This window comes from Platichthys flesus, chromosome 10, assembly GCF_949316205.1.
Source record: "Platichthys flesus chromosome 10, fPlaFle2.1, whole genome shotgun sequence".
NCBI classification, from domain to species: domain Eukaryota; kingdom Metazoa; phylum Chordata; class Actinopteri; order Pleuronectiformes; family Pleuronectidae; genus Platichthys; species Platichthys flesus.
This window is the reverse complement of record NC_084954.1, coordinates 17,382,579-17,510,328: the sequence shown is the minus strand read 5'-3', so window position 1 is coordinate 17,510,328 and position 127,750 is coordinate 17,382,579. Positions and strand designations below refer to the sequence as shown.

Here is a 127,750-nt window from a genome sequence, read left to right as displayed (position 1 = left end):
GAAATAAAGGCAAAATATATATTTATATTTAACTTAATTCAAATGTACTAATCATTTTCTCCACATAAATATAATTATTTTACTAAATACGCATATATTATTTTTCATTAAACACTTATTTATTCATATTTCACTAATACAAATAAGTTTATATTTCACTCAAAATTATATTTTTATATTTGATAAAATTCTATTTGAATATACATACTTTTTTATGAAGTACTCCTCCAAATACAGGCTAAATATATTTTTATTTTACTCAATAATAATATATTTTCATTAGACTAAATACAAATATATATTTATGTTTGCCTCAATACAAACGTATTTATATGTAACTAAATGCTGACTATTTCCTGCAGCAAATGAATGCCGCATGACACAGGCTGCAGCAGGTGGTTTAAGTGGCCGATGACGTCACGGTTGGTATAAAGCCCTCGGCAGCGTCAGTTGATTCGTCACTAACTGATCAGAGGATCCTGCTGCAACAGACAGAGACGCCAGAGCACCTTCTCCCGATCCAGCACCTCAGCCTCCACCCTGCAAACATGAAGACCGTGTGTGTGACCCTCCTCGCAGTCCTGCTGCTGGCTCTGCTGCTTTCCTCTCAGGTGCGATTCTTCTTTCACTCCCTTTCCCCATTTAAACGTTTAGAAGTATTCAGAAAGTTTTGGGAGACAAAACGTTCACTGGTAGACCAATTGAGTTCATATTTTTCTATGTTAAAGCTCTTGTGACAAGTCTTCATGTAAACTGAAATTTGAACTGGTGCCCTGACCAACTTAATTCTAAAGTTAAACGGTGCAGCTGTATTGCATTAATATTTAGTGAATTATTTTGTCCATTTCTTCACAGAGGTTAGTTTCTTATCATTTCATTTTACCTGAAGGATACTAGTTGTAAATATGTTTTGAGTGTGAGCTTTTGTTTGTTTGGGGATGAAATGTTTGAGAACAATTGAACCCTTCTTTTAAAGCTTCTGCCACAGGTGGCTGTCGTTTGCAAATGGGGGATGACTCAGCAGTAGATTAATTAAAACTGATCATTCTAGAGCACATCTAGTTACAATATGGACTAATTGTAATGTTTTTGAATTCGTTATATTTGCTTAATTATTTCTCAATCTGTTACTTTTGTCTCCTGATTCTCTTTTCACTATCCCCTGTGCTGCTGTAACATGAAACATTTCCCTTCTAGTGGGGCCAACCTAAGGATCTGAAATTATAATGTAGATTCACTTGCCTGTGATTATGTAGTCCCCCTAATGCAACATATTTTTAATTCAAGAATCATGAATTGTAGATTTAAGGTTAGATCAGTCAAATCAGTTATTATACTATTTTTAAGATTGTTTAAAATAGACCAGGTGACTTTAACAACATCTTACATCTATTTTAGTTAAATGTAACTGAGTCGTTAAATACACCACCTTACAATGTGGTAAAGCCACTGAAGAAAATTGGATGTTCCTGTAAACATTTAATATGGCTTTGTTTTTTCCAGGTGGTTCTAGCTCAGAGCAAAACCAACATGACATCTACCCTTGAACCCAACACCACCTCGAGTTCCCCTGTGACCGTGAACTCCACGTCCGGAGACAAGAACGCCGCCGAGAGGCTCGGAGCGCTGGCACTGCTGCTGCCCGTGGCCCTGGGAGTCACTCTGCTCCACGGCTGGTCACAGTGACCGGACTGATTATTATCTGCACTGACTGAGGGCCAAATGTTCTTGAAATATTTATAAAAAATAAAAAAATTCCCTCACACATGGGTCTTGGATTTCACCTAAGAGTGCAGCAACGCCCTGCCCCTGTTCTCAGCTGGGCCACTTTTATGGACTACGTGGGGGGTGGGCACCATGTCAGCACTGGCGCTGTCTTTTGGGGGTGGGTGGGGGTGTTTCAAAAAAAAACGTACCACTTCCTGTATAAATGCAGAACTAGTTGAAAAGCTTCTTCAATTTCCATTTGCACAGGTTGTGATTCATGGATACTTGGTGCAGCCTTTAAGCCTGAAAGTGATTGTAAACAAGTTTAGAGTTTTTATTTTAAATTGCATTCTGGAAATGTGTGACAAATGTACAAACATGATCGTGCATTTTAGATCTTGACTTTTTGTAAATTGTGTTGAATAAAGCTTTAATTTCTATGCGGTGAAATTGACCCTTTTTTAATCCTTTGTTGCACATGGGGTTGAGCTGCTAAGCTTAATGTGCAGTTTCGACTTCAGTATATCGACTGGTGTTCGTCTCGATTGCACCTTGGGTGGATTATCGTGCTGCTTTTAAACTAAAGCGCCTTATCTGCCATAAGTCAAGTTAATGCCTCAGCGCTAGCATCCTGAATTGATAGTGTGACAAGAAACAAGTTTGACACCAGTCTTAAAGCTCAAGTTGAGATGGCACTTCAGCCGTTGGAAAATTTAAATCTAGTCTTTTTAACCCCTGTTGAGCCACCTTGCTTGGAGAAATAATGACATTGCTGGATGAGGTTAAACCTTTGCATTCAAATGTTCTAAATTCTATTGAGCCCTGTATCCTATGTACCTGATGCATGGTCTCTTCAAAGTCCCTCTCTCGCTGCTGGAATTCACCCGTAACCCCCACCTGAGCATACATGCACGCTCTCTCTGTGGGAACCACATCCCGCCGCCCATGTGACAAAGGCTGCATTGTCCAGCTCCTATCTGCTCCAGAGGCATAGACTCTTATCAGGTGACCTTGTCTCCCTCTTCACCAGGTACCTAAACTGCAGATTGGTTTGAAGACTTCAATCTTTACTTTTCCTCTGACAATGTACTGTGTAATAGTCATAAGCCACATTCCTGTATCACAGCCATGACATGTCAAAGGCCAGTGTGGTCACTTGATCCAGAGAAGAGTTCTTGCCATCTTGTTCTTGTCAACCACCAGAGTGTGACCACTCAGGCACCCTCCTGTCCACCTGAAACCTAAGCAACCACAGTTTGGGTTAAGGTGTTTGTTTGCTGGTCGGGGGTGGGAGAGTGAGCACATGGAAAGAATCAAATAAAGGGAGGGGGGAGGACAATGAAGGGTATGTGAAGGACACTCCAGAGCTGAGCAGCCCCCTTTCACCGGCTCTCGACCTCGCTCTTCTCAAATCAGGAAAGAGCATTTCAGCGCAGTTCAGACAATGAGGTTTCAGTCTCTGAAGTGCTTTAGTGCCACCATCTAAATGTTCAAGCTGTTTCTAATGGCTCATGCACATCAAAAGGTGTATCTTCACTTGAGATTAAATAAAGATATCTCTGACCAATAAAACCAACATCAATGTTCAGCAAGTTACAGGCTGCTGAAAAACAGATTTCTTAAATTCAAACTCCATGAAAAGTTTCTCACTGTATTCCTTATATTCTGGTCATTCCATGATCAGATCACTGGAGTTAATCTTAATATGACAGGAGAGGCAGAGTTACAATATGGCGTTGTTGATTTTTACAGATTCAACGACCTGTGTGGGGAAGAGACGTTTTGCTTCTGAGTGGCTGCATTTAAAGCAACAGGGAGCGACTTACATGTTTTCCATTTGTTTTTAAAATGTAAAATCTTCTGACTCCAAAGGAATGCATATTGATGATTTGATATGAGACATCATGACGTCAATAACAATCGCTTCGGGGGAATTTCATGTGAGCTCTGTCACCACATCCTGCACCAACCTGAGCTATAATTCAAAGAGAATGCCATGAATGTTTTGTGACCGTGACTTTAGCACCGTCAGTGTTCCTGTTTTTCACACCAAGTTTATGGTGTAAAATTATTTCAAAGGTCTACTTCAAGTAGGAAGAGAAAAATGTAACTTCTCGGAATGAGGAACAAATGTGATTTCTAAATGGCGGCGTATCTTGTTACTGTGGCAACCATCTGTAAGCAGTGGTGAAGTGGATGTACTTCCCCACAGAGGACAGAATACAATGTCCTCAAATGTGGTTGTTAAACAAGGCTATATTCTGCTAGATTACTCAAAGGGAGTAATTTACTTCCAATAATAAATACTGAATTATTTGTGAATTTATTTTTTGGGGTGAGGTCTGTCGCCTCACAGCAAGAAGGTTCTCGTTCTGAATCCCAGCTTGGCCGGGACCTGTTAACTGGAGACTCCAGATTGTCTGTAGGTGTAAATGTGAGTGTGAATTGTTGCTTGTCTCTGTTCGTTGGCTGTGTGAGTCACAGGTGACCTGTTCAGGGTGTACCCCCCTCCCCCTCGCCAAATGTCACCTGGGATTTGCTCGAATGACTTTGGTGAGGCTTTGGCTCAGGAGGTGGAGTGGGTCGTCCACTAACCAGAAAGTCGGCAGTTTGATCGCGTCCTGATTTGGACAAGATGTGTAACTCCATATCGCCCTTGGCTGCTGTTTGTGCTGTATGAATGTGTGAGAGTGGCTTTTCCAATACTACTGACCATTTACCACTTGGGGGGGGGGAAGCTCGACTGATAAACATTTGCATAAAATGAGGGTTTGCTTAGTCAAGAAAAAGCAAGAGTTATATTTTTGAATACTTGACAGGACAGATTTAACATGATTAGGCAAAATAAAACTGGAAAAACACATTTTGTTTTCTTAATTCTGTACATTCCTCTTTTCTGTCCACCAACTGAGATTTCATGTAAAAGTATGATTAAAACAGCCCAAATTATCTATCGTACTTTCACTGTTCCGGTATCATTTTATGTATGTTGTAGTAGTAGTAGTTCAAATAGAAAGCTATTTGAAAGGAAGCAGATGAGGGGGCGGAGGCCTGTTAAAAAAACTTTTTGTTACATTTACAGTACATGCTACTTATATTACCTCTTTGTAGCCTAAGGCAAAAAGAATATCCATCCATCTATTCAGCCATCCCTCCATTCCCACAGCGACCTGTGTTATACAACCACGGGACAACAGACACAAGACACAGACACACACACACACAGGTGATGTTTGTATGGCATCTGAAACAGCCTTTTAAAAGAATGCCGAGCTAATGCTACCACAGGTTAATCTGTGGAAGGAGCACAAAGCCAAAGGAACCAAACTGTGTGTTTGGGAAATCCCTTCACCTGGCAAACCCGGCTGTGTCACTAATCATCTGGTTCCAAGATAAACAGGCCGACACAACGCAGACGCACACACACGTACACACACAGTCGTTGCTTGTTTTAATGTCTTTAAAATAAAACACCTCAATGTTTTTTCCAGGAAGAGACACGATTTGTCATTTGAGGTACAAAGTCCAGCTCTCTAACCAGTAGAGCTCTGCTCACTGTTTGGATGCCTTCTCTCCCGTGGTGTCTAATCTCACTTTGCTGAGCTCTATGAAGGTCATTGTGCCGTCTGAAGGGAACTGGTTTATGAGGTGTGACGCTGTTCAGGGTCAGTTGGCCATACACTCATTGATTAGTTACACTTAAGCTCAAAATAAAACAACAGTCCTGTAATAAATCCTTGCGTCATAAATGTTTTATTTTATCCAGGCCCCCTGGAGGCCAGGAACTGCACCATGTTACTCAGCTGGAACATTACAACCCACTTGACACAATGTTAACTATAAGAGACAACTGGCTCACCACTCTCAGTGTGGACATCATGGCAGATCCACCTGAAGAAACCAAAGAGGACATTGTTGGAGGCAACGAAGAAGAGGAAAAAAGGAAGTGACACAATAAAAAAACAAACAAGAGCGAACATTGGAGCATATTTTCATTTTGTTGGCAAAAGAGGCCAAAGGAGGCAGGACAGATGACTTGGTTGCCATTGGATGCTGTGATTGCTCGTCTGCTTGATGTTGGGTTGTGTTAGTGAAGTTGTCGATTCGCTAGTACTTTGTCATCTGAAGCAAAGTCAATCCAATTGGAGTTTAAGCTGCTAAGTTGGTCATATTTGTGTAAAATCTCTCCCTTGTCAGTTGACGTAGTTCTTTGGATTCTGAGGTTGCCGGTTTCGTCTCGGTCAGGTTGTCAACAAATGCACGCTTGTACAGCGGTTTGCACGTGGGAGGTTCGGACCAAAACTTGGAGTTATGACATTGAGTTAAATATCCCACCTGTAGGGGGAACCCAAGTATACCCGAGAGTGAAAAGCGAGCCCTTTAATGTATTGTAGTCCAGTGTGAAAAGAAGGCATAGGACTATAACTGAGGGACCAGTGTCTGCGATTATCCAGTACAAATTATAGGCGTGTCTTGCTGTCTTACAGGGACCATGAGGGAGAAACAGAATCATGTCATATGTGCTGGAGACATGGCTTAGTGAGTCTGTGCTTCACATCAGAGCACATCCTTCGGGATGATAGGGGGGAGAAGGGGGGGCGGGGGGGGGGGGGGGGGGGCACCCTGCATATCCACACATCCGCACAGGAGAATGTCAAAGGAAACAAGAGCCCAGTATGTGCTCTCTGAATTCTGCTATTTGTGTACACTGAAAACTTCAGAGGTGGCTCACCAGGTGACGCATCACCCTTCATGTCAGTGACCTTTACCTCAAATACCCATGTTACAGGACCATTAGCATAAATGACAACATAATCTTCATGTCGTGATGCTGATGAGTGATATGGCTTTGTTTGTTATCGAAGAGCAAGAGCTTCCGCTAAATTGACACTGCAAAGATCAAATCTGCGAATGTTTCTCTTTTTTTGTAAACCAGCCCGATTAGATCTTTAAATAGTTTAGTTCTCAGAATACAGAAGGACATTGTGACTCCTGCAATCTTATTAATTACAACCCCCTGTATTGAAATGCAATGTAGTACAGGAACAAGAAAAATGTGGCGTAGGTGAATATAATTAAGAGGTTTTGTGAGGAAGTCATGTAGATAAAGCTTGTTCAGTATCAACTCAACAAATGGTCAGCATTTATAACATGCTTACTATTGTTAAGGTCTGTCTTAATAAAGAATAATATAGTACACTTTACACCTGTGTACTTAAAAAGAAAACTTGTATTGGGATTAATTAAGTACAAGTATAGATTCCCTCCTGCTGGGGACAGTGGTCAGGATTATGTTGAACTGGAGTCAGCTGAGAGCAGGTTATTATGGGCACTACTTTAGGCCAGTTTCCAGTACTGTAATTGGCTGACTGGATAAATTTCACTTGAGTTGACTCCAGCCTTTTAATGTGGATCGACTTTGTATGTCAGGGAAAGTATCTAGTCTTGGCTGGTGTTTGGTCATGGCAAGTGGTTACTCATCTCAAGGCAGTGGTGGAAACAGCTTGTTGTTCCTTTCTTCTCACACAAACACCTGCAGGGGAAATATGTCTTTACGTTTATATTACTTGAATGGTGGAGCAGTTTGTCAAACTGGATTGGAGTCTAGACTTGTGACACAGATACTGACAAGTGGTCAAAAAGGGAAGGAGGCAACATGTTTTCCCTGACACAGTTGAACTCTGCCCTCCAGTGGACACATGTGACCATCGGCCCTCTGTCTCTTTGTTGCTCTCTTTTCTTTGTGGATTAAAACAAGCCTTTACTTTCTGAAAATGCAGTACAGGTTTAATACCATTAAATGGTCGCTGTTTTGATACATGGCTCCTCCTCCAGTTGGAATTTTGAAGTGTCCTTGAACCCCAAATGGCCTCTGACGGCTGTTTAGAGTTTGAATGGTGGGTGATAGAAAAGGTGCCTGCATTCAGGAGCACTGTATGAATGTTGTGTGTAAAAGGACGAATACAACTTGTACAGTAAAACTCGGCCAATAAGACTATAATCAAAATATTGAGACTGTATCGCATGAATTCAGGCAAATTGAGCTAGTGTTGTTTTGATGGCGTTGGATATGCTGCTTCTGCACTGATCTCTGTGTATTTCTCATTCAGATGCAGTTAAAGCTGACATGTCAACACTTTGAGGTTTTTGGTTCACATCTGTGGTTCAGCCTGTGTTGTATCTCCGCAAGGTTCATGTTGATAAAAATAAGGAAGAGAGCTGAATGAAAACAGCAGTCATGACTTTTGACAATAAAAGCCGAGATCAGGGTGTAATAACATCCCCAACATAATAATGAAATATACACACTTTTAATAAGTACAGCTCCATCAAAGTATATAAACGTTTTACCTTCAGACAACAGATACAGCAGCATTTGAACACCACGTCCCTCCACCTGACATATGATGTATATTGTTCAATAATTAGGTTTTCATCATTATTTTAATTCTATCAAGAAAACCTACTGCAGCATTTGATCGAGGGAGATTACCCTACTGAAGACGTCCTGAAAAGACATCTGAGAAGCCAAGAATGTCCATAACGGTTCCACTGTTAGGTGACGATGTGCCTGTACCTAGTGACTTGGTCAACAGTTGGTTCTTTGTGTCCTCAGTTAACGTTATGCAGCTGAAGTTTGTTCCCTTTCAGTCCTTCTTGTGTCAATGCTGCTCTTGCTGGAGTCTCCATGGTCACTGATGGAGGGAAAGCCAACCCTTTGCTCGATCCACTGGGCGACACTGAGCAGCTTCATGTCTTGGACGGAGGGGCCGATGAGCTGCAAACCAATGGGAAGCCCTCGTCTTGACAATGCGGTTGGCAGTGACACAGCGGGAAGACCTGGGGTAAAGAAAAGGGACGGAAGAAGAGAGATTGTTCATGGGAAGACAATGATTAAGATGTTAAGGTTAGTTAGGGTTTAGGATTGGACAGGATAAGGTTTGAATGCAAACACACTGGATTACACTTTAATGTGAGCTGAAATTAGGAAGGGTTGAGGTTGATTGATATTCATTTCCTCTTAAATTTCACTCAGAAATGTATGACATAATGTGCCTTCGATCAGCAAAGAAGCAGTAATTATACTTAAATCCTATTAGATTACATGTTTTCAGTTACATTTGTGACTGCCCGATGTGTGTTTATCCCTGTGTGCAGGGATAAACACTGCAATAATGCACGTTCTGCCTAAAGCTGTGGTTCTGTCTCAGTACCTGCCATGTTGGCCGGTTGGGTGAAGACATCTTCCTGTGTGCTGCGTGTTCGGTTGTCTTCCTGCGTGAAGTCCGAGTACCGGGCTGCATCGGTCAGAGTGGTGGGTGTCAGCAGCACGTCAACACCCGAGCTGAACACACGCTTGAAATCATCCGCTATCAGCCGCCGGACCTTCTGGGCCTTGACAAAGTAGTGCTGGTAGCTCCTGGCAAAATCAGACTGATAATGTCAATAAGTTCATCCTGGACATTTTTGAAATATTACAGCATCACCACACAGTTTTTATCCCCCCTAAAATTAGAAATACAACTTAAATAACCAAAAGTGCTCCACTCTAGTTGTGGAGTCTCATGATGACTAAGAGAAAAGGTCAAAGCGATGAAGTCCCACGCTGACGGCTATAGAAACTTCACACAATTCTCAGGTGTAATAGCAATGTTTGTGATTGGTGGTGCTCGCTGTTACCATGGAAAGGTTTACAACAATTCAAGATAAAATCATATCCGCTACGATTGGATGGTTACATTATGTTTACCACAGATTAACCATGATTCCCCTTTCTAAAGTCACCACAACAAGGTCAAATTCAAGACAAAGCACTGGAGGTCATTGGAAAAGGATAATTTGCAATGGTTTATGGGCTGTGCATTTCATTCACTCTAAAAATAGTTATGTAAACAGTCTTGCACTTTTGCCTTTCCAATATCTGTTTCGCCCAGAATCAAATGTTTTATGGTCTGGATTCATCTGGAAACTGAGTTTCTGAAATGTTAATGGAGAAAAAGAACGGCAAATTTACTTTCAGAACGAGAGCTGTTTAAAAGAAGGTGATCTCTATTAATCTCTGTACAGTCAGAGGGAAGTGAAGAACAATGGTGTGAGAGGGTTCAGTGCGTTTGTCTCACTGTTGAAGCAGGAAGTAGTTCCCAGAAAGAATCCTCCCTCTCACCACGTCGTTGAAGCCCTCGTGTCGGGTTGAAGCGTACATGGCCTCTGTTGAGCTGTTCACCTCACTACGGTGGCCTGACAGAGGAGGGACAGAAATCCATAACATTAGCTTCATCATCATCTTGTGACATGTTGCCAACACATAGGATTGGTGTAATCTTACTTGTGATGTTTGATACACCGAAAATTGCTTTTCACCACAAATCTACCATAATGGAGGCCAGTTTCATACCATATTCAAGGCCATCAAAACGGGCCATGTTAGATGCCACTTCTGCGTGGCACAGGACGTGGTAGCACACAATGGAGTACTGGGTGTGGGGGAGCGAGACTTGCTCCACCTTCGCCCCTGCTCTCTCAAACATGTCAGCAACTCGACTCCACTGAGCCAGAGTCTCCTCAGACAGCCCCGGGGCGTGGTACTCCTGACAAGACCAGAAAGACAAGGAGCTTTATGCAACGGAGTTCATAGCGGCAATTTAAAAATGTTTCAATCTTCTTAATTGTAAACACCATTCTGTAATATACTGTACAAGGAATACATCTTTGTGACACCACATGAAAATAGAATTCATTCAAATGGATTTCATACTATCAACAGCTCTTTTTCAGTAAAATAAAATTCTTTCAGTTTTTTGTTTTTCATGTGATCTTCTCTGTGTATCTAAATCAGTATTTGGCTTCTTGGATTTGTTTTTCCTGGTAGAATGAGGATTTAAGTTCCCTCTGACTGAATGCGTGAGGGGCATGTGTTGCCAGTGATGCTGAGATAACACATACAAGCGATCGAAGATTAGCGCAAGAACCAGACTCACTTTAGGGATACCGACACAGATGTTCTTCACGTCAAAGTCTTCAGGCAGCTCGGCCAGGGATGACGGGGGAGGGATTGTTGTTGAGTCTCTAATATCAAGGCCTTGGAGGATACCTGTGCAACATTGCAAAACACATTCCCAGGTAAGGTCAACTATTAAAAGAAAGTACTGTATCTCATATGAGCAGCTATACTGATTTATTCATGACACATATTCTCAGGCAGATATAAAAGGTGCCCTGTTTAGAAAGGTAATGTTCAGTCTCTGTGTTTTTCACCTAAATGCGGTGTGTGTATCATTAAGGTCAAACAAACATAATGGAATGTTTTTTGTTTTCCTGATGTAAGATTTAGAAAATTTCCTTTTTGACATTTTCAAGCGTGCAATGAAATACTAATGTTTGCCTGATAGCCTTTGTGGCACACTGCTGTGTTTCTATTGGTGTATAACTGCTTGATTACTGCAAAACAAGGAGCATGGTGATAGGATATACATGATGACTCACCTATGAAAATATTGCTCTATAGTGCTACTAGTGGCCAACAACTGACATCAAAATGTATCCTGAAGGTGTTCCCTGTGACCCTGCATCACCAGCTCATACTTTGATAAATAAAGTACAAAAATACTTTAATTTCATTTTGAAACCAGACATCAGCTGGTCCTCCATATGTGGCCCAGGACACATTTGCATTCACGTCGTTAAAAAGTGAACCGTGACACCTCTGAATGAGGTATGTGTGATGAGAACTAAGGATGTATTCAGGACACATTTGCTCTTACAGCTGACCATGTGTGATCAAATCACTCAGGTTTGGGCTTAATACCAGGGCCTGAACAGTGTCAGTAAGCCTAGACTGCTTACATCTGTGCACTGATGCACAGATGCTTGACAGATGAAAAGTTTTTCCTACCTAGGACAATGGCTGCATCACTGACACTGCGTGTCAAAATGCCAGGGGCGTCCATGGAGTTGACCAGAGGGATCAGACCGTGTCTGGACAGCAGACCGTAGGTCGGCTTTAGGGCCACAAGGCCACAAAGTGCTCCAGGATTACGAGTAGAACCCCCTGTGTCCGAACCCAGAGCTCTGCGAAGTAAGCACCATAACACCTCATTTACGATTTAAAACACTATTTTGAATCAAATCTTTTAGTCTGTGTTTATATATTTTTAACAGTTTGGCCGAACCAGCGAACATGGTTCTGTTCCCTCACAGGTAGCTGGAGAGTGAGGCCACAGCTGCAGCACTTCCTCCTGAACTTCCTCCAGTTATGACCCAGTCAGAGTCCGGGGACGCCCCTGTCTGCTCTCTGTAGGGAGCAGCGTAGCTCCAAGGGTTCCTCACTGGACCCCAAGCCCCGTCGGTACTCCCTGAACTTTGAGATAAATAGATACATAGATAAGTGTCTCTTCCTGCAGGTGTAAACGCCTGTAACAGCTTTTCTCAAGCAATAAAGAACATATACAGGGATTTGTAAGTACCTGTTAGTAAAATAATAAAACTACGGCCTTACCCCATTGCAAACTCATCCAGGTTTGTCTTCCCCACCAAAACAGCCCCTTGGTCTATGAGCTTCTGGACAACTGTAGCATTGTATGGAGGACTGTAGTCTGTAGCAAAAAATAGAGGCAGGTTATCATTTCTGGATTACATTAGCTGGTAAATATAAGACGGGCCAACTCATATTAATTTACCTCTGAGCATCCTGGAAGCACATGTGGTCCTGATATTCTCTGTGCAGAAGTTATCTTTGACTGCAAAGGGGATTCCATCCAGAGGACCTTTGGGGGCACCTGATGGCAGACACGGTCAGACTGTAACACTTATGACTCAACTCAGGAGAGAACAAAATTAACAAGTGTCCGCACCTTGCAGCAGTCTGGTTTCGGCTTCTTGAGCCTGCTTCAGGGCCAGCTCCTCTGTCACGGTGATGTAAGCATTGAGATGTTGCGTTTTCTTGATGCGGTTCAGACACCTTCTACACAGCTCAGTCGCGGAGATCCTTCCCTCCCTGAGCGCCAAAGACACCTAGAGAACAGTGAAACACCGGAAGTGGAATGTGACTAACTTCATTTACTCAAAAGGGCCATTTCAAAGCAGACATAGAACCCTAGTAGAAAATAACAGATGTTTTTAATACAATAAGAATCATCGGAAGCTGACATATTCCCCCCTGGCACCCACATAAAAGAGCAGATAATTTGCTGCCATCACAGTTGTAATGCTGTTATCAATATTTCTCTCAAGAAACCCATAATATCAAAAGGCACCACTAAAATACCATCATAACAAAATTAGGAAATATTATTATAAAAAAATTTCCTCCAGAAATGAAATGATTATGGATGGATGGACACACAGTACATATCACTATATTTGCCCTGTATTTAATGGTATAATAATATCTATTCTATTCAGTTGTCCCAGATGCGATGGCAGTGTGACAGAGAGCCAGCTTGCACAATAACAACAACCTGAAAATGAAGCAGCAAATTTATCTACCTATGTCAAAATGTTTAACAGGAAAAAAATCCTGTCGCTTTTCTTTTTTGTACAATTCTGTTACTCCACTAGATTTATTTGACAGTTTTCACAAAAATAGTAGTATGAAAATGATGATGTCTTGATATATATTTAACTGCCCATCATCCTCCCTGATGACACTATAATGCAGCCTACAATACTTATTTTTGAGTGAGGGTTGTGGTTAATAAACTCTTCTTTATAACAGATAACGACAAAGGGCCAAACATTTGATCTAAAATCTGATGAAGATCAATTATTTGATCTTCGTCCTCACTGTGGGATAAACATTGAACTTTAGTTATATTGCAATGATTATAGAAAGTTTTATAGCCCAGCCCTACCACCACCCCCCTCCCTGATCACATTTAAATATGTCATGAGTCATAATGACAAATACAACACTGAACGGTGTGATTCTACATCACGGCTAAACATACAATAGATTGGAATACTTAATCACAAGTTTTTTTGTCTGTTAACACGGGGTATTGTCTTCAAACTAAACGGTATAATTGGTACTTAGATTAAAGGTCTTTGCAATGCTACCGACACAATGAAATGAAATTGTGTCATTGTTTCGTTACTACAGCACAGACAACATCATTTTAAGGCTAACAACACATGGAAATACTGTAGTTCATAATTACACAGTTCATTGGTTTTATATGCATTTAGTTTTTTAATAGAACTTCCATAAAGAAAGTGTGTAGTCCAGTAATACGTTTTCTAAAGCTGTAATCAAACCGAAGCTAGTTCTAAAAGATACAGTGTTTAGCTAAATTCCAACACAAACCACACACATGGATAACTGAGCTCAGAGAACAACTCTACTAACCTGCTTTATCGTCAGGCCGAGCATGGTGACACTGTTTCTGCTGTTACGCCTCAAATTTAACAACAACCTTCAGTCAGCGTGTAGAAGTGACAGCAGAAAGCCGCCATGTTTGTTTTGGCGGCCACCGTCCAGCAGCGCTTCCTTTGATTGGACAGCTGTGGAGTAAGGCGCCCTGTGATTGGCTGGTGGCGCTGAGCGGTGACCGAGGCGCCGGTCTAGGAAGAAGCATTTTACGGAAGAGGACGTTGTTTTGAAATGGTTATAGCTGTATTACTGTAGCTATGTGAAGGAATGCTAAGACCTGTTTGCACGAGCAGAAAATGTGTATGGTCAGAAGGCAGAAGTGTCTTATAACGAACTCATAAGAGTTTAATTCAGCTGCTTGCTGCACTGTTCGGTCGTGTGTTGCTGATTCACTGTCGCACACATTTATTCGACAGTGTCCAGACCTTGAAGAGTGAAAAGATGGCTTCTGTCGGACACTTGGTTTGCAGGCGATGGTTGTGTGGTCTCGGCAGATCACCAGCAGTTCCCAGACTCAGCAGGTCGCTCACCACCTCCAGCACACGCAGGAGCATCATGCCAGCCTGGGTCATTGACCAATACGGAGGCAATGATGTTCTACGGTTCACTAAAAACGCCAGTTTCCCCATCATCAACTACCCCAACGAGGTCATCGTCAAAGTGTGTGCGGCAGGGCTGAACCCACTGGACGTCAGCATGAGAGGTGAGTGACGTCACGGCTACACCTGCAGCTGGGGTGAACACATGATTTAATATCCACATGTGACATTTCAAAATTAAGTCAAGGACAAAAGTTAAACATTTGACAAATCTTAGAACAGTTATGTGGCATTACATGGATTTATGTTGGACTCCTGTTATATTGCTATTGATGAAAAGTATATTAAGATAATTATTCTCATTGTTTTATCTCCCAGCCCCGATTGTACTACATATCCAGGTTTAGAAAGAACATGCTCCTTGATAAAAGTCTTTTTTTCCCCTCCTACTCCTACTCAGTCAGAGGCCGTAAGACTGATGTTTCTGGGGTTTGCAGTTTATTTGAAAAAGTTCACAGGATTTCATCATCCTCTCCCACACAGCCAGGGCTCGTTACACCACACCGTGATCTTCGAGGAAATAGTGCAAGAGTGTGTGGGAGGGCAGAGTGGGCCAACAGCAGTGAAAGTTTTTGAGGTTGTTTCGTAAAAATGAAAGTTTCACACGTGGGAGTTATTTTGTTCTTACATTTCGTGTTTGTGCAAACAATAAGTGACTTACATGAGTATGACAACTTAAATCTGAAATGTTCCCACCCCCACATCATATTAGACACCACGTGTTAGAATGAGATTTGAAATAAGAACAAAAAAACTTCCCACGCCAAGACAATGAACATGTCAACAACCTTATGGTTTCAAAATCACATCTCATGTCTAACTAAAGGTCCTAAACACCTTTATTCATCTTTGATTCAGTGGGACCTGTCTATATGTAATTGGTTAATAATATCCACTTTAAGAAGAAACTACCCCAAATCCTTTTTTGGTGTGAAACTGAAACCATTGTGGCTCCTGGTCTAGTCTGAGTCCCACTTGCCCGATTTGTAATGCAGCCTTGTGCTTTCAGCTCAAACTTAGGAGTAGTTTACAATGTGAAATTAAATGTACTTAGGAAAAAAAAAAACTTCTTTCGAAGTTTAGACTTGTTTATTTTATAAATGATTGTTCTGAAGTATAACCTCTAATATCACTGTAATGCTTTCTTTTGCACAATGAAAGAAGATGGTTTATTTTCTATCCTATTGTATTTTGTTCTATTTAGGCCATTTTTGGTAAATTGAATGACCAAAGGCAGTTTCATAATTTTCACTTAAAACAACACCTAGCTTTAGCAAGTATAAATGGTTATTTTTCACTATTATCTAAAATGCTGTAGATCAAACAATTAATCAATTACCAATTTGTATTAATTAATCTATAACCATCTTCCCTTTTCTCCTCTTTAACTGTACTGTATAAGCTCTAATTACTAACTCTCTCCCTCTCAGGGGGCTATGGTGCCGCTACACTCTCGATGAAGAGGGACCCTCTGCATATCAAGCAGTCGGGCAGCGAGTTCCCTCTCACCCTGGGGAGGGATGTGTCGGGGGTCATCATGGAGTGTGGCTTGGATGTGAAGTACTTCAGTGAAAGGGACGAGGTACAGTGAAGCAAACCGCAGACAGGAGAGACCCAGCCTCAGTTACCACTCACTATGGGACGATAACAAAAGACAAGACAAAATAAAATGAGATTAGAATCATCCATCAGTTGTTCATTGACAAGCTTTACACGCAAAAAGATTCACCTATTTCAACAGTGGAGGATGTAGATTGGTTCTGTGATGATTCTTTAAGTTTATAGTTTGTGAAAAAATTGTCTGAAGATTATTTACAGTCTCCAGTAGATCCTGCATCACCATCACCACCACAGTGCCTCTTATGACCTGGCCACAGTGTGTTTCGTTTCAGCTTCACTTGGCTGAGAAACAGAAACTGATCATGGATAATAACCTTTCCATTCTGTTTTTGCATATGTTCTGCTGTTTTTATATTGACTGTGGCACTGTTTGTTTTTTTACTATGTAAAGCACACTGATACTTTATTGGAAAGTGTTATTACTCATATCCATTTATAATAAATCCTCCTCAGCTTTCTTCAGTCACTTCACAGTTCCTTTTTAATTATTTCCATTGCTATCATTATTATTCACTAATCACTTATACAATTTGTAGTCACTTTTATTTCAGTGATTAACACCAAGTTTCCATATAAGATATGATTTAAATTGATAATATTTTTAAATGACTATGATTTACAGTCACACTTTTAGTGTGAGGTAAACTGGGGTTTTAAATAGACCTGTTTTTCACTTCCTGTCATCCATATTGTGCTTCTCTCACCACATGTCTGCTGCGAATGAGTGACTCATACTGTGATGAAGAGAATTGAATATATTACTTTATTTCATCATCATTATATGTTTGGTAAATGAGTTTTGTGTTGTTGTGTGTCTCCTCCAGGTTTGGGCAGCGATCCCACCATGGAAACAGGGCAGCTTGGCTGAGTTTGTGGTGCTTAGTGCCAATGAGGTGTGTTCTGATCATGGACTCATACTGGGTGGATGGATGGATGCCATTTATTGTCGTTGTAAAGAGTATTAGATTGTGTTCAGCAGTCCAGATGTGCATTGACTCATAAAGAAAAAAGGGAATTCACAAAAAGAAAAATCCCTATAAATATATAAAAATTCCGGAAAATACCAGAAATATACAATTTTCTATGAACATATATATATTCCTACAAAAAACGACTATATATACTCACATTCAAATAAATTATTGTACTTGCAGGTATGTTAAGTAGAAGTTATTAAAAACACTTTGAGCTCACGTTGTTACTTTTCCTGTGAAGTGTCATAGTTTAGTGAATGATCAGTTCAATGTTTTCAGTTTCCTCCTGGTCGATTGTGGCCTGTCTCAGTGACACGCTTGTTTTTTTTTTTCTTTCTAAAATTGAAAGACCTGACCTGCAACCTGCCCAACAACTTATTAAGTACGTCAAGATGAGCTATAGCTGACGCAGGGGTTATTGTGGAAAGGTGCTGATCTTATAATAAATGCTGTTCTGATAAATGTGTGTTGTGCGCAGGTGTCCCACAAACCAAAGTCCCTGAGCCACCCAGAGGCAGCCGCCATTCCATATGTAGCAACCACTGCCTGGTCAGCACTGGTCAACACCGGTGGTCTCAGTAAGGACAACTGTGCCAAGAAGCGGTGAGGGATAAACGCTGACACTCTGCTACACACACGCACACACACAGACACACACATTCCACTTGTTGTTAATCCCTCTCCACCCAAGAGAGGCTCCTTGTCTTTGATCTAGTCGATTATTTCACTCATCGCTCTGTCTCAGCTTAGCCCTTGTTGGCCCTCTCTGTAATGAGCCTCCGGGTGATGTTCTCTGCTTCTCTGGCAGCAGCTCAAACACTCCCTCACACCACCACGGACCTGACATGCTACTACATCTGACATGAATCCAAATAAGGGAGAGTCTGCGCATCCATCATTTGAAAAAACAATGTTGACACAGTTTTTAATTCAACACGTCTGCTTCTCTAACCCACAGGATCTTGATCCTCGGAGGATCTGGGGGCGTGGGAACCTTTGCTATACAGGTATGGATGAAGAAGGGCATGATGAAGGCCGAGCAGCATTTATGTTATTGTTATGGGATGTTTTTGTAGGTGCGTCAGGCTAAAGTGACCCGCTTTACATACGAAAATGAATATGTTCACCCATTCTCAGTGAGAACAGTATGAAAACTCAAGGAGCATATTCCCCGACAAAACCGTTCCCTCATGAAACTACATTATAAATTAACCAGATATGGGTTTTTATTTGGATCTGGACCAAATTATACACACTCATAAATATCAGTCCCCTAAAAAGCCTGATCCAGGGACAGTTGACTTGGTTCTGGCATGGCAAGAGGAGGAGATCCTGGGGAAAACCCAGAACTCGCTGGAGGGACCACATATCCCATCTGACCTTGGAACACTATGGGATCCCCCAAGAAGAAAATTAGAAAGTGTGGCTAGGGACAGGGACACTCTACTCTACTTAGCCAGCCGCCTCTGCGATCCAGGCTTGGATAAGTGGAAGCCAATGGATGAAGGATCCATGAATTATTCTCTTAGAAATCAAGAACATTTTTGAAAAAAACTCCTTTATGATCCAAATCTGCACCAAAATGTGGACAACGAAACAAATGAAACCATGTTCTCCTTGGTGGAGGTACAAAGCAAGAACACTGATGACATAAAACAAACTATTAGGCCACCTCTCTCTCTGACCTGAGTAAAACTGCTCACATTACACAGATGTAATCACATTCAGCAGCCTACAATAACCCAAATATACTGTACATGTGCTGTCTTCTTACATAATAAATCACACAAATTACATTAATATGCTGATATTGGATGATAGGACTGTCGTTGTGTGTCCAGATGCTTAAGGCGTGGGGGGCCCATGTGACTGTTACCTGCTCCCAGGATGCCGAGCGGCTTGTAAGAGGGCTTGGGGCGGACCACGTGGTGGACTACACAGCTGGACCTGTCGAGGTGCCACTCAGTGCACTGGAGAAGTGAGAGAATCGCACACAAACACGTCTACAGGTTTTTTTTCATTCACGTTGGTATTAAATTGGAGTTGGTATCTACACTGACTTGCCCTTGTCGTCACGGGAACCCTGTCTCCCAAGCTGTAGTAGGCTCATTAGTGTGGGAAACCTGAGCCCTTTAATTTAGAGTGTATCTCTCTCTCTCTTCGGGTCTGTTCAAGTGTCCTCATCGTTCCTCACCTACATCTTCTCCTCATTTACTTTAATTCATGATCCCCCCCCTTCCCCCCCTCTTCACCTCCAGATTCAACCTGATCCTGGATAATGTCGGTGGGGACACGGAGCGTTGGGCGTTGGATCTGCTTAAGCCCTGGAGCGGCGCCAAGTATGTCACCCTTGTGACACCGTTCCTCCAGAACACTGACATGCTGGGCATCGCTGATGGCATGATGCAGACTGCTGCTACCGTGGCCACCAAGGCCCTCAAGGTAACCAAGGCATGAGGTGAACGTGTGTAAAAAAGGCCCCAGTCGTTTTCTTTCTTAAGTGAGGGGAACGTTTTCACCGGCCATGCCACAGATACAATAATATCTTTCTTATACCTTGCTATGGTTACAGCGTGTTTGTAGCGTAAACATTCTACGTCATAAACATCTTTCTTCATTCATTCAGGTACAGGTCAGGACAAATCAGGCCAATATATAATATTATCCACTCTCCCTCACTAACTCACTCACCCACCCATTCACTCACTCACTCACTCACTCACTCACTCACTCACTCACTCACTCACTCACTCACTCACACAAACACACACACACACACACACACACACACACACACACACACACACACACACACACACACACACACACACACACACTCACACACACACTCGCCTGCCAGTTGTATCCTGTCATGCCATCGCTGTTTCGACTGTGGTGAACAGCCAAGGGGAGCAAAGCTTGCAGTGCGTGTGTGCGTGTGTGTGCTCGCGTGTGTGTGCGTGCGTGTGCGTGTGTGCGTGTGTGCGTGTGTGTGTGTGTGTGTGTCACTACTTTTATCCCCTGAAGTCTTCACCACACAGTTGTTGAGGTAAACTGACTACATTATGTCTCATTGTGGTATTTAGAAGTAAAGTTTTACAGAAGAAAAATGAACACCTCTGCTTCCTTCTTGCTTGTTTCACCTTAAGCCAAACATGTCTCCTTTTTTAATTGAGGTCCTATTGGGTATAATATTTGCCATTATAGCTTTATAATACCAATAATACCAACATATAATCATACAGAAGATCTTAAGAACAGATCTGTACATTTTCAAAGCTACAAGGAAACTGTGTCTTCATACATTTCCACCTGAAACAAAGTGTGGTGGAAGTACTGAGGAAAACTTCTTCTATCGAACTTTGCTCATAAAGCTGGCTCATATTCAACCAATCACAGCCGAAACACACAAGTACATTTTAATATGAGTGTTACAGTTTCTTGTCTTTTTCTTTTTAAAGCTGCTCAGTCATCATTTTATATTCAAAGTGAATCAAAAGTGACATAAAAAGTATTTCTTCTATCATCTTCCTTAGTTCTGCTTGTGTAGATATTCTGCAACTCCACTTTATCAGCCTTGTTTTCACCAGCAGCTGTTCAGTGTGTTTATCAGGTTTAACAGCTTTAACAGGCATTTGTATTAAGGAGATCACTCTACATTGTTGTAAGAATAATTTTCTACCATTTCTGTCACTTTATAATGTTAAAACACAAGGGTGGCATTATTCTGTGTTTTTTCTAATTGTCAGTCAAGGCAGGGCACTGTATGTGTTTTATACATGCTCCTCAAACCTGAATATGTTACCACCATCCCAGACACATCATACACACACATTGAGATGTTATAGTCTTCAACCAAACCTCTAAAATTATAATCCTTTAGACAGAAAGTGGCTCTGGGCCTTCTTAGGTGGGTCCTGACTTTGGTGTCCTTGCAGGCTCCTTAGCTGGTTATAGAATTAAGGGGGTTCTCGAAAATTTGTATTTGCTGTGGACTTATTTCCCTGATCAGGTGAGTTATCGTTAACTCTGCTAGTTGGATTGCCGGAGTATTGCTGGATTTAAATTCCTCATGAACTCATTAACAAATAAGAGTGTGAGGATTATAATAAGACAGTCCCAGAAACACTTCTTCTCTATCTCTGCCTGCACAGAGTTTTACTCCTGTGCAGGGGCTCTCCATTTCTCCACTTCACTTTCAGTATAGAAACTTTGCAGTCTCTCCTCCCTCTTCTTCCAGCCCTTAACCCTTTCTCCCTGTCCCCCTCACAAAGTGGAACCAGATAGGATAGTGTGTCATGAACTGTGAGGCCTTAGCGGCGCCATAGAACTCTTCATTCTGTTTCCTGTTTCCATGCGAATGGCATCAGCAGCCACGTGGCCCACGTACCTCCTGCTCAAATTCATTTCAACTCCCTGAATTGACGTGTGCAGGGCTTTAGCTGATTTATTTGTGTTTTAAACAAGGTCACACACCATCCAATGAGAACCACAACGAGAGAGATCATTCATGCAGAGGAGGTGTCTATTTCCTGTCGCTCCATCGTTCAGTGTTGATAACTGGGGTTTTCTGGCAGAAGTGACGAGTTATTGGTTGGAGGTTTCTTTGAGTAAAAAGATTAGGAGAGAACCTGTGGGTTTACCAAACAGGAAGCCAAAAATGTTGTATCCCCACGTCATGTCTGCTCACAAAAACACTGTACGGTTAGTAAAAGAAAAACTACAGTGCCCACAGGTGGCTCGGTTATCGCACTGTCCTCATTTCTACGTAGGCCTGAAGGAAACATGTTAGATAACTCCTTTGTAATCCCTACAAACACACACACACACAAGCGAACACACACACAAAAGGTCAAACGTAACAAAAGAGTGAGTCAAGTCCCTTTTTTCTGGGAGTTGGGGAGTTGCAATGAATCCTACCCAGCTGTTAAAGGCTTAGAGGGAAAGGGATGTGTGTATCCACCCTCATGCACCTGACACACAAGGGACTGTTTGAATGTCTCTGCTGGTGAATGTCATTTTATGTACAGCAGCTGTAGAGGACACACTTAGTGTCTGTGTGCATCCTGGAAGATGTGAAGTGGAGAGAAGATTCAGATAGTATTTGTGTAGAGTTGTCTAACATTTACTGGTCATATGAAATGAGGCTGTAGCACGATTTCTTGTTTTGCTTTGTGACCGAGTGCATTTTTCAGACCCGATCATACACTGTCAAGTTAACATCGTCAACGTTAAAGTTCCTGAAGGGAATTTTTTTTTAATTCCCTGCTTTTTCTGTTCTCACAGCACCTCGTTAAAGGAGTTCACTACCGGTGGGGATTCTTTGCACCAAGTGGCCCTGCACTGGATGATATAAGGGAAATGGTGGATGCAGGACAGGTACTGGGTTTTATTCTCTCACTGCCGATCGACTGCTGATGAATTCAAAACAGCAGAATAATCTGTGTGATTATTAGAAATTATTGATGTATTTTACATCTCTCTTTTACCTACACTGTGGAATATGATGCAGTTCAGTTTTCTTAACCTCTATGCAGGCGACTCCCTCCTTATCTGAACACTTTGTTTGAAATAGAGAACATCACCTAGAAAAAAGTTGCGGGGAAGAACGAGGAACATTTGAAATCCGAATTGACTTTAGTCTGTTAACACAAATTTTCCACTCACTGTGGAGAATTTGGGCTGATTGTAAATTCACATTCTGCTATAATAGCCTGCAGCTAATTTACATCATCTGAGGATATTGAAAATAAAAACCTGTTTACTCAGCATTCCCCTCTCTCTCTCTCTCTCTCTCTCTCTCTCAGATCCGACCTGTGGTGGAGGAGACGTTCCGATTTTCCCAGGTGCCCCAGGCCCTGGAGAAGATGGAGAAGGGTCACGCCCGAGGAAAGACTGTAGTCCAGGTCATTAACGAGGGCGATGACTCATAGCCATGACTCTTGGGCACTGTGCTTTTCTCTGAACGACTATGAAACAAATGATATCAGTGAATGAAAAAACTTCAGGTCCTGGGTTGTTGCATCCCCAGCTGCAAACAAACATACTGTATATAAACAGTCGACATGGTCACTACAGTTATTGCTGTTCCCTTGTGGGTTTTGTAGGTTTACTGTGTATGATAACAGTCTGAGCACTTTATTAGGAACGCCGGTCAATTCACACCAGCAGAATTCAAATCTGAGAGCACCGGCGCCATCCTCAGGCTGCTTGCAGGTGTTTCTCCCTTTCTGTGCTACTGCCTGGTTGTTAAAATGTTCTGTGCTCACAAACATGTGTTTGTACGTCGATTCTCAGACGTCCAGGTCATGGTCTCTACAGGAGTTGTACATGTGCATATCAGCAACTTGACAAGGCAACACAAAGCAAGTCATGGTGCCTATGTACATAGGAGCAAATATACAACTGGACTACAATTCCTCAAGATATTTAACAAACTAGTTTCACAGAAACATACGGAACGTGAGTGCATTCACTTGACGATTGGTCACTAGTTTAAAGAATAAAACAAATTTACTTTATTTGACCATGTTAGTGGTCAAATAAATAAACATAAATAAACAGTATAAACAATCTGACAGATGTCTCCTAATTTTTTCTAGAGCCTTACATGGCATTGTTCAAGTTTTCGGCTTTTCGCAGACATCTCATTCGAGCTCTCGTTAATTCAGATTTATGTTTCTCAAGGGAAAAGAATACTCTTCTGTGGCAGCAGGTTTTTAAAGGCTGAAACATCTTTCAAAAAGGTTGGAGCATAGAGAAACTTTTTTATTTTCATGTGTAACAGTTTCCACTTTTACATTCACATATTTACAATTAACAGTGGGCAGTTCTGCTTTCACATTTAAACTAATCTATACACTTGATGCTAATGTACAACCTAAAGCAGTAAAGAACAGTTTGTTTAAAAAGTGTAAAACCTATGAAATCCTAAAAATATATCCAAACTTTACAACAGATCTTCTTTGATCCACAATTATTACAAAAAGAAGACAAATGGAGCGTAGGCACGTCGGCTTCATATAGCAGCCATCAGTGTGAAGCATACATTCAGAGTTGTCCATGATAAGACCAGAGAAACCATGTAGTAGAAAGGTACCGTGGAGTAAAGACAGGTTTGCAGCATTGGAACAGGGCTGAGTTTTCACTCCATGCAGTTCAATCACAGAGGCCATGATGAAGTCTTTGGTAATTGTACAGTGTTTAAAATCAAGAGGCCAAAAATGAGCAACGTTTTATTTACACATTCATTCTGAAAAAGAGGAAACTATTTCATCCGCTGCTTCATGAGTGCATGTTGTTTTTTTCAAAGTTAATAATATTAGAACATTGGTCCAGTCAAAGGTTGCACTCCCCAATAAGAGGAGGTCCCACCCTGCTGCTGCATTACACGGCTCAGTTCCCCTGTGATGCAGCTGCAGCACAGAGCCTCTCTTCTCACAGCATCTCCAGGGTCCATCTTTGGCTCAGCTTTCTCTCATCAAACGTGTTGAGGATCAACTGGTTCTTGTCATATTGTTGACCACCTGAAACCGAGATGTTTTACATGATGAAACATGAAAGAAAGGTTATCTCAAATTCTGTCTATTCTGGGCCTAACTACAAAAAACTCATTTCAGAAGTTGGTAATTATAGAAACTGAATATAATGAAATTCAAACCATTACACTCTCTGAACAAACTGGTTAATGCAGAAACTATCTGTCCAGAAAGGAAAGGCAATGCAGTGACTGCACTTTGCAACCAGCAATTTTTAGCAATGCACCTCCCCAACACACCAGCAGATGGAGCTGCTGGATGAGGACTGAGTCTAAGACACAGAAACTGTGCCCCAAAGTAATAATTTTAATGTATTCCATAAAAGTTTGCTCAATGCTGATGGGTGGGGCAGAAAAGAGTAAGCTCTCTGACCTTTGACCTCCAGGACCAGTTCAGGTTTGAGGTGGAAGCGCACCAGGCCGTCGGGTGTAATGTTCCACAGCTGGTTGTCCTTGCCGCGCTCCGGAGAAACACAAAGCCGACTCCCGGCCATCACCAAACTGCCTGAGGTCTCCAGGAAACAGTCCTCGACCAGCTGCAGGGAGGGAGGAGGGAGTTGCATTAGAGATCTGGTTTAACCAGTTATGATATCACATCAAATAGTCCTTCAATGTAGTGAAATGGTCCCTGGTTTAATGTCGCGCTGGTAAATAACCAGTTAGTTGCATATCAGGTGCAGAAAGCAGCACAGATTGTGTGTTGTAAAAGCGTGACAGGAGCAGCAGGCAGGGTCAGTGGGAGCTGTGGCAGCCGGAGAGCTGCTCGTGCTCTTACACCAGTTTGTTTCCTTCTTCTGTTGGATTCTAATAGTGAGTCTATGTGACATCATAGTTTGTGTTTGTCTGAAGTTTAGTAAATCGTTCAAACTCTTAATCTTGAGTCACTCACTTTACTGAAAGGGGAAGCTGAACATAATCTAACACTCCTATTTCATTTAATGTCTTTGGCACTATTAAGATATTCTGAAATGACTTCTACAGTTAGTTTAAGTGTAAACGTTGCTCATATGATATGGTATTTTACAAAATTGCTTTTAACTTCACTATATGAATAGTCAATTATTATTATTATTATTATTACTATAACTATTATTATTATTAAACTGAATTATGTATATATAAACATGGTGAAATTACTTAATTTTGTGTATCAATAGGCATGAACATTTTCAGGACATCCTAGCAATACAGCAATATTACTGATAACTATCATTTTCCGCAATTCTTTATTCTACAAAGAAAAATGTTATAAGCCAATTTTTTCTTCTATTTTTCTAGGTGCAAAACACAAACTCTAAATTACACAGCGAGCACGTGATGAAAGCCTGAGATACCACCATCCCCTTCGTGTGACGTTTCATTATAGAAAACATTTTAAACCTCCATCAAAATACACAGTGATAGTTACAGATGGCGATGCAGGTTAAATGTGCATGATTCTGCGTGTAAAAAATTCAGCAGTTAAAATGTTGATATATATAGAAAAATTCTACATTTAAGTCCTCAATCGAATTTCATCACTACGAACTTGCATTAAATCAGTTGTTTTAATACATCCTACTAAAAGACGACAAACTGGACTGAAAACATAACCTCTGTAGTGGAGGTAACCAGTGGAATGAGTGAGGTCTGTAGGGAATATAAGTGATTTCCTGTTTTGGATGTTGCATATGTCGACAAGATTCCACTACAGAGACGTGGGGTTTGTTATTCAGTACCTGTGGGTCAGGTTGTGTTTTTCCTGTGAGCACAATCGGACGTGTCTGTTGGGGGGAGAGTAGGTTAAAGTTCTCTTCCTTGTTGTTGCGTGTGCGAGCACCACTTATTCTTTGGCTATTGCTCAGCGCACATCTTATGACTGAGCTTGTCACTGTGGTGAGAGGGGGGGGATACTCAACTCATCAGGCCACACTACAGCTGTTTGGATGTTTGGAGTATTTCGATGTGAATTGTTTTGCATTCTGCAGAGCTATGTAAAAATGCTCCTGTGTTCCCTTCTCTGGTCAGAAAGTTGATTTAGATGCAACATCCCACAAATGTGAGAGTAATTAGACAACAAGATTCCCTCAAGGCGACCCTGACCGTGTTCTTGCAGGTTTGTGTGTTGTTGATGTAGCTCAGTACCTTGCAAGTGAGGCGACCGTCCCGATAGAGCCAGACCTGCTCGACTCCTCCCGTCTCCTCCACAGCCTGAACCCTCATCAGCTTAATGTCATCCAAAGTTCCTGTCAGGGACATTATACATCCTGTCTCCCTGTTCCGCAGGCAGAAGCACATCTGCTTCTGTTGGAGGAAAACACGCACAAGCTCAATATTTGATGTTGTTCATGAATATACCTCAGTGAGAGTACGTATGAGCTCTATAGAGGTATTATCTTTTCTTATCTCTGTCTTTGTACCTGGTGTAAAGGACGCAGGGATCCTATTTGCTGCAAGTTGCTTAACTTGCACAAGTCAGTCACTTCACCTGGCTGAAGAAGCAGCTGTCGACCACGGTAGTTACTTCTTTCATACAACACCCACCTGGAGAGAAGACGGGCAACCAGCGTGTTAGTTCAGATTTATAAATCTGTATGGAAAAACCAGGATAATGTAAAATAAAAATAAATAGAAATAACAGTCTGTGTACATTCCAAGCTGAGCTCCATGATTTACAGATGTCATTTTTTACAATCAGTGGGTTCCTCACATTTTTGACATGTTCAGTGCTTTCAACATGAACATGTCCAGATCTAAAATCTAAGGTAACACCAATTTTTGGAATTTCGTAAGTCCTTGTCAAAACTTTTGAAGCAATATTATAATGATTTGAATTTTCACAACACAATCTTTGCCTTTTTCTACTCAAAACATCAGTAGCTCAGACTTTGGTTTAAGTGCTTAGGTTAAAATCAATGACAAGTTTTTCTACATACATTTAAAGTATACTGATATATAACTGAAGAGTTTAATTTATAGAAAAAATACATTTAATGTGTGGTTCAAAGTAGTTAAAAAAATGCTAAAATATCTGTTTTCTAGGAGTATTTTGATCAAGACAATAACTAACACATCAATTAATTAAATTTGTTGTTTGCTATTTTATGATGTTTCAACCAAGATAAGATAAAATATGTTTCTATCGCCACATAGCTAGCATTAGGATTAAATTGCACCTTTAAAGTCAACATAAATATATCAGTAGAAATTTAAAAAGGGAGACCTACATTCCTCCCTCCACCACCAGGGAGCGTATGCGTGTGTCCAGGCCCGCCTGCAGCAGATTTACAATTCCATTACATAACCCCACCCTGCGACCTCTGCAGCCGACCTTACTGAACATGGAGATGGAGGGCAGAGACGGCGCCTGGAGACAGGAGAGAGTTTATATCACTGATATTCTCATAATCCAAATCCAAAGGGCACAAATATTCATTTTCATATTCTTTTCTATATACACACATATGCTGTACTCACATGTCCAGAGGTGTGTATGGAGCGGATGGTAGAATCTGAGGACATGAAGCCCATGGCCTCGGGGTCGGGATAGTCTCCCTCCTCCAGCACGTACATGTTCTCTGTGAACCGGGCTCCTTCATAGGCCACCCAGCTGAAACAAACACACACACACATAATGGTTGTCATTAATCTTCTTCCATTTTGCCAAATCTCTGTAGGCTAAGTATGTTTGAAATGACTTCTTACGACACCATATTTTCCATTTAACTCAATGGCACATGTAATTGTCAGGCAATACTTGGGACTCCTAAATACAGTGGAAACTACAACTTATTATTACTAATGTACATGAGTTGTGCAGCTTCTGTGTGAGTATTCCCAGAACTTGGCGGAAAGGTAACAGCGTTTATTTACAAAAAGGGCTTCATGATTTTAATTTGATATTACTAGAAAATGTTTACAAGCTCTAATGTCCAGAAAACATCACTTTCCTCATGGTGTTCATTGCTACATCTCCTCTTTTCAGCCTCTGTCTGACACAGATGTTTCTAGCTACTGTCTCTTTAAGAGCCTCCTCCAGTTGGGGCCCAGTCTGCTCTGATTGGCCAGCTGGTCCAATCTGTTATGACTGGTCACCTGCTTAGAGTGCGAGTAGTAAATATCCATCTACCCTCTCTTTCACTTTACTTACTCACTATACTACTTAAATTCTGTCTCGTTTAAACATTAATCGAGAAAACTTTTACAGTATTAAGTTTGCTCTTATATCATTAGGTGTTTACAGCCCACTATAACAAGCACTAATAATTACCTGCCAACCACCACCTTACAGGACCTGGGCATGAAGTTGTCATCCAGAGCTTCTGTGTTCTCCTCCAGAGCCACCATGGTTCCCTGAAAGTCTGGCTCAGAGTAGAGCTGCACCTGTAACATACAGCATCACAACATACACTTTAGTGACCCTGACAACAAACACAACCAGGACGACTTATGAGAGGTGGTCTTCTCCATTTGATATAAAGCCTCGAATGGATGGATGATACCTTGTATTTTGACGATCCCATCTCCTACAGAACAGAGAAAAAGGCAGCATTAGAAACATAGGCTCTGCACTATGAGAAAATATATTTAGTTCTTTCTAACACAAACTTAACATTATACTTCTTTATAATAACATCACTATAAAATAAACATAATCCTGTTTTTAGCCCAAAGTACAGACTAGAATAACCGCCCTCTTGTTTAATGTCACGGCCAACCAGTGCAGTTTAAGAGGATAAACATTTGTCTTTTCCGACGCATGAGGTCACTGTGACCTTTGCCTTTGACCTTTAACCACCAAAAACGAATCAATTCATCCCTGAGACCACCTGAATGTTTGTAACAAATTCTAAGATATTCTACAAAGGTGTTCTTTTAATTATTGGTTAATCTGCTGATTATTTTTGTAATTAAATGCTTAGTCGATGCAAGTTGATGTCACTAATTATCCAGAATGCAAAAAGGGTCAATTTACTATAATAATAAGACAATGAAAAGCAACATATTCTGATATTCTTTAAGCTGGAACCGTGAAATGATTTTGCTTGAAAATGACTCATTGCTGTTGTTTAATTGATTTTGAATTGACTGTCAGGCAGCTTCACTACAGATCCCTTCTTACACTGAAGACTGGCTGTATCGATGAGATCTTGAAGTTCTGGGCTCCCCAGTCATCCGGGCAGGCATACAGGCCTTTCTCCAGCACGTAGAGCTCTCCACTGAATCCAGGATTCTCAAATGCCACCCATCTGCCAGTGACACACAAAACACAACTTCCTCACATGCACAAAACCACAGTGACTGACTAATTCAGCAGAACTCCTCTATTAGACAAAAAGAATGAATAATACTGTCACTTGACTATCACATGTTGTAAAAGCAGGCCATCGTGATGTGATTCATTCTCTGGTTAAATCACTGACTTGAACCGTGAATCATTAGAAGAAGAGGAATTCTACTCCTCTGAGAGGTTGTAAAACAATTCAGCAGGTGAGGCCGAGTGAAGCAAACACTATAAAAGGTGTGAAGAATGCAGACGCTCAAACATGCAGCTGACTGACAGATAACGTGTCATATATTAAAGGTATCATATAAGATGAAATCATTGACTTTGAATGTGACAATCTGTGCAATATAAAAGTCCTTATACTGTTGTCCAGCCACACAGCAGCCATGTCAGATCACCTGCTTAGACTTCTAATATGTACGTACAGTATATCTACAATAGTAACTGGACATTTACTGATTAAATATCATTAGTGTAAATCTTTGCCTTCCAGAGGTGGAAGCCTTTGTCAAACCTCACCTTAATTTCCCAAACCAATAATCATTCATAAAGGGCTGTATGTGTGTAGGCGTGTGTAAAGTGACAGAGCACTTAGTGATGTCGGTGAAGTGAGCAACACAAATTCACAAACTGTAAAAAGCTGTGCGCAAGACAGAGTCAAATGTTTACCTCCTTTGTTATGATTAAACAATTTTCTATTTATAATTATCTTCGCCAAGGAGGTTATGTTTCCATCAGCGTTTCTCCAGCTCTGTAGGATCCAGATCTGACACTAATCAACAATTATTATTATCATAAAGTTTTTGCCCCCAGTTTCTTTAAAAGGGTGAGATAGGGCGTTGACTGAGGTATGCGCTCTTTGAGTCCCCTTCTAGTTTGTTCATGTTTTTGTTTTATTTGAAGTCAGCAGTGGAGCGGTAAGCAGGAAGCACGAGGGAGAGAATGGGTGTGATCCCCAGCTGGATTCAAACCATGCACGACCGTGGCTGATAGGCGGCATTCATTTGAACTATTCAGCAACCAGGACACTCCCTTTCTTATGAATTTTAACCTTGTTATTGTTTTTCGTTTTCTTTGGACTTACACTCCACCCATGACGTCGATGGACTGGGTCCTAATTCCATGGCTGATGTCCTCCATGTTGAGGATGGGACCCAGGAGGTCGGCATGGAGCCCCAGCTGATCAAAGTTCGGCTCGCTAAAGAGTTTAACATGTGGAGACTGGAAATCCTTAGGAAGAAACAAGTCACGTGGTAAAACAATTAGTAAGTGCAAAGACAGTCCTCTCATTTAAAACATCTCACTATCCAGGATTAAACTCTTCCATATAGTACATTTAGTTTGATATAATTCAAGTTCTTGTCGTATCAGCAGAAGAAGTTGGAAATGGAAATATGGAAATATGGAAATAGACAAACAGATTTTACTTTGCACGCAGGCCGAAGGGACTGGATCCCGTCCTCAGATCCTCCCCAGTCACTGCAGTGAGGATATTCCCCTTCCTCAAGGATGTACTGCTGACCCTCAAAGTCGGCCTCCAAATAGCCCACCCAGCTGCAAGGACAAAACAAAGCCATATCATCACATATTCATGATTAACCATGAATTAATAATGTAATAAAGCACACACACAGAGGTGGGTTTACTCACAGGCCACCGAGTATCTTTACAGAACCCACTGAAGGCAATGTTTTCTTATTCTCATCATGTTTGTCTGATTCCTCCTCTTCTGCTTCTTGCAAATTGTACACATCACCGTCCACTTCTATGCACTCTCCATCGAAGTTTGGTTTCTCAAAAACTAAAGCCTGGAACAGGGAGGGAGAGGAAGAAGAAGATGAGTTATCATCATAACCCTAACCCCATGTATTTGTTTTGGGCCCATTTCTCAGCTGAGGTATTCTGACCTGATACAGTTTTACAATGAATCTAAAGTAATTTTGCTCTACTCTGCGTCCATCCAAGATGCATTCAGCTTCTCTCTCTCTCTCGCTCTCTCTCTCGCTCTCTCTCTCTCTCTCTCGCTCGTGTGGACACATTCAAGTCGACTTTATAAAAACAAGATCATTTGGTCTTTGCAAACACAAAACACAAACATAATTATTTGCATAGAGCACAGGGAAAGGAGATCCAATCAAGTTGTGTTTACAGGAGACACATTCAGGACACATTTTAATACCATTTGCAAAACAGAAATGCTCAACACTAATACCAGGTCTGAACGGGGCCTAGGATAGTTTGGGGTGTAAATAAAGGCCCTGTGCTAAGGGGTAGTACTTTTTAATCATTCAGGAATTAAAAGGGAAGAGTTTGCCGTGTGGAATTGGGAGATATTGAAACAAAATCTTATCTATGTAGTTTTTACTACTTTTTTAAGAAGGAGAGAGATAAGAAGAGATGGTGACAGAGAAAAAAAGGAAGCATTGTGTAGTTTATATTCAGCACAGATATTCATAGATACAGGAGTTGTTGTATAATGCAAAACAAACCTTGACAGCATGCGGATGCTCCACCCTTATTGCTCCCTGGAATGAAGAGACACACATTTATAACTAATAGACAAGCAACAAGATGACATTATACAAGAAACAATGCATGCTTTATATGCCGTACCATTCGGAGGGGTCTGAGCGAGCCGATGAAGGGCTCAGAGAAACCCCAGCCCTCTGGGCAGGGGTACTCGCCCACCTCCAGCACTCCTACAAAACCTCCAAACCCTGGATCGGTATACACCAGCCAGCTACAGATTCACAGCGTCAGTGTGAGACAGGGGAAAAAAAGGAGAGTAAAAATGAGAGGGTGAACATATGGAGTGTAATGAACCTTTCGTGACCTTTTTTCTTCACAGTTCTTTCTGATCCTTTTACAGCACTTTCACTCTCTACACACCATGTGCCAGTCGACATGCTAACCATCCATTATAGGCAGCACAAGCCCTGCGGCCTGCATTCCTTCACAGACACAAAACAGATGCTGCACACACAGACACTTCCCCTGCAGTCCCCCGAAAAATGACGTCATTGTGACCCTTTTTTGATCAGATTTATAGTACTATATATGGGATGTTCCCATTATGCAACACCATCAGTTACATATGTTCCCGTTACTTTAAATGAGAGACATAGGTTTTCTCCTATTTATAACTATTATTTTCTTAAATATTTAATATATAATTAACAAATGCTTAATATAATTAATATTATAGAAAGTCATTTGATACATTCTTAATATAAATGTCTACTACTCCGTCCTTTCCACCCTCTATTTCAACTAGTATACCACACCTTATCATAAGAACATATACACAAACCTCCTTTTTCTTCCTTTTCTTTCCATCCTCTATTCCAACTAGTATACCACACCTTATCATAAGAACATATACACAAACCTCCTTTTTCTTCCTTTTCTTTCCATCCTCTATTCCAACTAGTTTACCACACCTTATCATGAGAACATATACACAAACCTCCTTTTTCTTCCTTTTCTTTCCATCCTCTATTCCAACTAGTATACCACACCTTATCATAAGAACATATACACAAACCTCCTTTTTCTTCCTTTTCTTTCCATCCTCTATTCCAACTAGTATACCACACCTTATCATAAGAACATATACACAAACCTCCTTTTTCTTCCTTTTCTTTCCATCCTCTATTCCAACTAGTATACCACACTTTATCATAAAAAGATATACACAAACCTTTTTTATCCCTTTTCTTTCCATCCATCCAGTCTTTTAAACTTTAAACTTTAACTTTCTGGCAGAGGTAAAAAATGTATTTCTTCCTTTCCTGGACATTTAACTATTCATTTCAGGTTTCAATTCTTACTATGCTCTACACCTGCATGCGTACAAACAAATCTAGTACATTTCCTTTCCTTTTATCTTTGGTGTTTTTGCCAGTTGCTATTGCAGTGTAAATTTTATCCAATATTTCCCCCTCATGTTAATTCTGTCACCCTGTAATCAGGTCTATTTCATCATGTCTCACCGGTTATGTCGCATTTCACCAAAGAAAAATAGATAAAAAGTGCACAGCTGAACTTACACTCCAGAATGGACCTTGATGGAGCCAGTGGTCTGAGGCATCGCATAGGAGCCGATCTCTACAGCATCATCACAGTAAGATGAAATCCTCCCCCTCCCATCAACCTCTGTAAACAGGTCAATCCGGGCCATGCTGTAGTCCTGCACAACAGAAAGTAAATATTTAACCGTTTGAGAAAGTAATTAATTAGAAATAGAACAAATAAGGACGGGACATTCTAAATGTCTAAATATAGGAACTCCTTCCCACATGTAATACAATGTAAAACTGGACAAATGAATCTGTGTAATCAAAGACTAATTCAAGAAGAGCATGAAACTGAGCAAATGTGAAATATGACATGTTTCCACATCCTCCCAACAAGACAAATGAACCAGGTAACTTACTCTCACTGCCAGTCGGAGAGAACCTATGACCATGGGTGCAGTTGGAACAGGTTCACCATTCTGGTCCAGTGTCGTTGGAGTGTCCTGATCCGCCCATATATTCACTATGTGCTCTGATGGACCTTCCTCAAGCGCTATGACACGGCCCTTGAAGCCGGGTTTCTCATAGAGAAGCCAGCTGAAGAGAGATGAGGAGAGAAACTTATTAATGTTACCATGTGAATAGATGAAGGGACAGTTTATTGGCTACATCACCGCTGTGGAGGCTCCAGGAGATACTGTACATGCTAATAGAAACATAGAGAAAACATGGACTGGATTGGAGAACAAACGACAATTCCATTTGAAAACCAGCTGAAGCAAACATCAAACTTTAACTATTTAAGTTACGATTATCATCAGTGACACTTTCACGGTTACAAACAGAAAATAAATTTGTCATAACAACTTTAACAAGAAGACCCTTACCATCCTCTGATGACTCTGACTGAGATGACAGAGGACAGCTTCATCGTGGTGGCATCTTCCACATCACAGAAGAACTCCTTTGCTTCACCTCCAAACTGAGCTTGTTCGTGTATGACAATCTGGATATTAGGAAAATCAGATAATGTGAAAAGACATTTCATTACAACGATTGACTTTTTTCTTCCAGTGCAAGAAAGTAACAAAACAAAAAAACAAACAAACGTGTAACATTATTTAATCTTACCTTTCCAGGTCTTTTGTGGATTCCTCTTACTGCAGGTGTCTGTGAGGAAATGTAATATTTCAATTAGGAATTTTTGTAAAAGGTATTTAGCACAAAAATGACAAAGTCAACCATTAATACATTAACTTTAGCCAAGTATTGCTAACATCAGTTTCCGTAGAACCATGTCATAGCTGTAAACGTGTCCTTTTTATTTCCATAATTCATTTTTGTCATTGATTGCAGTGTTTCTGTCCGTTATGTTACATTTTGATTGGAAGAAGCCAAAGAGAAAGAGAAATAAACCTGAGTGTGTAGCAGTTATTGCAGTGTGAATTGTGATCCTTTAAACAAACAAATGTGTTTTCGCATTGTTCTACTCTATTTGCATGTTGATGCAAATATCTCATCATGATGTGACAATGAATCTTTTGATGAGCAGATCTTGGCAAAGATTTACTGTGCAGAATTCCAGATTGAAGACATGTGCCTGTTCACGTGTCCTCACTTGCAAATGATTCATGACTGATTTGCCACTTCATGACAAGACAGAAAGAACAGGATATGAAACTAGGGCAGCTATCACCATGGAAATAAATCAGGAAATGCTTTGTTTAAAAGCCTGGCAAGTTAAAACCCATTCAGGCTTTGGGCTGTTATTTCTACATTGTATCTACGGAACTCCAAATTTCAAAAATATAAATACTTGCCTTTGCCTTAGTCCTTGGAAGTGTATTTTGTGAAGTCTGCTGGCTGAAGTTGGAGGTTGGAGACAGTGCAGCGGGGCCCTTCAGGGCCAAATCCAAATTAGGAGCTCCTGATATCAAGGCCTTGTCCATATCAGCACCCCCCTCAGGATTCGGTTGCGTTTTAGTCATTTGTGTGGAGCCCTGGGAAGCCTCAGGTTCCTGTTTGTTCTTCTTGAGGTATTTATCAAAATGATCGGGCAGCTTTATCTCGGAGAACGTTGGAAGGGGAGGAGAGGAGGAGCTAAGAGCTGACTTGTTAAACGTACCATTACCACCACCACTCACAAGTGATCCTTGATCTTCACTCTTCACGCCCTCCCTATCTGCTCTTACGTCAGACAGAGGTGATTCAACACCGTGCCTTCCAGGAGCGGCCAGGTCTTGTTGTTGCTTGGAAGAAAACGAGCCATTTGAGGCAGAGGCGGTTTCCTCTTTGGTTTTCCTGGAGGAGTTCATTAAGCTGGAGAGGATCGACATCCTTTCAAGCCTTGACGTTAACTTCCCAGGCTCCTTGCTTTGCAATTCTTTTCCTGCTCCATCTTTGGACGTCTCGTTGACTCCATCTTTTTCTTCCACCTCATCAAATGATTTCTGTTTGTCTTCAGTTGAAGGAAGGGCATTTTCTTGTCCACGTTTTTCCAGGGTCCGTCCTTCCCTGTCGGCTGCATATTGTTTTATTAACATAGCTGGTGAAGGATCCCTTGAATTTTTGCTATTTTTCTTTAAGCCAAACTGGAATTGCCCAGGATCGAATGTTCTCTCGAAACGATCTTCCTTAATGGCCGGCATGGAAAAAGGTGGCGATGGGGACTTTCTACGGATGTGCCTCTTTGGAGGTTGCGAGAAAGGAATTCCACCTTTATTAATGCTGCTGATAAACTCGTCAAAATCATCACGCTCAGTTGATTCATCTTCACTGGCCGACGCATTTAGTCGTTTTTTGTTTTCCTTCTTCTGTTTTTGTTGATGTTCCACATCCAACCAGCTTGATGGAGATTCAGTCTTTATCTGATGACTTTGAGATGAAGTTTTTGACGAACTACCGTTGAAAACCTGTAATTCCTGTTTCAAACCACTAGCTGTTTTTATCTTTTCTTTAATTCCTTCATCATTCTTCTTGGCCTCAGTATTAATGAGTATTTTATCTGAGACAAAGTTGGACTTATCCTTTTCTTTTCCATTAACTGTTTTGCTAGCTGCATCTTTTACTAAAATGGGTTCTGCCTTTTGCTTGACATCTATCTTTGCTGTGTTTTTCAGCTTATCCTCTGTCTTCACCACTTCATTTTCATCTTGAAGACGTTCTTTAATGAGGCTTTTCTGTTCCTGTATCTTGTCACTCTTACTAACGACTGTGACAACATTCGATGCTGACTCTGTTGGTACTTTGGTCAGAGTCTTTGGTTCCTGTTCTTGACTTCCATGTGGAGCGTTGGAGTCTGTGGAGTGATCCATGTTTTTCTCTGGTTTCTTTATCTCCACATGTTCAACTGAGGGCTTCTGGTCTTCTTGGCTTCTAACTTCAGAGTCAACGTCAATGTTTACAGCCTCTTCCACCAAACTCTTAGGTGAGCGATCCTTTGTTTCAGTCTTTTCTTGTGCGTCCTCAGCACGCTGAGTTTTCTTGCTTCCTACCTCCCGTTCTTGAATTTGAACTTCTGATCTCTTTTCTGCTCCTACTGTTTCTGGTTCCTGTTGGTTGCTAACCTTAGCATTTAAACTCTTTACTGATGAGTCCTTGGTTCCAGTAATGTCTTTGGTATCTTTAGCAACAGTGCTTATAGAGTTAGGTTCTTGAGTTGTGTCCATTTTTACACCCTTGGTCTTTTCCAAAACTTGTGCTTTTTCTGGTTTTTGGTTGGAAGTTGGACGTTTGGGTTCTGTTGTTTTCCTTTTCTCTGTTTCTACCGGTAGTTTGAACATTTCTAAGTTAGCAGTCTCATTCAAAGGCTTTAAAGATGAATCCTTTATTTCAGTCTGGTCTTTGGTACCTTCACTAATAATGCTTACTGATTTGAGTCCTTGACTTATACCTGTTTCTTGGTTCTCTTGAACTTTAGTTCCCTCTGGTTCCTGATCTACCTTTGGAACTTTGGATTCCATTGGTTTGATTTTGTCTGGTTTACTGACGTCCGTAACGTCTCCAACTACTATGGACCTCTGGACTTGTTGAATGTAAACTTCACTGTTAGCGGTAACAGCTGCAGTGTCATTCTCCAAAGTCTTTACTGATGAAGTATTTGTTTCAGTCTTTTCTTGTGCTTCCTCAGTACGCTGAGTTTTCTTGCTTTCTACCTCCCGTTCTTTAATTTTAGTTTCTGATCCCTTCTCTGTTATTACTGCTTCTGGTTCCTGTTGGTTGCTAACTTTAGCATTTAAATTCTTTACTGCGGAGTCCTTGCTTTCAGTATTGTCGCTGGTATCTTTAGCATCAGTGCCTATAGAGTCAAGTTCTTGAGTTGTGTTTGCTTTTACACCCTTGGACTTTTCCAGAACTTGTGCTGTTTCTGGTTTTTGGTTGGAAGTTGGACGTTTGGGTTCTGTTGTTTTCCTTTTCCCTACTTCCTCCGGTAGGTTGCAAATTTCTAAGTTAGCAGTCTCATTCAAAGACTTAAAAGATGAATCCTTTATTTCAGTCTTGTCTTTGGTACCTTCACTACTTATGATTACTGATTTAAGTCCTTGACTTGTACCTGTTTCTTGGTTCTCTTGAACTACCTTTGGAACTTTGGATTCTGTTGGTTTGATTTTGTCTGGTTTACTGACCTCCTCAACGTCTCCAACGACTATGGACCTCTGGACTTGTTGGATGTAAACTTCACTGTTAGCAGTCCCAGCTGCAGTCTCATTCTCCAAGGTTTTTACTGATGAAGTCTTTGTTTCAGGCTTTCCTTCAGAGTTTTTATCACTCTGATCTTTAGTGCTCACTGTTGACAGTTCTGGAGTTGTTTCCAAACTATGGCTTTCTGTTGTCTTCTCTGGAGCTTTTTCTGCCCCCGGTTTCTCTTCTAGGTTAGCGATGGCATTTGCTGTATTACTGTCAACTTCAGATTCAACAGTCTTATTTGAAATCTCGTCTGGTAAAATCTCCTCTTTTCTATCAGCTGCAGCATCCTGCATTTCAGTGCTTACAACTTTCAATTCTGGAGTTTGGCTTTCATTAACATCATTTGCATGTTTGTCCTGCTCATTTGTGTTGTCGTTCTTCGCCTCCTCTTTGGTTACAAGTAGTTTAGGCTCCTTTTCAGTTTTCACTGTTGATGCCATCATCACCTCCTCTGCTCGCTGGGTTTCCTCGCCACCACTCTCTGCATTTTCTGTCTTTGGGATCCCACTTTCATGATTTGTATCAACCAAAATGGAAGTAGCTTCAACAATTAAACTTCCTCCTTCCTCTGCCTCTGACCTCTTCTCTTCCAGGGTATCTGTAACTACCTGTTGTCCCTCCTTTGAGTCGGGCTCTGATGATAGATCATATGGCTTCTCTGGTTTTGTAAAATCTGTTTCGTCCCTGATGACACTGCCCTTGAGCTCCTCATTGTGACTGCTCTGTGAGTCAGTGCTTTCCACTGCTGCGTCTTTCAGTTTAGAGACTTTCTTCTGTCTTTCAAATTGTTCTGCCAGTAAAAGAGGCTCTTTGTCCGGCTTATTTTCAACATTCTCGGGTAATTCACAAACAGTCACAGCCTCTGTTTGAATGTCCGAAGCCTTGGGTGTTTTCTTGCCAAGCTTCTCTTTACTTTTCCCCTCCACCTCGACATTTTTCACTGACTCTCTGTCTAATGTGGATCGTGGTCCGCCAATTTCAAGAATGACATTTGTGGTTTGATCCTTAAATAACTTGTTTTCCTTTTGCTGCTCTGTATTTTGCAGGTCAGCATCACCAACAGCATCCTTTGGCTCAGCATCTTTCAAGGCCGATTCAGAAGAAAGACTATTTGGGGGATCAGCTATCGCTTTAAGAGAAACACCATCCCCATCAGAGTGGGTCATTATGTCACAGTGTTTGCTGTCACCCACAACAGGTTCACCTGACGTATCAGTTACATGCTCATGAGCTGGTATTGTGTCCTGGGCCACCACAGCAGGCCCTGGCTCTTTCTCCTGAATTAAATCTGGTGTCACGTTACTTAGTACCTTGGTTGTCTCTAATTTGTCTACTTCTCCCTGAGATCTTTCCAGTGATTGCTGAGTTTGCTTTTCGTTTGTGGTGTTATCACTTTGTATGTGAGATGCATTTTCAGCTGAATGCTCAATTTTTACTTGCTGTCTTTCCTTGTTATCTGCCTCAGCGTTGTTTACATCAGTGACTGGTAATTGAGTAGGAATTACTTTGACGGCCTCACTGCTAGACAACAACGTAGATACTACTTCTGTTTCTGGTGTTACGTCCACCTGAGCGTTTGCTGTGGTAAGCGCATCATTCTTTTGTATTGGCTGGATTTCTGAAAACTCTTTGATTGCAGCACTTTCTAATTCGCTTGTCTCTGTTCCTTTCATTCTGAACGCAAAGGTACTAGACTGTGTGTCTGAGGGTTTTACATGTTCTTCCTCTTCTGTAGGCACACTCTCAAATTTAAATCTGTCATCACTGGTACCGTCCTTCTCTGCTAACACACTGTCAGATCCTTTCTCTTGGGAATCTTGAGTTTTCCCGACTTTTATTTTGTTGGAGCCTTTCAGACCCAGCGTAGGAAGTTTGCTCCCCGATAGGAGGGGATCAGCTGAATCCTTATGTAGACTCTTGTGTTGTTTCATGTTTTCGCTTTGTTTGGAAAACCTTGATGTGGGCGGAGGAGAGTCATGAGAGGTTGGTGTGTCTTCCTCTTCATGGCTGATCCTTCTTTTAGAAAGTTGTTTGAATGGTCTTGTTGATGACGGGCCTCCTGTTTGAAACACATACACACACTGTTTTGATGCAACAGATAAAAACATGTAAAAATGTATATCTAATACCAAGTTATTGAAGTATATTTGTTTTTTTATTTGTGTTCGTTATCAGTTTTCAAACTATAAAATCAAATAGTTCTACAGCATTCCTTCTCTTGATGTTTTTTAAAGGGTTATACCTGAACCAGGCCATACAACAATGATAGCAACCATCACTTTCATACAGCCTCAGCAGCATACAGCTGTTAAAAAATTATAAATGTAAAAGAGTAATTTAATATGTATTTGTTCTTTCACATTTTCATTTATTTCATTGTCTGCAGATTTACATTTTGATGTGTCTAATATTTTATATATTTTTATATACAGGTTTTATATTGTCAATCAATGGGGATGAATGGTTTTGGTACCTTTCTGAACTGTGGACAGAGCCAGGTGATTTGTTTCCTCTTTTTCTTTTTAAGAGAAGCCACGCTTCATATTAACCACACAAGTGGTTTGAACCTTCTGATTATTATCAGGTCAAAAAGCACCTTTAAACTTTTTTCTTTTTCCTGAACAATGTATAATCCTTGATTGAAGTGTTTCTACAAAGCTGATCTTGTATTCACTTTCAACAGCAGAGCTCACGTGATTTAATAATGTTACGATGTCAATGTGATTGTGCAGATTTACCTTTAGTGGGACTTTCAGGTCGAGGTGAAGGTGTGTCAGTCCCAGCTCTCTCTCCATCAGGTACTTCCTGTTTGTCTGAGCTCTTCTTTCGTCTGTCTGAGTCCGTCTGACCGGATGAATTCTTTTTGTGGCCGGTGGCGGCGGTTTGCGTTACATCATCATTATTCTTTCTTGTTGGAGATGTGATGGGTAACCGGCTCTTTGATGACAAGGAGGCGCTATTTTCCAGATGGTTCTGCGGCTGTTTTTTAACATCCAGGCTTTCACTTCTCTCGCTATAGTCTCTCGCCACGCCATTTACCAGGTTAACGTCCTCCTCCGACTTCTCTTTAATAATCTTTGTTCCTGTCTTGTGGGTATTTTTTGTTGGAGAAATGTCCCTCGCCTCAGATTTCCCTACCGTAGCTTCCTCAAAACTTGGTTTCCTGCCAGCTTTGTTTGGACTGATGGAAGATTTTAGAGATTCTTTGGTTCGAGGTTGCTTTTGTAGTTTGGAGGTAAACACTGAGGCGTCGGCCACTGATGTCGCTGGTGATTTCGAATCAGCGTCTGATGATGACCTTTTGGGGATTTTGGACTTTGAAGTCTCTGCGCTTGAGGAACCGTTAGTGCTTTGGTCTTTTAATGTTGGTAACATAGAAGCCGTTTTCTCACTGCTGTGCTCCCTCGGTAGTGGAATATCACTGGGAGTTCCCACTTTTGTTGCCTCTGCGGAGCTCTTGGCCTTTGTTGTGACATTTTTGGTCTTGCTTCCGGCTACAGAGGATGGGGTCTTTGCTCCACTTGCTGGGGTATGTCGACTTTCTGTCGCTGCTTTAGGCCCTCGTTTAGAGGGTGTAGCCTGATTTGTCTCTTTGCCTCTTATCCCAGACACGGAGGGTTGGGACTTTGGTTTGTACATGTCTGAGGGAGCAGAGGTGTCATCAATGTTGGAGGACTCAGAGTCTGCTTCTTCTTCACCTTGAAGTTCAGGAGTGTTTCTGTCAGCGAGGGCCGTCTCATCTGTTGTCGTGAATGGCTCTAGGTCGGTGTCCTTGAGTTCAGCATGGTCGTTGTTTTGGAGACTTGGCACTCTGTCAGAGGAGAGGGAGACAATTTAACAGTAATATTAAAGTACAACTTCACCCAAGTTTTGTCTCAAGTGCCATATGAAAAGCAGCATTTATGTATTATATCTAATAACAATAATATTATTTACTTTGCAACTCATATATTTGAACATCTTTTAAACATAGAAACACAGTACTTTACATGGAGGCATGTACTGTAGTAGAACTTTGAGGTGCTGTATTTCAAGTACACTGAAAAACTTCACAATATAAAATACTTGAAGTATTTTATATTGTGAAGTTTTCAGTGTCTTGGGAAAGAGTTTAAACTTGACAGGCAGAAAAATAACTAGTTAGATTGAACCAGTTAAACTTTAGCTACCCTGCAGCAGCTCTGACACCATAAATTAGTCCCAGTATTCAGGAATGTTCCAGGCATGCATGGTCATCTTTATCATGGAATGCAAAGTAACTCAAAGTTTTACGGTGCATTACCATGCTCACCCCATTACTCCTTCTTTATCCGTTTCAGAACCGTACCCATGTATTTGCCATGCGTCCATTAAAGTGCATCTACGTAATCCTGTAGTCAAACAAACGTGTGCAGGCTGTACTCTCCAGTTGCCTGTCAAGTTCTGTAAGGACCAACTCATTCAGGTATTGAATGTACACCATTGGTAAACACAGCTAAGAAGATCTTCACTACTTTATTGTTTCCTAACCAACAATGACTTTTGAAGCCTCTTTGAAAAGAGTCCATTATAGACTGGCTGTTTCTGTATGATTAGATGGGCTGGGTATGAATATTTCAGTGCCTAAGGTTTGGTCTGGTTTGTTCTCCTCTGGTACAATGGAGTATGGGAACTCAGAGATCAGGTTGCACGTCAGCTCAGCTCTATTTACCTCCCCTGCTTTCCGTTTCTCCGAGGATCAAATGGGTTTTAACACAATAACCGCAGAAAGGTAAAATAGACATAAACTCACAGTTGGACTTCTGTTGTATCCGAACCCTTAGAAGCTGAACTTCTGCTGCACTCCTCTCCCGTCGGTTCGTTCTCCTCCAAACCCGGCTCTTGGCTAATGCACACCTGCTCAGCAAGAACCTTGTGCTTTGAAGGCAGATTCACAGTCTTGCGTGTGATGCGAGCCTCTCGTGACTTGCGCCTCTCTGGAAGGGAACCTTTCCCTGAGTCCGTGCCGGCGTCAGGCTCCTCTGGCGGCGGCGAGCTTGTTTGGAACTCCCCTCTCGAGGAGATGGTAGGTTCTGGCAGGCTGCCACTGGGCGGCAACGTCTCTGAGGGGCCGTCTGCAGCGTCCTGAGAGATGGAATCGTCCTCAGGTATTACCGTGACAGGTATGGCAAAGACAGGGGGTGAGTCTGCTCTGAAGCGCTCCTCCCTTTCTGTCATTGCATCCCTCTCTTTCTCCCCCTCCCTCACCACTACCTCCTCCTCGCCCATGTGTGTTTCAACCCAGATGGCTTTGTGGAATCGGACAGGAGAATCCCTTCCGGCCATTTCCCCGCTCTCACATGAAGGGTCCCATTCCATAGTTGTAGATTCAGAAAATACCTGACCTCTCCTCCTGTCTCTGGACTTTTCCTTCCCTTTGTCTACGGATTCTCCTTCCTCCTTTGAGGTGGAAGACTGAGAGCCTAATCGTATTCCTGTTAGCGCAGTGCTGTGCCCCCTCTCTCCAACCTTCACAGAGCTTTTCTTTGATGCTAAACTGATAGAAGTTAAATTAGGCGACATTGGACCCTCAGCTGTTTTGAGAACTGGGGTTTTAAACGGCATCGGAGTGGTCGATCTAACTTTACCGTCCTTGGTGGAAGCTTTTGCATTTGTCTGGATGCGTTCTTCTAAATTAACCTGCAGCTTCTTGTTTACTTCCTCCACCACTGACTCTGCAAACCCTATTTCTGTGCCTGAATCAGCATTTGGAAGGGTGGTAGTAGCAAGTTTCCGAGTGGCGGGAGTCACATTCCCAGAATTCCTTTCACCGCTGGCTGTGCTGATCCTGCACACATTTGTCTCCCTCACACTGCCGCGGCCGCTGCTGTTACTGTCAGCGAATGGGAGATCTGCGTCATCTGTCAACAGAGAAACTGTGCTCAAGGCACCGGGACTGGAGCACTGGCTGCGGTCATTGCCCTGCTCTGCTCCCGTCTTGGCCTCATCATACAGGGTCAGCTCGTCAGCTTTTCGAGAAGGGGTAGGCGTCTTTTGCCCATCCTCCTCATCCTCAGACTGCGTAGAACGTGGAGACAAGGGGGATACTGGGGAGCGTGCATCACTGGAGGCATCTGAATTGTGCCTGCTACCGCTCTTCTTTCTCTTGGAGTTGAAGAAGCTGCTGAGGCGATCCAACACTCCTCGCTTCTCCTCCGAATTCTGAAAGAGGACAGACAAGAAGCAGACAGAAAGACACATGTTGAGGTAGGGAGAGAGCAGCAAGCACGTCATTTTTTCTCTCGCTGTAATATAAAAGGAGAACTGAAAATGAAAACTACAAATATACTCTTGAGCTCATAGAAAACCAAAAAGCTTATGAGACACACTGACCTAATTTAATTCACCACAAAAATCTCCAGGCCAGAGGCTATTTACCAAACAGGAATCCAAATTGAATTCACATACTATGCCCTCATAATCAATTATTCACTGCCAATAACTTCAAAAAAATACAAGCTTGAGAACAAAACACGGTAAAGATGAACTTGTTAGAAAAAAGATAGAAAGGTATTTATGTATTCATGCTCAGACTGTCAAATTGTTCGGTTAGCAGACCTATGGTCACATTTACTTAAGGCTCTAGGGGAGGCATGTCCTAAAAAGGTTTTATGTTTCATCAACCTAGATTGGTTGTTTAAGCCGCAAATGTCTGTTTGATCTATCTGTTGGTTCTTTGTTTTCTTTCTCTTTCTCTTTTTTCTCCCCCGCAGTTGTTATTGGGTAACTAAGGGTTGTACAAAAAACCTTTTCCCTGGATCATAATGTGCCGTAAACAGAATTGAGACAATGAAGGGGCAGAGGGCAATGGATGAAGGCAGAGGTGAAGATGTGTATGAGTTAAGAGAAATGGAAGCAATATCTTACATTTTTTTGTTAAAAACTGAAAGTGTTGATCTTTAATGTACATAAGAGAGCGACTCTGGCTGCAAATTGATGTCCAAACCAGTGAGAAAATGAGAAAAAGCTGTGGCCACAACCCATCAGATATTCTGTTCTGGGCGCTTGATCTTTTCCCAGGTTACATACATGTGCAGTGCAAAAAAAAAAAAAGCTAGCCAAGCCAATGTCACCTAACCTGACTCCAATTTGAATATCATCAGGGTCGGGTATCAACACTCATAATATATATGACAAAAAATTGTTTCTGAATTGTCCCTACATTTACATAACAGATGGACTATGTAAGAAATGAAAGTAACAGTGTGAATCGCCAAAAGCACGTTGAAAAAAGTGATATATACTTAGTATTTTTTGTTCCTCTTTCAGCTTGTCTATTTTATCAAAATACTCTGTTGACAGGTTACTCTTTCGCAAAGTTGAGAGTATAAAAGTTTTCTTTAAAGATATTATTTTCTTATCTTTAGGAAGAGAGCCGGGGGAAATCCATAAACCCAGGTGCCGATAACAATATGAACTAATGACCAACAAGATATAAAACCGCTACTAACTACACAAACACAATAAGAACAAATTAACTTGACCAAGAAGGGTTCAGTGTTAAGCGGCAGCTGTCGTCAAATATAAACCACATCTAATTGTTTCCATGAGGCATATGAAACAGGATTTACTTCCACAGCAAAGAAGCCCTGACACGAAGGAAGAAAATATTGTGCCGCCATGACACACCTTGGAAAACCTGGCACAGTAGAGAAACAGTAACCTGAGCACATGTTAAGGCAAGAAGCATGAATCACACTGAGAAAGAAACTGTTAGAAAACCACATTTAAACAAACATCAGTTACATACCATTGGGACTTCCTGGAGTCTAAGTTGTAGAATTCGCAGACCAAAGAAGTTAATGAAGACATATAATGATCCTCTGAAGGATCCTTAAACTAGGAAGTCACTCATGTGCTTTTAAAGTTAAATATATAAGCCAGTGTTCTAATTCTTCATGTGAATTAGATAAAAAGAGACTCAAATGATAAGTCGTCCCTCCTGAGCAGATGAGCAGCACTCGCTGGTGAGTTTCTCCAGAGAGTCCTAGCTCTGAACAAAGTGACTGACCCGAGGGCATGGTCATTTGCATCAAAGCAACAGTGTGGAGAGAAACAAATGTTGTGAAACCAGGATCACATGGCAAACAAGCCCAAAGAAATTCTCTCAATCCAGTGAAACGGAAGGGGTGTGGAGAGGAGTGCTGGAGACAACCCCACCCTTCAACATGCGGCTGCTGGAAAAATCAATAGGACGTCTGTTATCCTGTGTGGTTTTTAGAAGAATTCTACTTGTTTCATTGAGATAGGAGCAGTACAGTGACATGGGTCAGAGGTTTTGTGCTGTAATAGTAAGTAAATACATTTTAAGGAAAATCAACAAATGTAAGGGTTAAGACTGAGCAGTCCCTGCACTCTCCAGCATTGTCAAACATTCACGTCATTTCACTGAGCAAACAGCAGGTACAGGCGGTCTGTGGCCGGGTTTTCCAGTTCATGTCTAAACAGAGTGAAAAACACAAAAACCAAGTCCTCGCTTGGATCTGGTATCATGTAGTCAAAGCTGTGACACTGTACCTGGCTGTCTTCACTCATTCACAAATCCAACGAGCTGAAGTGAAGAGGACTTTGGAAAAAAAAGTTATATCCTGTGTCTTGAATAGCCACTTGTCGGCTCTCAATGAAGAGCGACCAGAGTAGAACAAGCTCTCCACCGAGTTGTATTTACTCAAAGCAATGACAAGTGTCAGGTAGGTGGAGATACAGCACTGACCTGGGAGCACGTCAGCTCACTTCCTTATCTGTCAGCCAAAGCTCTGCTCTGCATTCTCTGATATAAAAACAGAGCAACACCGATGTTGTGATATAACTGTTAACCACTGCAGGTCACTGGGGTCTGAAAGGCTGCGCGACACATTGTACAAAGAATGAGTTTACAATGACTTTTTTTTGCTATAAATCTTACATTCTGAGCTGATACCTCCTGTCAACATTTTTGAAATGATCACAACAAATGTCACATCATTTTTTCTTTTAAGTTTAAAGACAGATTTGTTTTACTCTTGAGTGAAGGTTGTGGGTTTAAACTCTTTTTTATGGTGAATGGTAAATGCCCTGTATTTATAAAGTACCTTTCTATTCCTGATGACCACTCACAAGTGCTTCAGAGTTCAGTTTTACATTCATCCATTCACACACTCATTCTTACAGTGCATCGATGTGCTTTCTCTGTGTGAAGGGGATGTTTGCAGCATGGTATCTTGCCCAAGGACACTAACTGTAAACGTAATGAAAGTCAAACTAATATGAAGGTAAGCAGGTTGGACAGCTTATAAAAGTGTAAAATGATTATCTGAGCTGGATCTTTGTAGGTAAGTTCTTAAAATATAAACCTATCAACTGAACGCTGCCACACATTCTTTTACCTGTGACCTAATCCCTCTGATCTCTGGTGCTTTTTTTTGCATTTGTTGAGTCCTATTCTATAAAAGTTGGATAAAGCTCTTACACTTTCTGTCAGCAGACTTCATTAGAAGCAACAATGCTGACAACGGGTAACTGAATTTGTCTTTATCTTCCTGTCAAAAAAAGCAGCAAAAGATTTCCTGGACCTATTAAATTGAGTAATTCATGGAATTTAGGATTATAATCCGGTGTGTGTTCTTCCATTTGTTAATCATACATAATCTCATTGAGGTAAAGATATTTTAAAGTATTCTCTGTCATGTAAAATATTGATCAGCGCATCGCATTTTTCAAATGTTCTGATTCTACCAGAAAAGTTACTTTAGCAACTAAAGCTATTGGATAAATGCAGCAAGTTTTGCATCGGGAAAAAAAAACATGGAAAAACAAATAATACTAAAGGACTAATCTGTAACATCTTCAGTTTTCATTTCAACTATGAGAAAGTATGTGTGTAAAACCAACCTTGAACAACTTGGAGGGTGAAAACTGGCTGTTTGGCTGAGTCATGTCGAAGCTGATCATGGAGGTGGAATCAAACTGAGGGTCCCAGTCCGACTCAGTGCGGAAACTGCACTCTGTGGAAACGCTCATCTGGTCGAAGCTCCTGGTAGAGGGAGGCAGGAAACCCAGGGGGGGACACGTGGGGAGAGGGACGGAGAGGATGTTAGGTCATCAGTTATTGTTCCGCTTCTCAATGTATAACACTACTGTTTTTGTTTTGTATTCATCAAACAGCCTGACATTAGAACTTTGGGGGAATTCTATCTCTTTGAATATTTACAGTTTCTGGTTAAAAATATAAGATAAGACAATAAAGTCAAATGATACGAGCATATGGTAGTTGCAGCATTAGTTCTTTTGTTGGTTTATAACAAAGAAGAAAAAGGATAATAAGCCGTCTCCAGTGTAAACACGAAAATAAAACCTCATCAGACCCATCCCTGACTCAGCTTTTGCAGAGACAAGTTAGAGCTCCTCAGTGCTGACACCTCCGATTGTTCTTCAGCGTAATTGTGGCATGGAGTTGAAAAAACACACACAGACTGACAATATGACACTTGAGAGACAGAACGCCGAGCCATGCACGTCGACCAATTAGAGGGCAGCCGAGGATTCTAGAGCACGTGTGAGGCATGGAGAGGTGGAGGAGCGGCCCTTTTCCTTCTCCTGCTGCCAAAGTTAGTGCGTCCCTTCAAAGCATTGACAGCCGAGCACACCCAGTGTGAGGTGCTGTTGTCAATACAGTGAACAAAACAGAGCCTCTTCAGCTGGGAGGTCTGTGGGGTTTTCCTCAAGATGTCAGCATTTCACTCTGCAGCTGTGGTAGAAAACAACTTCAACCTTCCAATGTCTTCCAGGAGGTGAATTATAAGGGTATAATCTTTGCATGTGTGTCTGTAATCTTACATAACCTGTTCCAGCATGTCTCCAGACCAGGACACACGGCCTGTGCAGTACTGTGTTTACCCACAAGAGGTCAGAGTTGGATTAATTTTCCAGTCAACATGACCGTTTTAGTGGGATTTGTTTGTGGTAGAAAGTGAAACCACTTCAGTTAATGGCTGGTGTATTGACTGAGGAACATATTGTGACCAACATGGAGTTAAACAATCAGCCGTCTCCCTGCACACAATGTCTGGATAAGATCAATTATCTGATTTCAAACTGTGCACACTCAGATCAGAGCAGCTTTAACACGCTCAGGGAGCTCATCCATGATGTTTACATTCTTCGCGGGCTAACCTGTAGGATGAGTCCGTCACACCTCACCTAATAAGACCTCATGCACCTTTAACATAATGCTTGATAGAACAGGCCAATCATCAGACTGTGCAGTCTGCTGTACGTATGAAAAACAAATCTACATGTGAACCAACACAGACAAAGCACAGGTTTTCTTTGGCCATTTGTCCTTTTAAACCAATTCAATTGATTTAATTTGTTTATATATTTGATCAGGACAGTGCTATGCTACCACTGCTGTCCTGATGAAGCAAGACAAAAACCAGGTGATTAAACACTGACATCAGCATTACATTTAACAGATATGGGAATTGTTAGGACAGAATACAGGCATTTGTCACTCATGTCACTTTGCAATATGTAATGCAAAAGCACAACAGAGGTAAAATACAAAAGTGGCCTATATGTGGAGGTGGTGGGAGGGCAGAGGGGGCTGAGATCCAGGGAGAAGTGGCTGTTGGTGTTTGGCATCGCTCTCCAGTGGAGGAGGACATGAGGATAGAGGATAGAAGTCCTTAGGACTGGGCCATATGACTTCACATCAATAACACTTTCAACTGAGCTTTATAATAACCCGCTCAATTCATAATTATGTTCCTGGATAAACAAGGCTTCTTCATCAATAAAGTTAAATCACTTCATTCCTTCATTATCTGCTGGAAAAATGTCTCTCCTCTCTGCAAGTGTATGTGTTTGTTTGTGTTTGTGTGTGTCTCCTCGTCTCCGTCGCTATTCCCCCATTTACTTGGTTATTAATAGATGGTGTCGGACCATGAATCTGGATCCTTCCGCTGACTGTTACCCTGATGCTGTGGCCGCGCACGTCACATTACCTCTGGTCTTGTTTTCTTCCACTGTATTTAGATACGTGTATCATAAACTGTTGAGCGAATCAAACACACACAAAGTTAACGTTCCTGTACATGTCCCAATAACTTCTGGTTAGTGTTGGTGTTTATTGTTAATGTGTAAAGTGAGCACAGGTCAGTGAGGGAATGACGAAGGAGGAAAATGAAGCGAAGTGATACTGCACAGAATGTAGCGGAAACCCGACAGTTCGTGAATGTGCGCATTGGTTAAAGTATTAACTGAATTAACCGTCATGAGCGACATTAAGTGAGAGGTTATAATCAGACAAGTGAAGGATCTCTATCTCTCAGGCAGACAGAAGTGCAACAGTTGTTGAGTGTCTAACATAAATGTTGAGGTGTATTCACGATTGAAGTATAAGAAAGTGTCAGAGATAAAGGGAGCAGCAAGGACAATTATATTTTTTTTCTAACAATAGTAGTGCATGTGAGTATGCATATTGTATATCTAAGCAATTTCATTTAAATGTGCTATATAAATACTTAACATGACTAAGGACAAACAGGGAGGATGAAAACTCGGTGGCATAGACAAGTCATTTCCATAGATTAGCCCACAAGAAGCACCAAGGACGTGTTGACTTCAATCTATCAAACAAGGGAATATAGGAATAACGTTCGAACGTGTATGTGGAGAGAGTGAACCTGCCGATGCTTTACTTTCTTTCTGGGTTTGTCCCTGATTGTGCTGCACTTTGCCTTGTAATGATTTTAAGCAAACCTTGAAGTAAATGTCAATACGGAAGAAAATAAATGAATACCAACACTTCACAATGCAAGTCAGTGCTCGGTATTAGGGTTGGGCTGTTTTGAGTTGAGTGAATGCTGAGTGAGAGGGGAAAGGTGACCAAAGCCTTCTCCAACCTTTGACCCCAACACAGCCCTTATGAACAGCTGAATTTAGAAAGAGGCTGAATGTCTGGAAGCCGTTGGGCTTACAGCTTAGATGACATCTTCTAAGAAAGTTAATTTTAGGAGAAAAATGCAGCCAATGCATCCGTGTGAAAAAAGAACACAGGAGAATAACCCCTGACCTTGTTAAATAAAAGTTGCAGAATCACATTGAGTGAAATCCGTCTCCCTCACACTTGCTCAACGTCAGGACGCAGGAACAAACCAGCTCTGACTTGTCTGAAACCTCTGTTTGTTGCACAAAGACAAAAGCTCTACTGTTGAGCGAACACCATTTATGAGAACCTATTGAGAAATATTTGCTGTTAGGTCTTCAAGGCACAATGGAAAAGTGTTGGACGGTCGATTGGCTCACTGTGGCTGGCCTGTTATCCAACCCTTAGATTAATAATCAGCCAATTTTAGCCAGAAATTATAGATAAGGGTTGTTTCAGTGTAGCAATGTTGCAAGTCTACATTTTCAAAACTTTCCCCCTCAGTAATGGATCTCAGTGGTGCATATCTAAGGCACTGTGAAAGAGTGTAAAGCAGCTGAAGTTAGCAATTTAAATCTTGACCATTATAGGGGCAATATGGCCAAATAATATCACCTTATTATTATCACCATGGAGGTTATGTTTTAACTTTGTCTGTAAATTAGCAGGATTAATCAGAAACTACTGGATGGATTAACATGAAACTTTTTGGACAGATGCTGTATAGGTCAGGAAAAACCCATTCAATTTTGGAGCGGATTCAAATAAATGGATGGATTCTGGAATTTTGTTGCACTTTCTCTGCAGCTTTTCCCACAGAATTGATTAAATCTATGGCGGTAGTGGGGTTAACTGTCACTCCTGCTCGCACACGCAACAGATTCCAAATGACAGGTACTAAAGGGGGGAAAACAAGTTCTTGTGTGACAGAGAACTGTATTGCATTCCACTAGCGGGTACGTGCACAAATTCTATGAGAAAACTATGAGGTCTGGATGGATGGTCAAAACTTCATAGGTGATAGCGCGAGTCAACAAGCACCAAATAGCGCTGCACAGTGCGCACACAGGTATTAAATGCAGCAACTGCACAAAACACAAAGTTAGAGATCATCTAATGTTTATTGTGAGAAGTGTAAAAACATTATGATACTGTGGCAGGAAATTACACTTGTAGTTTCTATTAAAAATTGCTTTTGAAGGCTGTGGCTTTAAACTCTTCTTCAGAGAATAACAAACATGTTTAACAGCAAAATATTGAATTGAAGTACCCAGACTGACTATAAAGTCACCGCTTGAAATTCGACAAATTACATTTCTCATATGCAATCCCTTCTCTCTATTGCTCCCTATTTTCCATAACTGTCAACGGATCCCTGACATATGACCCCACACATAGATTACATCATCTAGTATGCAGCAAACCAAGCTATTACAAGCTACAGCCTGCAAAATTCCTGAATCAAATGAAAAACCGTTTCAAAGAAATCACACAGAGAAAGAACACCTTGAAAGAAAAAAAATTAAATAAAACCACTAGAAATACAGCCTGTTAAAAGTACAAAAATACCAACATGTCTAATGAATGTTAGCATTTTCCCTTTATCTTCTATCCCCAAAAAATTGAAGATATATGCAGTCAAAATATCTTTAAATGCAAGTTTGTCAGTTTCAAAGCCCTATTCAGCAGCAATTACTTTGGATGAACCATATAACTTCTACATTTCGTATAATAATAGGATATTTAGCAAATGATCCTTAGGGTTTCTTAAATCTTCTACCCAATCCAGAGAAAAATAAGCCATTGGTGAGAAATACAAAGAATCACCAGAAATAATGAAATTTGGCTACATGAGGCATACAATTGGGATTGCCCCTTGTGGCTGGCTGCAGTGTATTGGTATTAAGCCTCATCTACTCCATGTTAGAAGATAGGACATTAAAGTAAACAAAAAAACTCAAAGTAAAAGTCAAATATGTTTTCCTCAAATACGATATCTTTTATTTTAGGTAGTTAGCATACAGATGTATGCCTAAGATTGGTTTTAACTTATTATCTGATGCTATAAAAGCAGCATGAAATAAACTGACTCACAATTGGTCGGCATTGGTCGGACCTTGATACTGTGGTTCCACAACACAACAAGATGGCAGCCTCCATATTCTGGAAATTTGGCTTCATTTTTGTACAATGTCCATCTATACAGTCTCAGTTTGTAACTATAGAGAACACACTCTGAAAATAGCATTATAACCTCACTTGCCTTTTTCATGTGTTACACACATCTATCTATCTATCTATCTATCTATCTATCTATCTATCTATTTACTGTTCAGTGGGATGACCTACAACCATATGCATGCTGAAACCACCACCAAACCTAATCTATTGATGGCTCTCATGCACACCAGAGATTAGCGCCACACCAACATGCTGGTACCACAAAGAGGTTATCAACCAACACTCATCTTTCACCTCAGCAACAACAAGGCATATTAAACAAACTGATTTCGGTAAGCTCGGCAAACATGCAGCTCTGCGTAGAGCTACTGGATCAAGTCAAACAAGGGATGGAAAGATTTCAAACACTGACTCACCCTCGTGCGGGTATATGAGGGGTATAATGAGTCACTAGAGGATGTTGATGGAAGATAGCTTGTTCCTATATTTGCCTGAAGTAAGTTCTAGGGCCATATTGCCCAACAAGAAACTTGGAACCAGCCACTGAGCTGAGAAAAACACGTCACGCTTCTTTACAATTTCATGTTCAGACAACACAGCAGCTGAAACAAGCCTGACATGCAACAAATAATGCACCTATAAAACAAAATACTACGATGAGCTGAAGTGCTGATGACATGCTATAAATAGGATCTGAATTGGCTTTGCACTGTGCTTCCAAAACAGCAGTGCACAATAAGAGTTACTGGGAGTGCCTGAGCAACTCTTGCAGGGCCCAGTGTTTGCCAGATGCTGGGCGGGTCCCTAACAACCAGTAGGCTGTAGTCCCCACATTTTCACAAGGACCAATAACCAGAGCGGTGAAAACCAAGCCAACAAAAGTTTGGAAATATTTTCAATGAAGACATGATACATCGTTTGAAAAACCTGCATGATGACTTGCAGAACAGAGCCAAGGGCATATGTTCTCCCACCTGCAGAATGCACAGTGTAGTGGTAATAAAATGCACGCAGTCTATCACTGTCACAGTCCCATTCAGGATCAGAGCCAGCTGTGACATTACCACAACTACATGCAGATGGCAGAGTTACAAAGGCAGCCCACAATGCTGACATGTTGACTTTGGAAGGGGAAGCAGGAACCGATATATAGTTGCATAAAGTCCAAATTATGGTAGATACTTTATGGTATTAGTAATATAATTGTCATAACATATATTTGTTACAGTCAAATTCTAACTAGGATTTTCAAAACAATAATTTTACCAGTGACAGCAAGCTTCTCTGTTTTATTTATGCTCACAAAATATGACTTGTTTCTACAGTACGTGTAAGACGATACTTTCTCACTGATGAATTGAACTTCATCGTTTATCTTGCCTTAGGCCTTTTTTTTTTCCTGTTTCAAAATTAAAAATGCAAAGTGGCGAGAAGAAAATAAATTTAAGAGCACATTTTCAAACTGTGGCAGTAAAAACTGAGTGTCTTCACAAAGATGGCTCCTGTGCTCATGGTGTTGCAAGATTGGTGATGAATATTACTTAAAAATAAGAACTAAAATCCTGAGTCCGTCAACAGAGCTTGCCTAATTCCAACTGAACTGAAATTATTCATTTTTCCAGTCCTGTAGGTGTGTTTCTGTCACAGTTATGCACAACTACATGCTTGTGTGCTAAGGTGGACAGCATGTCTTACTGTATATTAGTTTCTGTTTGAAATATACCAATGAAGCATACAGGTTACACAGTAGTGACTTAAGCCTTGCTGCTCCTTCTTGCTGATTTTAATTGCCTGGTTTGTGGGTCTTCTGATAAAACAAAAGGTAAACCATGTGATAAGTGTGTATGATGGAGTTAACAGTTACAATTCTAAATGATTCTATGAAAACAAAACACAGACAAAATTATTGTCCAGCTTCTGCAACTTTCCTCATAACTGCCGTTACGATGACAGATTCTATACTTCCCTCTATCGCAAAAAAACGTCGACATTGAGACGAAACCGAATGTCTCTTAGTCAATTTATGAGTTAACAAAACAAGAGGCTCACACACAGTCAGCAGACGACAGGTCCCACTGTGAGTGCACACAGCTCAATAACACCAGGTGCACACCCACACACACACACACATAAACACACACACACACACATCTCCACACACGAGGACTAACAGTCATAACTGTGGATTTGAGTGCCAAGATTTCACAACCCAGCTCGTAAAGAAACACATGGCCACTTCTTGCCTAACTAGAAACTTGGAATTTTTTTAGTCAATTTACTGACGAAGAGGACAAATCACCCTGACTAATCTAGTCCCTGTACTATCATCAGGCCCCCTTTCCTGTTGACACCAGGGCAGGAAAACTAAGAGGCTTCAATTAAGGCTGATCCAACTTACTGTTCCATATGCAGCTGATTTATCAAAGAGCAGCATGTGCACAGATATATCTTCATTAACCTCTATAACAGATTCTGCATGTGCATATGAACCTGTAGGTGAGGGACAGGATTTTTAGGTCGGCAAGCCTTCTGGTTTCCGTTTGAACAATCATGTTTGAGCAGCCTATGGCTGCCAGCAGATAAAGAGTCCGTGTGAAGAGCAAAAGCGGTGGAACACATTGACCGAAATGCATTGGCTATCAACATTTTAATTCATATGCAGATAGCTGCTAATACAGATTAGCTTAGATATCATCAGAGAAGATTATGATTCCCATTTCTCATTTCTGAGCAGCATCCACTGACTGACCTCGTGATCTAATCACATCACAAATCTCCTTTTTTTTTCATTTTCCCTCTTTCACACAGGAGCAGAACAATGCTGTTCGGCAAAAATGAGCTTTTACTTCTACTGTGTTTAATTGTGGATGCAAACTAAAACCACACAAGGAGGTGTGGTGATGAGGCTCAGGTATTTCTATCACCATCACCTGGCACACGATAAGCTACCACTGATCGAGACAATACTCCTCTAACACAGAATAGACTTTCAAATTACTGTGAATGAGAAAACTGGTTTCCAATTTGTGCAGCTAGAAATAAAAAAAAAAAAAAAATTGTGATTCACCAAACCAAACCACAACTGGATCACTGATTTCTAAAATGTTCCTAAATGTCTTTACGGCAGACTATAACCAGAAGGAGAGGGCTGTAATTTGTAGAAGTGTTTTTAGCAGTATGTTTTACATGTTCAAGCCAAGAGCAATTGCACTGGCAAAACTAAAAGGAAGACAAGGAAGAGAGCTTTATACAGAGAAAAGGGAAATTGCCCCACTGATTATTATCTTTGATGGATGGAAACTTCGGAGTCTCCACGAGTCTCCACGTAACTATGGATCCTTCTTTGTGTGTGTTTGCTAAGAATAAAGCAAAATGGTTGCTTTTAACCTCAGTGAGTATGACTGACACTCCAAACTGTGAGCATTTTAGCCCTCTGGAAAATGTTCCCCTTAAACTGCGCTGCAGGAGCTTTCCGCATATGAAATGCATCGTTCACTGTTACAAGTTGATTTTCAGAGAAGTGTTTGAGTCTGGACCAGCCAGCTGATAGAATGACACAAAAAGTCTGTCTGAAGGTCTGTTTCACATTTTTGGATCAATCCATCTAGATGGCGAGATATTTAACTGGATAAGGGGTGATTATCCAGTGGTCCTAATGTAGCCAGATTTAGAGACACTAAAATGATTTTGTGTTCGTTCTCTGGGGACAATGAATATCTTATGTAGGTTAACAGTACATCGACCATTCCAACTGTAGTCAAATATACATTTCACTGCAAAACAAAAATGCCACCTTTACGTTGCCAGAGAAAAAGTCAGAGGATCATCACTCTCACTGAGATCCCTCCTATGAAGACTAGGAACATCTGTGTGTAATTCATGCAAGGGTGACTTATTTGACCTATAAGACATTTCACTCTGGACCGACAGCCTTGATTGACCAACCAAGTGATGTTTTTCCTGCAGCATAGCGACACCACTAGTATTATGAAAAATACTATAATCACGACTTCAGGAAAACAGCATCAATCACAGGTCTTCTTACGTTAGCAATTGGGCTAATGCCAGGGGCTGTGTGTGTTTAGAGTTTCTGTATATCACCTCCTCACTAAACTGAAGACAGACCTACATATAGAACTATAATCACATGGAAGGAAGAGCACTGCACGTGAGGCCAAGGGATCTTTTTTAATTGCACCTGTCAGTCACAATGCAGGGTGGCAACAGGCAGACAAACCTTTTCTCTGGAACATGTGCTTTATTAATCCAGAACAAAGACTGAAACCTCTACACATTTGGCAAGACATTCGGTAGTTGAACAAGTGGTTGTGTATCACAACAGAAGATGCTTTACACAACTTCCGAAGACTGAACAGCACTTCATGAACATCACAGGTGCAGGTGCATGACAATAGTTACTATTTTTTGTTTTTGCTTTAGACTTAATGGAGAGAGAGAAAAATACTTCTCAATCTGCAGGTATTTTGTCAAGCTTCACTTGTCAACTTCTAAATGGTTAAAACACTCGAAAGACTAAACTTCTGCATCTCCCTGGAGCTACAGAAAGTCTGTTTAACTTCACTTCAACGCCCACTTTCTGCAACTCACTCAGCAATATCTGTTCTGGTCAGACAGCCAGCACTCGCAGTAACAATACATAATACTTACAGATATAATCACTCTTGAGCTGCTTTCAGACATGCACTAAACTCCAGACATGCTGTAGACATTTTCCTGCCAACTCTGAGCGATAAGGGCCAACGCCAGTGTCAATGTGCAGAAAAGATTTCTTTATACTTCGGGTTCTGCCTCCGGCATGCCCTACATGGGCGTCACCCCTCGCCTGAATGCTCTAGACATTTTGTTGCCGTTGTGTACAGGTCTGACCTGTACAATCTCCTGCTGTGTTCTTCACATGGGAAAGGGAAGCTCTGGAAATAGTCTCAAACCTTTTTCTGGAGTTTATGTCTAAAAAAAAACAGCTTAATAATTCCCCTTTTAAGGATCATGTGACAAAACCGGTTTAAGCCCCCTTAGGGCTGGACAACGGCAGTAAATCAATCAGCACTTGATACTTATCTGCTCTTTATATCTCAGCCCTGCACGGAGAGGCTTTTAACAAAGAGCAGAGGTAGAAAGATGAACTGCAGCCGAGCCAAAGGGAAGGAGAGAACCAGGAAATAACTTAACAGTCATTTCAATGTAAGATCTATTGAGTGACTGTGCTGGCTTTAGTCACAAACGCTGTCTTGGCAAAAACTTTACGTGCAAACTGTTTTCTTTTCATCATTGATTTCATTATATTATTTGTGACTTCCTCATAATAAATGGTAAATGGTTTTGTATTTATATAGCTCTTTTCTAGTCTTGATGACCACTCAAAGCGCTTTACAGTACAGTTCTACATTCACCCATTCACACACAAATTCATACAGTGCATCTATTCGCAGCACTTTGTTATTCTAGGGGGGCCATTCGGGGTTCAGCATCTTGCCCAAGGACACTTCGGCATGCAGATGGGTCAGACTGGGGATCGAACTGCCGACCTTCAGGTTGCAGGACAACCACTCTAACCCTCAGCCACGGCTGAGCCGTTCTTAACAATTTATTTAGAAATGAAGAGTAGCCCTATTAAGCACCCCCCCCTTAACATTCTCTGTCACAAACCGCGTTTCCCACTGATACGCAGAACAGGATCATTCTGTTCTGACTGACTGTATGACTGACCGAAGTGCACAAAGTGATGCTTGTTTGAGCGACAGGTGTCAGTTGAAAATGCATACGGGTTGTTAGGTCTAGTTCACTTCTCAGGCTTAAAGTATTCTCAGCAGTGGGGAACAATACATTTCAGGTATCATTTTAGAGAGCTTGGTAATATTGATACCAGGTTATCTTTATGTCACACAGTTAGGTGTAATGGTCTCTAATAAAACCTCATTGACAGTCTCTTCTTCAGTAAAAAATGTCATCAGGTGGATAGTCTGACATACATGTTTGACAAAAAGAGATCCTTAGTCATTAATATTTTAAGTACAATAATGGTGTAAGTGCTTTGGCTCAAATCAGTCCCAATATGGATAATTACAGATGGATAAATGGTCAAAGAAATAAATAATCTGCTGCTTATTTATACAACATTATACACTAATAAGTAACTAATAAAATATTAACCATGCTTTTATTATTGTTTCAACAGATTAGATTGCTCAGATTTGTGTCGTTACAGACTTGATGCATGACATCGACATCAGCGTGTTACCACTTCTGAACTTTGACCTCTCTCCAATGTTCATAGTTCAATGTCCTATGGATGAGATAAAATATAACTTTTATGTGCCAATAAACAGACAACCTACTTCGCTTGTTTCTCCAGTACTACTAGCCGCACAAGAACATCACAATCATTTGTTGGTAGTTTCAATAGATGTGTTTGGCCATTAATGTCACTTAAAGTTCCATCTGACCATATGTGATTGAACTCATTTTCAGATGATGCAGATAATTCCCCAAAAGTCTTGTTTCTTGCACCTATAATTGTCAAAGTTCAAGAGACAACTGTTTACCATCTATTTATCTTTGATTATATAAATGACATTAATATCAAGATACAACCCTTTATTTGTATGATGTAATAGTATGAGAGGGGCTCTGATGCAGTGTCTCCTCCTGCACACACCAGCTTCATGTATGTTTGCAAATGAACGAGCAGCTGTGTGTTTAAAGGATCTCACGTCAGGAACTCAACACCTGCTCATTCCACGCCATGTATACAAACACTTTCACTTTTACAGACAGGCTGAGCCTCCACAGCTGACCGTACCTGTCTGTGCATTCGGGCTGTTGTCCTGTGCTGTCTGTCACTTCTGCCTTGAATGTTACTACGATAAGAAGATTTGATCAGAAGCATCTAGGGAATTTTATCTCCATGGTCATCACGTCACAAAACCGCCACTGTCGCACAGCAGTATCTTGTAAGATAAGTTATGGCCAAAGATACATTTCCATCAGGGCGCTAATAGATCAGCCACTGCTCCCCTGCTGAATGCACATGGTGCAAACAACGCATCGCTCTCCAGGAATTCAAGAGTCAAGATGCAATTCCCTCCAGATTCAGGATATGAAATACGAGTGTGCAATCACTACTAACAGGAAGAAGGGTGAGGGGAATAATTAGAAATAAACCCCAGCTACAGAAACCTCTCAGGTAGAAACAGGTCCTATATTAAAATATTACAGTCTCGGAAGGTTTGTTTATCTATGAGGAGTGTCCTTAAAGAAGACGCGGCAAAAGATATCAACTCGCAAAAAAGAGATTCAAGAGCTTTTGGTGATATTTGGGCCCCTTAAAAGGATCTAATAAATGAATAAAGTCCTGCGGCTAAAGGGTGCATTCAAGGTGATTGGCTAGTAAATTCCTGCCTTGCTATGCGACCACACACTTAAAAAATGTCGACCCGTTCAATTTGGCTGTCAGTTTCCACACCCTCACCTTAGGGATGCCTAGAAATTGTATAGAGCGGGACTCCACCGACTCTGTTGGAGGGTGTGACTGGTCTATCTTGTCTGCTAGATTAAATGTTTTGAATAAGCTTTCTCGTGCTCGCCTCTCAAAGACGTTAGTCCACACGTGTCAGTGAATTGGATATCTTACGGACCGTTTGGTGCTGCTGCTGCATATCCCAGAGAAAAGCCCAAGTATTTTGTATCCAGACACCTCAGCTCCCAGATGAGTTTTTAAACCCAAACACTTGAAGCTTCTCTGACCGTTTAGTTCGAGGCTGTACTTTCCCTCCTCACTCACGACATGAAACATTTCAATTGCCGATCCTGGTCAGATTCCAGCAAGTCACAAGCCTGGAGATCCAGAGGAGCTTCGGACAGAGTTCACCCCCCTTCGTTTGAAACCTCACCTCCGATGCCTCCGACAGAACAAGCATACCTGGAAGTGAAGTGATCTCATTCTCTTCCAAAACCCTGATATCACCACCATCTGCCTACATCAGGTTTTAGAATAGGTGACACATGCCAGAAAGGTCTGTGTGTACACAGTACTGTCAAAAACAAACAGTGGTATGAAGAGTTACAGTTACGCAAAGTGTGGCAACGATTAAAGTGACTACACTGGAAACCAATATGAGCTTAGGCAGATGAGCTTAAGTTACTGGAATATGAATGAAGTTTATTTTTTCAGCTATTATATAACTAGAATCTAAATCTCATTTAAATTCAATAGATCCAGATACTATTTGGATCTGAAACAAACTGCACACACTCACAATTATCAGTGCACTTCTCTTCAAGGTCCTTGACTTTTAATCCTTGAGAAATTAATGAAAATGTTGAGAAATGTTTCCGAAGTTAAATCAAATTAAAAAAAATCCACCCCCTGATCCAGATCCACACCAAATTCTAAAAGGTTCTTTCCCAAATCTCAGAGCAAACCTTCCGGGAGTTTTTGGAAAATCTTGCAGACAAACAAACTAACAAACAAATAGACAGGGGTGAAAACATAACCTCCTTGGAGGTAAATAAAGGTTATGTTTACTCCCTTAACTATGAGAAGAGTAAGAACAGAAATCTGCCAAAGCTAATACACGCCTAACGTTGATGCAAATTATGTAAACACACAGAGCAACCACACTGAAATTGGCTGGATACAAAGCTACTCTCCCAACTGATATTACTTTCAGAGTTGTTTCACAATAAACCACATTAGGTTTCGTCTTAGCAGGAACTGTTTTATTGGTTTTAGTAATTTATAAGGGATAATAAGGGAGCAGTAACTTTAAATTGTGATACTTTCACAGACATGTCTAGCCCCGTTTTTTTCTGGAGTTTTCTTTTCACACAATGAAGAATCCAGCAGGATATTTTGCAGGTCAGATGCATTCACAATAACATGTAAATGTCCACAGCATTCAGGTGAGGGGTTGAGTCAGGACATGAAGGAAAAAGTCTTCTGTGGAAATCACATATTTTTGTTTAGAGCACAAAGACAATCTGAAATCTAGTTGTCCTTCTGATTTGACGTCTTTATCTGCGTCTTTTACATGTGTCATATCTGTTTCATCCTGAGATATGTGTTTTCTCTATTATTAAAAACAAAGTATACTAGTCACCACATTCATGCATAACTCCATTATCTATATTACTGTCCGCACAGCATTAAAGGGAGAGTTTCTGCAGCATTTACAGTAAAAGGCCTAATCTTTGACAGTAGGCACATTTATATAATCTCATTAGAAACAATCACCAACCGAACGTTTACAGTTATATTACAAACACGGACATGCAGCATCTACAGCTGGGTATCTAAAAGGCACATCTTGTAATGTGGAACACTGTTTGGCAGAAGTCACTGTAGGTGAGGTTTCAAATGTTGTTTTTACAAATGGTTTAAAATGCTAGTATGCCGCCTACAAACACTTCCACTATTAGGTCTAGTGCAACACAGACACTGAGGCCGACAAAATGAATAGAACAAAATCAACACCTGGATTGTCTCAGCGCTGTTGTGTGGGGTTGAGATCTCTGATTCCCTTCCAAAAACTTGACCGCTCTGGATTCTTCTAATGTTCCATCAGTCCACATGTGACAGTTACAATCAGTTGTCATGAAATCTAATTTGAAAAGCAGTTTGCTGAAGAGCTCATTCTTCCACTAAAACTAGACTAAAAGGTTTTTCCTTCCACATTTACGTCTTGTGTTAGTCAGACTTTAAAGGGCGCTTTCACACTAACTTTATCTGGTCTGATCCGGATCAAACAAACCCTGGTTCGTGAGGACATTTTTACTGGAGAGTTTAGCTTTTCGGAGGAGTGGCAGGAAGTTCAGACAGCATCATCAACAGAAGAAGAAGAAGAACCAAGGCGGCGTGCAGGATTACTTGTAGATTTGGCGGAATTGAACTAGTGTGTGGCGGTGTGGCCTAGTGGTTAGAGTGGAGGTTCTTCAACAAGAAGGTTGCCGGTTCAAACCCCACTCTCTCCCATCTGCATGCCGAAGTGTTCTTGGCAAGATACTGAATCGCTAAATTGCCCCTCATGAACGTTGAGTGTACTAATTGTAAGTCAAAAGCTTCAGCCAAATGACATGTAATGGAGTACTGGCCCTGATGTTGGTGATGCTGGTAGTAACACCATAATATTACAGTGGCAACAAACAACAATATCAACCGGGTAATCCATTTCCTCATTAGAAACAGAAACAAGTTCCAAACTGACACGCTGACATCTAACAATCAATCTGGGATAAGTAGTGATCACTGTCCACGTAGTTGTCTGCTACCTAAATTGCAATGTGAAACCAAAACTAACCAGATCAAAAGGAAACTACAGGAATGGGTTTGGTTCCATGGTTCCAACTATCAGGTGTGAAAACTGACTCAAAGCTAAAAGGGTGAGTTTGACCAAATAGGACTAAAACTAACATGGACTTTCCCGGCTCAGGCCAGGGGTTAGGACTAAATCTGAAAATAGCTGAGAAAATGCAACCTCCATCAGTCCTCCTCTGTACGAGTCATGCTCCCTCACATCCAGATTCCAGACCAGCTCAGACACAAAATCAACTTGATCAAGCCACATTAAATTGGACTGAACATGTTAATGTGTCATACCTGCACGGCAGGTTTTCCAGCCTGACGTGTTATGCCATGCCTGCCTTCCTCCTCAGCACACAACGGCATCTGTCAGAACGGGTTAACCTGATAATGTGAGACAACAACATCAGATACTGTGAGTCTAGACCCATCATCTAACTGGTTTCGGACAAGGAACCAAAATAAAAAGAGAACAGGACATGCGTGGAAAAAGCAAATATGAGCACTGAAAATTCCTCTGTCATTATGGTGGCCACCTGATGTTAACCACTTTGTTGTTTTCAATCTCTCATTCATCCAGGGGAGAGTGAGTCAGAGAGGATATTTACTTCTTCACATTGACTCCCATCAGGGAGCTGTACCCACATGGTCTGTGAGCCACAGCATAGATGGGATGGGAGATCAAGTGCCTTGCTCAAGGGCACCTAAACAGAATGGGGTCAACCTGCATTTCACATTCACTCTCTTCAACTTCCCACAAAGTAAAGGACTTATTTTTAAAATCAAAAGACCTTTCCTTTGCCACAAAAATAGACCACGACAGATGACAAGTTTAACCCAGATTAACAATAATCAGGGGGGAGAACGTCTCCCTTATTTTACCCGACAGATATCACGATAATCCTCAATATTTTAGTCAGTATAATCAAATAGTGAAAATCTGATATTGTGACAGCCCTAGTTCTCACTGTAATTATGTATTTTTCCAAACTGGAAACCAACAAACGTGATAGAGCCACAACTCAACGTCATTGTGCTTAGATTTCAAAAAAAGTGCCAGAGGGAAAAACGTCTCTGTTGCTTCATGCTGTGGATCTGTGAAATAAGGAGAGGGGGGGTCCAGGGAGTGAGAGAGACCAGGGTCCCGTCGCTTTCTCAAAACACTCGAGTTAACAACAATATGAGTCAGTATAACTACTATGATGTTCTCTGTACAGGGTTCTTAAGACTTCTGCTGCTGTTTATTGAACGTCAGGACTTCTTCAGACGACCTGTCAGCCCTACAAGCAGAAAAGAGATGAATAAATGAACTTGATCTCACATGGGTCGGCGGAAACTGTCCAGTTCATCCGTCTCAGGGAAAAACACGTCCCCCTCCTCCGTTTTGCTCTTGGATTTCTTCCGTTTCAGCCTGAACGACAGCAGCCGTCGTTTCTTCTTCTCTTTCGGGGAAACGGGCGACCCTTCCTCGGGCGGCGTGACGCCGTCTCCCGGGCTGAGGGGACCGGGGCTGGTGGGTACCGTCCCGGACATGTCTTTGTGGCCTGCGGCAGCTCCATCTCTGAGGGTCGCCGACCGCTTGAGCTCCTTGTTCTCCTTCTCAGGTGACTTCAACTTGAACAGATTCTTGACTTTGAGCGAGCTGGACTTACTCATGGTGTGTGGAGCAGAGGACCATGAGGAGAGGAGAGGAGAGGAGTGGAGTCCGACTACAGGCTGCTGCTGCAGGGAAGCGATTGCAGCTGTGCGCGGGAGGAGGTGTGGAGCTCTGTGCAGGTGAGAGGTGCAGCTTCGTAAAGTTAACCAACAGGAAACACTTCCGGCTGTAGCCTTCAGAATAAATGAAATAAAACTACACTTCCGTTTTACTTTCTTTCTTATATGTATATGAAAAAAAAACAACAGTGTGTCCTCCTCGAGTAAACTAATATATTATACCCGAGCACGTCCACGAGTGAGCAAGCAGCAAGGTTGTTTGGTCGTTTATCTTTCTGTTGTTTTAGGTGGAAATACATACCGGCTGTATTGGTTTGCTTAGTTCTGATCTATTATGCTGCTGTACTAAAAAATATGTATGTTTACTTAGTATTAGGAAATATCTTGTGTTATCTGTTGTGCCTGTGCACTTTATATGTTTCACTGTGGGAGAGTGGGAAACGTCGTATCGATTCCTTGTATGTTTTGAACATGTTAAGAAATTGACAATAAAGCTACTTTATCATTATCTTTACCTTTATCTCACTGTCTATATATAATTTTACAATGTTTCATTTTATCTTTTCTTCACTCGTTTCTCATATGCAACTTTTGTTTATTTCCACAAATACTCCGTTTAAAATGTGTTTTTTTTAACAAGGGCTGCCACTAATTATTACATCATCATGAGTTATTGAGCTATATTTACATGCGAGTCCAAATAAAAATTTCCAAGGGTCACATATTCAAATTCGAAGATAGTTCATGCTATCAAGTCTCATATGCAGGATGACATGGAAAATAATTAAATCATCATGTTAGAAATGCTGGAACCTGACATTTTGTAATTAATATGACTTAAGCCACATCCCGACCCTTAGAGAATGAGATACTTATAATATAATGGATGGGTGTAATCAATTTAGTCACCGGGTAAAATGTCATGACCACAGTGTCCTGCCATCTGTCAAAATATCCTATTGTTAGAAATTAATGCAATACAAATAATCAATAAGAAGATTGCACCAAAGGCCATGACTCCGTTAACAAGGACCTTATTAACACATGATATTATGCAGGAAGACTGCACGCATAATGAAACAGGCATGTCCTGACTCACTCTTAGGATTCCACAAAAGAACATGATCCACTACCGTCACTACTTGTCATCACTACTTAGCCCCGGGGCGATGGAAACAGGTTAACCCCAACTTCAGCAACATTGTTACAGAAGTGGTTAAGAATACTACACTAAAAAGCTTTTATTTTGAAATCAAACATTTACCTCTTAGCTTGCTAGTTGATGCTTGATGCAGCTTGTACCACCTCACATGCCTTTCCAGTTTGATCTCCTGCAAAAGTATGTCTGTATATAAATCTATGAGATCTGTTGAGATAAAAGTTTCTCTCCATGAAAGTCAAAGATATTAGTTGTGTGGAAAGTCATATAAGATAATTAAGTAAGATCAAACTTCAAACTTCTGTACAACTTGATAATGATTTAACTAACTATTAATATTGTTTTTCCCCACAAAACATCTGTATTTATGTCTCGTATATCAGTTTGTAACTACTCACTGTGACGTAGATTTGAATTGCAATGTGTGTCATGAGAATTCAAACTAACACTATGTATCTTCTACTGAGCAACAGCGCCCTCTGCAGTCACATTCGGTGATTCATTCTGCCTTGGTGTACAATTGGGTCATGTAAGTAGAAATGTAAGTGGGTCATGTGAATAAGAAAACAAATCCTATCTATCTGTTGACTAGAGTCCCACTCCCTGAACTAAAACTCAACTGAATGCTCTATATTACCCATGATCCTCTGCTTTCTGAACCAGAAGGGCTGCTGCTGTGACAAATACAATAAACTCTGTTTAGAATGTATGATACTTAAGTTACTTAATATTGGAGATATTTTGTTTAAGTCACTCTCAATCCTTCTAACTGATTTACCATTCTGCATTAATCATAAGCTTGCTGTGTTTGATCCTGGTTATTAATGCTGGGAATATCAGTCAGTTCCATACTTCCCACAGGACTCACTCAACAACGTCACAGAACGAGAACAGGCGTTCAAATCGGGGAGCAGGAATGAAATCTGCACCGTTCTCCATATTACAAGCTGCAAGAGTGCTCCAAGAGTGTATCCAATAATCACAGCCCCATCTGCTGGCCTTGTTGTTGAAAAGCAACAGACTTGATTATTGCGTACTCTACGGTCAGGTTCATTTTCACCCATTTGAACCACTAACCTGTTTATGCAGAAAAAAACACCAAAAGACAGATTATTTGGGTGAATGTAGATGAAAGAAAAAGAAAGAGAAAACAAAGGAGAGGAAAGAGTGAGACGGTAATGTGATAAGGACCAACTAATTCACAGGAAAATCCAATTGGGTTTTGGGGGCATGAGAAAAAGAGAAAATTCGGTTAGTTTAATGTCTTATCCACAAGCTCAGCTTATTTAAATCCACGTTGATCAGTGCCGGGTTGTGCTGCCGGTGTGGGCAGAGGGTTGCGTTTCTCTTCACTCTGTGTGAAGAGGATTTCCGGGTATTCTGTGAAAATGGCTTTTGACAGATTTAACTTTCCCCACCTTGTGTTAACATTTAATTAATGATTTAATCACATTATGAGGTTGTGGGGTTACACATTAACACCAATAAGTGGAGTTTTAGGGGATAATAAATGACAACACAGTGAAACACAGGTGTGATAACATAACATGTCTTCATAGGAGAAGTTTTACATGTTGTGTTTATGACTAACAATCATACATCTAAAGCGTTATAAAGTATTTGTTAAACACCTAACTGATGAATATTATTGTGTTTTCGTTGCTATGCAGATTCGAAAGATGTCATCTTGGTTTTAAGTTATTCCTCATTTCTGGAACAAATGTGTCTAAACAATAATCTAATGATCTTGGATTTGTGGGCTGCTATGATTGTATTTATGTTTGTTTATATTTTATTTCATTTATAGATATGGAAACTTTGAAGGATTAAAAAAATGAGAATTAATGATAATAAAATCGAATATAATAAAAAATACAACCATCTAATTTATAAAAATATATGTTTATTTTTTTAAAGAGAAAATAAAAATCTAAAAAATGTATCAATTTTATAAAAATGTATCAATTTTATAAACATTTATAAATTTTATAAAAATGTATAAATTTAATTATTAAAACTTAATACAACCAATTCTAATGAAATTAGCTGTCCTATGGAAACACTTCCATTGTGTTGTCGCCTCTATTTGCAGCGCGTTTGTCTAATTGCAGCGCGTATGTCTATTTGCAGCGCGTTTATCTATTTGCAGCGCATTTCTGTAATGTGTTGTGTTGTGTTGTGAAATTGATAAAGATGTTTTCTTACTTTGCTTGTGTTTTGTCAACTTACATGTGTTTTGTCATCTTGCATGTGTTTTCTTAAGTTGCTGTTCGTTGAGGTCTCAGGGCCACGTATATTTCGCAACTCACATAAGTCTTTTTCAGATTTGAAGACTGGGGAAGTGGGACCTTACCTGCAATTGACTTTTCAAACATACACAAATCAGCTGGAGGTTTTCTGCACAGACATGTATGCAACAGGAACAAGTCCTCCGCATTGTAAGGTGAGAGGTGGAGCAGCCGGGTGCAGCAGACAGAGGCAGGAAGTGATGTATTAATTCTGCTGCAGATTAAGAGCATCAATGTCAGCAGTGTATTTTATATCATAGGGAAACATTGAACTTAATACTGTAGCATTGTAAAGAGAGTGGACCATGTTCTGGATCCATGTGGGAAATGTCGAGGAGAGAAGGACTGGTTGCAGGGTTAAAGATGTGCCTGATCTCCTCACAACAACACAGCAGGTAGGTTCTTTGAAACTGTTTATTGCTTGGGCATATCTCGTCACTCTGGTCCATCTTTGTGTGTATCCTTTGCCCCATAATGCCATGATAGCCAAATGCCGTGAGCTGTAATTATTTATTGCGTGAAATTATGACATTACCTAGCTTGCTGCTTAGGAAATTCATGTGAGCAGGCAAGCGGAAAAAAGACTTGCAAAAGACCACAACGTCTTTTTATGTTTCTGTTTTCTCTCCAGACATAAATAAACAAAGTTAAGATGAATCAAGAGATGGTGCTTCCTGTTTTGAATATGATTTGTCACCCCAGATTTTAATCAGATGCAGAATTTCAAAAAGTCTCATAGTTTGTACATATTTTTACCATTCACAAGACATTTTTCATCATGTTTGACACATTTTACATTGTTTACACATTTTTACACATTACATTTTGTGTAATGAAATTTCTCTTTCCCTCTACTCCTCCAGACTCGCTGATTTTGGACATTTGAGATAAACCACTGGGACCAACAGGACCTCACGGCACAAAGAGACACATTTAGGTGCTTATGTGAAGCCTCTCCAAATAAGGGGAAAGATGAGAAGACGAAGACTTTAAACATAAAGGAATTTAATGTTTAATCATTATGTGTTCAACCTATTAGAGGCGGATTTAATTTTTTTCTAATCAGGGGTCATTAAGGGACCACAATTTACACAGAGGGGCCAACATCCATACACAATTATAAATCAGTCTCCTATGTCGCCTGTACCAGGAGCCGCCCCTGTCACTGGTTATCTTGGCTCGCTATCTGGCCGGTAACAGGCCGTCCGGACCGCTCCGTGAATAAGGAGGAGGAGATGTTTCTTTACTTGGAATGCGGCCACTTTATTTTTCGGATATACAGCAGGAGCAACACTCGCGTCACCTCTTGGTGGTCCGCCACTTCTCCTTATAAACACACTTTAAGCGTCTTTTCCCACAATACCCAGTTGCACTACGTCACACACTACAAACTTTCCATAAAGGGGCAGGCCATACCTGCAACACAACAGCTCTCGGTCTCGTATACAGATGGCAAGAGAAAGCAGAGAGGGATTTTTACACACTGATAAAGATTCTGACAGTAAAGGCAAGGGGTAGTGATGGATAAGGTTTTCATTCTCACTTTCCACCTTAAAACTATGACTTGAACTGAACTATGAACTAGTTCAGAATTTAAATGGTGAACTATGAACGTGAACTATTCATGTTTACTTGTATGAACTGAACTTTGAACTTGTTCATGAGAGGTGTGAACTTGCACAACACTGCCCGCAGCATCAGACAAACAGTTAATGACGGTGTTTGTGCAATCTCCCAATGTTGTTTGGTGATGAATTAACCAAAACATTAGCGCCACTGAAAATATTACATCGCAACTGGTCCGACGTTTCCTAAAAAATAAACAAACAAAAAACTCTGTGATTTCAAAGCCTTGTCCAGCTGTTTACTGATGTTTGTCATGTTTACCGAAGAGAGAGAGGGAGAGAGATACATACATACATACATACAGACAGACAGACAGAGAATTTAAAGGCAGTTTTACTGTTCTACAAATTAGGCAAGTTCACTAGTTTTGTTTAATTTAAAATCGTAATTATTGAAATGAAAGGTAGGTCTTAAGTTGAGCTACATGATACTGTGTTGTCAGCTTTATAGAGATTATGTAAGTTCCTCATGATAATTATGCACAACATTTATTTATCTCATTTATAAAATTTGCAGCATAATGCCAAGAAAAGAGAGACTCCAAAAGCAGACGGACGGGGAACTGCAGCAAGAGGCCATCAACTTGTAAAACAAATGAGGGAGAATCAGTAACCCTACCTGGTCCAGAGGAGCCCATCACATCACTAACCCTAACCCTAACCCTAACATATTATTTGGTTATTCAATATGGCCTTGTTTTGTCTGTTTTTGCTTGTTATTCATTTATTTATTCAAATTGATAATTTCAGTTAGTTTGTTAACAAAAATGAATAAATAAATATCCTACTGTGATTTTATTTATTTATTATTATTTTTATTTTCATAAATAATTTTGGCGAAGGGTGCCCTTTTTTGGGGTTTGAGCACATGCCCCCCAAAATGTCTGTGCACGTGCCTGTGACATGACCATATCTATGGACATGACACCTGCCTCCAGGAAGCGGTAAGTGCAGGTGGAACTAAGTTTGGCGACGGATCCTCTTGTTTCACATCGATCGTGACTCCTCTGTGTTGGCCTCCTGACTCGTTAAAGCCGGTGAGTTGTTCAAATGGACGCCTTCCCTTCTGTTACACCGTGATATTACATCCAGGCAGCTGACACCGTCTGCGCTTCACGTTCGGATCACCCGCGACTTTAGCGCAAATATTCCAGGACGTTAACGGAGCGTTTCCCACGTTATTGCAGAAAGCTTAATTAACGTTAGCTACAACATGACGCCCGCCCTCCGTGTTTAAGAGTTCAATGACTTCAATGTTCAAAGTGAACTACCTGCCCCGAGTGTATTGATCAGTGGCTTCAGCTAACTGAGGCGGTTATGTGAAAATGAGAACTTATCTGGCATACGAGCTGAGTTAAAACTTGAGTCCAGTTCAAATGACACCATGTGCGCTTAAAGTTGGCGCAGAAGTGCACGTTGTGTTTGCCAACTGGTGTTGTAGAACTGAATTTAAGCCAATGCAAACGTTTGAATTGTGATCTCTGTAAGTGGCGACGTTGTTTTAGAACACATTTAAAAGCTCTCATCTTGATTTATATTAACCAGACAAATGTGCTGCGTTGAGACAATCCGTTTTTAATACTTTATCAAGTCGAGTTACGCAATAGGAGTTTGAGAAGTTAAACTAGTTTGTGCGGATCAACTCCCAGAACCAAATAGCCCAGAACCTGTGTTTTTTTGTGTGACACTGATCTTGACTTTGACAGGGCAGGGGAGGGGCCTCACCTGGAATGGCATTTTTAAATGTTTGTGAGCATCTAATAAGCCAAATTTATTTTGCTTATCTAGAAATACAAAAATATCTGCTACTAATTATAAAATGTCAATATACACGTAGAATATTTATGTTGAGCTTCTTCCATTCACTGAACACTGGATGATCTCCTGAAATTATCTGGAGGAGATGTGTCCGAGCCAGTTGCTGCACACATGAGCCCACGTTTTTCCTGCCAGACTCCGTTGTAACAAGAAAACTGAATATTTGAGTGAGCCTATATGAGAGTATGGTGCAGGATATTGTCTGGAGAATTCACAGCGGGTGCGACAGTGTGTTGATGACGTTTTGAACATGCGATGGGTGCAACGCTTTTAAGAGCAAAAGTTGTAGAAATACTTGAGGATGAAAAAGAGTTGCCATACACGTAGGAGATGCCAAGGAAGATGTCAACTTGGAAAGACAACAAGATTTAAGAGCTTTTGGCGGTAAGGAGCCGATGTGCTGTCGCGACTTCCACAGCAGAATTTACACGTCATATCCTGCCTCCTCTCACCTGAAGGCTCCGCAGGTTTTCCTGTTGTAGTGAACGTATCTGACTTAGACAATGCCCCGTATCGTTCTTTACATGTGAAAGACAAAGTCCAGAATATGTCTGGATTATATTGATTTAGTGGTTGTATTTAACTAATCGTGTGTGTGTGTGTGTTCGTGTGTGTGTGTGTTCGTGTTCCAACAGACATGGATGAAAGCATGAAAGGAGCCTTCAGGAGGCTTAGGCCAGCCATATTCAACTCTTTCACCGATCACTGCAGCCCCCCACTCACTGTCCCCTTGCGCTCTGACCAGTTGGAATATGGCTCCTCAACAGGGCCAAGGGTTGATAAGGATGGACGAGGGGGGCTGAAGACAGAACACTATCTAAATGTATCAGACGAGGAGGATGATGATGGCTACTTCTCAATGTTTCATAAAAGAGAGCATTGGACAGATGAAGTTAGAGAGCCATGGGATGTGTGCCATCCTGAAAGTTCCTCCGGACAAGCTGCAATATCTAGCCGGCACATTTCCTTTACACACAGTGATTTGGGTCCGACTGTTAGCGGGCCACAGCTGGAGTCGTTAGAAGGTGACTCTGAAGAGGGGTGGACTATTGGTCCCCCCATGTTCGAATCATCGCTGTGCCACAGTGTCACAGTGAAGTTGAGTGCAGGTAGTGAGCAGAGCAGAAAGGTGACGGAGGAGTTGCAGCACGGTGTGACGGAGCCTGTCTATGACTGTCAGGCCACAGTTAGAAGAGACACAGCCACTGTCCAGTCACCTGATACCAGTTATGAAGCCACTTTATCTCCACAAGTAAAGGCGAGTCACATCAGTTGTACTAACTCCTCTTCTTTCCGATTATGTGGAAATGTTTGTTCAGGGTTTCTCTGGTGGGCTTATGTACTGTGCAGGCTTTGAGAGGGAGTTGTCTGGGGTGTTTATGTAATATGACTGAATTTCTACACAATTCTGGACCATTGTTATTACAATATTTCCAAAATCCCAGCAAATTCTTAAATAAGCTGCTACTGCTGCACGATGTTTTTACATATATGCTTTGACTTTAAAATATGTTATTAAATATGATATGAATATGATATGAGATTTCCTTGTATAAAAGTAATCGTGTGTACTCAAATAAAAACCATTACCATACAGTATTAGGGCATACATCTTCCGCTCCTGCAAATATTTCACAATCAAACCCCCTTTTTACTAAGCAAAAGAATGGATTTGGTCAACAGAAACGTCGGAGTGCTGCAGAAAGTGTAGCAACCATTTATGTTTGTGACTTAAATTCAAAAGATAAACATTAAAATGCTGGTGAAAGATAATTTTCTCTGTGAACCACAATGTATATCTGTCTGTAACAAACCCATTTCCAACACTTCCGGAACAATGTCTAGCTGTCATATGTTAAAAAACTAAAATATGTAACAATTCCTGTACCTGTTTCAAATTAAAAGCAAACTCTCGACAGACTGATAGAAATCTCTCAGTTTAGTTTTCTGTTCATTTTCAATTGCTTTGGCAAAGTCTTATATTGGGAGGGAAAACCCTGCTGTTTACTGAGTTCATAATTTACAGGATGAAGTTGAAATATTGTATGTTCACACATATCAACATCTGCGTTCTCAAGGTGAAGTCAGTTGTGGTGGCTCTCAGGCAGAGCACCACCAGTAGCCGCTCCACCTCCAGCAGCTCCACCAGCAGGAGTAATACTACAGCACCTTCTGTACTGGAGCTGAAAGACTTCCACAGTAACAGATCTGTCCTCAGTGGCAAAAGAAAAAGGTACTATGAGGGTTTCACCTCTAGGTGGAGCTGTATGACCATGTTAAACACTGGAACTTTGTTTATCCTTTAAATAATAGTGTCAAATCATTGCCTTTCAAGGAGTGGTTACAGGACCATCTAATTGAGCATGGTTTTGCTTTCACTGTACTCGTACACTGCTTTCTGAAGCATGACATGTCTTGTATGGTGGACTGCAGTTAAGACGGCTGATAAAGACATATCCTTTTTCAGGCTCGAGGACCTGGGGGTGGACTGGGAGTGTAAAAAGCAGAGCTATGTGCGCTCTGTCACCAAACACATGGAAGAGCATCCAACAACTCAAGGTATGAACCTGAGCTGTGCTTAAAGCTGACACAACCTCACCGACGCAGTCTCTAATTGGATAATATAGCATTGCAGTACGGACGCAATGGTTGCATAAAGTCTATACTATCTTTTGTTGTCTCACAATCTTGAAGTCGCCCGCCCTCACTACTATTTTGTAGAACGTCAGTCAATGTAATGTTTATTACTAAATCATGTTGTGCTTTCTCGAGACGTTATGACTGAGCTATTCCACCTCATCACCCATGTGGCTGAAAAGACAAGTGGTGGTAATGGCAGACAATGGCAGCATCCCTCTGACCTCACACGCAGGTACATCACTCTCACTGGGCTTCTCTCAATTTAAAACCGATTTTTGTTGGTTTGAGAGCAAGACTTATTGATTTCACATTAGCTATTTGTGTAAATAAAGCTGTGGGAGTGTATGAATCCGACTAACCAATATTAATATATACACTTTAAAGACTGGGTATGTCTTTGCAATTTGATATCACTCTTATCCTCAAGATGTGACTAATGAAATGCATAGTGATTCGCTGAAATACTCGCGGGAAAGGCCAAACACATAATGGGAAATGTTATTCTTGCTATTAAGCCAACAAATACGATTTTAAAGTTGCCTGGCAGGCAATGACTGGTGAGCCAAGTGAGGGGATTGATATTGAAGCAGAGTACGTTAGCGTTTGAAAATATCAGTGAAGAGGATCTAGAGTATTTGTTTGCTACATCACCACGGCTCAGTTGATAAGAGCATGTTTGAAAAGGTAGAGGATGAGGGGGGGGGGGGGATGAGGTGATGATATTGAGGATTCATAGATTATTTTTTTACATTTTCATGGATTGAAGTGAGAAAGCAGTGATTTATAATTCCAGCCAAATGTGTAAACTATCAAATGTTTTTAATTTCTATCTGCTTCAGAAACCGAGAAATCAAAGTCCTTGTAAATGTTCTGCCGGCTCTTCAGAAAGCCCACAGGCTTTAGTTGGTTGTTTTCAAACAATGGTAAAGTAAAGAGTGTTTTTATTCTGAATCTTAGGTCTTCATGGATTAAAGTACGGGACTATTAAACAAGTCCTCACCCACAACGATTCCCTTGTCAACAATACACCTGTAATTCTATTGGTTGGGAAATTAGTTTTGTTGCACAAAACAAATCCAAGAGAAATCCCAGAGCAGATGTTTTACGTGCTTACAGAAACCGCGTGAGCAAGAGGAGAAGAGCTGAAGTGCAGGTGCAGTTTGAGCTCAAGCAGATCAAGTTGGATTGTTTGAGTGCAAGTGCAGGATTGTGAGTGAAAGCGTAACAAGATCTGAACTTGAAATAAATAAGCCCTTATCTCAGACCTCGCTCTTGAATAAAGATAGGACAAAAAACGTGATATAAAACATTATGAAGACACTGCTCCGTATCTGTGCTTACTTTCAGGAACTACCAGAGACGCTTTGGAAATGTGAACCCAAGAATGTCCCTCTGCGAATGGCAGGAAAAAAACTCATACACATACAAGCGCTTTGCCAACGTCCCCAAAATCTTTGAAAGGAACCCGTTTCACTGAGAACTTCTGGGGCAGATTGCACTTAACCCTGAAACTAAAGTGCTGGACTCCGTTACGAAAAGGGCCTCTCATCAATGTTTGCACTGTTTTTCTTCTGTAGTTTTATATATGGTGTGTATTTTTGGTTTGTCAGTTTTCCCGTTTTTGCATGTTCTTTTATATAAAAATATATGCATGTTTTAAGGGTTATTGACAATGTGGAAATTGAGCTGCAGAAAAGCACTTGAACGTTTGAAGTATCTTAAATGTCTGCCTATTTTTTATTAGATTTCGAACTAAGCCTTTTTTAAAGTGTGTTTGGTTATGTTTGTACTTTTGACCATCTGACTATTTGTATACTTGTTTCCTTGTCTTGTACAGAAGTATTTACCGTTAACGTTGGTTCAGGATTTGATTGACTGAGCACGTGTATTTTCTTGTTGAATTCTTGCCTCATGAAGCACCTGTTTCTGTAGATGTGTTGAAATCACAGTAGCTAACATAATTAAATATTTGAAACTTGTAAAACCTGTGAAGGTTTATTGAATTGTTCCTGTGACTGTCAATTTTTATACATCAATCTACAGTATTCATTGGAGGGTAAAAGGCTTGACTAAGGTATTGTAAAGGACAACAAATTATTTATTTTGTGTAATGCAGGGCAGTTTCTGCACATTTAGCTCAGAAAGGGATATTTGATAACTTTTTTTTATGCCTTGACATTCAATACAACTTTCATTTTATAATATAATGTAAAATATTTTATATGAATGAAAGTATTAAAGTTGTGTGTCACACATTGTCAAGGTGTGAGGTAGAACTGATAATTTATGGTGGTCACATGAATAGCAATGGCTGAATGCGTTAATTTCCCAGTAAATCTGGATAATCCACAGACATTAATTTAATTTCATTTAATTAAAATTAAACTTGAGATTTGGACTTGTCATATCTCCTTAGGTCACAGAGAAAAAGTGCTGTCATTTTGTTTAAGCTCTTTTCAATTCTATATTTATCTTAAGAGCAAGGTATCCCAATGTAAAAAAATAACAGCATTATGAGTCATTATAACAGTTAAAAAGTTGAATTAAGATAAAACCTTTTTTTATAATCAGTGAAATTTTCACCAGTCAGTTTATAATGTCATGACGAGCAAGATAACTTGTATTAGATTACTTATCTGAAGAGACAATGTGTGACCCATATTAAGGGAAATGTGGCCACTCAAAGTCCACCGCCAAAGTTCAAATTCAATTTGAAATACAGGATCTCCTTATTTTGTAATCCAAGACTAAAATGGTTTGGTTCCAAATAACCAAAGCGGCATGGAAAAGAACGGCGTTAAAGCATGATGATTGGAAATTTGAATGACACTACTTCTCAAAAGAGTTTTTGAGAGTGTTTTGGAAACAGAATTCCTGATTACAATATTTGTCTATTGAGGTATTTCAAATTCTCGTAAACAGCCTCAACTCGACAACTAGGTGTTAAAATACTTTCAGTGGTTTCTTTAGAATAGAGAAGCAGCGACCACATTTTACTCTGCTTTGTTATCTCATTAATCCTTGTGACATTGTATGGAATGCCACTAGTGCTAAGTTGAGAATGTGGTCAACAGAGTCGCAGCAGGGTTGTGTAGGGACAAGGCAGCTGCTGAAGAAGAACTCATTGAATGTATTAACACTGCAGTTGTCATCGTCTGGTAACAATATTACATCGTACTCAACTAAATTGCTGTGCACAGGTACAGGCTGACAGAAAAGTAACCTGGGGAGTAAATTGGAGATATTGTAGATGTGCGTTTTTGTTTTATGGCAAAATGTCTTGAGAGCTGAAGCCTGGTGAAGGCTGAGGTTCATATTTATTATTCACCAACGAAAAAGCCTGTCCATCTTGATTCTGAAAAAGTGTCACCATGACTTTTCCTTTGCCCAGAAAGGTTTTAATGATCTCTCAGATTTTGTAGACATACAAACATCAGAGACAGGCCTTTGTGGAAAATATTACATATTTTATTTAAGCATACACAAGTAAGCATACACCATATTCTTCATGATAGAAGTTGTGTAACCTTGTGCATAATAGTTATATCATGCTAGCCCTCATTAAGCAACGACTGCTGTACACTTTGTACGATGAATATAAACATGATTGCACTAATAAAGCAGTTTCTCCAAACCATGCTTCTTTGTGGCATAATTTACATATCCCCTTGACAGGATATGCTCAACTTCCTTGCTTGTTTCTAGTCTAATACAAAATACACACTGTGTAAGTTGTTTAAAATAAAAAAAATAAAAAATCCCATCTCTGTTAGTGCTGCGCCATCACAAAACACTCCAGTACAGCTACCAAGCATATTTTTCTCTTTCAGGCATTGTATGGTACACAAAGTAGCTTGAGAAAACACCTTGGGCCTCTGGCACTGAAACAAAGTCCTCAGTGTGTAGTTGGGCTCAAGTGGAATGTCGAGTTCTTACAGTCGTCACCATTTGTCGAGTTTGATTAAAAGAAAAAAGTAATTTTCTATCTGCTGTGGACAGGTGTGTATTCAACCTATTTCAAGCAGAAGCTTCAGTGGTCCTCATGACAACAGTGGTCCTCATGACAACAAACAACTTGAATCCAAACCATCAGTCTGTCCCTTCTGTAGTATGACCAGGTCCAGTGAGGCTGATTGAGTGTACGCTACGCCACCACGTGTGAAATGTGTAGAGCCGTCTTCCACTGATCCAACAAACATGTTTCACTCTGTTTTGGTGAATCTTGGTTAAACCATAGACTGTATATAAAATTAGAAGACATGACAGCTCCCAACAATTGAAGCCAAAACGTTTGGATTGCCCCCTGGTGGCTGGCTGCAGTGTGTGAATAAACTTTTCTTCATAAATGGTTTCTGTAATTGTATGTATTTTTAATCGAATTTTTTTTTTTTTTTTTTAAGCAGGAAGTTGAGTTGTGTTGTCCATCCTCAGCAGTTAACGTCAAACACAGAAAAACAATACATAGATTATATGCAGTTAGCCTACTGCTACCCTTAATTGAGTAGTTCAGCTTTTTTGAAAATGTGCTTAGTCAGGTTTAAAGAATTAAATGCGACGATCAATATGACTTTGAGCTTTGTAGCTCGAGCCAGCAGCTTAGCTTAGCTTATAATACATGCTGGAAATGGCTAAGCTAACTAGCCACTGGCTGTAGCTTCATATTTATATTATAGATGTGATAAAAGTGGTATTGATCTTCTAATCTAACTGCAAAATGTCCTTTAACAGTTGGACAACCGTCAACACAAGTGAATGTTCACAGTAGCCCTACACATAAATCAGTAATACATTATTTACAGTGTCAACAAAGAAGTGAACCATAATCTGAAGATGATGATGCACTGAATGGATCAACTTTAATCAGTCAAACCTGTAAAGGCTTTCAAAGTGAACATCTCATGTTGCCAGTTTAAGATTAACTTATTGAAGTGACTGCGGAGGAGGAAAGTAAAAAAAAAGTGTCTACATGGAATGCTGCTGAAAAAATATATTATTGGCAAACTTAAGGCATAGCACTAGTTTAGAGAAACCATCCAGGGAGACAACCATTACTATCCATATCTGTGTAGATGGAGGCCTATCGATCGGAGAGGCCCGGTGCCACTGCTGTGTTCTCTGGAAAAAATGGATTCAGCCTTCAGCTGCAGAAGTTGTTGCATCACTCTGGAGTGATGCAGCAGGGTGCTACTGTAGCTGCTTCACCATGTTTTTCCTGGCAACAGCAGAAACGTCTGAGTGAATCAGTATCTTTTCCCTTTTCCCACTCTGACTTCACCTTTAATCCAGGAGTGCAGGAGCACAATCTTGAGCTGTTCCTCGTATTAAGTATGAAAGATGCGAGAGGGGGAGGCGGAGGAAGCAAGAGAGTGATAAAAGCCTTCCACTGCATTAGTCATTCTACCTTTCAACCCGCTCTTATTTGACGTACCCGACAATAACCTTCACTGCTTTTTTTACCTGCCTTTGCACCCTGTCTCAGTTCACTGCTGTTGGCTTTGTGATCTGTTATGCTTGTGTGCACACATCATATTTGTTTGTTTACAATAAAAGACTCACGATGCATAGCAAAATGTGTGTGGAGTATTATCACTCTGTCTGTCGATGGAGACTTGTAACGGCTGTTAACCGGTAGGTTTTGTTGACTATTTAAAATGTTTTGTTTTTTTATCACATTCCTCAATAAAAAAAGTACTTTCATATTGTACACAAACACCACATTGATATAATGTGATAGACATACATGTTAGAGGTATGCTATGAAAAAAGCTGGTTAATGACATGACTTTCATAGCTGTGCATAACTTAAAAATCCCCAGTAACAATGCCGTCTTACGTTATGAGGCTACACAAGCCTCTCAAGAGAGCGAGAGCTCCCACACTCATCCTGAACACTTTCTACCGGGGCACCATTGAAAGCATCCTGTCTAGCTGCATCATTGAGTGGGGCAGTAGCCCCACTCCCTTCCTTGCAAGACACTTACACCACCCGCCTCACCCGGAAAGCCACCTTGATGGTGAGCGACACCAGCCACCCCGCACACGGTCTGTTCAGCCTCCTACCCTCTGGAAGAAGTTATAGGAGCCTCCGTTGCAGCACCACCAGACCCAGAAATAGTTTCATACACCAAGCTGTCAGGAAGCCCCCCCCCCTAAAAACACTCATGTACTTTTTGTACTTTTTGCACTTTATCACTTTAATCACTACGTTTACACTTTAGAGAACCTTATGCTGCTGTACTAAACATTTTTTACTTAGTATTAGGAAAATTCTTGTGTTATCTGTTGTGCCTGTGCACTTTATATGTTTCACTGTGGGAGAGTGGGAAACGTCGTATGGATTCCTTGTATGTCTTGAGCATGTTTATAAATTGACAATAAAGCTACTTTATCTTTATCTTATTATCTACATTGTTCACATTAGTGTTGTCATGTTTCATAAAAGGCCCTCTAAAGTGACACCACCAAATATAAAATGTATGTACACATTAAATGCCACAACATTACCTCCACATTTCCACTCATCTAAACTTGGATTAAATATCGTCACTCTGCAATATTTCCTTTTACTTTGCACACCTAATTAAATATCATGTGATAATGCAAATGACCCAAACTGGATAAACCTCCATCTTGTTAGTGAAAACACAAGATATTATTTTTAAGGCAGCACTACTGAGTTTAGATCAGCCCTCAAATACACCATTTCACTGTCTTATAACAAGTCCACCTTACAAATCACAGTAGACCATTCAGTTAAACACAAATTTTGACTTTGAATTGAGAGAGTCTTTGATTGAAGCCCTTCTGTCTTTGCGACATTTGTTCTGGATGTCACAAAGCAATCTAACGGTTGGAGATTTGGGCCCTTAAAAAAAGTATATTTTTCATGCTAGCCATCAGAAACTAAAGTTTTTACAACAGCGCTTCAGCTTTTCTCTGACTCAGACTCAGCATTCATTCCCTCACGTATGTTCAGTTTCATCATATGTCCAAACATTGCATGCTGGGAGGTTGAGTTTAAGGACGAACAGGCCATAGAGTCCTGGCTCCTGCACTCGACTGAGGGCTATTATTGCTGATACCAGGGTTCTCTTCAGTCCACTCCTCTGTAGAAGTCCAGCTCTTTTTGAAGTTCATTAATTAGATGAATGCTATGGCAGCTCCTTTTCCTCCCCCGCCCCAAAATGCTCTGAAGTCCATCACCCTCTAAGACAAAGACACAAGGAAATACTAAAGGGCTCATTGTGGAAGGTGGAATGTAGCATTTCAGAAATCTATAATAAAAGTAGGACAGAAGTAAGAGAATGTCAAAAAGTGTGACGGAAAAAAACGTTGTGGACTTCACTTCACGGCTACACGTATTCAAATCGGAGAAGCCTTTCAATACGAGCTAACACGTTTCATCTTAAATTATTTTGAATTGGGAAGTTCTGATTTGGCTGTGAGCCAAGTGATCCCGCTTAAGCAATCTAATAAATGGCTCTGACATTGGCCAGGTTGAGTTTGGATTCCCTGAGGTGGGAAAATGAGCTAGCGAGAGTAAAACGTTTCCCACAGGAGGATAAAGAGTTTCTTTAAGAGGAGGAAAGGTGATCTAAATTAAGAAAATAAAGATACCAGAACGACAGGAGTGCTCTGAAGGCACCATGTTGAAAATCAAAGAAGTAAAACAACAGTGATACAGTTGAATAATCTACAGTATTTAGAAAGTTAAAACAGGATGGTATAAAGGAAATTAGGAGAAGATGCTAAGATCAAGTAACAGGAGATGAATATAACAAAGTGGATCCCAGTGCAACCCAGAACTAGCTAAGCTCCAGGTTTGTGGCTGTTGATAACGCACCGAAAGACGACAAGAAAAGAGGTGACAAAGGGGGAGAGAGAATGAAAAGTTCTGTGGCTCTGTTTATTGGTTTTGGTCCCTGTGGTTGGTTTCTCTGCAATCGCTCCACCACCGGAGCCATTCTGCGATAATCTCTGCTACCATAGTCATTAAGCACTTTGAAGCCGCTTAACTCGAGCCGCATTCTCTCCACGGCCGACTCAACTCTCAGAGCAGCATCGGCCATGTCTTCGTGTCTGACCCCCCGTTGTCCTGCGACATCATCTCGGCACCGGGCCCTGTGCCAAAGGAGAGGGCCAAGAGTCCCAGCCTCATCCTGACAAGCAGATGGGCTTAAAAAGGGGCCCCGTTGGTTTGTGAGAACACAAAGTCTTTTGGATAAAGAGGAGACGTCTTGGCAGTCACACCTCGATGATGTTAACAGATGGCATCTTGTTGTTGTTGGAGAACTGTGGGAGGAACAGAAGGAGACGACAGGTATGAGAAGGCTGGAGGACTCACAGGGATCACATTGTAAATGCCTTCATTAAGCATGAGGATGCCTCTGGATGTTTTGTTGATGTTTGTGGAAAGGGATAGCAAAGAATAAAGATTTGTTTTGACTTTTGTCTCCTGCTCTGGTTTTGAACAAAGGAGATGAACATGGTACGAAATGTTTATTTTTTTTCCATATCAGGAGCATGGTCTTTCAGTTTGAGAGCGGCACGATTTTCCTGTTTGAATTTTGAAATGCTCTAACTCAAAACCCTGCGCTCACATTCAAATACACTCTGCTTTGCATAGATGTCCTGTGCTCATGCTGCTTCTGTCTGCATGTGAAACATCTCACTGGGATTTTTTGTGCAACAGGTCAGTCAAAATTCCACAACCAACAGAATGCCAGGTCATGTGTTGTGTTGGAAAAAGGAAATTGCTCCGCACTTGTTTCATTACCTCTGCTGTTGGTGCTCGTCCCATGTAATACAGGGGTAAAAGAAACAGGGTTGACAATTCCAATTGTCAACGCCACACCTAGTATTCTATTGGGTGTGGAATATTGAAAGACTTGTTGCACAAATAAAATCTGAGAGCAGAGGATAAATCAGAGTGCAAACATTTCAGGCAATCACAGAAGCAGATGAGTGAAAGGAGAAGAACTGAATCTGGACCCCAGGAAATCTAAACACTAGCAGGGTATATTTGAGTACAAGCATTTTTGAGTGAAAGTGTTACAAGAATTCCTGCCGTCGAACTAGGAAGACCACACTCTTGAATAAAGGAAACCTTCATATATGTGGCTCTGTTTATTGATCAAAAAGAATCGGGAGCCTTGATGTGAGTTTGTTCACAGCTCAGAGCTGCATAGTCATTCACATAATGGTGCCACGTGGAAGTAGTGTTTCAAGCTGGTGTTCAGATGACACTATGAGCGCGCATGAGGTGTCAGCATAAAACGTCTAGAAATGGCCGGGACCATTCACCTGCCCGGTGCTGCTGATGGGGGAGGCACCCGGGGAGAGGAGGAGGGGGTGGGTTATACCTTACTGCGCAACAGCCCCCCTGTTGGGTGTTCAGGAGTGCTGCACTCCGAGGAGTTTTTGGCCTTGTCCTTGTTGTTGTTGGGCTCGTTGTCTTTAATTATGTCGTACTGGCGACAGAAGAGAGCGATCACACCTGAGAGGGGAGAGAAAGGAAGTGTTCACCAAACAGCCAGCTCCGATTATCCCCCCAAAGGATTCCAGCTGCTGCCTTTGTAGGCCACAGCAGAAACAGTGCACGTGAAGCCGCCTGATCCTGGTTTATTGAACTTTGTCCTCACCTGCCCACATGATAAGTACAACCACAATGATGATGAGCTCCCCCGCCCTCAGCTGGGTGCTCTGGCCCACTTCTTCCATCGTCACCTCGTCTGCAGGAGTTAAGAGGCAAAATGTTAATAAAGTCCTTTTTTAGACATGACCTGTTAAAAGCCTTATCTACCCCCCCCCCCCCCCCCCCCCCCACTCGCTTGTGGTGAATCCAGCGGGGGAGCCCCTGCTGTGTTCCAACATCGGAGACACCTGAATTTCTGCTCACTTTATACTAGGGGGCCAGGCGGAAAAAGTTTGCAGAAACTGTGGAGGCTCTCACTCAGGCTTTTGTGTTCACACATGCATGAGAAAATATGTGCGATCTGCAGAGGTCAGTGCATGTCTGAAAACAGCTTTGAGTCTATTAGAGGAAGTGAGTTTGACCTAAATAGATAAATGAACCATTATTACCTCTGCTAAGGAGGTTTTGAAGTTTTCATCTGGGTTTGTTTGTTTGTCTGTCTGTTAGAAAGCAGGATTATTGAAGGACTACTGGACGTATCACCACAGAACTGGATGGAAGGATGTGGAATGGGTCAAGGAACAACTCATTACATTTTGGTTCCAGGAAACATTTCTTTCACTTTGTGTAGATTTTTTAGATTTTTTTTATACAGATGTTCAAGGGAATAATTGATGGAAATAGATTTTAAATCCATCTTATTTTGGGAAACCATATCTATAAGGTTGTACAATTTGGTGCAACTTGAATTAATTTAAGGGAATTGTTGGGCCTTGGTGGATATATGTGCTCTGCTGAGTTGAACATTTATCATTGAATGACACAGAGAGAATTTAAATGTCCTTTCAGAAGAGGACCTGGCAGAGGAATGCACTACTGAGGTTGGATTTTAAATAGATGGCGCCACCTTAAATTCCAGATGTTGGCTCTTTTTTTTCAAAGTTGTAAAACAGGTTCCAGCATTTCTGCACTATATTTTGATATAGGGAGTAAAGCACTAATTCTATAGGGTAGGTGGAGTGTGAAATATGAATGTCCCCTCACAAATAAAGTTTGTACAGTCCCCCGAAGGAGTGTGTGAACAGCAGTGTGAGAGCACTTTATTGTCTCTGAAAACGTTCTCAAATCTCATTTTTTAAATTGCTGTTCATGATTTTATCTACAAGATTCTAATACACTTCACGGTCATATTTTATTTGATCATTCATTTTGTCACTCCACCTGTTACTCATTTCTCCCATGACCACACAGTAATAAGCTCTGTCTCATGCTCTTGGCCTAGATTTATGCTAACAGCTAGTTTTCCTATTAAATATTTAACCAGTCTTGTTCGGTTTTCTTCTTTTGGCCCTGTAGATTTTTAGGATGTTAAGTCGTTTCTTATGCACAATCTATTTGATTTACATATATATATATATATATATATATATATATATATATATATAAAAACTTTTAATCCTTTTTAGTTTCTTTTAGTGTTTTTCCTGTTCCTGAGGGTACAAGTTTCTAGATTTATATTTCTATACATGTGTAATTGTCCTACACATTTGGGGTTTTATTGATGTACTTCCTGCTTTTATTCCAGACAGAAGTTATTTAACGTTTGCATTCTCCCTCCCTGGAGATCTCGAACTTCCTTGCACACTCTTTCTGTCAGCTCTTGTAACTTATCATTTGCTGGTGTAACCATATCACAGCCATCTTATTCCCCAAGGACTATATTATTCTTGTGCTTTTACCCATTACAGTATAAGAGATGCTGCCAATTATCAGCTGGTCTGCTCCCTGTGCCCTCACCCCTTATATTACAGGTGCAGCACAGTTATGGTAGTGTGAGTGGCAGCGCAGGTGTTGATAAGGACCTTGGATACAGTGGAGGAGCAGATTCATTAAAGATTTACTTCATGTATGTAGCCATGATGGTGTATACAGGGGTGATCCTTAAGAGACCAATTTCTCTGAGTGCCCGATGGAGTCAAGTGATCACAGAAAGGCAGAACGTGAGGAGATTAGTCAAGGCTTCATTAGGGCTATCAGGGATTTCTCTATTTTACAGTGTGATAGAGATGAAACAATGGGGGAAAAGGTAAATCAGAGCAGTCAAGATCAATTTGAACCAACAGGGGAGACATCTCAGAGACCTTGGTTTCACATACAGAAGTCTTTCCTGTAGATTAGTGCAGGCATCTCACACAGAGCAACCACACGTTGAGGCTTTTTCTTGCTCCTCTGCTGAAAGTTGTGGACGTAAAAGGCTTCATCTAAAGTTCACCACAGCAGAGAGAGCACTTCTTTTGCTTTTGATTGGATACAGTGGGTGACATTTCAAGGGCCCGGCGTGGCAGTAACCCCACGCTCCAGTGGCTTTTAGCAACAAGTAATTCTGCAGATCGATTGGCCTCTGTTGCGTAGTGTTAACCAACCAAAGCAGAGTAGCCCAAGGCCTCACTGGGGCTAACTGGTCAGCTGTAACACCTCTGATGCTCAGTGACCACTGCCTAGACTTTTATTCAACACAGAATGAGTTAAAAACTTGGGGCATGGAGGTTGATACTTGACCCACTTAAAATGTAGCATATTTCAGCCTCTGACCATTCTTATATTGATCTCTCTCTTGTGAGTTAACTAAATGAAAGCCAAGTGTTCAATCACTTGAATACCACTTTGACCTATACATAAACAGAACTTGAAATACAACAATATCTGATTTTAGGATGGTGTGTGATCTGTGACACATCTGGCAACCCGTGCCAACAGAGCATTTGAAAGCCATTTTTAAGACACGACCTTCGAAGGCTCTCTGGAGAACTGGCTCCGGACTTTCTCCGCAGTTTGCCTTTCACACCTGTGCAACGCAGTGGGAGATTCTCCTCTCTTAACAAATGCAAATCCACCGCTGGTTTCAGGTGATACATGCTCCAGGAGGTATAGGCAGGATGCAACATAGTCAGTCTTCTGCGGAAATCATGTATTTATGTTTTCAGCAAATCGACACTGGCGATGGCTCTTATCACCACATGATATGTAGAAGCTCTAGTGTAGACTGTTCACAAAGATGATAAAGGTGTCTCCAGTGCCTCCCACTATTCTGTGCATGTTGGATGGTTGCAGCAAGACAAAAGATCTGTCAGCTATTCAACATCATATCAACTCCTCTGATAAGTTATTCAGGGAAAACCTCTCCTCCAACAAATGTTTCAAGGTCGCATCTTGGGTTCTCCCAACGAGGCAGGTCAAAATGTTGACCTATTCCTTCAAGGTTCAATATCAATGCTTTTATTTCTGTGGCCACAGAGTGTGAAAGATTTTTGTTTTCTTTTGTTGGGATTCAGCAGAGCTGTTGAGGCAAGCAACACTTCACTGTAGCCCTGTTTTGACACACATATCAAACTATTATGTGTCAGAAGAAAGAAAAGAGTCACTTTTGTTTCCATCCTCGGTTTTGAAGAAGTTTCCAGCAGGGCCAGAGAGAGAAGGTTCTCCCGTTAACAGATCTGAAGAATTCAGATCTATTACAGTTATTCCATGTGTATTCCATCTGGTTCAAATTATTTGCAGAGGGAAGCCATACATGGTGCGTGTTTGTGTGAGAAAGTAACATTCAATTTTAATTGTCAGGATATCTCCTGTAACCTGTAACACTGTGACTTCTTCACTGTTCCTCCTCTGTCAGTCACTCTGTCCCTCCCTCCACTCGTTCTCTGACTCCGTCTCTTCCTCCTGCTTTGTGCACAGGTTGTGCTGTTCTTTTTTTCTTCACTCTCTCTCTCGCTCCGTTTGATCTCCAGAAGCTTAAACCTATTGTTAAAGAGGAAATGAGAAGACGGGGAATAATCCAGCTTTCGTACTCGTCCTTCGCTCTTAGCACCGAGTTCAGGCTGATAGAACAGAAGGGATGAGCAGATGAGCGGGGATGGTGAAAACCTCCCTTTTCTTCTCGGAATGTTTGCTTGTTATATCCAGACAAAGGACCTACAGCTGTACTGAGAGACTGTCGCTCCCACAATCGCTGTGCAAATTATGGGAAGTAAAAGACAAAGTCTGTTTTGTCTTTTTTTTACTAATTTTGTCCATCCATCCTATACATTAGCCACATATTCCCCATTCAAGTAATAATAATTCAATTGTACAATTATAATTTTTTTAGTTTACTCTTCATGTTGCTCCAGCTGATGGGCAATTTGCAGGATAAGCAAAGAATGTCAAGAAAGAAATGAAACAATTTGCATATCATACAAAATAAAGCATAAATATTTCATATTAATACTCCACTTCTCTCGTGGGCTTAAACAAATAACAGTTTTACGTGTGCATGGTGGGAAGCTTGGGAAAATCTCTCTCTCTGTGTGTGTGTGTGTGTGTGTGTATGTGTGTGTGTGTGTGTGTGTGTGTGTGTGTCTGTGTGTCTGTGTGTCTGTGTGTGTGTGTGTGTGTGTGTGTGTGTGTGTGTGTGTGTGTGTGTGTGTGTGTGTGTGTGTGTGTGTGTGTGTGTGTGTGTGTGTGCAGAGCCTACAAATGTGGAGAGCTTTCATGTTTTGGGGAGGTAGATGATTGAGCTGAGGCAAAGGGCTGCTCCCTTTAACAGCCTTCTAAATAAACCAGCAAACAAGCGTTCACAGAGGCATCAACCGCACTAGACTCAACTTATTTGTTCTGTCATGCCTTTACAGAGACACATTACAAAGCCAGATTAAACCTGGACAGCAGTTATGCTGCATTCATGTCTGCTGGAAATTAAAACTAGCTCAGCTGTGTTTTCATAGCATCCTATTAGATAAACTTGACATCTGTCTGTACAGCATCATTTCCTCAGCATAGAGGTGTCCAATGCGCCTTTACATTTAATTGGTGATGAGTAAATTACAGAATTCAAAACACAAACTCATTGTTTATTTATTTGTGTTAATACCTACATTGCTTAATGTTATAACTTACAACATCTATATATTTTCTCCAAGATGTTTGACTCACTTGAGGAAAGTTTTCATTGAGTCAGACTAATATTAGATTGTGTAATTAGTTACAGTTGACTAATGTATGTGAACCTGACCCTGTGGGAACAGTGGTTCCGTAATCTTCCAAATGAGGCACATTTTAACTGTACTGGTACACACATGCTTGGATGTAATTACCACTCTCAATAAAACTAAATCTGTGTCTCGGTTTGCTGTAGCTCTGAAGCCCTCCTGTTTATTTCTGTGCATTGGACATGAGATGAAGCCTCCGTTGTGCCTTTGAGGTTTTGTAAAACAGCAGGAGAGAGAATCAAATCTGAAATGTTTGCCTGAAATGCACATGTACGCACTCTTCTATTCGAAGCCTGTGTGCAGATATTGATTTCTGCACATTTTTACCCACGCATTAACAACAGATTCACAACGTCTCTGTAGACGTTCTGGATCCGCACCCTGTGTCTGGGTACAGCGGCAGCTTATATGAGAGATGAGTATAAATGAGAGGAGGAATGGACGGAGCAGGGCTTTAGCCAAAAGCACATCGATTTGCCACCCCTCGCAGCTCTGCCTATCTTCTCCCTGTGTGATGAATGCCAAGTCTCATCCTGAATCACCGTGCAGTGGTTCTGGGTGCATTTAAGGTGAGGCCCACAGAGGTACGTCTATATGCAGTGAAGTATACATCCCCCTCGGTTGCTATTATTCCTGAGTTGTGGTCAGTGGGGCCAGCACTCTGATGGGAAATTTAATTTCATGCTTTGTGTGTATATTGATCTTTATTGGTTTAGACAAAATCAGTCAAGATATTGTCAAAAGGCCAAGTCTCCTCTGGGCTCGCTGTCTTGAAAAGGACAGAAACAGAGTGAGGATATGAAAGCGTGGATGTTTGTTGGATGACTGAGCAGCTGTTCGACTTTGTGTTTTTTTGTCTTTGTGCTATTTCACCTTTACTCTTAGAGGCCTGAGTCTCGGCCTCCTTCGGCGTTCGGAAGCGCAGCGGTTCGCTCAGCGGGCTCGTCCCAGACATGCTGATGGACTGGACATGCACAATGTAGTCAGTCTCCTCCTCCAAGTCCCATAATGCACAGGAGCGTGTGGTGGTGTTGACTTCCTGGATGAATCGCAGCATACGCACGTCTTTCTTCTGTTGGAAGAAAGTAATAAACACGATTACTGCGGGGATATGTTTTGTCTCCAGTCATATGCTCTTTAACAATACTGTACATTGATTGTCTATGTGGCAGGGCACAGAGAATGCCTTGGGGGGAAACGTTTCATCAAACAAGAATATTTCTACAGTAAGAGTAATCTTAAAGCATCACTATTAAATCATCATAATTTAGGAAATGTCATGATTGCTTTTTTGCAAACAGCTAAATGAAAAGTTTGAGATGTGTGTGTACTCCGAGGTCTGTCAGCTAAATGTGTTGTACCCAGGAGTCAGTTACCTTAGCTAAACAATAGATATTAAATAAGCAAATACTAATTTATCATCTGCAGCTAGATGCTAAAGATATTACTACAGTGGTGATCTTCTTTGGGGACTCTTGGCAAGAGGATGAAAAAGCATATTTTCTCAAAACTATTTCTATAAAATATCATATACTTCTCTGAACACACAAAAGCATGTAAGTAAGTGACTAAGTAACTAAATACAATGCACAAAACAATATTTACAGTGAAAGCAGCTGCATGTGCTTTTGCTGTTTTTTTAGAATTATAATCCTATTGAATGTGTTATTTGTTGCTGCCAACATTCAACATTCCTCTGTGCACACTATAGTGCACACCACCAACCATGCAGCTCTTCCTCATCTGGTCATTACCAATGCCCGTGGATGAATGTGTATGTTGTGTGTTTGTATCCATACAACTGCTATATGACAGCTAGTGTCCCACATAAACTACTGCAATGTAAATTTGGGCCTGGCCGAGTAATGTATGTGACTTCCTGTGTGCGTGTGTGTCTGTGTGTGTGTCCGTGTCTGTGTGTGCCTATGTCTGATTCACATGGCTGTCAAACTCTGCTGTTGTCCTATAGTAGACAAGCAGTCCAACAGAAACCCGCCTCCTGTGTTAGTACCCCTAATGCACACTGACTCAGAGCAAGGCAACAGCACAATAGAGAGAGCTGGACATGACAGAAAACAACCAGTGATGAGCTCATGGATGAATGAAGGTGGTGTCAGTTTATTTTAATGTGTGTGCTTTTGTGTGTGTGTGTGTGTGTCTGTGTATGTGTGTGTGTATTTGGGTTGGAATAGTTTATACTTGCATAAGCTAATGTATCCCCTCCGGTCTGTGTGTCTGTACACTGCACTGTGCAAGTCGCTCACCTGCTGTGTGATGGCGAAGCCAATGACGGAGTCTCCCTCGGGGATGTCCCATGTCACCACAGCAGAGTTTGCTTTCAGCGCTGTGATGGTCACATTGACGGGAGGTGACAAGCTATCTGCAAGCACACACAGAAACAGAGTCTTGTTTCATCTCCTGCAGTACGGAGCAAATGAGAAGTTCAGCTCCATTTTATTTCTGCCAGTCACAGAAACGGCCACCAGCGTGGCAGAAAGCAGACTCAGTGCTGCGAATAAATGACTCTGTGGAATCCATTATGTCGGGCGTAATCGATGACGGAGCACAGATACAGAAAATAATGTCTCGGGGTGTTACAGTGGTGCTGCCCAAGGCTCCGCAGACGGTACAGTGTGATAGATTAGGAGGGATCAATGCAGTCTGGGAGACTCAATTAATCATAGCATTTTCATGACTTTAAAACTGGGATTTCAACATTTTAAAAGTTATTTGAAATCATATGTGACTACATTATTTTAAATGTTATATCCCTTCTTGCAGAATGGAAATATTGATTGACTGGTCAATGAACTCCAGGACTGAAAATCTTAACTGCAATTCTATGGATTGTAGTGAAATGTGGTACAGACACTCACATTGCCTCAGGACAAACGATCATAAATTTGGTTACTCTCTAACTTTTAATAATACATGTAAACTGATGACAAAGTTTAGCAGCCTTGTCTGTATTTTGTGATAATTAGCTAATTTCATGACGCAACCACAAGCACAATATATGACACCTGCATATCATCAGCACGTTTGCCTTGGTATTGATAACAAGGAATAAGACTGTATTTCAAGAAAGGTTAGAAACATAAACAAATATTTTGGGTTGTTGGAACACTGGAGTCTCCAGTCAAGATAGCAGCTCTGTGATGCTTATAGAGGCTAGTGTTAGCATGACCTCTTAACAAGCATAGACTGTTTTTAAGGATGGATGACGAGTCTCCACTTTCTCCCACTATCCAAAGATTAAGCCAAAAATATCCCCGATACAAACAGTGCCATCTTGCACATAGATGGCTCATGGTGATTGGGGGGATGGAGCTGTGTCATAGTTCATTTTCCACCACACCTCCAGTTTAAATAGGGTCACAGGGTACAAGATTCCAGAATAATGATTTGTTTTCATTGTGTAATCAAGTGTGAGACTGTGTGTGCCCATGTGCACCGCAGCTACTTCTGAATAAGACTCTTTAATTACAGTATGCGCTGCCTGAGTCTGCACTACACACAAACACCTCTACATACCCACACACCTAATGACTACAGTATGAAATGAGTGTGTCTGCTGATCAGAGGGCGAGCAGCAAACAAGAACATCGGTTTTCTTCAGGTGAGTGGGAAAAATTCCTCCCTCCTTTCACTTTCATTTCCTTTTGAAAAATATTTAGTGTGAACCGTGTCAACCGACCAGGCATAATGGATTATTGACTTTCAAAAAATATATTGTGTGACCTTTAGTTGTACTTCATGCCTGATGGACTAATAAATGTTATCAACACTGGGAGCTGACCGAGCTCTGACCTACTTCCTGAAAGTTTTGACATTGTATGATAAATAATACAGTTCGCTGATCTGAGTATAATGTATTTAAACGTGAATTGTGTTCAATCAAATTGACGCATCTACTTCTTGTCTACTTTTTCACCTATCAATTCAGCAATGTTATATAAAGATGTTACTTCATTGTTGTTACAGTGTTAAATGCTGCCATTTGCTTCCTGCTATTACATTTAATTTTCTGAGTTTTAGATTCGAAATAAATGCTCTATCGCAAAGTGTATTGCCCAAATCTGAAACCACTATTTATCATTCACATAAGTTACAGCTATGTTGAACCATAATGTCTGTATACTGTAACACACAGAAATTGAATGGAGCTCGACCCGACAGTCCCTTTGTGAAACCACATTTAAAGTCATTAGATCCGGACCCTGATGTATGAAGATGATTGGCTATTATTTTACGTGGAGGGGGTGGATCGGACTGAGGAGGTCACAAATCAAACTCATCTCTCAGTTAGTCCCCTCTCAACTTGTCCTCTCTTATGTGCCAATGTCGCTCTTGAAACACAGAGCATCAGCAACATTAAGCATAATCATAACACGGTTTTTAATCTTGACGGTGTCTGATTCATTTGACAAGCAAGCAAAGAGATGTAAGCATGAAGCCACGTGGGAAATTCGTGAGTCTATCCTTTAAAAGTAAGTTCATCTTTTAAGTTCAAAATTAGAATTACTCTCATCCCTCCAGTCCCCTAATGAAACCATGTTTAATTGAATTGATTTGTTAAGATTCTGCACCAAATTTCACACACACATAAATATCAACCCCCTAAATATGTCTCACTTTTTTCATGAATTATTCTCTGAGAAATCAAAGAAAAGGCTGCTAAACGCCCTACCTCACATTGAAAAAGAAAGAGAATAAATGACTGCATCTGTACCGTATCTAATCCGTACAGTGGTTTTGCATAATCCTGCTAACCAACAAACCAAGCAACAGAGAAATGGACATGGGGGAAAACATAACCTCCTAGGTGGATGTTAAACGATGCCATCATAAGCTGCTGTGATTGGTCCTTTTACTTTAACCTTATGAACCACACTTACGTTTACATGCATGGAAGCAGATCTGGTTGTTATGTCGACTTTTTGATTGAAAGCTTTCACATCAACCAAAAATAACCAAACCAAATGGGCAGGTTAGGTGGGGAAACATCCCTTTTGCCTTATGAGGTCCACACAGGATACTACACTTCCCATGTGAATGTTTTTTTCCGGACATGGACAAAGCTTTGCGTTGACCTCAGAGGCTGAATATTTCCTATCACGCTGAGTAACTTAATGTAATCTGTAAAACTAGAAACAGGCAATAAAGAAAGAGGAAAGTGAAGGGAGAGAATCAAACGACTCAGATGTTTAACATGACTATTGTCGACTACATGAATGGAGAAGAAAAATGTCTCTTCCAGGCGCGATAATAGAACCAGTCTGGTGTCACTCTGCCCCTCTTTCTTCTCTATAATAGTGTGATCAGCCATGCTCTTGTAAAGCTGAACCTCTCGTCTTGTGCCTCTCAAATTCATTAACTTTGCACAGAGCTGGTTAGCTTTAGATAGAGCCGCTTTCTTTCTGATCTCTGCAAGACTACTTCTCTCTTCACTCTTTAAATCAGAGAAGCCAGCCAGCTGCAAACACCCTTTGAAATGAGAAATTCCTCATGATATTTCCATTCACGTCCGAAACTACATTCCACAGTGTTGTGTTTCTTTAGTTTTCTCCGTCTTTTACTGCATTCAGTGCTGACAGCTTTTTGAATTATAAGTGAATAATCTTTGAAAACAGACTTTGATCTCTTTAAGACTCCAATATTATAGATCAGAAAATGAAAAAAAAAAGTCTTGGCAGCTGCAGGAGACTGTAACATAGATGGAGGTAGAGTTTGGTAAAGACAAAAGAAGTGTTATTCCTCCTTAGCTTTCTGAGAAACAAAGATAAAACATCTCTGTGTGTGTCCTCATGTCCCTCAGCTTTTACTAACTTTTGTTTGTCTTTGCCCGACTGCTATCACCAGTACAGCTGTGTTAGGCAGAGGGACAGCATGAGTCAACGTCAGCCATGACCGCGGCCAAAACATACACATGAAATTTGTCAGCTCTAATGAAACACCAGGCAGATGTCTTCCTCAACTCTCTCTCATCGTCCTGACACACAGTCTGCTTCACCCTGAGAGTTGGGGGTGACTTTGAGACCTGACAGATGTCCCTCCGGTGTGTGCATGTGTGTGTAAGTGAGACTGTTAGTTCAATGACTATCAGAGTGACAGCTAGGTGTCTATCCCATGCTGTGCAGCTTAACATCCCCATTCATTATAGAACCGGAGTGTGTTTGGGTGTCAGCGCACGTGTGTGTGTACTTATTCTTGTGTATTTGTGAGAACCCTTTTAGACCTCACGCATTGAGGATATTTTTGGAAAGTGAGGACATTTTTAGGGTTAGGTTTTAGGTTAGGGTTAGGCATTTAGTTATGATGGTTTAGGTCAGGGGCTGACAAATGCATTATTCCTGAGTGTCCTCTCAGATCGAAGTGTGTGTGACGAAGCTAAGTTGATATTTCCCAACACAGCATGTTGAGGATAAACACACTGTGACCTCTCCTTTTCCATAAAGCCTTTTTTTCATTTATTATTTATCTTATTTGCCTTATTATTCCTGTTGACCTCAGAAAGACAGGATCACTCCTTCCACACCTCTTCCAGGCCATGCTGCCATCCCTCGATCCTTACTCCTCCTCTGGATCCTCCTTTCAATTTGTCCACACACTTCTTGACACTGGGTACAATTTAGCTTTATGCATGGAGAAATATTGCAGATCCTCATTCTGTTTTTATTTGTTTTCTTCAAAAATATGTTGTTACGGTGGATCTATGGTCTATACAGTATCTGGGATGCTTGAATAGAATTGATCCATTGTAGATTTAATGACTATCACCTCTGCTTTATCACCCTGCTAGTCCATTGAAAAGGCATCAGCTCCTCAATGGATACGCCCGATATCCACACTACTCTTGAGTTTTAGAGACGCTCAATTTGAAAATTCTGCAGGTCTGCAAGGACACAACCAGAAATATTGGAAACTATGACATTGTCGCTCACAACCGCTTGCTGATTGCCGATTCACCCTGGTCTCTCGGCTACCAGTGTAGAACGCAACACGGATAATCATTTTCAAGCGTGACCCTGTTATCAGCTGCTGTGCAGCTAAATTCTGTATTTTACAATGATACAACTGCTTACGTGCATATTAGACGACTCACAACCAAATGTCTCCTGTGCAAACAGGCACGTGCATAACCAGTGTATGTGAGTGGTCACGTGTTTTCAGCTGTGTTAGTATGAATGAGGATTAGAATCTATACAGATTGAAATTGCTTTATTTTCTTTCAGTTTTAGTAGCATATTTTTCTCATAAAGAAGTGTAGCCCATTTCCCAGCTGGTTGTAAGGTGAAAGGTGTAATAACCAGCGGGTGAGAAGTGTATTCATAGAATCACTGTGGAACTAGGGGAGGATTAAAACTTGTGGTAGCCATTATGGTGAGAAAGCATGAGCCCACAGGGAATTAGTAGTTTGGGGAAATTGGGGAATTACAATTGCTTGTTGTTTATCCCCTGCTAACGTGCTATTGAGCCTCAGAGCTGTCTAAACTGCGGTCGCACTGTGCATCTCGGGGTTAGCATTGCTGGCAGAGATAATGGCTCACCTTCATTCATACTTTATGTTCCGTGATAGAGCCATCAGGATTTTTGGTGCTGATCTGGAGTCTGCCCTTACATGTGTCAGAGGAGTCCTTGGCAAGTGGTCTTGCAAAATTTGAGAGGATCACTATTTGACGCTCAAGGCGTTAATGTGTTTCATTTAAAAGCGAAAGCATCTGGTGAATAATTTAGGGTTTCCATCTAACGCATGTGTACCCATCTGAGTCACACTGTAACGGCATCACGTTTTATAATTGATTCCCTTCAATGCCTTTTTATTAGAGCTCGCCTACTGTTTCACAGCTGTGCCGCCGCTTTTCCAGTGCGGCTGCTGAAATAGTTACGTAAACCACAAAAGCGAGCTCCTGCGTGGAGATCCTCTTTTCCCCTTCTCCTTGTGTCCCGCCGTTGGTTCCATGCTACCGTCAGAGCTTTTGCATCTGGATCCTTGTTGGAGGAAATACACACCATACGTTCCTGTGTTTCTTGTGCTTTCAACTTATTTTCCCTCAGCTATAATAGACACTGAGGCAAACTTCCACCTCAACCATTTATCTGTTCGTGTCTCTCTTTTCGTCTTTGGCTGTCTCTCCACGGCTCCTCGTCCTATTTCTGAACAGCTTCTACACCGCAGCTTTTTGGCATCTTCTTGATAGGCTTCTGGTGTGTAAAGCTCTCTGACTGTAGCTGACACTTCACCCGGCAATCTGGTTGCAGTGTGGAGATGGCAGGCGACTAGGGGAGACGGTACTCTAACTGTGAGTCTCTTATACTATTGATTAGCCTCATGCTAGTCTCACACTGGCTGGATGTAGTCAGATGGGCCGCTAATAAAATAAAATCAATCAGTCAATCAATCAATCGTTATTGTATGCTGCACGTTTCAAACAATTCAATGCAATTCAAAGTGCTTTACAGGGGACTTGTAAAACATAGGATGTTCAAAATGGGTTGAGAATATTCAGACCTGCACTGCCCGTTCTTACCCCGCCTGTTCTCTTGTCGCTCGGAGATGCTCCGGAGAGAGTCCTCCTTAAACAGTTCCACAATACACTCTCAGTTTTTAGTGTTTGTGTGTTGGACGTTGTGTGCAAAGCTTATAATAAATAGCATATTCTGCCGAGTTAAGTTAGACACAATTGTCGCTTCTGCAGTCCCAAGATCACACCTTCCCAAAATAAAAGAGCTGTAATCGGCTCGATAAAAAGCACTGCAGCAAGAAAACTAACAATGTGCTTTTAATTTGTGCAATTGCTAAAGAAAAGCAATTCTATTAATATTGTTGTCATTAGACAGATAAGCACCTGAGGCAACCTTGAATGGCTGTTTCAGTACGATATGGGGAAATGAAAATAATCTAACAATCAAAATGAGCTGGCGGGCCAGATGCAATTGTTAGTTGGTCAATCTTGGTGTGGTACTCAGCACCCCCACCCCCCCCCCCCCCCCTCACTGACTGCAAGGTGCTTTTTGACTTTGTTCAAAGTTGCTCAACAACGAATGCCTCACATGACCAAATTGGAGGCAGATATGAACAGTTCAAAACAGACAGAAAGACGGATCTTTGTGGAGTTAGACGATGGATAACAAAGCAGTCAATAATGAAACAATAAAATAAGACAGCTGTTCCAGCGTAATGGCTGAAAGCAGTATCACCAAATGTTTTGGTTTTTGAAATGAGTTGAAATAAAATGGGTTGTTTGAACAGCCACAGAGCACCTGTGTGTATCAGCAGGAGACTGTAGGTGTGCATTTCCTGCATGTGTGCATGTTGAACAGAGGCGGCCCGCTCTCTCTGGTCCATTCTGCCTCCATACACCTTGACCCAGCTCAGTCAAATACTCATACCTCCCAGTCTTTTGTCCCTTTAGAAATTAGTTATTTATTTCCAACCCCACTGGTCATGGTAACGCAGAGATTGGAGAGAGTGGCTTTGCAAAAACAACATCTTTCTCCCTCTCTTCCAGTCAGATGGACACACGCACACACACTCACACACTTTTCCATAATTAAATGTCAAAAAGCAGGATATGAAAATCAATTCAGCATTGTGTGCAGAGAGAATGCAAGCCAGCTAATTCGAAAAAGGCAAAGGAGTGCCGTGAGGCTGATCATTTGACAAGCCCGATGCTAATGACATCTACTCTCCAAGCAGCAAGGGAAGCAGCAGTGATAGGTTGATGGGGCTGATTACACTAAAGGAGCTCACAGCTTGATACATGGTTACGCTCATGATTTTAGTGCTTGATGATACACTTTCCTCTTTTCTCTGTCTTTTCACTTCACACTCACTCTATAGCTTCTGTCTGTCTCTGGCCCCCCCGAGATCCTCCAGCCCCACTGAGGCCTTGGGCACAGCTAGCAAGGAAATGCTTCCAGACGCTGCCTGTGAGGATCCATGTCACAGGCAGTAGAGGGAGGGAGGGACGTGAACAATGTTCTCTCTCTAATTCCACCGTGTTTCTCTCTCTTCATCTGCCCTATATGCCCTCTGTCTCTCTGTGGGATTGTCTTTCTCTCCTGTGGCTCTAACACTAGCTCTCTTTCCTTTGTATTAATTTACCTTCTTTCATCTCTCTCTCTCTCTCTCTCTCTCATACACACACGTTGTTGTAACATAAACAGCTTTTGTAAGAGTCAAGGAATCACAAACACAAGGGCCCACTGTTCTACTGGCTACTAAAATGTAAAACTTTCATAAAAAATGTATAATTTATTTCAGGATAGAATTATTCCATAAATGCTTTGTTTAGCTGTTGTTACTTCCAAGGAGGTTTGTTTGTTGGTTTTTTATTTTCCCAGGGAATAAATTTGTCATATTTAGGGAACTGATACTAAGTGTGGGTCTCTACCACATTTCATCTTAACAGGCCTCTGTGGTGTGAAATTCCTCTATATGGCATTTATATTGTATCTACATTTGTATAAATAACAGAGTATTACAACAACTGATATGTGGAAACAGGAGAAATGTGAAAAACTAAAATATTTGTAACTATACAAAATAAAATGAGACCCATGTGCATTAAACCTTTGCTTTATATGACTGCTCTGGTGAGGAGAACTTTTTTGATAAAGGATGCATCAGAACACACAAACACACACACTCATTTATGAATACAAATAAGTGTGTGATGGAGAATGACCTATTAACAGTTTTACGTTCATTGAATTGACTCCCTCCAAATGGCAGCATAGATTCTTCTCGACCTGCATAAATTCATGCATGATACAGGACAGACAACAGATTGCATCAGAGAGCTGCCGCTGCCGCTGTCCGCCTGTTGGCATCGCCCTCCCTAACTCCCGGAGGCCCAGTGTCCAAATGATTGCACCAATCTTCAACTTTTGGCACTAAAAAAAAAAACTTGACATTACTGAACACATGTGAACATTAAGATAGAAAAGCTTTTAAGGAAAAATAATTGTTAAGAACAATTTCTTGAGGCAAAAGAGTACATTCTCAGTTATTTTCTTTGCTTTCTTTTCGCTGCTGTTTATTCTTAATTCTCGTGTTGCCAGCTGATCTAAAAGCTTTAGCACACACAAGCTCTCGTTATCAAGCTCAAGGCCACCGCCGCAATCCTCTGCCTCTCACTGAGCCATTAGCGAGCTCTTAAAAGTGCAATCAAAAGAGGCTTTGGAAATCAACAAGAGGGTGACGAGGTGCCAGACGAAAGAGCAGCAGCACTTGCATGTTGATACCAACACTTCACATTGCTCACACTAAGAGTTTGAAATTACGTTGTTAAATGGGATTTTCATCTCCATTGCCATATTCAGCTTGTCAGTTGACAGTGAGAAGGATTAAGGTTCGATCTAGGCAGCACTGAGACTGACACTTACAGCATAGATACAGGGCCAGAATTGTTCTCTTCTTTTGTCTCCCAGTCCCAAGACTTTGTTCCAGAAAAACAGAGACTCTTTTTCACTTATGGTTCTACGAGCGGTTTGTGCTGAAAACAATTGGGGCCAGAACAGTAGTTGGCCCAACGAAAGAGAGCTTAGAGAAGCCTACCTCATGAGGTATATAGAAAAAGTCCACGCTGGTTTATTTACGTTCTCCCGGCTCCTCACACACAGTGAACAATGGCAACAAGCAGATAAAGGCTGTTGATGACATGACAGTTTTTGCAGAAATAAAGTGACACCCAGCGGGTAAAAATGCTGATGTCCTCGTCTCTTAGTGCAGGGAATGAAACAGGAAGTTTGAGGTCGCTCTGAACAGACTCATTACTTACGTACAGATGAGATTCTATATATTTACATCCAGTAAGAAGTTGTGTGTCTATTCAGGGGCTGAATTTCCGTAGGACGCATGACAACTGTGCTAGACCATGAGACGATCCGTCTACAGAGTATTTCTGTGATCGGCGTCACCAGCTTGTTCCGCCCTTATTACTGCAGCTTAGCTACAGAGCTGAAGTTGGACACGTTGAGAAAGTTGTAATGCCCTTTGGTTTGATTACAATGAGAACCGTTAGCCATTTGGTTGAGTTGAAGCGTGATACTCAAGCATTACATATCTTATTGTTTAGTGGAGCCAATACCACTTTGAAAAATGGTTTGTTACTGAAGTAGCTATCTAACCCACATCTTGAGTTGTAATGGTAAATCATGCTAGCTCAGAGTTACCATAGAACTTAGCAAGGACTTAATGTTCAAACCATAGACCCTAAATAAAAAAGTATATCATGACAGCTCCCAAAAGTGAAGCAAAAGTGTCTTGATTAGCCCCTGGGGGCTGGTTGCAGTATAGGTTATAAACCCTTCTTCCTCCCTTTAAGCAGATAGGACAAGGACCAAATGTTGACATCAAATGAATTATTTATCACTATCGTTTTAGGTAGTTCTTATAACACAATGTGTGTTTAACTTGAATTTGGTTTAGATTAGTCATTTGAACTTGTTAAAGGGGCAAACAATTATGTAATTGGTGTCAGATGGTGCCGTTCGTATCTGGGATATTTTGGCTTCATTTCCAGTTTGTGAAGATGCATGTGAATTTTTATGTTCAGTCCATGGCTCAAACAAAAATTGTGTGCAACCAAATCCTGTCTCATATTATATTGTGTGATGACATGATAATAAAAGATACATTTGCTAATTCAATGTAGATTTTGTGGTCTAGATGTGGTCTAAATATGCAGGAGCACACACCCCCACACGTTCAATCTAAGTGCTACAAAATTGTTAGTTTCCCCCCAAAAAAATTATAATAATTTTTTTATTTATAATTTTTTTTTTTTTTTTGAGGCAGGTCAATTTAAAATGGATGGCGGGCCACAGATGGCCCGCGGGCCGTAGTTTGGACACCCCTGCCTTACTCTAACACTTAACATAACCTAAACCATACCTTCATTTCCCCTTATCTTAATCTAACCTTTAAACATGTCGCCACCTTTTTATTCTTTAAAAATGTTTCCCCCTTAAAATGTAACTATTAATGTTATGATGACTTCTGTTTGCTTCCATGAGGAGTCAATGTCCTCATAATGTGATTGTGTTGAGATTTTGGTCCTCACAACATCGGTTAATACCTAGACCACACAAACTATACACACACACACACACACACACACACACACAAGCTCACGCACCCTCCATCCCCTGTTGAAGATGTGGTTCACAGGGAGCAGAGATGATTCAGCCCTCCAATCAGAGGGCTGCCCCAGATACCCAGCAGGTCTAAAGGACGCACATTTGTATAACAGCAGCATTTAAGAGAACTGAAAACACAGTTAACCACCAAACCCTCTGAAGCTGATTGCGAAGTCTGTCACGATAAAATATGACGACATAATTTTTTCAGCATGAGAGCATTAACATGAGTCCTGCACTCAGACACTGAAACTTAGTCTTTGAAGACAGAAATCTTCAAAGCCTGAGTTTGTCTCTTAGTGATGATAAGTTTGTGCAAGAGAGAGATGGATAAGGCTTTTTACAAACTTGGCTTTCACAACCTGGGCCTATAACTCCTCTCAGTGGATACTTAATGGCAGAGACCTGACACCTGATATACTCTACTCTCAAAGAATTGATCACATGGCAGGTGTCTGCCAAAATGTTCCTGAATTTTTCTGGTTTACAGAATTTAGAAATAACCTCTGTGCTCCTGAAAGACTCAGCTTTCTTTATTCATTTTTACAAACATCCCTCAAGGAAGAGAGCAGCCTGGAGTATTTCCTTTGCTTGCATCACTGTTCAGATTGTTGATTGACTCTTTTATTTTTTTCTTTCCTTCTCCAATCTCAGAACTGTTACTGACGGGAGGAAAATTAAATGGAATCATTAGCTTTCCTTTCTCCGGGATCAACAAACTGTTTTACGATTCACTATAAACACAGACACGGTAAAGACGTCACCATACTATAAACTTTATGATGCCTGCCGTGGCGAACACTCACTCACTGCCTCGACATTGATTTGGCCTGGTTTTCTGATTGCAGGTGTCTGACTGAGACTTCAAATAAACTGGCAGACAAAAACTTCAATCGAGTTGTGATTTGTGAGAGTAATGAAGTTAAACTCCAGTCTGCAACTTTATTTGCCTACATTTAGACTCACTGAGGTTCAAAATGTAACCTAACAATATAACTTTAATGTCCATTTAGAGGATGTTCTGGGGCTTTTGATCTTTTCACATGATCTTCATCAGCAGACGGCATTTGCACAATTGTCTTTGATATCACCATTATTTAATCAGATAATCTCAATGAGGTCAAGATCTGATTTCTCAAGAGAGACCCGAGTATAGATGAATTAGTCCGACATAGCAGAGTCACAGACATCTTCAGTGACCTAAATCAAGAAATAGACAGTTTAGATTCAGTTTGAACATTATCTGTAGTTCAGTCCGTTTATAAGGTGAAAATTACTGAAAAACAATGTTCCTACATTTCGTATTCATCTGAGGGGTGACTAGACTTCAACAGTCCTGAAATAAGCTTCCGTGACCTGTGGTTTTAAATCGGAGCAGGCTTTGAGCAGCATTTGTACTGAGTTTGGACCACACAATTGATTGGAGCAAAGTAATGGATTCTTGAAAGTATCAACTATGAATACTGATTTTTCATCAACAGGACTATTGGACAGTGGATCCAAATGGCTAAACAAGCACATAAAAGCTCTTATCATCTCGACTTCTTGTCCTTGCTTATATCTGTAGTTGAAAGCTTCAATTCTGTTTAACGTCCAACCCCACCCACTATCACTGTGTCAGACATATGCACTGTTAAGGACAATTTATGCTTCTCCATTTGATGGACACGGACAGATAGGACCGACTTCTTTGCCGTGGAACCTCCTCTCCGGGCTCCGCGGAGAGCTTTTCGTGCAGCTCTGCAGATAGACATTGGCTGTGATTGGTCCGCTAACGACAGCATTTCGGAACGACATAATTTCCGGACCTCAAACTTCCTGTTTCATTTCCTATTTCACAATAAAACCAAACACAACTACGATTCTACGATTAATGTGACAAGCGTGTTAAGCCAGCGGTATTCTCCGTCTGATGGTGGCTGTTTAGAGCCCTGACGGCATGTGTGTACGGTTATAACGAACTTTCATAACGGTGCTAACGTCCTAGCCACCATGCTAACTGCGGCGGTAACTGTGCAATTCATGCTGTCACGACTTTAATTCCACGTCTGTCATGAGACTGTTTCTCAAACACCGTCAGGTTGGAAGCAAACATTTGATAGTAGTTAGTATCCGGAGTCCCTGCTGACTGTGTGTTGAAGCTGGGGGGGAAGCTAGCTGCCTGCGTGTAGCTTCAAGTAGTGGAATTAGCAAAGCAGTTCAGAAACAAGACCGGGGAACAGCCGCACTAAGAAACGATAACATAAGCATTATGACCCGCTGGGTGTCACTTTATTTTATGTAGACTTCTTAAAGCTCGTCTTCCGTTGCGCCACCTACTGTTCTTGCGCCCAATTGTTTTCAGCAACGGAGAACTATAAATCAAAAAGTGTCTGTCCGATCCGTCTGTCCGTCCCTCCTTAACAGACTCGGAGAAGCATAAATTGGCCTTTACACCTGTAACCAAATGCAATAGTGATGTCAAAGGGTCAAGTAATTCATTATCAGATCCCTGTGATGCACTCTGTAATGTAAAATATAACATTTTAAATGTATTTGTTGCCAAATTTAATAAAGGAATCTCTATAAGGGTATTAATAGTTAATACCTGCATTACAACCCTCTGTAAACGTGGTTCCTTTGTGTTATTGTACATAATCATCCAAGACTATAACTAGAAAGTACATTGCAGTCTTTACTCTTACAATTATGTCAGTCTACCATTCATGAACTTTACACTGACGATAAAGGTTTAAATACAAGAGTTGAAATAGATCAAAATAAATTAAAGATGAAAGAAAGTGTTTGAACCCCCCCGAAAAAACTGAAAACTACTTCTCATTTCTCAGTGATAATCTCAGTTCTTTTCAAGTGCTTGATAACATAGTGGAGCTCATGTACTTATATCCACTGAAGATGTCCCACTTCCTGCCCACCATGCGGACATGTTCCACTTTGTAATGCCGACTTTTAACACAATAAAATAGTTTACTCTGGTCTGTAGGACAAAGATGAAAGCATACCAGACTGACAGTGTACTTGTGTGTCTAAGTTAGTGAGTGTGCGTGTGCACGTCTGTATCTGGACAAGCGAGAAGAGCAACACATTGATTTATCTTTAGTGAAAAGGTTGAGGACCTGGAGGATGCAGAGTGAACCAGAGGTGCATTTTGATGGCAGGAGTGTGTCATGAGCATTCAAAGTGTCTATGTGTATGTCTGTGTTTATATTTTATACATGCAGACATACAGTACAGACACCATCACTCGAAGGCACAGCAGCAGCGTCACCAGTGTTTCCATGGATCTATGTGAGAGGACCACTGTTGCCATTCATTATAGCCCCATTTAGAATAAATATATCTACTGACGATTAGTATTCAACAAATGTTCATACAGAACAGTACTAATTCTCCCACTGACGGACAGTGTGGATACAGCTCAGGCCCACGCTTTGTCTGTGCAGCAGCTTGTATATTGCCTGCCTGAAATGAAATTTAAAAGTCAGCTTGGATCACATCACAGACACATACACACACACACACACACACACACATACACACACACACACATACACATACACATACACACGCACACACAACCATGACAACTCTGTAGTTCGTTATTAGGCCAAATAAGCTCCACTAATCTGAATGAATCCCAGATGTGAATCTAACCCTTCATGTTCCAACCCTTCAAACACATCAGCCCGCCTCTCCATAGACACAACAGACTATAGGCAGCGTCTCACAGCACAACAATGCCGGCTCAAATCTCCACAACAACACCTCCCTGGAAGCCAGCGGTCCGTTTTCCCCACATGGCGCCGCGAACCGTCGTCTAACCGGGCAGCAAAGCACCGCTCTGTCAGTCAGGGGCTGCAGACCCAGCTGTGCGCCTCAGCATCACGCAAACACCCCTTCTCTCTGTGAATTGCACATTAACAGAAACTTACCCGCTGCGACTCGAGAGACGCCGAGACAGCTGAGGACGAGCAGCAGAAATCTCTCCATCTTTCTAACGCTCGGTTGACGTGCGGTCCCATTTACTCTGGCCGGCGGTGCTGCGCTCTGCTGGGCTTGCGCTGCTGCTGCTGCTCGGCATTCACGTCAGTTCATGCGTATCGTCTCGACTGGAAAAGGGACAGAGACTGTGCGCGCGTGTGTGAGTGTGTGTGTCTGTGTCTGTGTGTGTGTGTGTGTGTGTGTGTGTGTGTGTGTGTGTGTGTGGTAGAGAGAGTCTGCAGCTCCTCAGCACCTCGGACAGCGCTCTCCAGCGACACGTCCGCTCATTCAACAGCACTCCACCGAGCAGCCTCCGACCAGCGAGCGGCCACTGAACATCATGACTGACGGCTGTATGCGTCCTCCAGCTGTGCTCCAGAGCCCTCTCCGATCCACTGGTGCGGCTTACGCTGGTGGTGCTGGTGCTGCTGCTGGTGGTGCTGATGCTGGAGGTGATGGTGGCGGCGCTCGGCTGCTACAGACACAAAGAAACGTGCTGGCTTTTTGTATGAGCCCCTGCTCTGTTCCTGCAAGCCACACTGTCTCCTGGAGGCTTTACTACAAGTGTGCCAAGACAACCTGGCCAAAAACTTTGCAAAAAACACACGAATCATTTACTGGTAACAAAAAAAAGAGGATGATTTAAATGTATATTCTGCCGTCCAATGTCACATGCCACATTGCAAACACACAGGGATTCCACCAGCAGCTGCAATCATTTAAGATTTCTTCCAAGTCCACATGCAGAAGAAACAGCGAGGGACCATACACATCTTAACAATAAGTGCACTCTTGTCACTGGAAAGCCTTCCTCCGTCCTCCCTCTCCACTTTCCCACTTGGTGAGCCATGTATTCTGAATTTCTGCTGCCCACTCTCCCATTAAATATGCATACACTGGCCCACGCAAACACAATCTATCTGTCTCTGCTGCTGCTGCTGCTGCTGCTGCTGCTGCTGCTGCTGCTGATGATGAACTTGCTGTTTTTTTTTCTCTCTCCCCTCCACTTCAAAAATGAAACAAGTGCTTCTTGACTTTACCACATGTGTAAACCCTCCTGCTCGCACAGTTTTTTCCGAAAGCACAAAGAGCGCACAATTAAGTGAGTGCATTATTGGAGTGGATAAAAAGTCTGCATGTATACAGTACCTGATGGTTTCCCTGCAGCACGCTGATGTTGATGTGGAGCTTTCTGGGACAGATGTGTGTGTGAGAGTGAGTGTGTCAGTCCCAAGTCAGGAGACCGGCACTGTCCCCTAGCTGTGTCCCCAAGAAATGTTTTCCTCACCCCGCTGTGCAACTCGATTCATAGCCTGCTGCCTCTGACGTGCTTCAGAAGAAAACGGTGTTGCTGGTGGGGTTATTGAGCTGTTTTTTGCATACTTCACTCTCTTATAGGCTACAGCTCTCACCCGACATCTCTCTGTGTGTAGTAAGTGAATGATGGAGGGAGAGATGGTATGGATACAAAGAGCACTAAATCACCAATCAACATAATGTATGTCCTTGAGCAGAGCAACAATACCACAAGGTGACAATACTAAGTATCATTAGCAAAATGGGTTGGCAACATCAAAAGGAAAATGACACAGTGCAGGACACTTGCTCTCTTTGCGTTTTGCGGTATTTAGCCAAAGTCAAGCTCATTTAAAGAAAATGATGTCAAATAAATGTAATAAGTAATAATAAAAAAAAAAGATTTATCAAAGCTGTTCAAATTCTGTAGAAGCAGCGAACAGTTGTATTGATAGTCGTTTGCCCCCGGGCTGAGGTTTGCAGTGTTATAGCAAATCCATTTTTGGCGATCTCTTCTTCTGACTTGTGGTGTTCCCCAGAGCGCCATCCTTGGCCCCATTTCGTTTGTTGTACATTTTTGTCACTGGGTAATATTATACATATATACGAGCCATTGTAATGAGGACCGAAAGCAATGCTATGTACCTTAAAAAACCAGTGCAACGTTTATCAATCTTGTCTGTCAAAATAATGTGCTGCACTTTCCATAACTTTTTCCAGCTTCATGAAAATAGCTCTTGAAATCAGTCAATAGTCTATTCCAGTTTCACATTTTTGCTCACGTAATTGTCCTGGCTTCTGAAGCAATTCAAGCAATTTTGACTTCGGCCACTGGATTGGGGGAAAGCTGAAGTGTAGAAGAATCCTTCCTTGAATATTTGAAAAGAAAGAGTACATAGAAATGCTAGAAACAAATATACAAATGACAATGACATGCGATCACCTAGTGTTTTTGCAAAGCTTCATTCAGCTGAGAAGAGATGAAGAGAAGAGCCATTATCACCATATTTTACATGTGGAGACTCACTGGGCTTTTCACCTCTGCATAGTTTCTACTTATAGGTGGAATCATATGATATACATGTATGTCCTGTATACAGATTTTTGTTTTGTTTCTAATTATGTAGTGTGTATGTGTACATCTTCCTGTTAATCAGCACTGTCCTACTTTTGTTGTTGAAGTGTGATTTCACAGAGCTAAATACAGATCAGTGACGGACTGCTAACACTGTCAAAACAAACTGTGATACTTAAACAACAACCATCTAGTTTTTAGCAACATCTCCATATTCACAGATCCTTGCCTTTAACAAAATTCAATCAGAAAAAATACTTTATAATTACACTGTTTATAATACAGATATAAAGTTATAAATACAGATTTTATAATCAGATATAAATACAGTGTCTATAAACAGTGTTATTTACTGTGTATTCCAGTGAGGGGATACTTGAGATCCAACTGAGATCTGATGAAGCGTGCTGTGGCTGCATTTTTTTTCTTATATATAAAAAATGGAATGTTTATGCACACCATTTCTTTATTTCTTCTTTAAATTCCCCGCATCTAAAGTTCAGCATCAGCAATCAAATGCATGGGACTCGTTTGAGTCTGATTTTTGTGGTAGTGTGTAAATTGATTTGTCCGTCTGTACTGACGCTGATAAAAGAGGGACTGAAACTTCTACATACTTTACAAATGATTTGAGTTGAAGTGATTTCCATGTGGATCTGTGGTTGATAAACTTTCACATTCTTGCTAAATAAAGTTTGTTGGCTGTCTGTTAATTTACGTTCATGAATATAGTCCTGTATTAAGTCCCAAATAAAGGCCTCTTCTGATGTTTTAAAAAAAACATCACTGATGCCTGTGAGCATATGAAACAAACTGCCATGATTTCCTGACTGATAATCACAGACATTGTGCTGTAGGATAGAGGAGCACATATTGAGCTAACGCGAATTCTCTCCAGTCACTTTGAACAAAGCACAAAGTCAGATCCGGTGAACTGTCAACAGTTTCCACGCCATGGAGAACTCTTTGACAGCTCCCAGAGTCCTGGGCCAACAGAATGGTAATGGTCTTTAAATTCAGCACTCAGCAAACACATAAAGGACTCAGCCCAAGCGAGTAATTTGCTTCTGGAAATTGGCCTCATTGATACCTTACAGTCGTCTACATTAAACACAGATCAAGCAGAAAATCTGCAATAAATTCACGTCTTAATAGATATTCTAGTTGTTCTGTGCTCCAGTTAGTCAGTGTGAGACGCTTATCTCAGCGTGTGTGTGTGTGTGTGTGTTTGTGTTTGGTCAGGGAAAAAGATTTGTATGGGACCTGTAATAATTTTTCAAAAAGAGTAGACGGAGGCCATGAAGTGGAACTCTAGGCTGAAGTTGTTGGGGTTACGCTGAGTTTATCCAGCTCTTTGAATTTTCCCCCTCTGTTAACACTCAGACTTCAGGAAGCTCCTCCCCACGTTCTAATCTTACAATGGAAGAAAGGCCCAGGTCACACCTGGCATGTGAGTGAACCACTGAGAGCAAAAGGTGGGGATGATTCTGTGACACACTCGTGGTAAGTGGACGTTTAAACCCTGCAGAACACACACACACACACACACAAACACACACACACACACCTGTGGTTGAAATGTCAGAGCCAGTGGTTAATTTGTTTCTCTGTTGATAGCGAGCTCAACACTAGTGGTCTAAGCTGTGGCGAGAAGTTTTCATTTATTTTGAGTCCTCTGTTGCCAGGTGGTGCATACATGGAGAGGTGTGTGCGTTTCAGTGTGAACAGTATTTACAAACTAATGGTATTTTCTCAATTATCATGTTATTTTTGTATTTTGCATTTAAAATATCACTGTTTTTAAATAATCTATCACAACTCACTTTTACAAAAATTACTTTATATAATAGTTATCTCTTGTCCTTTTTATATCTTTTGAATGTTTTATTTAATTGTTTGTTTATTATTTGCTGTGGCATTTGATTTGAAGTGTTGAATTTTTTAATTTTTTAATTTATTTGAATTATCCAAATTTTATTGTATTTGATGTTTTGCTTTATTGGTCCTTCTCTGTGATGCACTATGTAATGGAGGTTTTGAAAGATTATTTATTATTATTAATATTATTATTACACCTACTACAGGTTCGATATTAGCAAGTCTCTTTTTGTGGTTCAGGTTGTTACATCAGAGCGACATTATTAGTTAATGGGTGTTTTGGTGACAACTAATCAATGTGGAGCGACTCATGAAACTTCACATAATAAACAGTGACATAAACACTCTTCTCTTCAAGTTGGGTCGAGAGACAGTTGGTGCAACTGGCTCCTGTTTGTTTTATTTACATTTGAATGTGTTTAAGTTAGAAATGCTGCCTTCTCTAAACACTCAGGAATAAACACATGTAGAAGTACTTTATCTCTGATACTTTGAATTAGCCTATAAGTCAAGGAACAGTCCAGGGAATGTTGCAGCCCATGGGCATTAGTTCGTACTTGTTTGAGACAATTCAGCTATTTTGTTATTCGTTTAATTCTGAAATTGCTGAGACATGAAGCTTGGCCATTATCACTTCTCACCACAAAGAACTCCATCTGACCAGGCGCTGTGGCCACAGAGGATTATAAAACCCCAATTCTCAAAACATTGCAAAACCTGATATAGCATCCACCACAGAAACACAGAATGAGAAAGCAGCTCGGCCACTCTGGCATGAATATTTTACACGCACCAATATTTCCTGATGCAAAACTGGAGCTTACCAGGACTTTTTCTGCCTGTTCAAAGTGAGTTTGGATTAAGAGCTCTGGCAGGTCGCTCAGAGGTGAGGACCGGTCCCAAGAGGGGATTTTGTGGAAAGTTATGAAGGGTGGGAGGAAGGATTGAGAGTGTAGGAAGTGAGGTCTTGGTTTCTGTTCCAGCCTGCAGGATTGGGACTCTGGCCTTGGGAGAGGAGATAACCCTAACCCAGAGGGAAGGTGTGATTTAACTTACAAGACAAGAATTAAAACATATAAATAAGTTTAATTTGCTAATTTGAAGGTTTTGATTGGCACCCACTGTTTCGGTTCACACGTGGAGTAACTGTAGCTCTCAGATGATTGCGTTTCCTGCTCATAATCCCATTACAAGAGCTGCACATTCACAATTCATTTTAGCTTTGTGCGAAGACACGCTCCTGTCTGAAAAATGGAGAAAATCTGAAATGGCAGCAGCTCAGTGACTCAAAGCTTCTTATGGGACGACACGGAGGACGAAGCTTTGGAAATGACTGAAAATGAATCTGAATGAATATTATTGGAGTAGGAAGCACAGCTACCTCTGAACGGCCAAAAGTTAACGTCTTTCTCCATCAACGTGCACAATAATACACTGGCATCTTGGTTAAGTCTTTGTGAATATTTTATTTTATTCAAGATGCTGTTGCATCAGTTTCACGTTTTCTCCTTTTTCGACTGTCAGGTTTATGTAATAGAAAGTAATCAAGCTATTATATCACTGTGTGACCTGTGGCCTATAGGAAAGTATGTAAACGTGCGTGTTAATCAAGTTTCAAATCACCGTGGGGTCGGCCATTTGTTTGTAAATTGTTTTATCCTGCTCCATCTTGGTTTTCTGAAATCACACGTAACCATATTCGGAGCAGGTGGGGGTAGCCTACACCTTTGACCTGCACCTATTGGATGGTTCTAGCTGTCAATCGGACGGTATCTATGACCCAATGCATAACTGTACTTCTTTTCCAACTGGCAGAGTCGCCCTCTGCTGGTCATCTGAGAGAATGCAGGTTTAGGGCACAGGTACATGTGTGATTGCTCAGCTGATCATTTGCTTAACCCCCTCCTCTGGACTTATAACATCCAATCATAGCGTAGCAATACTTGTTATTGTTAGGTATAGTGGGTCAGTTTCTTTTTGCAAAGCTGCCAACATACGGTACTGATGCCAAAATAGTGCGACAATATTGTAGTGCCATAGCCTGCACTAGGCTCTTATGGTGCTTGCTAAAAAAGTGCACATGCACTTGGTGTAAGATTAAAGTGTTAGGTTTCCTGCACCAGCTGTGCTGTGTGTAGAGCAGTGGATTGTAAGTCAGTGATGACAGTAGGCCGACTTGACTCCTCCCTGAGGCAGAGAGACCACATCCAGCTCCCAGAGAGAAGTAAGAAGTCAGGAACACGATTACAGTCATCTGCCTCCTCCCTCCGCCTCCTCCCATCTCCGTCTCAACCCCCACATCGTCTGGGTTTGACTGACTCTGAGGATTTACAGGCTCATTCATGACATTCAGCTTCTCCCACTGACCACAAGAACATCTTATCACTCTGACTTTTATTGGGGTTTAGTATCGTCTGCCCTCTTTTCTTTATCACCATTTTTTATTTTGCCACTGCATTCATCTCTTCTTCTTTTCATCCCTTACTTTCTGATATCATCTTGCAATATTTAATATGTTTGCCCGCATACGGGACAGCAAGATTTAGAGCATGCAAGTTAGGCTGTTCATTGAGGAAATCACGCCATCCAACCCGATAACGACCACAGTGAATCAGCCCGTGAATGGGACAGCCATTGGATTTGCCATCACGCTCAGCATTTCTGCCCGATAACTAACCCTACGAGCAGATGATAAAACTAGAGGCTGTTTGTGTGGAAACGAGTGTCACAGCCTCCTGCTCCCAGGTTCTCCTCGACCTAAATGATTTGGTGGAACAGTTACAGCGGAGAGGGAGCATTTCTTCCCAGAGTGCAGAAGTCAATTTAATTGGCAACGTTTTGCATCACAGAGCACAATTTCATGGCTGTTCTTTTCTTTTCTTTTTTTATTTCTCATTGGAAGAACGTTTTTCTGCAGCAGCTATTCATCAAGACTGTAATCTTCACTTTAATGAGGAGGACTTGATGTTCAATTTTTACGAGGACGGAACAGACCTGCTTGTCGTGCATTGGAGAGAGGACGAAAGTAAACCATTTCGCTTTATGTGTTGTCCGTGAAATGGTCGATGCGCTATGAACTTTTTTATTGATTTTTCTTTCATCTTTAAATTCTTTTTTTCCCTCCTCAGCTCTAAGGAGTGGAACTTTATAGTGATCTCAAATAACAGAGACAAAAGTTCCTTCGAACTAAAATTAAAAGAGCGGAAGAAATGAAACGCCAGCTCAGGTAATTCTCTGTGGGAGTGTGAGCAACTGAGCCCTCTGATTCATGGCCCAATAAGAGAAACCTCTCACTTTCAGCGCTCCTCTGTTGGCCCAGTGATGCTCTGCTCTCGCCCAGCACTGCTGATGATCTACCATCCGAAACCAGAATTGGCATTTGCAAAAGTGTTCATCAAACCCGCCATCGAGATCCAGAACTTCTAAGAGCTCAAAGTGTGCACAGATCATCTGAGATGAGACGGCAGAGATTAATTTGAGAAATCCCCTACGCTGCCGCCGCATCAGGTTTCTGCCACAACGACTCTTGATCTACAATGTCATTGAAGTTCCGGCGCTCAAAGAAAGCACTCAGCAAAACGACTGCAGAAAAAAAGAGGCTGACATCATCTTCTTCTTTGTGATGAATATTCATAAAGCAAGAGAAGTGGTGACGAGTAGGCAGTGACGGTATTGATGAACACGGCAAGAGGAACTGGGTTGACAAGTCCGTCCTGTTAACTTAAAGTGCTATTTTGTGGTTGTATATTTGTCTGTGTGTGTGTGTGTGTGTGTGTGTGTGTGTGTGGACAAGGAAGACCTAATGAATGTACACATTTGACAAGCGTGTCAGTGGTTTGTGACAGGAGGGAGGTCATCGTATCCTCCTGCTGTCATGACCAGTGATGTCACACACACACACAAACACAACTCGTCGACATACAGGCCAAGAAACATGGGAAAGAATTACAGAATGTGCCCTGTTGCCCTGTTAGTGAATTCTTTGCTAACACAACATGTAGAACAAGCAAGGCAGTTTTAACACTCGATTACAGCACTAAACCTCGAGACAGTTAATGTTTGGGACTTTTTTATTCAGCGTCATGGATGAAAGAGTTGTAAATAAGGTAAGGATGTCTACCGTCTTTGTTAGATGTACATTTTTCAAAAGCTAATTGAAGATGTTGTACTTTGGTGTCACTCGGATATTTTCCGTATATTTTAATGGAAGGATGTCATATACATTTTCAAAAGACGTCCGACATTTGCGTTTCAGTAAAATGACCAGCCTTCAGTTGAGCTTATCATGTGTGTTGCAGGGATCTCACACGGGAAGAAGAAAAGCAAATCATAACAGAGGAGAATAAAAACAAAACCTGTGCAGCACTGTAGGCAGTTACGCTACTTGTGTGGGCAGACTCACAAGCTTGAGTGACACAATTACGGAAACACCACAGGGCTCATTTGCCTGAAACAGTGCATCAGCTGCTGTACTCTGTAGTGCTCCTCTCACATCCTGCCTCATCTTCCTGCTGGGGTGCAGCTTTCAAATAGTCAAACGTGTGTGTGTAATGTCGCAAATTCAGCTAATGGAACTTTCTAACATGGTCATATACATGACGGCATGGTACCCTCTTAAGTTACTTGATTCTGAAGTTTCAGGCTTAGTAAGTGCTATTTCATGTGATCGGGTTATTTTTCCCCCTCCTTGGAATGACCTTTGACTTATGGGATAGTATCTGGCCTGCTAAGGGAGGAGCAAAGATCTAGCGGGTGATTTCAACTTAAAGTTTCTAAAAACATGTCCAAATTTAGGCATAGACCCTATGTGCTGCGTCATTTGATCTATAGTTTTGTTTGCAACACCTCCTCTATAAAAGGTCTTGCCTGGCAGAGGCGAGCCAAATTTTTCACTATCTGGCCTTTGTGATTTCCCCGGGCATACCATTGAGCCCGTCTGACCTGTGAAACTTCTGTGTAATAAATACTGTTATGCTGCAAGTTCTGGGTCCGCATCTCCTCTCTTGAAAGATATGGCAGTTATGAGTATTTGTTTTTGTGTCTGTGCGCGTCTTACAGCTGTTAGACACTGCAAGGATGCTGCTCAGCTATGACCTGCTGGCCGCCTTTCTTACTCTGGTGGGCTTTACACTTCATCTCATCTTCTTTTTCAAGCTAACACTGAGCAGTTGTATTGTTTAGCCTCATAATAACTCACACATACACACACCCACTCAATCGGACACACCCACATCCATTTATACTGACATACATACTGATATACAGATTACCAAATTATGTTGTCCAGTTATCTGCTACTGCTGCCTCAGGCAGTGTGTTTTCAACACACACATAGTCCCCCATACAGATAGAGACAGGGAGACACACACACACACACACACACACACCTAGATGACAAACATTGATCGTGCCATATTTTAGTGAAAAAGACAGCCATTTTTTTACATGACCCACAGACACGCATGCACGCACGGACGCACACACACGCACACACGCACACACACACACAGGACCAATACAAATTCACTCCACACAGAGAAGAAGCTGGAAGAGCAGCCTCTAACTATCTGTTTGCTATTTCTCTGTGCATTGCGGCTGTGGCAGGTCAGTAAAATGAGTGCAGCTACACAGAGCAGATCCCCACACATTCCACCTCACTGTGGCAGCAGCCTCCCCATCTTCTTCTTCACCTGTCACACTGTGCCTGTCTCAATTTAATGGAGCACTAAACACTGGGGGTTCATCACAGAGCAGAGATTTCCTTCACGGTGAGGAACTGTGGATTCTCACAAATGCAGACACTGTCACAGATGCAGATGTTTTAACAGATGCAGATGTAGACACTAACACAGATGTGGACACAGATGCAGATGCAGACATTGAAACAAACACAGACCTAGAGACAGACAAAGATGCAGAAATGTACGCAGGCGCAAATGTAGATAAAGATGCAGGCGCAGACACTGACACAGATGTAGACACAGTCAGACACAGACAAAGACGCTGATGTAGAGGCAGGTGCAGATTTTAACAGAGGCAGGTTCAGACAATGATACGGACACAGGGACAGGGACACAGGGACAGAGGGGACAGGGACTTGGTCACTCAGTCACAGACACAGATGCAGACACAGATGCAGACACGGATGCAGATGAAGAGGCAGACAGAGACACAGGGGACAGAGACAAAGACGTGTGTTTGTGCTTGTATCAAACGTTCTCTGTGTTTGTCTGACGCTGAAGTCACAAAGGAACCTGGCTTTCACACTGACATTTTCATGCCTGTCTGACCATGGCAAAATCCAATCCTGTGTGGAATCTTCCGTTTATAGAGACATGAGGAAAAAAAATCATATTTTTGCCAATGACTTAAACATCAGAATGCTGAGCTTGTGTGAATTCGAGCAAGCAGCTGAGCTGAGGCACAAGTCCGAAATGAACCTTGTACCTGTCGACGACGACTCCAGCAAACAAGTGTTTTCCATCTGTGTATAGTACTAGAGGAAGAGAAGCGTTTGGGTATTCGAGAAAGCTGGCCCATCGGGGAGCCGCGGCGGGCAAAGCACCAATGCTCACTTCAAGGTGTGAGTTGAACGCTGGCCTCTAATCGACAGGTTCTTTCCGCACGCCTCCTCCGTCCATCCTCTGATGTAACAGGTCACTTTCACACGCCCACACTCTTTAACACCCTGTTGGCCTTCCTTCATTCAACTGGAGTTGGTCACAATTGTGCAGTTTTACTAGTAGTAGTAGTAAAGCGACTGATACAGAAGTATTTTGTCCATTTTAGTCTGATTTTGGAGGAAAAGATTTTTGAAATGCAGCTAACCTGTAGAATATAGTGGAAAGCTGGAAAGTTGTTGCTTTTCTGTGGAACCATAGCAGTCATGGACAAAATAATGGGAAAACAGGGTTACATTGGTTTATTCTATATTTTTGTTATAGAATCGTAATCCCATGAACATACAAAGAACTGATACTTTTAAGAAGAATTTCCTGTGTACCCCATACATTGTATGTAAAGACGAACAACCATGACTGCTCGACAAAAGTGAAACCAAAACATCTCAATTGCTCCCTGGTAGCTGGCTGCAGTATAGATCAGCAACCATGCCTCAACCATGTTAGTGACTGAGACATGGACCAAACTGAAAAGTCAAACTTTCATCAACAATTTTTTTTCTCAAAGCTGGTTTCTTTCATTTCAGGTAGTTCTTAATTATCACGCTGATGTTTGTTTGTGTTCATTCTTCTGGTATCCTTAGTTATTTGATGCTATAAATAGAAAAAATCATGATTTACAGCTGAGACTGACTCAATACTTTGGCTTCACTGCTGTCAAATGTAATGGACTACAAATTAGAGTGTGGATACCCAACCTGAACCTGTCAAGACCCAACAGGTTCAAATGCATTTAAAAAATATATTTTTGGGCTCAGATAGGTCCAGATAGAAACATAAAGCCACACATTGATGAGAAGGAATAGAAGAAGAAATGTATAATGGCTACACCGAAACCTGTTGCGAGGTAACATGGCATGTATTGCTAGGTAGTGATTATTTGAGAGTATTTGAGGGCTCTATGCAAACCAATTCATCTGGTATCAACAATCAAACCATTGTCGAAGTGACTGAAAGGCCATTTTTGGCCACATTAAATTCTTGCTGGAGAGTGATACAGTCTTTGGTCCAGTGAAACATCAGAATCCTGGGCATGACGCTCTGTCGGAAACCGAAAGAATTGAGACATGAACTCCCTGCTGCTTTGCTGATAAGAGGAAAAGAACCGTGAGAGAGAATGAAAATGATCTGACCATAATTTATGTCACAAACTTCTATGGTCAGCAAAGAGGATGATGCCATTCATCACGATGACTAATGCGATTATGCATTAAAGTCTCACATTTAATGTTAATTAGCAGGAAACCATTCCGGGGCTGATCAGTCAACTGCAACCACAGATTTTATTTTCATCGTCACATCTTTATTTGTGTCTTCCCATTAACATCCTGTCCCACTTATTTTATGATTATTCCACTTTTTCCCATTTTCAACATCACCATTTTAAATTGAACTCTTGATATAATGATAAACATCTGCTGTTAAATAAACAAATAAGCCATTCATTCACATTAGGGTATAGAGGCCACATTTGTAAAAAGCATTCACTCTCTCCATCCTTTTCTGTCTTCCTCGTTGTCTTTGTGTGTCCCCGGCTATTTTACATAATTCTGCAGAGGGCTGACAAAGACCTGCCTGCTGCAAGCTGATACAGCCACAGAGCACGGCTCCAGCCTCACCTCTCTGATGTTTGGACACACACACATACCATCAATAAATCCTCTTTCTATTTAGAGTGTAGCAGGGGGTGCAATGCAGAAGGCAGAAGGAATTGACGCATTCATAGTTTTTCTTTGCTTGGCCACAGATCAGACGAGTGAAGGAGTTTCAGTGGAAGATGGAGAAGGAACACAGATTTCAATTTGTGGAAAGAAAGGAGGAGAGCAGCGCTTTTAGAGACAGACGAAGGTGCTCAGACAATGATGGATGATAACAGACGGTGGGCGACAATGAAAAATGGGCGGATGAGAATTGTTCTTGAGGTGACACATACTGATGGCAGCAGGCAGAGAGCGAGGGATGAACAAAAAGAAGGGAAAGAGGAGGATGTGTGAGATGAACCCGAGTCACCAGGTCAGTGGAAGTGAGTTTCACGCTGTGCAGCTGAGCCACGTGTGTGTGAGACATACACACGTGGCTCAGCTGCAAACGCGAAAGAGCCATCAATCTGTCAATCCTTTCCGTGTCCAGGCCGGGTGAGGTTTCCCATGTTGAGTCAAATTAAGCCTTCCGTCAATTCCTTTAAGTTTCAACTTTGCATCCAGACTGGGCCTGTTTCTTCAGAGCTGCCACCGGCGAAGTTTTATCAACCCTGAAGGGACTGACCTACAAACATAAATGGATTTTTTTTTTGTTTTAAGTCAGCTCAATTCACTCAGTAGAGCATGACAAGAGATGCATCTTCACACTGGAGCTATTTCCATATCAGAATACATGTCACAATATTTGCTGATGTGCACAGCGGAGCACCGTGATGTTTGTGGTTTTGTCTGTCAAGGTTTGAAAGATAAGTTCATTGTTATATCCTAAATATCCTCTTTGTATGAAAGAGTAAAGAGGAAAAGGATTGTCTCCATGCTGATAACAGACAGTGACTGAAGGCATTTTTTGTGTGTGAATGCCTTAATTTTCCGGTACAAACATTTGGTTGGTTAGTTATTCGATTTTGATCAAGGTTTTGTTAACTGTGACCTCACAGAACACACTGTCAGTCATAGGTTAAAGGTTACAGCGACCTCATCTGAGTCTTGAGAAAATTAAAGATTAAAAGAAATATTAAATATTTTTTTCAAAGGACAATAGGGAGAAAATCATTTTGACAGTAATCTCATGTCTAGACTTCTATTTGAAAAGCATATTAATAGATGTATGCACACATGCAGCCAAGCATGTATTTGAGAAATATAAACTCATATTTATATGAGCATGTGCATGTGAGCATATATTATAAATGTGTCTCTTTCCCACCTTGTGAACATTTCCATCTCATTTGTAAAACTGAATACATAAAGCAGAGGAAAAAGGACAAACCTGCAAAACTCATGATTATTCACAGGCTGAGCTGTATAACACAGGCTGGGATATTTAGGCCCAGCACAGCCGTCGCGGTGAGCCCGTCCTCTTCACGTCACATCGACAGACGGGACGAACAAATGTCACCAGTTATCTGCAGACATTCGAATATAACATTGTGCAGGAATGCGAAGGCAAATGTCTTTCGTGTCCCTCGCTGTTTGGAGTTCCAGCTCCGCAGTTGGCCCTTTAACTTAATACATAAAGAAGTAATATACTTAAACCCTGTGGGTGCCATAAATACACCTCTCCGCACAACCTCTTCCATTAGGTAAATATGCAAATAACATGGGAAACGCTGAAGCAATTAAGAAGAGTGAAGTACCTCAGTTTGGTCAGGGTGATCGCAGTGAAGATGAAGTGCCTCTTATTTAATGTGTCCGAGCTCAATAAAGTAGTCATTAGCAGGTGATGAATAACAAGAGCTGTCTTCAACCATCACAAGCACATCTCTGTCTTATATGACTCATAAACCAAGTACAGTGCGGACAGGACATCCATCAAGAAGGCAATCAATCCTTCAGTCGTTTCGACCCACTCCGGAGGACTAAGAGGCACATTGCTGGGGCAGCGTGCCAGGCTGTCAACCTGTCAACGTCACTGGTAAGATATACCATGGTGCACTCGGGCTGCTGTGTGAATGATGAGGAGCACGATTGCAAAGTGGAATTTGGCACCGGAGCGAGGTTATCCCCGCGTGACCTCCTGTTGCTGAGGCTCTCAAGCCAAAAGCGAGCGGATGCTGTAATTGGAGCAAGTGGAGGCCGCGTCCGAGAAGAGCGATGTTGTCCATGGAGCCGGAATAAAGAACGCACAGCATCAGATTGTTGTCCTGTTCCAATGCTCCTTTGTTGCTTTTAAAGCACAGGGGAGCAGCAGAAAGCCAAACTTCAATAGGACGCCAGTGTCATGTGGCTGAGTGACTCAGCGACTTTAAGGAGGGTGTCGGTCAAAACAAAGGGCTTTTCTTCTGATGTCTGCTTCTCTCTTCTGACAGCCGTATCAAAGCCCCATTATTTTGGGGCGACTTGAGGTTTGATCTCCACTGATTCATCCTCGCCTCAGATCCATCCATCAGGATCATTTCAGAAATCAAAAGTTCTTATCGCATCAAGATTTTGTTAAAGTGGAGCTGCTTTTCAGACATGCACTGAACTCTAAATAATCTCCTGACATTATACTATTGGGTTGTATGTGACAACGCAAATGTCTGAGTCAGAGGCTCCGGACATCCTCTTGAGTTTCTTTGTAACAACTCCGGATCATGTCCGAGTGAGTCCAAGTGAGAATACAGAAGGAGATTCTCCTAATGTCCATGTGATTTGAGGATTTGATAACGTTTCTAACACACGACAGACAAAAAATCTTAAACAAAAACAAAAAGCAAAATCGAATTATGGTGCCATTTAGAAGACACCAACGTCAAGAGCTGCCGTAGTTGCCAATGGGTGGTAAACAAAAGCCCAGAATTACCGTCCCAGCAGAATTAATAAGTCACGTCCTGCCACCGCGCGCTGCACCACCCCACATCTGAACACGGCTGTGCGAAGAATATCCTCGTTTTTGTTGTTCATTGCAAACTCTGGACAAAGACCAGCCTTATTGTGCTGATATGCTCTGGAGTTCATTTCTGAAGTCAGCTCGAGAAACAAAAGCTTGCTCTGGACTCTGTGGCATCTTTCCTCACAAAGTTTCTCTGACTAAACAGAGCTTTACTCATAACGGTCACCTCCACACCCCCTGACCTGCCTTCCCCATCGCTCTCTGGACACCGACGCCATCTGCTTCAATCGCCCTAATGAAGCACGTCTTTCACTGCAGCTCCTCAGAGATACAACTTCCACACCGGCCTAATCGACCTTAGCTACATACAGAAAGTGTCAGCCACTCTGGCGGCAGCCGGCCTCGTCTGAGCCCGGCACTTCATCACCACCAGGCGCCTAATAAACTCCAAGATGGAGGACAGAGACAGGAGAGGCAGCAGGGAAACAAGGTAAAACAACCATCATTGGCCCTTTGTACTAATAAAGAGACTCCAATGAAAGTGGCTCTTTTGTTGCACGTCGGGTACACTCTGAGGAGGGGACTCAGCGGTCGCAGCGATCTGACCACTTCAACATTCATCTCTGGGATAAAGGATCAAGCAGTGATCCTTTTGGGAGTCTTTTCTTATATGCCCGTGCGGTATTAAGCTCTCATTTTTAACTGATAGGTTCCTTTGGGCTCCGATGGTCGTGAAGCCACAGTTTGCAGTCTCTCATACTGCAAATGAAAAATGGAAGTTTCTTAGCGCAGGCAGCTCTTTCTGTGCTCCGTGTCAACTGGAAAAATCACATTCGTTCAACATCAGAACAGACTGTGCCCCCTGATCGCAGGAGAGTTTTTTCTACGTGCAGGATGGTTAATGATCTTTATTACATAAAAAGGAATTTACTGATGATGATGATGATGAGTTACTAAGAAACAGTGATTAGCTGGGATATATGAGGAGAATAAATCACTGAGAAGTGACCTTGCAGAGTATTGGTTACAGCACAGTTTCTACATTGCAATCAAGCTTATTTAACATTTATTAAACCCTCATCCCACCACTCAACCTGCCCCTCCTCATGCAAGATTGTGGCTATAATACAGTCCCTCCTGTTCTTCCTCTCTCCAACACACAGGAGAGAGGAACTCTTACGAGTCTGAGAACTGGGACATTCTCAGACTCGTAAGACTTTCCCTGTAGCCATGTGTTGTCTAACTGATGATGCTCCCAGTGGATAATTCATTTTTTAGTGGACAGATGCCAGAGGGAAGCCAGTCAGGCTAGATCTGGGAAACTACCTGCCTCCTCGCATCTGTGTGTGTGTGTGTGTGTGTGTGTGTGTGTGTGTGTGTGTGTATGTATGTGTGTGTGCGTGTGTGTGTGTGTGCGTGTGTGCGTGTTTCTGATTCTGATCATCCAAATGCAACAGAACTCCCTGCCAAGTTATGACGCTCAGTTTTTAAAACAAACTTGATTGATATGGTTATTCTGGTAAAGTAAGCCCCTGCGACGATGGCGGTGCATTTCCATTTAGAGGGCTTATATTGAGGCTGGATAAATAATAAAGCCAATGATTTATGAGAGGGAGCGACATTCCAAGCTAAATCTAATCCAGCAGCGGGAGGGGAGAACTAGAGGAGGTAAGAGGGCAGTTTAGCAAATTGCAGAGAGTACAAGTAGATGAGGACACTGTGTGATATAAGGAGACACAGGCTTTGTGCGCTGAATATTAACACTTTAACGTGGCTGTGTGATCCATCACTAAGGGAAATCAGGCTTTTTGTTTCGCTGAAAATCACATCCTTGTCCCAGAGTTTACAGATGTGCACAATTCACCTAAAATCTATACACAACTCTTTGCAATATAACCAACCAGTGGAGCAAGGTTGCAGTCCACACTAATGCAGATATTTCACTAAACAAACCTTACTCAAAATGTGTTTTTAAGTGTAGATTTGTCAAAAACTCCTGTTTCTGTGTATCTGTGTGTACATTTGGGAAATGACATCACATATTACTTTGCACATGACCACTGTTGTTTGGTGTAATGAGCATGCACCAGGAACAACTGCAACTATATATTGGTTTACCTTAGACTTCTTATTAGAACATATGAGGGCCTGGTCACACATAAGCGATTGTATCAGGGTTGAATCTTCACCTCTCTACCACCTCCAATCTGTGAGATCAGGGAGGTTAACATTCAATTCCTGTGGCAAGGAAAGTCAGAGCGTGGCGTTACGATCTTCGGTGAACTTTGAATCCGCGATATTCACTTATTGATGTATGTGTGGCCGTGCTCTAATTACATCCATGTGTTTAACATGAGAATAAGCTCACTATGTTCTTCTCTGGTATTTGATGGGTCATTGGCTTCATCGCCCATCATGCTTTTTTGATTTTGAAGGGCTCATCTGGAACAAAAACAAAAAGATATCCGCAGTAGTGTAAACAAGGCCTAAAGTCAAATGTATCCCAAAGGACGCTTTGTCAGAAGAGACACTTCAGTGTAGCATCTGCCACTGTCTTCTGGCTCCTCTGTGCCCATCAGCAAGCAGACCGGTGCAGCACCCTCTCCATCTGGTAGCCTCCGGCACCACACAGTGTTCCACACTCACAGAGCTCAAACTAAGTACCACTACAGTGCAGAACATGCAGCTCCACAAGCACAGTGTACGAGATGCAAGGGCACACCCTGGACAGGTCGCGAGCGAGACACTCAAATAGAGACACTGACATTCACACTTATGACCCAACCCCAATCTACATGTTTTAGGACTTTGGGAGGAAGCCTGAGTATCCAGAGAAAACCTAAACAAACTCCATGCAGAAAGGCCCAGCAGGGATTTGACCCAGGAACCATCTTGCTAGCGTTAACCACTGGACCACCGTGTCTATTGGAGAATATGTAAAACTTGTGAGTATCACAGAGGCTGGGATCCATACTGTTCCATGTGTGCGCTGAATTATTCTTACATTATGTTTAATGCACAAACTAATTATATCTGAATTATGCTCATAATCAATTTCCTATAGAAACAGTAAAACTATATAGGTTGTTTCAATATCTAACGAACCAAACTGACAGAATCCCAAAGCACTATGATAAACAACAGTTCCAATATCAGCAGCCTGGACCATATTTCTAGTCCAGTTCTTGTGGGAATTTCAGCCTCCAGAGGAGCAACGTGGTTTTTGGTGCACACCCTTCGAAACACTTCACAACTTGAATCTTTCCTTATTTGGCATTCATGCAAAACTTCAACTTTAGTAAAAAAAAAGACCATGTGTGAAACATATAAAAGATAAATTGGAAAGTGGGAGACAAACAGCTTTAGGTGAGCCGGTGGTGACTGTCAAAAAACATTTGAACAAATCTGCCTAAGAGTCCCAGCTGGCAGGAACACAGAAACTCCTGTAAATCAATAATGACCATAAACTTATCTTTTAATGCACCATTATTTTTTCTTCAGTCAGAAACAGCTGCATTTTGACTTGTCAGAACATCAGTGCAAATGCAAAGTGATCTCCATCCATTTTTCAGATTTGCAGTTTGGGAATCAAGAAAGCAGCAATAAAACAGTTGTTAGTGTGGTTTTAATGTGGCTGACACTGCAGGAGACTTCATGGATTTGCTTGTACTGTGATTGCTACAATTGGGGGGGGGGGGTATAATTTGGTGGAGGCAGGCGAGCTGAACAGACAGAGCTTCAGCCCTTAGCTGAGACAGAGCAGAAAAACTCTTCTGCGATCTGAACAGCACGTTTAGAATGTCAGGGGGACCGAATATATTACGCACAAGAATGACAAATTAATTATAATATCAAACAAAAATAATGATTTGGGGTTGTCCATCATTCCCCTTCCATCGTCTCAATCTGCACTTGAAATATTTCTGTAATGCCTGATGAGAGATTTGATAAATCTGTAAGCTGTTTTGTTTTTGGGAGGATTCACTGATGCATGTGATTGACAATCAAACATCTGACGCATTATAACAGTAGAATTAATCTAATCGTTTTATGTGACTGATAAAGATCAATGAAGAACATTTATCAATTTTATTCTCATGGAGATACAGACTGTGATCATTTTTAAAGCATTATGCCAAAATGTATTTCTGGGAACGACCCAAAGCAACAAAAAAACGGGGCCGAACATGTGACTTTTGGACAACTCCCCATGCAATTGGTAAGGTGCAGCGGCTGGATTAGCACTTTTCACTGCAGGGATTATACAGAGGGGTTGGCGCAGACTTTACAGTGTGTTAGATTTTCTCACACACTTAAAATTGATTTATGGGATGGAAAAAGCGGGCAGGAGAGGTGAGTCGGAGGAGGGAGGCACATGGCTGAGTGTCATCGGATCAAGAGGAGAGTTGGAATTGAGGTTGACTTGGGTGACAGGTGGGTGAAGAGGCTGTGGAGGAAGGTTCAGGTCTATAAACTATATGTAGGAATGTGTGTAGTTCAGCTGTGACCACAGTTTCTAAAATCTAGAAACTTAAGGAGTTATTTTCCACCTTCTCATTCACACACATGTATGTTCAAGTCAGCATTTCAATAAGGAGAGACTTAGGGAATGGCTAAATTAGAGTGAAATTATACTTATTGTGGTTTTTAGTGAATAGACTTTGGAGACACCATGGAAGGGCTCCTATGAATTACGTGCTTTGGATATTAAGGAGACGCTGGTCTACACACTGCGGTGCTGGTGATGAAAATGGAGCACAAAGATGGAACGTCTCATGAAGGCCTCTGATTGGACAGTTTGAAGGGAGATGAGTGTCCAGAGTTGATGTGGTGCAGGTGGACAAGGGTCACTCAGCGATCATTGTGCTGACCTGACAGCTGACTGACAAGAGGGAAAGATAACATTGGCGATTTCGACAACTTACAGATGATTGGCCCAAGGCAAATGTGTCACGCTGTGATTGGAGGAAAAGAGAGAAAATGGGTGAAGCTTAGACAAAGTGAATTCAGTCGTTTTCAGACATGACCTCTGGAGGTTGTGGGGAGTTTGCCCGTCACACATGCAGAAGGCAGCGG

The 127,750-nt window shown here is 41.3% G+C and overlaps 5 protein-coding genes across 7 annotated transcripts; 2 read left to right on the top strand and 3 right to left on the bottom strand.

Annotated features, from left to right (window-relative positions):
* Nucleotides 1-7,996: 7,996 nt before the first annotated feature.
* Nucleotides 7,997-14,187, bottom strand: qrsl1 (glutaminyl-tRNA amidotransferase subunit QRSL1). Its single transcript, XM_062396730.1, has 11 exons — nucleotides 14,051-14,187; nucleotides 12,558-12,717; nucleotides 12,384-12,482; nucleotides 12,203-12,299; nucleotides 11,903-12,064; nucleotides 11,600-11,775; nucleotides 10,686-10,798; nucleotides 10,103-10,295; nucleotides 9,828-9,945; nucleotides 8,922-9,127; nucleotides 7,997-8,547 (listed from the first exon to the last, which is right to left on the bottom strand). The coding sequence occupies exons 1-11, from the start codon at nucleotides 14,072-14,074 to the stop codon at nucleotides 8,330-8,332; spliced, it is 1,566 nt and encodes a 521-aa protein (XP_062252714.1). The 5' UTR covers nucleotides 14,075-14,187; the 3' UTR covers nucleotides 7,997-8,329.
* Nucleotides 14,188-14,221: 34 nt separating this feature from the next.
* Nucleotides 14,222-23,348, top strand: rtn4ip1 (reticulon 4 interacting protein 1). The gene is made up of 9 exons (XM_062396731.1): nucleotides 14,222-14,777; nucleotides 16,104-16,255; nucleotides 17,118-17,186; nucleotides 17,746-17,870; nucleotides 18,226-18,274; nucleotides 19,109-19,245; nucleotides 19,526-19,709; nucleotides 22,554-22,646; nucleotides 23,075-23,348. The coding sequence occupies exons 1-9, from the start codon at nucleotides 14,516-14,518 to the stop codon at nucleotides 23,198-23,200; spliced, it is 1,197 nt and encodes a 398-aa protein (XP_062252715.1). The 5' UTR covers nucleotides 14,222-14,515; the 3' UTR covers nucleotides 23,201-23,348.
* Nucleotides 23,349-24,014: 666 nt separating this feature from the next.
* On the bottom strand, nucleotides 24,015-65,904 carry crybg1a (crystallin beta-gamma domain containing 1a). The gene is made up of 23 exons (XM_062396729.1): nucleotides 65,518-65,904; nucleotides 48,661-48,802; nucleotides 43,544-44,952; nucleotides 41,511-42,583; nucleotides 35,907-40,831; nucleotides 35,218-35,256; nucleotides 34,974-35,092; nucleotides 34,506-34,683; nucleotides 34,120-34,259; nucleotides 32,684-32,810; nucleotides 32,560-32,595; nucleotides 31,721-31,878; nucleotides 31,498-31,624; nucleotides 31,155-31,300; nucleotides 29,906-30,032; nucleotides 29,286-29,309; nucleotides 29,054-29,166; nucleotides 28,261-28,393; nucleotides 28,011-28,150; nucleotides 27,204-27,327; nucleotides 26,929-27,087; nucleotides 25,178-25,340; nucleotides 24,015-24,793 (listed from the first exon to the last, which is right to left on the bottom strand). The coding sequence occupies exons 1-23, from the start codon at nucleotides 65,850-65,852 to the stop codon at nucleotides 24,705-24,707; spliced, it is 10,026 nt and encodes a 3,341-aa protein (XP_062252713.1). The 5' UTR covers nucleotides 65,853-65,904; the 3' UTR covers nucleotides 24,015-24,704.
* Nucleotides 65,905-71,886: 5,982 nt separating this feature from the next.
* LOC133961386 (S100P-binding protein-like) lies at nucleotides 71,887-77,536 on the top strand. Of its 2 annotated transcripts, XM_062396468.1 has the most exons (6): nucleotides 71,887-72,021; nucleotides 73,438-74,060; nucleotides 74,881-75,035; nucleotides 75,270-75,361; nucleotides 75,575-75,674; nucleotides 76,790-77,536. In XM_062396468.1, exons 2-6 carry the CDS (start codon nucleotides 73,440-73,442, stop codon nucleotides 76,917-76,919), a joined length of 1,098 nt encoding a protein of 365 aa, XP_062252452.1. In that variant the 5' UTR covers nucleotides 71,887-72,021; nucleotides 73,438-73,439; the 3' UTR covers nucleotides 76,920-77,536. The 2 variants fall into 2 exon arrangements, with proteins under 2 accessions (XP_062252452.1, XP_062252453.1); XM_062396469.1 differs by lacking the exon at nucleotides 75,575-75,674.
* Nucleotides 77,537-78,661: 1,125 nt separating this feature from the next.
* fndc5a (fibronectin type III domain containing 5a) lies at nucleotides 78,662-107,397 on the bottom strand. 2 transcript variants are annotated; one of them, XR_009922001.1, is made up of 6 exons: nucleotides 107,182-107,397; nucleotides 92,368-92,483; nucleotides 90,977-91,175; nucleotides 85,084-85,173; nucleotides 84,746-84,938; nucleotides 78,662-83,734 (listed from the first exon to the last, which is right to left on the bottom strand). XR_009922001.1 is itself a non-coding variant. In XM_062396467.1 (6 exons), the coding sequence occupies exons 1-6, from the start codon at nucleotides 107,237-107,239 to the stop codon at nucleotides 83,687-83,689; spliced, it is 645 nt and encodes a 214-aa protein (XP_062252451.1). In that variant the 5' UTR covers nucleotides 107,240-107,397; the 3' UTR covers nucleotides 78,662-83,686. The 2 variants fall into 2 exon arrangements, 1 of the variants encoding a protein (XP_062252451.1); XM_062396467.1 differs by having other exon boundaries at nucleotides 84,805-84,938.
* Between the last annotated feature and the right edge of the window lie 20,353 nt (nucleotides 107,398-127,750).

Excerpts from the sequence above, each read along its gene's own strand:
- crybg1a (XM_062396729.1), bottom strand. The coding sequence starts at position 65,852 with ATGAGTAAGTCCAGCTCGCTCAAAGTCAAGAATCTGTTCAAGTTGAAG. Across the intron at positions 48,803-65,517 it reads GACAGTTTCCGCCGACCCAT|GAGCTTCGACCAGATGAGCG; the intron begins GTGAGATCAAGT and ends TCCCTCTACCAG. Across the intron at positions 29,310-29,905 it reads CGATACAGCCAGTCTTCAGT|GAGATGGGATCGTCAAAATA; the intron begins GTAAGAAGGGAT and ends TCTGTTCTGTAG.
- qrsl1 (XM_062396730.1), bottom strand. The coding sequence starts at position 14,074 with ATGCTCGGCCTGACGATAAAGCAG. Across the intron at positions 12,718-14,050 it reads TCGGCCTGACGATAAAGCAG|GTGTCTTTGGCGCTCAGGGA; the intron begins GTTAGTAGAGTT and ends ACTGTTCTCTAG. Across the intron at positions 12,065-12,202 it reads CTGGATGAGTTTGCAATGGG|TTCAGGGAGTACCGACGGGG; the intron begins GTAAGGCCGTAG and ends TTTATCTCAAAG.
- LOC133961386 (XM_062396468.1), top strand. The coding sequence starts at position 73,440 with ATGGATGAAAGCATGAAAGGAGCCTTCAGGAGGCTTAGGCCAGCCATA. Across the intron at positions 75,036-75,269 it reads CTCAGTGGCAAAAGAAAAAG|GCTCGAGGACCTGGGGGTGG; the intron begins GTACTATGAGGG and ends ATCCTTTTTCAG. Across the intron at positions 75,362-75,574 it reads AGAGCATCCAACAACTCAAG|ACGTTATGACTGAGCTATTC; the intron begins GTATGAACCTGA and ends TGCTTTCTCGAG.
- rtn4ip1 (XM_062396731.1), top strand. The coding sequence starts at position 14,516 with ATGGCTTCTGTCGGACACTTGGTTTGCAGGCGATGGTTGTGTGGTCTC. Across the intron at positions 17,871-18,225 it reads GACAACTGTGCCAAGAAGCG|GATCTTGATCCTCGGAGGAT; the intron begins GTGAGGGATAAA and ends TCTAACCCACAG. Across the intron at positions 19,710-22,553 it reads TGGCCACCAAGGCCCTCAAG|CACCTCGTTAAAGGAGTTCA; the intron begins GTAACCAAGGCA and ends CTGTTCTCACAG.
- fndc5a (XM_062396467.1), bottom strand. The coding sequence starts at position 107,239 with ATGGAGAGATTTCTGCTGCTCGTCCTCAGCTGTCTCGGCGTCTCTCGA. Across the intron at positions 91,176-92,367 it reads GCTTCGCCATCACACAGCAG|AAGAAAGACGTGCGTATGCT; the intron begins GTGAGCGACTTG and ends TTCTTCCAACAG. Across the intron at positions 85,174-90,976 it reads TCAGGCCTCTAAGAGTAAAG|ACGAGGTGACGATGGAAGAA; the intron begins GTGAAATAGCAC and ends TAACTCCTGCAG.